Source organism: Rhinolophus ferrumequinum, chromosome 8 (genome assembly GCF_004115265.2).
Source record: "Rhinolophus ferrumequinum isolate MPI-CBG mRhiFer1 chromosome 8, mRhiFer1_v1.p, whole genome shotgun sequence".
NCBI lineage: Eukaryota > Metazoa > Chordata > Mammalia > Chiroptera > Rhinolophidae > Rhinolophus > Rhinolophus ferrumequinum.
Window position 1 is genome coordinate 7,160,489 of NC_046291.1, and position 144,179 is coordinate 7,304,667.

At 40.3% G+C, this 144,179-nt stretch overlaps 4 protein-coding genes across 5 annotated transcripts; 1 reads left to right on the top strand and 3 right to left on the bottom strand.

Moving 5' to 3' along the window:
* Positions 1 to 842: 842 nt before the first annotated feature.
* Positions 843 to 94,681, bottom strand: PSMD1 (proteasome 26S subunit, non-ATPase 1). The gene is made up of 25 exons (XM_033112209.1): positions 94,512 to 94,681; positions 90,435 to 90,478; positions 89,706 to 89,779; positions 89,349 to 89,518; positions 86,092 to 86,297; positions 83,708 to 83,851; positions 81,536 to 81,762; positions 77,166 to 77,226; positions 75,968 to 76,096; positions 74,330 to 74,418; positions 73,782 to 73,860; positions 73,105 to 73,278; positions 71,403 to 71,514; positions 70,656 to 70,852; positions 69,591 to 69,686; positions 68,492 to 68,556; positions 30,504 to 30,618; positions 26,579 to 26,695; positions 19,896 to 19,998; positions 14,831 to 15,000; positions 12,292 to 12,384; positions 10,755 to 10,841; positions 10,088 to 10,234; positions 2,524 to 2,679; positions 843 to 1,066 (listed from the first exon to the last, which is right to left on the bottom strand). The coding sequence occupies exons 1-24, from the start codon at positions 94,525 to 94,527 to the stop codon at positions 2,533 to 2,535; spliced, it is 2,862 nt and encodes a 953-aa protein (XP_032968100.1). The 5' UTR covers positions 94,528 to 94,681; the 3' UTR covers positions 843 to 1,066; positions 2,524 to 2,532.
* HTR2B (5-hydroxytryptamine receptor 2B) lies at positions 45,152 to 61,042 on the top strand. The gene is made up of 4 exons (XM_033112211.1): positions 45,152 to 45,236; positions 46,194 to 46,797; positions 56,001 to 56,201; positions 59,844 to 61,042. The coding sequence occupies exons 2-4, from the start codon at positions 46,383 to 46,385 to the stop codon at positions 60,734 to 60,736; spliced, it is 1,509 nt and encodes a 502-aa protein (XP_032968102.1). The 5' UTR covers positions 45,152 to 45,236; positions 46,194 to 46,382; the 3' UTR covers positions 60,737 to 61,042.
* Positions 94,682 to 96,330: 1,649 nt separating the features above from the next.
* Positions 96,331 to 108,178, bottom strand: C8H2orf72 (chromosome 8 C2orf72 homolog). 2 transcript variants are annotated; one of them, XM_033112919.1, is made up of 4 exons: positions 107,452 to 108,178; positions 104,723 to 104,836; positions 101,500 to 101,535; positions 101,249 to 101,351 (listed from the first exon to the last, which is right to left on the bottom strand). In XM_033112919.1, exons 1-3 carry the CDS (start codon positions 108,056 to 108,058, stop codon positions 101,531 to 101,533), a joined length of 726 nt encoding a protein of 241 aa, XP_032968810.1. In that variant the 5' UTR covers positions 108,059 to 108,178; the 3' UTR covers positions 101,249 to 101,351; positions 101,500 to 101,530. The 2 variants fall into 2 exon arrangements, with proteins under 2 accessions (XP_032968809.1, XP_032968810.1); XM_033112918.1 differs by lacking the exon at positions 101,500 to 101,535 and having other exon boundaries at positions 96,331 to 101,351; positions 107,452 to 108,123.
* A 21,259-nt stretch (positions 108,179 to 129,437) lies between these two features.
* Positions 129,438 to 135,713, bottom strand: SPATA3 (spermatogenesis associated 3). Its single transcript, XM_033112292.1, has 3 exons — positions 135,281 to 135,713; positions 131,725 to 131,899; positions 129,438 to 129,543 (listed from the first exon to the last, which is right to left on the bottom strand). Exons 1-3 carry the CDS (start codon positions 135,711 to 135,713, stop codon positions 129,438 to 129,440), a joined length of 714 nt encoding a protein of 237 aa, XP_032968183.1.
* Between the last annotated feature and the right edge of the window lie 8,466 nt (positions 135,714 to 144,179).

The following is a 144,179-nucleotide window of genomic DNA, read 5'->3' on the forward strand; positions in this document are numbered from 1 at the left end:
TTTCTCCCAGACTCAGAAGGCTATATCCTAAATTATGAAGTGAAAGAGTCAAGGTTGGAGCAACCATTCATGTATGTTAGAAACTACCTACTTTTATGTTACATGACTGAAGACACAAAAACCCCACAAATCCCCAAATCTAGCTCTTATTGCCACATCCCAGTAAATCAGAGAGACCCATTTCATATGCCAAGAATGCAAGAAGGGGTAGTTGCCAGAATAATGACCCAGCCTCCTTATTTCAAAAGCCCAGCGTCTAATATAGAAATCAAACTTGCAGTTGTCAAAACTCATCAAATTGTATAACTTCAAATTTCTGCATTTTACTACATTTAAATTATACCTCAATAAAAAATACTATGAAAAAAAGTAAGAAAAAGAGAAAGGAAATAAAAAGTACATTATCAGGTTCTATGGCGAAATAAAACTAAATAATTTATATCTATTGTCCTTAACAAGGTCAAAAGCAGGAAACAATAAGCAAAGCTTATTTTAAAAATGCTGAACTAACTACACAGACTCCATTTCCCTTGGATCATTAAAGAGAGGGACTTCTTCAATAAGTAACGGCACCCCACACGCTTGATACCATTAAGAAAATTGAGAATTCTTGGAGTGATGAACTAGGGCTAATTTTTTTGTCTTTTCTTAACTTTTTCCATTATTTTTCAAATAATCTATAAAACAGTTTAACTTTATCATCAATGTGAAAGTCCTGCCCACTCATCCTAGCAAGCAAGAATTAATTTAGCTCTTTGGGTTTTAGGCATTTCATGGTGGGGGGAAAAGGGTACTAGATCCATTTATTTAAAATCCAGGCTGAAAAATAAACCAACAAAAAGTTCTTGTCCCTCTGGAGATTTTAGTATATTTATTTGAAAACCAGGTTCTGTGAAAGAGCGCACCAAGAGTCATACATCTTCTCTCCAACCAGACGTGAGGACAGGGTTCTTCAGGTCAGCGCAGATGCAGTGATACATGCAGTGACGAGCAGGTGTCAACGCGAGTTTCCTCCCAGGCATTTCCAAGGAGCCTGGGCAGTCTTCTTCAGCTGAGCGATGAGGCCCTGGGGAAGATAGGGTCATTCTTTATTTTCAAAACATTTTTATGTTGTCTTTTAGACTACTAGCTGTTGAAGTCTAAAAGTAGCCCCTAATCCTGCCTATATGTCCTAATATGCCAGTTTGTGCCTACACTACAGTTTTCAAACTTCTATTGTTCTGAGTATTTTATCCTTTTGAAAACCAACACGGATCCAATTGCCTTCTGAAAACTAAGCCACCCTTAAAGACCTCATTGGGGGTTTTCAGGACGGTGCTGTGAAAGGCTGAACGGCTGACGTGAGGCAGCTCTGCATAGGCCCAGTGCTCGTGGTAGGAATACTGACTGCTGGGTGTTGTCTGGATAAAGTTTAGGAAACCATCAAGGGCTGAAAGAGAATGTTCAAGGGCAAGTTTAGATAGCAGTGAAGTTAGTATAAATCTCCCTCTCCAAGGTTTAAACTGTCTCTCAGAGGCTTGAATATAGTATTTTCCTACTAACGGCAGAGTTTCTGCCATAATACATACCTGACATTTCTGTAAAAGCTTTCATTAATTGCTAGTCAGTGTATAATACCCATAGTGCTAGATTTGTAACCTGACATTTGCAACCTGACATGTATTTTCTTTTGTCATAATGTAATAAACGATACCGTTCTTACTTTCTTGAGAGTTCAATAAGTTCATATTTGTCTGACAATGTTATTTATATTAGGGTGGAATTAGACAATCTTGATTACACATTTTACATGCATCTTCAAATATGTGATGACTGTTCAAAAAAATGGGGGAAATAAGAATGAAAATTTCATGAAATTAGATTATTCCAATCTTTTTCATTTAAAGACCCCCTTTCAACATTGTTAGAACAGTAGCATAATAATAATCTTTTTCAACTGGATAAAGCTTTGTGTTATAGTCTAACTGACCCCAAAATACATTAGATGTTCAATAGCTTCTCTGACTAAATGAATGTTATGGCTTTTAGTGCCAAACGTATTGGCAAAGAAAAGGGAGAGAGAGAAGAATCAATGAGAAGAACAGATTCTTCTCAAACTGTGCTTCTCAAACTGTAGTCTACGGACCAGTGCTGGCCCACAAACTGTAACTGACCCACAACTAGGAGCTTACATCAAAATGCAAATCAACTCCATTGTTGAGCCAACTGTCGGCAGTTCAGCCGACTTCTTTTGGGACTTTCTCAATAAAAGAAGTATTGAGCAGATTCATATTCTGAAGCAAGCTCTCTCCTTCCTCATGGATCTACGGACACACTCTGCAGAGCAGCTGCTTTGAATTGCACTGTTCGTACACTATAGATAGTGAGCCAATGAAGAAAGAAAAGGAGTTGGAAGAACAGGTCAAAAAGGGGGGAAGTTTTAATATTGTTTAGGTAAAGAGGGATTAAGCACAGAAGAAAGGGAAGAAGTGGGACAATGCGCCTGCACAAAACCACCGTGTAAAATGTTTGCTGCACACACACCTCTGGGCCTTAATCATCAATGTACTCAAACGGTTCTGGGGGTTCTGGCTCTTGTTCTTCTTCCTCGATTTTCGGGCCATGGGCTGCCACAGGTTCCACGAGCTCTTCCATGTCTTCACTGGTATCCTTCAGAATGATGATGCCTCCAATGGACAGCTGTCAACACACAGCAGGGAATAAAGAGGCACAAGCTGCACTCACATTCCAGACTGCTCCAGAATCCAGAGTGCAAATTTGTTAAATGGGTAAATGGTACCTTAAGACCACCTGAATGTTTTGGAGGCAAAGAACTGGGCTAGAACTACACTTTACTAGGTGAGAGCCAGGAAGCCTGGGCATTCATGCCTGTGTGATGCTACACTGGTGACTTAACCAGACTGTTCAACTGGAAGAAGGGGCTGAGATCTTCCTGTTCTATTCCTTCAGGTTAGTCTGAGACCTGAATGAGGAAAGCAATGGCAGTGTGTACTACACGGGACAGAGAAAACTGGAATCTATAAGGAGTATCTGCAAGCTTAACCCAGGCGCTCTGTCTGGATGAAACATCCTATTTAAGAAGAGTATTTTCCAGTACTAGCCTCAGTCTGAGTGCGAGGAGAATGTTTACTGTCCAAACATGGTATTCTAATACCACATTCTAGTACCGCACCTTGCTACTCAATAAATCATTATCACCTGGGAGCTTGTTAGAATGCAGAAAACTCGGCCCTACCTTAGAGCTACAGAATCTGCATTTTAACAAGATCGCCATCCAGGTGATTTGTACGCACACTGAAGTTTGAGAAGTACACTAGTCTAATAGACACCTTATTATTTGTGAGAAAACCATCATTTTTGACACAAAAGACAATCTACAAACAAATATATGGTGATGGAAGGAGAACTGACTCTGGGTGGTGAACACACAATGGGGTTTATAGATGATGTCATACAGAATTGTACACCTGAAATCTATGTAACTTTACTAACAATTGACACCCCAATAAACTTTAATTAAAAAAAAAGACAATCTACAAATGAAAAGCCAATTTTTCTCCAGCAATTTCAGAATGACAGAATAACATAAATACAACAGATACCTGACTGTTTTCTACTTTAATCTACAAATCCTTGTGATGAAAGACAATGAAGAAATAGCAATTCTATTAAGCCCTCTCCCAAACTTATTAGCAGAAGGTAAATTCAAACAGCAAACTGTTCACCCATCTCTGGTGTGCTAATCTTATTCTGTTTGCTTGCCTGTGTCAAAGGAAATGGAAAGCTGCTCTCTGTAATTAAATCAGTCAACAGTGGCAGGGCACATCTGGAAAAAATGTATTTCTACCAAAGCACATTACTGGGAAGGAAAAGAAGCACAAGAACATTAGTTAAATGATTTACATATGTGTAAGCATCTCTGCAGTTCAATCTAATCTGATTTTTTATGCATCAGAACTCTGCCCTGCCACGCTATAAAACTGGTGCACCTTCATGAATTTCTAAACGATTTCCCTTCTCTCAACAGCCACATCTCTGTACTCATTACTCTAGAACTCTTTTCCTTAAAAAGTTTGCTTTTCTTGAAGCGGGGCCATTTTATGAATGGACCCTGCCTTTACCACCAACATTCACCCAACAACAATCAGAATACATGGCCACTGTCCTAATCCTCCATGGCCTAGTTTACTGGAATCTTCTAAAGGACCAAATGCAAATGAGTTTTCTACTAAATAGAAGAAATTACCCATGTTTACAAAAGGAGTTCTTACATTTTGGAAACACATGGCTCCAGATTATAACTACTATATCATGTGTAAATGGAATGAAATAATCCAACTCAAATCCTGCAATATAATCAACATATGGAAAGAGCTTTTTATAGCTGCATAATTTAGGCTTATTAATGCTTTACATGTTAGTGAGAAAGTTCATATTCTCTAAACAGAAGATAAGATACACGTATATGACATTGTTTTCTGAGAAGGCTAGTGACAACTGAAGACACAGGCAATAGAACATTTCCTGTTGCCAAGCACTCCACACTCTAAGACATCTTTTAAGATGTACAGGAAGCACAGTAGGAATGGTATCCATTTTCAAAACTAGTTGCCTTTTCGACATACAGATGGCAAACAGACATATGAAGAAATGCTCAACCTCACTAACCATCAGAGAAATGCAAATAAAAACCACAATGAGATACCACCTCCCCCCAGACAAAATGGCTATCATCAATAAATCAACAAACAACAAGTGCTGGCGCGGATGTGGAGAAAAGGGAACGCTTGTGCACTGTTGGTGGGATTGCAGACTGGTGCAGCCACTATGGAAAACAGTATGGAGGTATCTCAAAAATCTGAAAATGGAACTACCCTATGATCCAGTAATTCCACTCCTAGGTATCTATCCGGAGAAATCCAAAACTTCAATTCAAAAATCTTTATGCACTCCTATGTTTATTGCAGCACTATACACAATAGCTAAGACATGGAAACAACCAAAATGCCCATCGGTAGATGACTGGATTAAGAAACTGTGGTACATTTATACAATGGAGTATTACGCAGCCATAAAGAAGAAAGAAATCTTACCATTTGCAACAACATGGATGGACCTAGAGAACATTATGTTAAGTGAAATAAGTCAGACAGAGAAAGATAAGTACCATATGATCTCACTTATTTGCGGATTCTAAAGAAAAGAATAAGTGAATGAACTAATCAGAAACAGTTTTGGAGACAAAGAGGAAAAACTAAAGGTTGCTAGATGGGCGGGAGGGGTAGGGGGTGGGGGGGAGGGTGAGGGGATTGGAGGGCAGTCGGTGACCATAGGATGGCCACGGGTTTGAAAATTAATCTGGGGAACGTAATTTGGTGGTTACCAGAGGGTAAGGGGGTTGGGGGGTGGGGGATGAGGGTGAGGGGGATCAAATGTATGGTGATGGAAGGGGAGCTGACTCTGGGTGGTGAACACACAGTGTGATTTATGGATGATGCGATACAGAATTGCACACCTGAAATCTATGTAATTTTACTAACAATTGTCACCCCAATAAATTAAAAAATAAAATTAAAAAACAAAAAAAAACAAAAAAAAACTAGTTGCCTTTTCAAATGCAGTGTCTGAGGAAGGGTCTCAAGACCCTGCCATTGAAGGTATGGGAGTGAGTGAGAGGGCACCTCTTTCTTCATTGTATAAACACAGAGGCAGTCTTGTCTTTTCTTTTTCTTTCTTTGAGATATAATTCACATAACAAATTCTTTTAAAATATACAATTCAGTAGTTTTTACTATATTCACAAAGCTGCCAACCACTTCCACCATCTAATTCAAGAACACACTCATTAATCTGAAAGAAACCCTGCACCATAAGCAGTCACTTTCTATTTCCCCTACTCCCAGCCCCTGGCAACCACTAATGCAACTTCTGTTCCTATGGATGTGCCTTTTCTGGACATTTCATGTAAATGGAATCATACAATATGTGCATTTTTGTGTCTGGCTTGTATCACATCTTGTTTATCCATTCACTACTTGATGGACATTTGAGTTATTTTCTACTTTATGGCTATTATATAGAAAGCTGGTATGAACGTTAGTGTGCGCATATTTGTGTAGACACAGTTTTCATTCTCTTGGGAGTGGAACTGCTGGGTTATATGGTAAGTCTACATTTAACTTTTTGAAGAATTGCCAACTGGCTTCCACAGAATCTGAAATAGTTTATATTCCCATCAGTGCTTTATGAAGATTCCAATTTCTCCACATACTTGCTAACTTTAACCTACAAATCTACTGCCCCTTTTTTTTTTTTTTTTTAAAGATTTTATTGGAGGAAGGGGAACAGGACTTTCTTGGGGAACAGTGTGTACTTCCAGGACATTTTTTCCAAATCAAGTTGTTGTCCTTTCAATCTTAGTTGTGGAGGGTGCCGTTCAGCTTCAAGTTGTTGTCCTTTCAGTCTTAGTTGTGGAGGGCGCAGCTCAGCTCCAGGTCCAGTTGCCGTTTTCTAGTTGCAGGGGGCACAGCCCGCCATCCCTTGCGGGAGTCAAACCAGCAACCTTGTGTTTGAGAGGATGCGCTCCAACCAACTGAGCCATTTGGGAGCTCAGCGGCAGCTCAGCTCAAGGTGCTGTGTTCAATCTTAGTTGCAGGGGGCACTGCCCACCATCCCTTGTGGGAGTCGAGGAATTGAACTGGCAACCTTGTGGTTGAGAGCCCACTGGCCCATGTGGGAATCGAACTGGCAGCCTTCAGAGTTAGGAGCATGGAGCTCTAACCGCCTGAGCCACCAGGCCGGCCCACCCTTCTTTTTTATTATAACCATTCTAGAGGGTATGATGTGGTATCTCCTTGTGGTTTTGATTTACATTTCCCTAATGACTACTGATGTGGCACATCTTTTTACAGGGTTACTGGCTACTTGTATATATTCATTCTTTGGAGAAATGTCTATTAAAATCCGTTGCCCATTTTAAAAATAGGTTGTCTTCTTATTGTTGAGTTGGAAGAGATTTTTAAACGTATTCAGGATACAAGTCTCTTATCAGATGTATGATTGAAAATATTTTCTCCTATTCTGTGGATCATCTTTTTAACTTTCTTGCTAGTGTGTGTCTTTTGCAACACAAAAGTTTTTTAAATAAAGTCGAATTTATTGTTTCTTTGGTTGCTTGTGCCTTAGATGTCATATATAAGAAAACATCACCTAATCCAAGGTCACAAAGATTTACATGTATGTTTTCATCTATGGATTTTATAGTTTTAGTTCTTATATTTAAGTCTTTGATCATTTTCAGTTAATTTTATTTTTTTTTAATTTTATTGGAGAATATTGGGGAAAAGCGTGTTTCTCCCAGGACCCATCAGCTCCAAGTTGTTGTCCTTCAATCTAGTTGTGGAGGGCGCAGCTCAGCTCCAAGTCTAGTTGCTGTTTTCAATTTTTAGTTGCAGGGGGCGCAGTCTGCCATCCCATGCAGGTATTGAACCAGCAAACTTGTTAAGAGCTCATGCTCTAACCAACTGAGCCATCCAGCTGCCCCTCCGGAAGCTCAGCGGCAGCTCCTTGTCTTTACTCTAGTTGCGGAGGGAGCAGCTCACTGGCCCAGGTGGGAATCGAACCCACAACCCTGTTGTTCAGAGCTCATGCTCTAACCAACTGAGCCATCTGGTTGTCCTTCAGTTAATTTTTATAAATGATATGAGGTAGGGGTCCAACTTAATTCTCTTGCAGGTGAATATCCAGTTGTCCCAGCACTATTTCTTGAAAAGATTTATTCTTTCCTCATTGAATGGTCTTAGTATCCTTGTCAAAAATCAACTGACTATAAATGTATGTGTTTATCTCTGGACTCTCAACTTAATTCCACTGATCTAAATGTGTAAACTTATCCCAATACCACACAGTCTTGATTATTGTCGCTCTGTAGTAAGTTTTGAAATTGGGAAGTGTGATTCTTCCAATTTTATTCTTCTTTTTTAAGCCTGTTTTGGTTATTCTGGGTACCCTGCATTTCCATATGAATTTGAAGATCAACCTTCTGTCAAGTCAGCTGGGATTTTGATAAGGATTGTGTTGAATCTGTAGATCAAATTGGAGAGTACTGCTATCTTAATAATATTAAGTCTTCCAATCCATGAACATTGATTATTGATCTGTAGTTTTCTTTTCTTGTAGGTCTTTGTCTGGTTTTACTATCAGGGTAATACTGGCCTCACAGAACGAATCAGGCAGTGTTCCCTCCTCTTCCATTTTTCAGAAGTTTGCAAAGGATTGGTATTAATTTTTTTAAAATGTTTTAAAGAATTTACCAGTGAAATCATCTGGCTCTGGGCTTTTTCTTGGGTAGGTTTCTGATTATTAATTCAATCTCTTTACTTACTATAGGTCTATTCAGATTTTCTATTTCTTCAAGTCAGTTATAGTAGTTTGTGTTTTTCCAGGAATTTGTCCATTTCATCTAAATTACTTAATTTGTTGACATACAGTAATTCATAGTGTTCTCTCTTTTTTTTAGGACTTTATTGGGTAAACAATAAAGTGTGTACTTCCAGGACTTTTTTTTTTTTTCCCAAGTCAAGTTGTTGTCCTTTCAATCTTAGTTGTGGAGGGTGCCATTCAGCTTCAAGTTGTTGTCCTTTCAGTCTTAGTTGTGGAGGGCGCAGCTCAGCTCCAGGTCCAGTTGCCGTTGCTAGTTGCAGGGGGTGCAGCCCACCATCCCTTGCAGGAGTCAAACTGGCAACCTTGTGTTTGAGAGGATGCGCTCCAACCAACTGAGCCATCCGGGAGCAGCTCAGCTCAAGGTGCCGTGTTCAATCTTAGTTGCAGGGGGCGGAGCCCACCATCCCTTGCGGGACTTGAGGAATTGAACTGGCAACCTTGTGGTTGAGAGCCCACTGGCCCATGTGGGAATCGAACCGGCAGCCTTCGGAGTTAGGAGCACGGAGCTCTAACCGCCTGAGCCACCGGGCCAGCGCCCATAGTGTTCTCTTATAATCCTTTTTATTTCTGTAAGGTTGGTTGTAATGACCCTCTTTGTTTCCTGATTTCAATAATTTAAGTCCCCCCCTTTTTGATTATACAGATAGGCTTACTCATATTTATTTGTCACACATAGTAAGAATAATTATAACAATAACCAACATTTATTGTATATTTTGTGCCAGACATGGCTCTAGATGCTTGTATGAATTACTAATTTTATCTTTATAAGCCCGATATAGACAATATCTATAATAAAGATATAGATATAATAATAACAATGATTATCATTAACTCTCATTTTATAGATGAAGAAATAAAAGCATGGAGAAATTAATTTGTCAGCAATCTAGGGCTAATACAATTTCTTTTAAATCTTTCATTTCTTTTAATAAATAGACTTTATTTTTTAGAGCAATTTTAGATTCACAGCAAAACTGAGTGGAAATATAGAGATTTCCCATATAGCCCTGGCCCCACTCATGTATAGCTTCTAACATTTTTAGCACCCTCTATCAGAGTGTGCAATTATTTGCTATAATCGATGAACCTACATTGACACATCATTATCACTCGAAGTCCACAGTTTACATTAGGGTTCACTCTTGGTGCTATATATTCTATGAGTTTGGACAAATGTATAATGACATTTATCTATTATTATAGTATCATAAAGAGTAGTTTCACTTCCCTAAAAATCCTGTGCTCCACCTATTCATCCCTCCCTTACTCTATCTTCTCTCCTTTTATCTTGCTCAATCTAGGTAAAAGTTTGTCAATTTTGTTAATTTTTTAAGGAACTAACTTTTGGCTTTCTTGATTTTCTCTACTGTTTTCCTATTTCTCTATATCATAACTATGCTGTATTATGAACTTCTATGGCATAAGCCTCTGGCAGATGAAGGATATTTGAAGCACTACATAAAGAAAAGAATAGCTCCCCCATATCTATATGGAAGGAAATGTTCTCTCTTTTGCTAAGAGATTTATTAGCACTAAAGAGCTTTCTCCAATGCTTTGGAGATTTATTCTTTTCTACCAATACTCCATTGTCCTATGGGTTAATATCCCTTGGGTATACAGGTAAGGGCAAAAGGTCACTTACTGGTTTGAAAGGCTGGTATCTACAGGTCTCTGGCATGGTCAGAACCTTAAGCTGGGCAGGCATAACTCGGGCTGGGTTATCCAATAACTGGAAGTTTGGCTCAGGTTCTTTTTTCTTCTCTTTTTCTTCCTTTTTCTCTGCCTCATCCTAGAAAATATTTAAAAAATTGCCCCAAAAATGTTCATGTCTGTTCCACATCACTGAATAATGTTTGATAATTTTACCGAGCAACTATTAGGTAGAAAAGGTAGTTAGGATTAGATACAATGGAGGTACAATTAAAGTAGTATCAGACTCAGAGGAGGGAGAGTATTACTCTGCTTGGGGCTGAGAATGGTTATTTAACTTGGTTTAATAGGATGAGAAGGTTTTTTCACCAGCAGAGATCAGGAAAAAAAGGGTCTATTTAAGCAAATGACCCATTTCAGTTGTTATTTCCTCCAAGAACTCTTTCCTGATTTGTACGATGAAATGTTCTTTTCTTCCCATGAATGAATATAATTTCTTAAGTCTCTTCCAATTAAAATTTTATGAGTCTCTATGATTGGAACAGAATAATTATTTAAAGGGAGCCAAGAGCAAGGTATGATAATGTTCAGCTAAGGAAGAATGTAGACCATGACAGAGATAGATAAATCAACCCACATAACCACCAAGTTATACCCACCACTTCCATTTTTTCCTCCTCTTTTTTTTCTTTTTCTTTTTCTTTCTTTTTTGCCTTGGCAGTAATAGATAACACAGCTGTGGAAACCTAAAAGAAATGAACAGTGTAAATCATTGTAATCCCTCATCTATATAAATATGTACTAGCCCAAAGAGAACTCAGTCCCACAATACTATTCTATTTCCTGGCAGTAAGTATCATAAAGAACAAAGTAATCGAGGAATAAATGGGAAAAGCAAGCAGGACATTTATTCATGTAATTACTATGGTCATCAGGTGAAGCTTATGTCCAATATACCTCTTATTTATTTATTTATTTTTTTAGCTGAAGCTTACATTGGATGTAGATTTGCTATCGTGAACTTCTGAGATGGAGATCTGGGTGCTGCACCCTTTTATATTTTACAGGGAAAACACTAGAAAACAAAATTTTTTTCTACACCTGGTCGTAAAGATACTCTCACTGGACTAGATGCCCTGGAAATACACAGTGGGTGAGTGATTAGTCTGGAATTATCCTCCTTGATGGGCTTCATTGAAATCAAAGGTGAAACAGGGACTCTGAAAAGCTGAGCAGTATTGGTGTAAACTGACTTTGTTTCAGACCCTAAAGGGGAGAGTGTGAAACACAGCTGATGAAACAAGATGTTGTCATCAAAGGATATTCATTATCCACCACCCTCAAATAGGTCAATTATATAATTATCCCTACTTACACACAAATTTACAGCAAATAATCAACAACTGGCTAATATGGAACATTATCTTGAGAAAAAGAACCACTTTTCTAAATATAAGGTATCATGAAGGGAAATTTTACTAAGAAAACTTTAGGGATAAGTTCAGCTCTCTAATTCACCATGGTCTGATTTAACACATATCAACGGATGTCCTCACACACTGTTGGTAGGAATATAAATGGGTTATACCCATTTTGAAGGGAAATTTAGTTAATACCTATGAAAATAAATAATGTGCATTGCTTTTGATCAAGCAATTCCACATCTAAGATACTAACCTATAGATATATTTGTACTAGTGCACAAATATATGTGTATAAAGACTCTTATTCCAGTTTCATTTGTAACAAATTAGAAATAACTTTAAATATCTGTCAGATAAGGAACTGGTAAGAAAAATGATATATACGTAAAGGGACTGCCCTGTAGCTTTGGAAAAAACCAAGATCCATATACACTGAAAGACTTAAAGACAAACTGTTTAAGTGAAAACAATAAGATGCAGAATAATATGTAGAGAATAATTCTATTTGCGGTATAAAAAGTATTGATAGGTGCAGAGAAAACATTTGAAGGGATTCACAAATTGTGATTCCTGCAACATGGGACTTGAATGACCAGGAGAGAAAGAGGGCTCTTACTTCATATTCTTGTATAATGTTAGATTTTACCATAAAAAGTATTACTTTAAAAGTGTCTAATTTAAAATATAAAAATATGTAAAACAAACTTAAGTGAAACACGAAGCAATTCCTATATATAGGTACAAATAGTGCTCAAAGAAACAAAGAACCTACCTTTTCCTTCTCTTTTTCTTTTGGTACTTCCAGAGGGGCAGGATATGCAAATGTAGATGGTTTACAGTTCGATTTATACTGAACTTTCGGCATCTGAAGACATAAAAGAATTACCCCCTCCATTAAAATAATAAAAATCAATATTTAAGTATCATATACTATTAACAAACATACAAATGCAAAGTTTCAATCCAGGCAAAATGTTCAATTACAGTGCTATTCAATTTATGTTATCATTCCTCCCTTACAGGCATCTGTCTTCTTTCAGTGAGTTAGTTTTGTGGTGCTTTACAGAACTACCTACAGTTCCCTATACTTTCCTGAAGCTCTGTGCCTTTGAACGGGCATCCCTTTATCTCATCTTTACTGACCATGCATCCTGCTTCAGTGGGTTAAGTCCCACTCATGGTACTTATCAGATCAACTGTACCTCCTTTTAAAGTGTTACATGATTATCTAGCCTGCACAACTAATGTCCACATTCCTTCCTTGTACGACACTAACAACCCGTATAAGTTTGTATACAGTTTCTATGCCATATAATCATACTGTACAAGATTCTAACATGAGCTTAATGGAAAAGTCAGCTTCACGTCACTTATTAACCAGGTTTAAAGTTTTCCAGTCTGAATTTTTCTGTTTACCTAGTTTGCATTGGTAAAGAGTGGTAATAAGCATCATATATACTAGTACAAGAAATCTTGTCTTTCCATCCCTTTCATTGTGAAGAACAGAAACAGAGGTCATAAAATTGTGTGCCAGAGGAGTATGTCCCCAAAGATTATATGGGATTTTTAGCCACAATATCAAAAGTTAGGGGTTGGCGGCGCGGCCAGATGGCTCAGTTGGTTAGAGCGTAAGCTCTGAACAAGAGGGTTGCTGGTTCGATTCCCACATGGGCCAGTGAGCTGTGCCCTCCACAACTAGATTGAAGACAACGACTTGGAGCTGATGGGCCCTGGAGAAACACACTGTTTCCCAATATTCCCCAATAAAATAAAATAAAAAAAGGGTTATGGGTTGGGAAACCAAAAATTCTTGTTTTGAGAGATAAAACTGCTCAGTATTTTCACATGTGAGTAGTTTAATGCTGAAACACTGACAGGATAATTTGCTGTACTGCTATACTGAAAAGAATCAATTTAATGAAATACTCAATCTTTATCAACCATTTTTTTTCAGCCTAAAATTTTTCCACTCTGAGAGCTTAGCAGAACATTTTAACAACAGTGATGACCAGATGTAGGAGTTATTTAAGGTTAGAAAGGCCTCTGAGAAGATGGAAGAGCAAGGTGAATGAATCATTGGGCCGTAGGACTGAGAAAGACCTAAGCACAAACCCCATCAGAAAAGGATGGTGTGATGACAGGGGATGTATCACCTTAAGTCCTTGTCTTAAGCGACTAGTTTCCTCCTGTCAGATTCCCTGGCTCCTTGCTGTTGGTCTTGTTTTCTGCCACTACCAAAGGGACATCCTTGTTTTTCCCTTTAGTAATAATCCTTCTTCCATCAAATATTCTAGCACCAAATAACTCTGAAACACGTCCCTGTGTTAAACCTTCATTCCTTATTAAGATTTCATTTAGGTCCTCTTTCTTCCTTGCCCAGATTATTGCTATGCCATTGTAATGGATTTCCATTGATAGCAGAATGATGTTTCTAGAATGCAAACTTTATTATGTTATTTATCTGCATGAAATTATTCCACAGCTCCCACAGATTTTTAGTATTAATAAAGTTCATCAGGGTGATCTATAAAGCCTTTTCATATATATATATATATGTATATATATGTATATATATTTAAATGGTTTATCGTTTAGTTATATGACCCATTTCCTAATGTTTTGGTACACTGAATTTCCACCCCCCCTTCTGCCTCTGCCTCCCCCACTCCCATTCAAGCCGTTGTTTCTCAGTCTAGTTGTGTAGGACACAGCTCCCGGACCCATGCTGGTATTATGAGCCTTGTGCTTTCCCCGGCTGAGGCAGTCGGTCGCCAGTCGTCGGTCGGCTACTCACAGCAGCTCACGGCAGCTCTTGCCCGCTGCCAGCCGCTCATGCTGGCTGCCAGCCGCTCACACTGGCCACTGGCCGCTCATGGCAGCACATGGTAGCCCATGGCTGCTCAAGGCAGCGCAGCTCCAGGGAGAGTTGTTGTTTACAATCTTAGCTATAGACGGCACAGCTCACTGGCCCATGTGGGAACCGAACCGGCGACCTCGGCGTTAGGAGCACAGTGCTCCAACCACTTGAGCCACCGGGCTGGCCCACTTTTCCATATTTTTATGCTTTGTCCCCTCTCTCACCATTCTCTCTCAATTGATTTACCCAAGGTTACAAAGTTAGTAAGGAGGCTTGATTTTCAACAATCTCAACACATTCCACTCAACATGGTGACGACTTAATTTGAAGGGGAAATACTTTATTGATGAGATGCCACCTCATCTTTAAAATTTCATGAAAATCTTCATGAGTGGGTGGTGAATAGAATATGGTGAAGAAGATCCACTATAAAACGGAGGTCTCACAAACATACCTTTAAGTCCTTGTTAAGGCCAATGACACAGGTCGGGGTATAAGCCAATGACAGGAAGTGTGAAAGAGGAAACCAGAACCAGAACTGGGTAAAGACGAGGACACCAACCACAGAAGGCATATGGGTGTGCCCAGTCCTGGACTGCAAGGAGATTGTGACATTATGACCACCTGTAGAAAAAGAGAAACCATGAACATGAATCCAGGAAATCAATAATAAGGATTTTTACGTACTGCACTAGGGAAACATTTCTGATTATTGTAAGAGTACAGTTCATAAAATCTAATATGGTGTTGCTGTAATTAGTCAGCCAGTAAACAATCTCGAGTCTCCAAAACCGGAAGTACTGTATTTTAACTGGCCTCAGGGTAAATCTAGGTCTGCTTTCTATAGAGGAAGGCATTTTTCAAAAAAAAAAAAGCCTGAAGGATGCCAAAACTGTATGTTAAATTAAATATTAGTCTATTATTATATATAGGCTTTTAATGTACTAATAAAAAGTAAAATTTTAATACAAATATTTGCAAAAAATAGCCAAGAGGCAAAAGGTAGATACTGTTTGCTTAGTTTTACTCGTTTTGCTTTAGTCATGTCTAACCGTAGGCAGCTCCAACATTAACTAGCCTTGTGACCCTGGACAAATCACTTTACCTCTAAAAAAAGTTATTTTTCCCCATTGGTAAAATGAGGGCTTGAACTTGAGTACTTGAACTAGAGCACTACCACTGACAAGGAAAATGTTAATCTCCAATCTTTGATTCAACTGAAATTATTCTGAGAAAGCACAAAATATAAAACAATGAAATCAGAGCTAATTCTAGTTCATCAGAAATTTGGACTGTTGAGAGGGTATATGGCTTGGAACCTGGTAGCTGAATACAGCTACCTCTTGGCACATCCCCGAGGCTACCCCTTCAGGAAGTGCAGAGAAACAGTTTCAACAAGAGCTGAGATCCAAGTATTAGTTAGACAGCTGGATCTTGATCGGGCCTTTTTAAGCTGAGGTTCTTGGAGGCTATTAGGGGTTGCAAACTTGAATACCTTTAGGAAGCAGTCAGGTAAACGAATGAGAAAACTTGGGCTGGAAGCAATGGGGATTGAAGCAAAATGGAAAGCTCATGTCCTATTTAAAGAGGACATGTTACTAGGGGCATAGGTCTAGGGTCACTAGGTAATTTTGTTTTAAAAATCAGACTTGAAGACTTGAATCTGGATTTTGAACAAAAGTTTGCAAATTTTTCTAGGTAGACAAAACAAAACACATGTTTAAGTCAGATTTGGTCCAGGGGCTGCTTTGTTGTAGCCTCTGGTCTATATGGTAACAGCGTCAGGGCCGAACCTCAGAACTCTGAGATGCAGATCTTTTAGTTTATACAACATAGCCCATAAAAATGGGGCAGTCTGTGCCTAGCCACCATCATAATTTGATTTCCAATTCTGGATCCCTGTTGCTCACATTTCACTTCTCTAATCTCAGTATCTCACAGATGTCATGTTCATGTTTTGCTTGGAGTCAGGAAGTGAGTATCAACTTTAATAAACCAAAAAGCATTTAAAGTTTTTATAAGAACCAGGGTTCTACTGCCCAACCAAATAATCTAGATTTTCTGAATACTCCACTACAGATATTTAAGATTTTATCTGGAAAAAAAATCAGGCATACTTTAATTTTGTTTTTTCCAATAGGAATGAGTTATATACACTTATTGTCTGCTTGTACTCTTCTCTACTCTAACCCCACATTCACTGAATGTTTACTACATGTTGAGAATTTTGAACAAAATACTGAAAAAGATCCCAAGGAGCCTCCAGTCTAGTACAGAAGACAGATAAATAAAAAATTAAAATAAGGCATAGAAGTACTTCTGATAGTTATAAACCTGGGTACTAGTAGAGAAGACAGATAATTAAATAATTAAAATAAGGCATAAAAGTACTCTGATAGTTATAAACCTGGGTAGTAGTGGGAACATACAGCCAAGAATGTGATATTTGATCTAAGTTTTGAAGCTAAATTTCCTTTTATTTCAATGAAACCTATCTTCTTCAAACTTAGAAACTAAACTAGCCTCTTGCTCTAATAGTCCAAATTTCCGATAAAAGAAGGGAGAGTTTATCCTATTGATAGTGTTTACACAGTTTTACAAACTTCAATCTTCAGCTTTTTTCCCTGAATAGACCAAATCATTGAGTGAGTTCCCATAACTTCATTCATTCCTTTGAAGTGGCCCTCTCCACATTTTTTCTGTTACCACTAACTTCTGAGGACTACACATTTTTCTAAGGTAGTTAGCATAGTTTTATAGGAGGATAGGATAGTAAAGGAAAATGGGGTAAGAGAGTGCTTTTATGCTCGTAATAGTGAACATGACAGTACAGACTTCTATGTGCTAAATACTAAAATACCAAACGCAAAAGCCATCATAAATAGAGAAATTAACAGAAGCATCAAACTTGACTGGTCCATGACAAATCAAATAGACACTTGCGAAAAAAGAGGTAGAAGGTGAGAGGAGCTGCAAGAAGGAAGGAAGGAGGGGAAAACAGACTGAACTTCTAAAGCTAAAACAGAGAATTATCCTCCCCTAATTCTAACAAAAACTCTATTATAGTAAAAACTGGCAAAAAACCTGTATTTTATTAAATCAACAAGTAAAGGGTTGTAGTCTATACCCACAAACTTCAAGAAGTGGCAGCTAGAAGGAAAAAAAAGATTGTGGAGTAGAAAAATGTCACTAAATCTTACATTAAAACTAATTATCAAAAGTAGCCAATCTGTAAAGGCTACAATACTATATGATACCAACTATATAACATTCTGGAAAAGGAAAAAATAAAGCTATAGAGACAGTAAAAAGATCAGTGGTTGCCAGGGGATTGTGGGGAGAGAGGGAGAAAAGAAAAGGTGAAGCACAGAATTTTTTGGTCAGTGAGACTATTCTGTATAATACTGTGATGGTAGATACATTTCATCATGCATTTGTCAAAACCCAGAAAGACTCAAGCCAAATGTAAACTAGGCATAAACTAGGGACTGATAAAATCCAGCCAATTAAGTGATAAATCTTAGTACAGTACCCAGGAAAAAGCAGCAGCAATAACAGAAATGGTGGTGAACACTGAATCCATTTCAAGATATAACTAAGACTAAACTGGGAGAGCTAGGATTTCACAAGAGAATGTAAATGTTATAAACCATGACAATGGAAACATAAAAATATTGGAAGGTGGTAAGGAATGAGGAAGAACTATGGCATATCAATCTGTGCAGTTTAGATGCGTCGAGAATTGAAATATTTATACTTTAAAGTATCTATGGCATATTTTCCTTATTTACACACAGCTGCAAGAAATTGTCTTTCTATTAAAAGAGGAAAAAAAATTGTACCCAACACTAAAAATGTAAGTCTCAACTTCTTGGAAAATTAAAACAAAACAAAAACATTTCCACTAGACAAATGGATTAAAAGAGAATTATTTGCCTCAAAAACTTAGAAAAGCGCACCAACGTCCTAAGAAAAGAAAAAGCAAATAAAAGGTCCAAGCAGAAATAAAGAAATTAGAAAAAAAAGAGTAGCGTCAGAATATAAACAAACAAAAAGCGAAATCTCTAGCAAATTTAATGGAGAAAAAGAGAAAGAAAAAAAAATTAGAAAGGAGACAGAGATTTTAAAAAAGCTATATAAGGGAGATTATCTAAAAGTATAAAACAAGGACACTGAAAACCTTGATAACGATTAAAAAACACTCAGCATGTATAAAACCTAAAGAGATTTAATAAAAACAAAACTTAAAAAAAAATATTTTCCTTATCTCCTTCACTATAAATATACACACATTTCTAGTTGACTAAGAAAAGAATGACTGCCATAAATATGGCTAACAGTGTTTTTAGTGAAAAATGCAGACGGCTAATAAATTTCAGAAAATGTTCATCTAATAATAGAACTACTATGAAAATCATGAGATACTATTTTTCACCTTTCAAATTAGCAAAGATTAATAGAAAACATTATATTCTACATGGCTAAGGCATAGTAAGAAAAGGAATCACATACTGGTACAATGAAATAGGTACGCTTGTTCTCTTCTACCCTATTGAAACGTCACCAATAACAACAGTTAAGGAACATGTCGAATGAACCCCAAGTCCAAGGTACTTAATAAGCACACTATTCTACCGTGGAAGGGCAGTCTGCCTCTTTCGAAATGAACCACACCGTAGAGGTGAAGAGTGTGAATTCAGGAGCCAGACAGCACAGTGCTATGTAAGCATTTATCAGGCAAATATTCCATGTATCTTATTTTAGGATGATTTGGTTGCTAGAATTTGTCTAAAACCTAATGCTTCCTCAAAAAATTTCCAATGTCAACTATTTAAAACTGATATATATTAATAAAATTAAAGAAAAAAAACCCAGCCAACACTCACTGAGCACTTTACTAGGTGCCAGGCACTATCACGTTTCCCCGAAAATAAGACCTAGCCGGACCATCAGCTCTAATGCGTCTTTTGGAGCAAAAATTAATATAAGACCCAGTTATCATATCATATCATATCATATCATATCATATCATATCATATCATATCATACCAGGTCTTATATTAAATTATATTATATTATATGATATTATTATTATACCCAGTCTTATATTAAAATAAGACTGGGTCTTTCTTATATTAATTTTTGCTCCAAAAGATGCATTAGAGCTGATGGTCCAACTAGGTCTTATTTTCAGGGAAACACGGTAAGCACTGTTCTAATTGCTTCACATGGATTTTCAATCCTCCAACACTATGAGGTAGACTTCATAAGACCAAAAAAACAGACATATAGAAGGGGAAATAACTTCTCAGATTATATAGCTAGTATACTGTAAAGGGACTGGGGTTCAAACTCTAACAGTCTACACTCAACAAATCTACTAATTCCTATAAACTGTAGTCTCTAAATTTTCTCCAGGAATAATTTACCCCAGACTCAATTTCCACTATGTCATATAGTTATTTCATTAGATTTAGTTTAAATAGATTAATAAATCTGGAAGACTTAAAATCATTTACCTGCATCCAATATTCCCTGGGCCAGAATAGCGCCAAACTTGGCCATGACATCATCGTGTTTATCATTGATGACTTTGGAATACAGCTGTCTGAACTGATTCACCTGAAGGAACAAGAAAAAGAATTATATAGCCTGATTCTATTCATACGCTGTGTCATTTTAGAGCAGGAAATAACTTGCTCAATTGGTAATGAAACTTGAGTTCTGAATTTCGCAACATTCCAAAACGGATGGAGCAGAGTTGAGGGCAACACAGTTCCACGGTTGAAATCATGGTGTTAGGACTTTTCTGGTGTGGGAGCACCAGTTCTGTTTTCAATCCTCATGCCACAGTGGATGATTCAGACTCAAGGGAATGTTGAATTCGATTTCATATGGCACCACTGTTAGTCAGCAGGCTTAAACAGTTCAAGGGAACAGTAAAGCTTTCATTGAACTGTGAATTACAGCTATTCTGCTTACCATCAACCTTACAGATTTCTTAACAGGCATGGTCCTTTGGGTCTACCTTAAAGTAAACTACCCTTCAGTGAAATCGTGTGAGGTATATTTTGGATTAAGTGTATTCACACATAAAGATTTTCATTATGCACACACATTAATTTTTTGAGGACATGTCACAATAATTACTCTTATTCAAAGGAACAAACCAAAATGAAACGTGCTGACTCACTTAGGATGGGATTACTGGTAATTTTTGTTTGCTTTATTCTTTTCTGCATTTTCTAGAATTAATATATATTACTTTTACAATTAGAAAATATTTACAGAACATGTTATTAATATATTTGTGATTCCTTTAAAAGTGTATGAATGACAATAAGGGAACTATTTTATGCTTCTTTCACATCTTCCACTTCTGTTTTCCCACCAGTGCTTTTCAAATGGTAGGCACCCAGGAAGAAGTCTGCTTGTCAAAGAAGCACATGATCATGGAGCTCCCCAAATCTGCCCAAAGCAGGAAATATGAATTTGAATTTCCTAATGTGATGACTTTATATGCATTAAATATTCTTTCAGAATCTTCCCTCTTCATTCATCGTGGTCTGCTGGGCCACACTGTGATGTAGGGCAGAGTCATATAGAATCAGACAACCCTGGCTTATAAATACTTCTGCTCTAATAAGCTGTTTGGGTAAGTTACTTAGCTTCTCTGGGTCTGTTTCTTCATCTCTATAGGGATCATAGTACCTACCTAACACGGCTATTGTAAGGATTATGTGAGATAATATTCATATAATGTAATATGTAAAAGGCAGTTTATAGTTCAATAAGCATGGCTGTCTTACCTTACCAAGTCAGAATCCTACCAGTCCTATTAGCTCTGCAATCTAAATACTGCTAGTAAAATTATACTCCTTAAAACATGGTTCTCGGTTTTATTCACAGGCAGCAACAGAATGTGATGGAAAAACAATGAACCAACTCTGCCACCACCCAGCATATAAGCATTAGTAAGCTACTTACTTCTCTAGGTCTTACTTTTTCTAACTATAAACCCCAGCATGATTAGATCATCACAAAATTTCTGTCAAGTTTTAAAAATCCAAAGGTTTGATGCTTTTATTCTGGTTCAACAGGCCAAATTCCTTTGATTCTGAACTTATTTTAGAAGAACACTTACATTACCTTATATAGGATGGAAATTTTATGTGCTAAAGATTTATGAAATAGTTCAAGAACTTATAAAAAGAAACGTTGGGCAAAGCACTGTATGTATATCAGAAGGAAGAATTTAAATATAAAATTGCACCCAAAACAACAGGCAAACATTCAGTGAAATTGAAAGATGGATTAAAAAAAAAAAATCAATGCAAATACATATAATGGGCTTATCTAAATTTTTTTAGCATAGCTTTAATAATTTATTTTTCAATTACAGTTGACATTCAATATTATTTTATATTAGTTTCGGGTATACAGCATAATGGTTAGACATTTACATAATTTATAAAGGGACTGTCCCCTCCCCAATAAGTCTAGTACTCACCTGGTACATACAATAACTACGTAATGCATATTTATTACAGTATTACTGACTGTATTCCTTATGGGCTTATCTAATTAATATTAAGTATACTACTTTAAAAAGCTAGTTTTTAATAATTAAAAAAATTTTCTTCACATTTTATTACTTATGTAGCAGTAACTCAACTCTCACTATTCTTTGTGAAGAATTATTATTTTAGTAGGTTAGGATAGTATCTTAAATTTGGAAATCAACTTTGAGATCATCTGGTATACTCCCTCTATTTTACAAATGTGAAAACTGATGTAAAATAGGTGAAACGATTGGCTTGCTTGTGGTCACAAACAACTAACGGCGGTCATGGCTAGGATCATGATTTTCTGACCCAATTTCATTGTTATGAATAGTATGCCCCCCACATAAGACCAAGTAGAATTCGTAGGAGAAAATCACATTAATTTTCCATTTTATAGTATGATAATCGCACAGATGAGAGGAAGTTTTCTGTTCTGCATGATCATCTAAAATCTACCTTCTCCAAACTCATGCATTTTTAACATTTCATGTTTTTTAACTCTATATACTGTGTACTGTTGGGGGGGGCACTCTGAAATGTCAGAGAGAAAAGTTAAGGATGGGGAGAAGTAAGTAAACTTTCTTGGAATCATTTCTGTTGGTACTCATCACCTGGTTATGTCTTATCCTTTCTATTTTTTTTTCTTTTTTTCCTGAACATAGAACTGTAGCTGCACATGAGGGATCAGTTTGAGTTTCTTTTTTTTTGTCTTTTCTCTTCTATGACATTTTATCTGCTCTTATGATTGAACTATAGGTCTCTAATTCCTTCCATGAAATCCTTGAGGCCAGACGAACTTTGGAATTCAGAATTTAGAAAGTTAACAGGGCGCATACGCCATATATTATGCAATACTCCAGTGTAGTGTGGGGGCAATATCTCATAATCAAACAAGGAAATATTTCTGAAGCAGCAAACTGATTAAAATTAACACTAAAGGGGATAAATATTATCAATCAGTTTAGGTTTTGTAGCTGAAAGAGTCCTTAAAAACAAACAAATCTCTTTTAGTTTTCAGAGCTTTCAGAGCTGGATTTTGGAGTTGCAGATACAGAGATAGCTCTTAATATGTAGCACTTAATATGATTTCTTTGTGGCTAGTTCCCGAATCTCTTTCTTCAGTTCTGATTCTTTTCCTATGCTCTCATCTTATGTCCAACTGACTTGCTATCATGTCATCTCAAACTCAACATGCCTAAAACGAAAATTCTTTATTCTTCTTTCATGGTATTCCTGTCAGTGCTATCATGACTTTCCCATTATCAATATCCCAAGTAATATTTTCAGCTCTCTTCTCAATTTTATCAGTACTATTTTGTTCATGGTAGTTGCTTGCAGCCTTTTCTTTATATTACCACCGACACTTTTAAAGTGATTATTACTGTATCTTAAGGTAATAATACAGTAATATAGATTACTATTTACGAATGTTTTATGGTGTAAAATACCACCATATAATATAAAATTTCATGCTTATAATTTCATCTTATAAAAAGTTCACACATTTCACTACAGAAATATTTCTAGGTTACCATGATGACTCACAAAGCCTAATCTACCCAAACTGTGATTTATTTTAGAACTACAAAAGCTTATCAAGCTTGGCCAAATATGATCCTATTTCCAAAAAGGGTACCCTGTCAGTGGTGGGAGAAGTTTCCCTGTAGCAGACTTTAGGCCAGGTGGTATTAGGTGAGGAGGAGCCAGATCCTATTCTTACACTGTGATATTTTTATCTGATTCTATGTATGATACTTACTATGTACATGTCCAAATAACTCCTAAAGGTAGATTTCACTTAACAAGAAAAACAAAAGATGGATCCTTCCTAAAGAGCAGAGTTGGGTTCTTAAAGAAAATAGCTCCAAGGACTGTTAATGTCCAAAGGACATTATTCTAGTTAAAGGGCTCTGAATATCTGGTCTAAGGGCTTTCTAAATGGGGTTTGTCAGCACCAAGGAGTGGATGCATGTTCCTGGGTCTATGTTTCTGAGAGCGAGTGAGCAAAAAACTGGCAGAAGAAAAGCAAAGACGTAGTGGAGTTACTTAAACTAAGAGCAGACTGTGTACAGCCAAGTGTTAAGACCGCATTCTGTAAAAGGTTGTGACATATATCATGATTACATAAAAGTATTTCCTTTGGAAATGTCCATTGTAAATCTCACAAAATATCCGGAAAATGTCCCTTCTGGAGTCCTGTGAGGAGGAATTATAGTCTTGATGACATTAACACTCGATCTTTGATTTCGAGGCGCTTCATTTTATTTCATGGACAAATTTACAACCTTGTGACTAGGACTCTTACTTCTCTTCAAGCATGTTAACAGCTTTTTCTTTTCAGCAAAATGTCACATCCCAGCCAAAAGAATATCAGTGTTGTCTTATTAGCAATTATCGGGTAAAAGAGAGATGACAGAAACTATAATCCACAAAACTCTTTATCATGTGTTGATAGCAGAAAACAACGAAATAGAACTTAAAACTCTTAAGAATTCCTGAGCTGAGTAAGAATGTCATTCTCTGGGATAGTGTTTCCTGAAAGAACATAGTTTTGCTTTTGTAGGCAATGGGGGTACACACTTGACTTTCCCACCAGGTTTATATTAATGGCAAAGGCTACCAGCTATAACTGCATCTCAACATTCTTAATCAATACCCTAGATTCTAATGCAACCTAAAGATGGAAGTGTGCCCCACGTATTCACATCAGCTAAGCATTGCTTCAACAATATTTTACGGAATGATTTAAAAATACTAATTATTTAATTTTTTTTTTTTTTACTTTTTCTAAATATGAAAAAGTGTTCTTTACTTATTAGAATAAGTAGTTAAATGCTTCTCAAACTGTACAGCCTACCCTATCCTACTCCCATTCCAAAGGACTCTGCCATTGTTGGTGCAGAGCTTATGATTGTAAAATCAATGAAATCCTACTGCAGAGGACAGGAAGATGCTAAAACATTTATCTTGTTCACAATGCAAATAACATGAAACTGACATGTGAGGTCAAAGTGAATAAAAATCTATGTGTATATATTAGGGGAAGTGCTTTCCATAGCCTTAATTTCCTTCTTTAATGACATTACTCAGTTGGATAACCTCCAACTGATAAAGATCAGCAGAGGATCAAAAGCAAAAATAAAAGATGCAAAAGCTACTCATATTATAATTGCTATATATATATATATATTTTTTTTTAAAAAAAGCAAAAAGAAAATGGTCTCTGAAAAATTGTTTATGTTCTAGAAGACCAAATAACATTAATACAGAATCAGAAGTCTGATTCTATCTTTGTACCAATCCAATTTTTATAAGTCTTAAAAATGATTTTTACACAGAGAAGCACTGAATAAAGGAAACAAAAATGGTACCACCTGCTTAAAAACTGAAATCTATTAAATAAAGTTCCATAAAATGAGAATGAATAATTGATGAGTTCTGGAAATTTTTCTCCCTTCCCATCAACCTACTTTGCTGAAAATGAGGATGTTCTCCATCTGCTGGATGAGGCAGAAAACAGTATGCCAATGTTTTTTTTTCTGTTGTCAATTTTTTGACTGCTGCTCATATAGGAGTAGAATTAGTACAAGGCTGTTAATTGCCCTAATTTTAACTTAAGAATTAAAGACCTGAAACTGTTGCATAAACTATCACATCTATTTAATATATCAACATGGTAATTTTTAGTACATGTAAATATGATCTATGCATTTTCTCAATGAAATGAGAAGTTTTGGCTCAGGTGCCAAGATACATTAGATATCAAACTCTAACATGAGGTCTGAAAGGTTGTCGTGAGGACATTTTAAAAGAAATGTCTAAAAATCTGTTAACAGAGTCATCTGCAGGGTGTAATATGTCTTGGATTGCAGCAGAACATGTGATGAGGATTTCTACGGGAAAAGCTGGGCTGTGAGTCTTCCCCTCAGTCCAAGCCTAGAGATGCGCTTTAGAGGAACCACTTGGAGAGCTTAATGTGGTCAGTGGTCACTGTGCACTGACACCTAGCACATGAAGTAAGAGGCATTTAGCTATTGACTGAGGCACTCGCAGAGAGAGCGGAGGGAGAGAGAAGGAGGGAAAGAGACAGAGAGGGAGAGGGGCAGGCAAAGCTGCACTGAGAGCCTATTATACCTCTACCCACAAGAAGGGCAAAATATGCAGGAGTGTTTCTTTGAAAATGTTGGTTCGGAAGGTGTACTCATAGAATCTGGATGTACTCATTTCTAAACTGAGATTGTATGTACTATATAAAGTGACTGTAGGGCTGTTTATTACCTCAGAAGAATGGATCAAAGAAGTTATGGACTGCCTGAGTTTGCATCCTGTATCAGAGGAACAAGTTATCCCATTGAATAAATTTTAAAAGGATAGTACGAGGCAAAAATTAAAGTTGATTCTTACGATTTCATCAACTCACGAGTTCTAAATTTTCAAGTATGGCTATATAGTTGAATTAAGAAAGTGACCATAAATCTATAAAAAATGCATTTAAAGAGTATTATGTATTTAAAGTTTCCCATACTCCTACCTCTTTACTTCCTATGAGTTCAGTGTTTACCACATTTGAGGTAAAAATGTCCTCAAAAGAAAAGCCCAAAGCAGCTCTATTTCAGAGAATTTTTCTGTTGGCTCACCTTTGGACAAGTGATTTCGGTCTGCTGGATCATGATGAGAGCTGAAGCTATGAGCGCTCCTTGCCTCACATAGTTCACAGGGTCATTTGTCATTGGTTCTAGCAAATTAATTGCTTCCTGAAAATATTAAAACAAAACAAAAACCTTAAATAAAGTTGTATAGCTGGATTTTCAAATTAGTCATGTCATTCTAAGTCAGTATTTTTATCTAACATTGTAGTAACAAGTTAACTTAAGAGTAACTGGATGCAATAGTTCAGAACTGAGTATGCTTTAAGTATCAATATAATGATGGTTCATGAAAAGGAAACTTGCAGAACAAGAGATCTCCCGTCTTGAGGTAAAAAGAGGTCAAAAAGAAAGGGAAAATGAAGTTAATGTTTAATAAGCACCCATTATTTTCCAGGCACAGTGAGAGGTATTTTATGTTATTCCATATAAGCCTCTCAATCCTAAAAATAAAACAAAAACAAAACAACAACAGCAACACAAAATCTTTATAAACAAAGAAACAGAGTAAGAAAGGTTAAGTAATTTGCCCAAAACCACATAAATAGCTAACTCAGGTCAGTCTCACTAGAAAACCTGTATTAGACATCCAACTTCTTTCAAATACTAGGGTATGGTAATGTCTTAGATGATTTTATAAGACCTAATTTTAAAAATTGAATTTTTGAAAAACAAAAAACAAAGATAATCTCCCAAAACAAAAAGAAAGATTTTATTTGCTAGTAGAATGGTAAAACAAATGAAATCAAACAGGACTAGAATTGATTTCACTTGACAAGATTTTCCAAAACATTTACTGGGATTTCCCAATACCATATCCTTCAGAGTATCAGTTCAGGGGTCGGGGGGTCGGAGGAGGATTCCTTGATTAAATCAGTTTGGGAGCTCCTGCACGCGCACACACACACACACACACACACACACACACACGGTGCCAAACAATGTATACGCATTTTAAGAAAGGAAAACTGTATTAAAATTGTAATACTCAATATATACCGATAACAAAAGATGAACACAAGTCGCGTTTGACTTCTGCAATTATAAGAGGTGCTCAAAGTAGTTCCATCAGTGTCCAGACACTTCTGATTACGGCTAACTATTGCTTGAGCAACACTGACCAAAGTGTCCACTTGTATACACTTTTTTGGCACCTCCAGTATACATATAAATCACCTCCTCTTGAAGATTCAAATGTATATAGCATATCAAAGTCTCTAGGAATGTACATATCCCAACAAAAGCTCCAGGAAACCTCATTAAAGAAACCCTACAACTTTTGTTTATCCCAGCATTTGTACATTGTATTTGACCAAGAACTCTTTTAGCCCATAAAACGCCTGTTAACAACCTTTAGAACCTTTGTTAAGTGCCACTTTATAATGTCTCTTATAAGGTCCTTAGGTATAAATATGAAGGAACAGAGCAACGGGTTTACATGATTTTCAAACTTATTTCTTAATACAGTGTCATTTCTCAAATATCCTTTGTTCCAAAGCCAAAGAAAGGAAGAATGAATTGAATTCTCTTTTTGGGAAAACGACTTTAGATTTCTTTACATGTGGATTTAGTCATGCACTGCTTAATGATGGGGACACATTCTGAGAAACGCATAGTTAGGTGACTTTACTGTTGTGCAAACGTCATAGAATGCACTTACACAAACCTAGATGGTAAACCCTGCTACTGTAATTTAATGCACTATACTTTTATATGTCTGGCAGTGCAGTCAGTTTGTTTACATCAGCATCACCACAAACAAGTGAGTAATGCTTTGCACTAACCCGATGTTACCATGGTCACATCGCTAGATTATAGGCATTTTTCAGCTCCATTATAATCTTATGGGACCTAAACACCATTATTCAGCACATGACTATATTTGTTTTCAAAAATCAGAGCTATTGACAGATAATTTATGTACTAGATAAATGTTTTCTTTCTTCCCACTTTTACGAAAAATGTAATGACATTGTGCAGAGTAGGTTTTTCAAACGTTACTCACATATTGTCAATACTGTTTATGAAATAGTCATGATAAAAATATAACCAAATTTCCAACTTATAAGTTAAAAGACACTAACTTTGCCTTTGAGGTGTATGATATAACATCAAATATATTTTAGAATAAAAGGATGTTCTAGGTTTTTAAGAAACAAAAATAATCAAAGCACCAAACTTTTGTCAGATCGGTATTGATACGTAAATCACACAAAGTATCTAGAAATAAAGCAGACTTGTTTAGTATGAGTAATAAAAATATTCATTGAATTAACTTGTCAGATGCTGTGTCTCAAAGAACATTTGCTCTGAAATATCATATTAACTTTAGAATAATCTGGAAAGAAAAAAATCTAATTTACATTTAACTTATGAGGCCTGACATAAATGTCTACTAAAGATCTGACAGGGGAGATACTTAGTAAAACATTCAACAACATTTTCCTTTGTTTATAGAACATATGTGTCCCAGAAAAAAATGAAGGCCAATTTCTATAAACTGCATTTTATATACCCAATGACATTTCTAATAAAACCGAAGAGACATTCTCATGTAAGAATTTTTCACCCAAAAGAAATGAAAACATTTTAAAAACAAAACTGTGTGAGGGCAGAGACCATGTCCAACTTTTTCATCATCATATCCTTAAGTGATCATCCCTCCATCATTCATCTGACAAATATTTACTGAAATTCTACGTGCCAGGTCTGACTTTAGATTCTAGTAGTGAACACACCCTTCTCAGGGACTTCACGTTTCAGTGGAGAGCAGACAGACAATAAACAAAATAGGTGTAAAAACATGCCAGGTGGCGGTAAGTACTGTGAAGAAAAATAAAGCAGGGTAAGGAGACAGAATGAGAGTACTAGAAAGGGATGTCTCCATACATTTTTACACAATTCTTGCCACATGTCATAAAAATGCCTATTGTAATTCCTAGCTTCAATTATGTTTTATATGATTAGAAAGTTATTTGTATCCAATACTAATAACACTTTTTAGAGAAAAAGTCAAGCAAATTAAAATTTAATCCTGGAATCACTCAATAAACTAATAACTATGCTTTATTTTATTTTAGTTTGAACAGAGAAGATAAAAAAGCAACTCCTTCCCTCTGCTGTGAAGACACTGGGAACATAATCATGTTCTCGTTCTCTTGTCTGTCTATTCCGCCCTCCCTCCCGCCTCCCCACCCCTCCCCACATAAACACAATGCCCACCCTGTTAAAAGAAAAGCTCACCAAGATGTGTGCATGTGAGCTATAAAAGGTAAAATGTGATGTATATGTCACTGCTGTGAATCAAAAATACTTGGTATTTAAGCAATAGTGTTTCTTAATGAATCTTACGACGAATTGTGTTTTCAAACCATCAACTTGCCTAACCCAACTCTCTCACTTTTGAGGGCTTAACAAATATCAGGTTACCTATTAAACTTGTAAGGAGAAAACAGGCAAACCACAGTTAAGTGATTTGCTAAAAAAACAAAACAAAACAAAACAAAAGGAATCAAACTGAGTTGATTTTGGTGGCCTCAGAAGAGAACTTTGATTTCTACAATACTAATTATGCAAATTAAACATGTAAAATAACTGTGTAAAATGACCAGAGTAGTTTTTTAAAGAAAAAAAGTATCTTCTTCTTTCTTTTTTAAAGAAATCTATGCTTTCAAAGGGGAAGTCAACAGCATTGTGTCCATATAGCCACCCATGTAATGTGCTGGTTTGTTCTTAAGGGCCCTGAGCCATCCAGTATCGTAAAGTAAGGAAGCTCTGGGAAGTTCTGTGAGGCAAGTTAAGTCTTACAGATCACATCGCACTTGTGTTTTTACAGCTGTTACATAAACTTTTCTATGAGCAAAAACAGTCTGGCGCCAGGCAAGAACTGACCCCACTGGCGTGGGAGGTGCTTTACCTTATTTCCTGTACCAGCACAGCAGATGCCCAGGGCCATGGCAGCTCCGTAACGCACGTGAGGATTGTAACTCTCTGACAACAGCGAAACCACGCTGGGACACTGTTCAGGAGTCCTGATAAGAAACAGAGGAAGTGAAGACAGTGTTATATGTTAACATATTTCAAATCCAGATGGAAGAATTTTAACCCATTTTCTAATAGTTATGGGAAACAAAAGTTATATTTAACACAGAAATTGCAGAATTAAAAATCTACAGAATTCTAATTATTGATATTATTAATAGAAATCTATCTTCAACATTCAGAGAATATATGCAAAGAAAGAGGAATGTACCCGTGACTCCTCGACCACAACTCTGCATTACAGCGTTAATCAGTCACCCTTTCGTGCTTCCTCCATAGTGGGGCACAACCATGGGGGCACAGGGGACGCACGCTGCTTTACAGTCAATCTTATACTTCTTATTTACTCTGTGTTTTGTTTCAGAAGAGAAAAGTCATTTTATAGAGATTCCAGGATGTTTCCAAAGCTGCAAGAAAGACTGAAATCTGCCAGCATTACTTTGGTTGAATATTAAACCGGTAAATGAGGGCACTCTGATTTTTTTTGTCTTTAGCAATTATTTTTGTGTTAATGAGAACAGAGAAATTGTTCTTTTCTCATTTTCTTACATTTGCGACAAAGAAAAAAACACAGGGCATCCCTGACTAATGAAGTATCTGACTCTAAAAGACTACCCAGTCATGGTGGTTACACTCACCGGGCAGTAGGCAGGGGTATTAACTAGAAGAGAGTGTAGGGAGAGTTTATGGGAGGCTGGTAATGATCGTGAACTGGGTGCTGGTTACACACAGGTGTGTTCAGCTGTGAAAATTCATCAAGCTGTAGGCTTATGACTATGAGCATGTTTTCAGATGCATATTATACTTCAATAAAATCTTTTTTTTAAAAAAGACTATCCTGAAAGCAGTTATTACCTACAGACCAATTCAAATCTATAATTCAATGCTGGAATTGTCCCCTAGCTCAAACTACAGTGAGTGGTAATTTCACATTTCAAATGGAGTAGAGCCAAGTTAATGAAAGTAGAATTCTGCTATGAGAGAAAGTTGGATTATTTCCCTCTACACCAGAGTCCATACTCTTTCCTAAAAATGTTCTCAGTTTGACTAGGTTGCCTAATATGAATAATTTGGAAATAATACTAATGGCAACAATATGGAAAAAAAATTCGGTGCTGGGACAAAAGCAACATACTACCAAATGGAAGATGTGGGTGCTAGTCCTAGTTTTGCTAATTTCTTAGTACATGACATTAAACAAGTCCCATTTTCTTTTCTGTAATTAGAGATAACTTTTTGCAGGAATACAAAAACCAAATGAGCAAATAACTGAAAACATGCTAAGAACACATATGCTTTGAGTTAATGCATAATGAGATAAATAATAAGTTATATAAGAGGAAGCCATGGAGTCAAAAACCCATATTCAAGTTCTTGCTTTGTCTGTAAATAGCTAGGATAATTGAGACAAGATTCAATTAATCAAACACTCTGGGGTCCCTTTCCACATCTGATAAAAGAAGGAATGGGATTAGCAGTTCCATAAGGTGTACTCCACTTTACAATTCTATGGCTTTTAAAAAATGAACCAATCATCAGATTTTAAATCAATGTTCATTACCAGTAGACGTTTCCCCAATGAAAAATATTCCTATGAAATTTAAAGTGATATTACACCAAAGAGACTGGAGAATTATTCTGTAACTTGTAGTTGACAGCACCACCATTTAACGTTCATTTTTCACCCCTGTCAGGCTAAGAACTTAATGCTCTGTCCATAATTTGATGCCCAAATCCTCTGACAAACTCAAGCATTTTGTGACCTAATTAATTACAAATAATACCAGTCAAGATTGCACATGTCTTACACACAATGTGATACATAGGTGACGTATTACAGAACTGTACACCTGAAATATATGTAACTTTATTAACAATTGTCAACCCAATAAACTTTAATTAAAAAAAAAAGACTGCACATGTCTCAAGGGCCAAGGGCTGAGACTGTCTTCTATATTTTTTATTTCCCATAAATATTAGCACTGTGCTAGGTACTAAAGATAATTTTTATCACTTAGTAAAAGACAAAGGGAGACAAACTAAATTTATATTTAGAGACTTAACCAAGTATTTACTACCAGGCTCAAGGCCTAATGGTTAACCATTGGGAAAAATATCAAGCCCTTCATGGTTTTCCTTCCCCTTTAAGTTAATAATTCAGCTAGATAATTAAAAAAAGGGAGCGTTAACAAGTACCTGTGAGTGTTACTTCATAAGGGCTAACTGAATGTCTTTAAATTTTATGTGCTTTGAAGTTCCCAGTAGGGAGACCACATGTAGGTCTAGAGAAGACCTGCTATAAAAAAAATGAAACACACTGAAATAGGTAACTAATTCTGATTTGTCGTTTCAATCAAATTTCTTGGCTTGTAGCTAACAGTCATCTTGCCAACATTACTATTTGTACAAACTTTCCACAGAGCAGGAACTGTGCAAGGGCACAAGCACAAGTCATTGCCACGTCACCCGACTATAAACTGCACATATGAATTCCTTTCTTTCAACATACTGGTTACTAACCAGTGTTTCTTTATTGAATATTTTCTACAACCTCAACATTAAATCATATTAATAAATCAAGATGCTTTCAAGAATGTGACATCTTTTTTCTAATCTACATTCACTAGAGGAGGAAAAATATAGCAATATATATATATGGGGAGAAACACTGTTCTAAGCATATGGGGTCTACCACAGTGGGAATTTGGTGAGGCCATAAACCTCAGGGTAGTCCCTTGGTAGAATTATGAATACATAATTCTCATTAGGTAAGTGCCACAGGATTAACATAATGACACTGGAATTAAGAATATATACCTGTGTACCCCCCTCTTGTTGAACTCCCTACCAACGGATTCCAAATAATTTGAGCAGCATCCTGAATTTTGAAGTATCCACTGAATGGCATAACCAAATACACCACAAACACTTCAATCAACACCGAATTCCATACAGAAAGAGGAATAAAGGGCATGCCTCACCCAAACTGCTTCTTTCACCATGACCATGGTGGAAACTCACGTCCTTCAATCATTTTATTCCCCCACTCCCCACATCTAATCTGCTACCAAGTCAAGTGAAACCCTTTAATCTGGTTTGTTTCCATTGCCTGTTTTAGGCCCTCATTATCTCTTATTGGAAATAATACAGTGATTCCTTAAATGATCTCCCTGCCTCCTTTCTCTCTCGTCTTCAGGTTGCTGTAGTGGACAGAAGAACATGGACTTAGAATCAGAAAGACCTGGATTCCAACTCTAGTGCAGACATTTACAGAGTGGCAATCACTAAATCTCTGAGCCTTAATTGCTTTATGGAAAACAGAATCTGGTCTACCTTATTCATGCTGAGCAGCGTTGGTGTGATACAGAATACTACACTATAACCACTGAAACCTAGATAATAACCAGAAATTGCCTTTGAATCAGAACCAGAAATTTGGCTACTCAAATGCTATAGTTTGGGCTCTTATTTTTAAAAAAGGTAAGGTAACTCATGCCCAAAAATTCATTCAAAACAATATAAAGCAAGTTGGACATTAAACCAAGAAAACTGGTTACATGAAGGGTTCTGACCTCCAGACTTCTCACCAATTTTTTAGGGAGCTAATGGTACACAGGACACTTACCCACTTGCCCCTCAGCTGTAGCAAGGGCAGGATATTCCAGGGAAAACTGACTCATAGCAAAGTTTATCCTCAATGTACTTTAAAACTTCATTTGTTTTATTAATATGATTCTCACTTGTTAAAAAAGTAGTATACTCAGAATAGGGCATTAACAATTTCATGATATTTAGAAAAATTTTTGCCTGGGAACATAAACACTGGGAGCTTAGTGCAGAGCTTTACCTAAAGACTGAAATAGGTTGTGAGGGCTATAAATTCAAAAGCACATAAAAAAATTCTTGTAGTTTCTCAGTCCAATAACAGTTCCAACTCTGACACATTCTTCAGGAAAGTGTTAAGACAAGGAATGACAAATTCTTTAATAAATTAGCTTAGACATTCAATCTCTTCAAGAGTACAATAAAACCATAATATTCTTTGTGTACTTCAACTTTTCAGCAGGCAGTGCTAAAAGGACAAAAGAATCTTTCCAAGCAATGATCGGAATGCAAACATTCACTGAAAGCAAAACTTCTGCATATTAATCTTTATCCAGACATAGTATATACATACATATAGTGTACATCTATATAAAAAATGTTAAATAACAGTTAATAAATGAATAAATGATAAAAGTTATATAATCACCAATTTGCAACGTGAAATGAATTAATGGACCTTAGCATAATTATCAATGACTGTTAACATCATGAAAAGAGAAATAACTAGACCTTATATACACTGCCAGTCCTGCTCCTCCAGAGGGAGAAGAGAAAATTTGAATCTGAACGTGACCAAGCCTCCTGATAGATCCAACTATCAATTTACAGAAAATATAGAAGACCGAAAAACACATTATATTACACATAGGGATGCACTCAGCAAAATCCATACTGTTGGAAACTTGACAGTAATAATAACCTGGTTTCTTCAGGTTAAGGAGGGGAAAAAAAGAGAGGTGAGACAAGGCAAGAGATGGAGAGAAACCTACAAATTAAAAGAAAATACCCCCAATTTTAAATTCCATTAGGCCTTCTTTCAGTCATTTTAGATAATTCTGACACTCCTTAAATCTTAGCTTTTCTATATAAACACTTATCTCTGAGATAATATTACAAAATAATTCGTAGTTTGTTATAATACCCTGGGATTAGCATTTCTAATAAACATTAAAATGACTAATTCTCAATCAGCAATAAAAGCTCATCTCTATGTCTCCATGAACCTATTTTGAAAAATAAATGTCTAGAAATGGCTAAGTCACAGGAAAAATAGTGGATTTTGTTTTGTAGGGTGGGGAAAGGTAGAAAGCAAGGAATTAAATACTTGGGAAACCATTTTATTAACACAATGTGTTATCTATAACTTAGCCTTTTTACATATTTATGTTTTGATACATTGAGAATTTAAAAGTATATTTATTCCATTACAGATTTGCTGGCTGCATTTGTTTATTTGTTTTAACAATGGAGCTACATGTTGTGGGAATTCTAGCAACTTTTCCTACTCTCTTTTATATTTTTTGGCTAGTTTATATATAAAAACAGTGACTATCACTAGAGGTTAAAAAGGGCCAGGGAGATATACTTTTCTGGATTTTGTTTTCATCACAATATAAAAGAGATGCATAAAATATTCATTATCAAGAAAATAACAGAAAGAAGAAAACAGTTTTGCTTCCCAAATATACTTTTGTCCCATGAAACTATATCCTAAGCTAATATTATTTGTAGTTTTTACTTTATCAGTTTAGTATTTACTGAATATCTACTACATGTCAACTACAAAACCACACAGATACTGCTCTAAACTTTACAAATTTAGTCCACCTTTAACATTTCCTTTTAAAATGGACTTTAGAAAACTAAAAACTAGTATAGTTTTAAACAAGCTTTTGGTATATTTGCAAATAGATTAATTTCTTTCAGGTGCTGCCAAAATGGGGGGTGGGTGGGGAGCATGATATCTCAAAGAGGTGAGAAGAAAATAGATTCATAAGATTTATATTAATACAAAGAAATTGCTACTTAACCATAATAAGAAACACGGCTCTTAAAAATCTCAGACTGTATTCCTGGATCTAGAGAAATCTGTAATATTCAAAAAGTTATAGCATTATTAGCACACACAACCCTCCCCCTTTAAATCAGCAAACAAGTCTTTCAATATGAGTAAGTTGCCACCAACTTAGAGATCATTAAAAGACTTTATTGGTATTTCCTTGATTTTATAAAAATGAACACAAATATACTTCGATTCTCAAAAAATTTAATTCATTTCTGACATTTAAATAAATGTTCTGATGATAAAAGTCCACTTCTAATAGCTAATTTCAGTGACTACTGAAGACCTGCAGCATTGAGCAAATTTACACCATAGATATTTACAATAAACTGTAATTCAATTCCAAGTGTAAGAATTCTTTTGATTAAAGACATCATCATTTCATTAAATTGTACTATATCGTTTCACTGATCTTTAAAAAAAATATCTCATTTTTCTTTTGTTCTTGACAAAAGCAGATACAGTATGAGCAGCTCTCTGGCAATAACTAGGCAACAACAACCACCTAGGAAAAACTGTCAGAGTCATTTTTTATAGTCTAGTCAAATACTTACAACAACCAGCGGAAAGCTTAATGAAGAAGCATGCTGCTGCACTGTTGTAAGAGTGCTCCGACATTTTAGATTGCCCACCTACCACCTACAGTCCCTAGACTGGCGTGGTAGTGAAGATGGCAGCCTGTGCTCCTGGTGCCGGATGCCGATGGGAGGAAGCAATACACACCTTCTTCTCAGAGAATTGTGGGTGTGCGTTTTAACCTGTCCGGTGGCTTCCTGAAGGACCAGTGCAATAGCTTGCCTTTGTTTCACTCAACTTAAAGTGCTCCCAGGGCTCGAGCAACTCCCCAGGCGACATTTGTCCGAAAATATTTAAAGGCTTAAGTGCTGGCCATAGCAGCCTGGGGCAAGGTCTAATAGGACAGGCTATAAACAGACTGAAAAGCCTAGAAAGGAAGAGGCTGGGAAAGGGCAACAGGGCTTTGAAAAGCTCCCGAGTATACCCAGGGAGGTGAGAAGATCCCATGCATGCTCAGGGTTGGACGCATGCTCAGGAAAGGCGTGAGAAGACCCTGAACGTTCACCTCAAGCTCTGTACAAGCAGGAAGTGAGGGTAAAGCAGAGGGGTAAATGACTGGCCAATTTAAGAACTGCAAGAGTGCCCCAACACAGAGCCAATGTGCAAAGACTGGGAGAGTTTTTTTTCTTTTTCCTTTCCTTTCTTTTTTCTTTTCTTGGCTCCAAGTATTTAAGGAAACTGTCAAAATATTAGCTGACCACTAAGCTAATGGAACTTCAGTCTCATGTATACATGAGAAATACAGACTTTACAAAACTACTTTAGAAAAGTCACTGAACAACCTACAATCCACAACAAATAGCAATAACAAGCCCTTGGAAGGGGAGTCTGATTTCATGAGTTGCCAAATTATAATATTCAAAATGTTCATTTTTCAACAAAAAATTATGAGGCATGCAAAGATATGAAAGTACAGCCCATTCACAGGAATAAAATAAATTAACAGACTTGGTCCCTGAGGAAGCCCAAATATTGGACTTAAGTGAACTATCATAAATATACTCAAAGAGCTAATGGAAACCATGGGCAAATAACTAAAGGAAATAGAACAATGTTTCATCAAACTGAAAACATCAATAAAGAGGTAGAAATTATAAAAAGAAACCAAATAGAAATTGTGGAACTTAAAAGTACAATAAGTGAAATTAAAAATTCACTAGAGGGGGCAGCTGGATGGCTCAGCTGGTTAGAGCACGAGCTCTCAACAACAAGGTTGCCGGTTCAATTCCTGCATGGGATGGTGGGCTGTGCCCCTTGCAATTTGATTGAAAATGGCAACTGGACTTGGAGCTGAGCTGCGCCCTCCGCAACTAGAATGAAGGACAATGACTTGGAGCTGATGGGCCTGGAGAAACCACTGTTCCCCAATACAAAAAAATAAAAAAAAATTCACTAGAGGGGATTCGGCAGCAGAAGTGAGCAGGCAGAAAAAGGATCAAGTTAGGTTAATTGAGAACTGAAGTTAGGTTAATTGAGATTATCCAGACTGAGGAGCAAAAAGAAAAAAAGAATGAAAAAAATGAACAAGAAAGCCTGAGACCTGTGGGACACCATCAAGCATCATCACCAACATACACATAACGGGAGTTCCAGAGGGAGAGGAGTGGGAGAGAGGGACAGAAAGAACTTTTTAAGAAACAATGGCCAAAAATGTTCCAAATTTTGATGAAAGAGTAGAAATGTATCAAACTCCAAGTGGGATAAACTCAAAGAGATCAGTGAACAAAAACGACAAAGACTACATTCTAGCAGGAGACAGACAATAAACAGTAAATGGTAAATAAGTTAAAAGGTGAAGTACTAAGGAGAACAAAAAAGCCCATCAAGTAAGGGATACTGGAAGAGCCAGGAGGGCACACTGCAGGATTAATTAGGGTATGCTTCAACAATGAGGTGATATCTAAGCAAAGAAAGGAAGACAGTGAGGGAGCGAGCCAAATGGCTATCGGGAGGAGTGTATTAGTGGAGCAAACAGCTCCTGCAAAGTCCTTATGGTGGGACAGTACTTGGTGTGTTTGAGGAACAGCAAGGAAGCTTATAGTTTGAGTGTAGTGAAGAAGGGGAAGAGTACTTGGAAACAGGGCCAGGTCACACAGGACATTATAGGAACTTTGGCTTTTACTGTAAGTGAAGGCCATCAGAGGATTCTGAGCAAAGGAATGACATCATCTGACTTGTTTAAAAAGGGTCCTTTTGGCTATTATATTGATAATAGAGGGCAAAGGTAGAAGATAACCAGGTAAGAGGCAGAAATCCAGTCAAGATATGATGGTGACCTGGATAAGGTGGAAGTAGTAGACATGGGGCAGAAAAAGTTTGAGATTGGGGGTGTGTGTGTATGTGTGTAAATATTTATATTTATATATCGGGGTGCCAAAAAAATGTATACACATGACATATTCATCTTTTGTTATTGGTATATATTGAGTATTACAATTTTAATAGTTTTTTCCTTTCTTAAAATGTGTACACATTTTTTTGGCACCAACAAGATTTCGTGATGGATAAAATGTAGGCTGTAAGAGAAGGAGACTAGAAGGATTTATATGCCTTTAACTGAAATAAAGAAACCAAGAGAGCAGATTTGGAGGGAAAGAACAGAAGTTCAGTTTTGGACATTTTGAGACTTTTTTTAGACATCTAAGGGAAATACTCAGTAGGTAATTGAACAGTGAGAGTGGAGTTTGAAGGAAAGATCTAAGCTAGAGATATAAATTTGGGAGCTAAAGTATATAGATAGTATTTAGAACCATAAATATGTATGAGATCACCAAGTGCAGACAGAAGGGAGAAGAGGTCCACCAATGAGTTTCAGAGGAGCCCCAATATTAAGAGGTTGTGGAGATGAAACAGAACAAGTAAAGGAAACTAAGAAGGAACAGTCAGTGAGGTAGAAAATCCAGTCAATTGTGGGCTAGTGGAAGCCAAGTTGAAAAACTATTTTAAGGAAAGGGAAATGAGCAACTAGATCAAACGGTGCTGTGACATAGGAGGGGCAGATTATGTCACATTTCTTTTTATAAATGCAGAGAACTGCATCTATAAATGCAGACAAACCAATTTCTCTGAGTTTTAAACTCAGAGAAATTGGTTTGTCTGCGGTCTCCTAACGCTTATGTATGTTACTTGTCTCATTTCATAACCACAGAATCATAGGCACTAGGCTGGAAAAGTGTTTCAGGAGCTTTCTTCTACAAGTTGATGGAAACCATAACGTAAGAGTGAATTGAGAAAGGAAATGAAGAGGAGGATGAAATCAAGAGAAGACAAGAAAGGGGTGGGGGGAAGATCTGCATATTAAGAGGGTAGAATAAGAGTTAGTATGGCCAGACAACTAAGATGGCGCAGTCGGTAAACGCTGTGTTTACTTTCTCTCACAACCACATCAAAATTACAACTAATCTACAAAACAACCATTATTGAGAATCACCTACAATCAAGCTGAACTGAAGCCTTTCGACTCAGGACTTGCAGAAGCCACCTCCAGACTGGTAGGAAGGGCAGAGACGCAGAACGGGCTGGTCCCAAAGATGAGGAGGGCTATTTTGCCTGTGGGGGTCCCCTCCCCATCCCCTAGGAGTGAGAGATTCCAGCCCAGGGTTCCAGTGCTGGGGAGAGAAGTCCCCATAATTTTGGGCTATGAAAACCAGCAGAGATTGTGACTGAGTGAGACTGAGTGCAGCTGCACCCGTGGGCGCTCCTCTTAGAGGGACCGCGCGTGGACTTACCCACCAACGGAATCACTCACTCTGAGCTCCAGCGCTGGGGCAGCAGCTGGAAAGGCGGCAGGGACATATGGTGGGGAATTGAGTTGTGTGGCTTGGGATGGGGGCTGGAGAGGCGGCTTTCTCCTGGATGGAGGAGCTGGCAGAGGCCATTGTTCCTTTGTTGAGTCCCCCCTGCTTCCCGGCATGTGAACAGATAAGGAGCTTTCCAGACAAGAAAAAGCTGAAGGAGTTCATCAACACCAAACCAGTATTACAAGGAGTCTTACAAGGACTGCTTTAAGATGGGAAGGGGTTGAGGATGGGAGAAAGGGGAAGGGATTAAGAAGAACAAATTGGTTGTTATACAGTAGTCATGGGGATGGAGGGGATAGCATAAGGAATACAGTCAATAATATTGTAATAACTAGGTATGGTGCCAGATGTGTACTAAATCTATCAGGGTGATAGATGGCAATGGGGTTGGGGACGGCGAAAAAGGTGAAGGCATTAAGAAATACAAATTGAGGGGTGAATGGGTGGCTCAGTTGGTCAGAGCGCGAGCTCTGGGCAAAGGGGCTGCCGGTTCGATGCCCGCATCGGCCAGCGAACTGTGCCCTCCACAACTAGAATGAAGTCAATGAGCTGCCACTCAGCTCCCGAATGGTCAGATGGCTCACTTGGTTGGAGTGAGGGTTCTCAACCACAGAGTTGCCAATTCGACTCCCGCAATAGATGGTGGGCTGCGCCCCCTGCAACTAACAACGGCAAATGGAGCTGAGCTGCATCCTCCACAACTAAGACTGAAAGGACAACAACTTGACTTGGAAAAGTCCTTGAAGTACACACTGTTTCCTAATAAAGTCCTGTTCCTCTTCCCAAATAAAAATCTTTAAAAAAAGAAATACATATTGATAATTAATACAGTGTGGGGAATATAATCAATAATGTTGTAAAGATCATGTAAGGTGCCAGATGGGCACTGGACTTATCAGGGGATCATGTCATAGACTGTGTAGATGCCTGACCAATGCGCTGTACACCTGAAGAGCTGAAGTAGAATAATACTGAATGCCAACTATAACTAAATATATAGGTCTATATAGTCACAGGACGTGGAGTATAGCATAGGGAATATAGTCAATAGCATTGTAACAGCTATATATCAGAGGGATAGTAGCTTGTGGGGTGGGTTATCACTTTATGAGGGGTTTAAATGTCTAACTATTACGTTGCTTTGTACATCTGAAACTAATAAACTTTTTTAAATATTAAAAAAAAAGTTAGTACAGATTCTATGAGAAAAGACAAAGAACTAGGATGGGGGTGGGGGGTGGTCTTTAAAGCCAAGAAATGTTACAAGTTTTAAGGAGAAAAGCTTAGTCAACAGTGCTGAATATTGAACAAAATCAGTAACTGGTGTTAATTAGTGATTTTTAAGAGTTGTTTTAGTAGAATGTTGGAAATGAAAGGATAGGCAATTCTTTAATGAAGTTTGATGATGAAGGAAAGAGACTTAAGGGATAAGGAAAGGTTTTATTTTTCATTAATTGGAAACCTGAGCAGGTCTACAAGAAAGAAGTGAGAGCTGAGGAACTGAATATGCAAGGCATAGATTCTATGTGCAAAAAAGAAGATAACTTATTCAGTAAGACTGCAAAGTGAAGAGTTAGAATTGAGAACTTAAGTGGAAGTTAGTTTTGGAAAAGGGAAATGACAATATAACCCCAAAGAAGAATAGGTTGAATGAAAACCAAGATATTCTGAGAAGAGAAGATGAATGCAATAGAGCTTTCATATTGGTCTAAGTCTTTCATTAAAATAAGAAGTAAATTCAGTCATCAGCCGGAAGTGAGCGAAGGAGCCTTAGGAGAACAGGTTAAGTTTGGAATAGCTATTCTTCCAGTTTTAGCTCTTTCACTGATCTCGTCAAAGACAATGAACAATAAAGGTATTAAAAAAAACAGAAAGCCAAAAAATATTTGAGCTGTACTGTGGGCCCTGTTGAAGTGAGCTAGTCTTAGCTCTACCATGTCTGTTACAATTATCAATATACTTGTTTATAACTCCATAAGGTTATAAATTACGTAAGGGCAGAAAATGTTTATCTTGTTCACTTCATCTCCACAAGCAAATGGAATTCAACGAATACTTCACAAATGAATGAATGTGTAATGGACACAATCCAAATATCATTAAAAATTCCTTAATGGTGGGTGTTTGATAAATATGACCGATAGATTAAAAATGTCCTTGGCTGATATTGAAGGTGTCTTCCTAGGCCTACAAAAGATATTATACTGCCCTTTTAAATCAAAGATAGAATCTGTTCAATAAATTAAAAAGGCATCAGGGATAAAATTCATTATTTTAGAAAAATGCACCAATCAGGTTTTTTGGTTACGGTCAGATTAGAGTCTGAATCTGACCCTTAAGCTACTTTAACAAGAATTAATTTATCTGGAGTTTTTGGTAAAAGAGATATTCCACACAAATGAAGTTTCCAGATATTTGAAATATCATTCTACCATTAAGAATCATACTTTTATATTTATATCATTTTGGAAGAAAATCTCTTTAAAAATGCATGTCACGTATTCCTACCATCCAAAACACAGCTGAATAAAGATGATTTAACCTTTTCTTAAAAATGTGGAGTCACTACTGTGACATCAATTATACCACATGCAGTTGTAGAGAGGGCTGAGTTACATGAGAGCTATAAGCCTCTATTCTGAGTAGCCCTACACACCTATACTTTTTAATTCCTGTTTCTTCAGTTGCCCTGTTTGCTATTATCAAAGTGCTTGTCCACCTTTTAATTCGTTATTCTGCTCTGGAGTAGGCAAGGAAATATGTTAAAATTGTCTCAAGAATGAATTTACCACTGAACATTCTTTTGTATTATTTAGATTTACCACCATGTGCAACTGTTATTTTTATTAAAGAGAGGAAGAGATAGCTTTTGTGAATGTGTGTGTAGAGCAAAAAGATTTGGAATGGGGATTTACAGGCTGCCCCTATCTAATATGCACGAGGTGTTAGAGCACAGGTTTAGTTACTTGCCAACTGAGATATCTGGCTACACTTTTATTTATTTCTTTATTATTATTTTGCTTTCATTCTGATTTTTAGCTATACTTCTAATAACTCAAAGTTGCCAAATAAGCAGTTGTTCTAACCAGTTATATTCCGTAGCCATTAAACTAATTTAAAAATACAAAAATAAAAATAACCCAACTACCAATTTTAACTACTTTTAGTTAAGAGTAAAAAAAAAAAGGAGAAGGGTTAATTAGTATTGGCAAAGTATTATTATAATAATAATGGTTAGTATTTTTATAATATACTCACTGAATATTTTTTTAAATGTTATCTATAAACATAAATCAATGAAGGTTTGTTCCATACAAGTCTTTCCACTGAATATAATGGTACTGCTATTTTCAATATGATGTTATTTGTTTTGCAGACACCTATCTACCCGCATAAGCACAGATGCCAAATTATGATTTCATTATAAAGCAGTATTTTAAACTTCTATATTCCGAAAGAAATTCTGGCACATTAAAATCCATCTGATTGTTCTTGAGTATTATTTTATTTATTTTCACCCCAAATTCTTAGCAAATATTTTTTCTAAAATATTGAATATTAAGTTAAAAAAACCCAGCAAATGTTTTAAGTACTCAGCAGAACTGAAATGAACCAAGTATTTTCCAATAACTTTCACACAAGCTAAAGAATATAAACTTGAAACAGAAACAGGACACAAATGTTTCTGCTGATCTAGAAGTAATCAAAAACATTTAAAATATGAGTGATCTACAATGATCTTTTTAAAAAGGAGAATGCTTAAGTTCCAATACTAAGCTAGTCTTATAGTTTAGAGAAAACTTAGATAACACAGCTATTATGATTTTTATATCAATTTTCTAAAATAAGGCAGAAATATATTTTTATTATATATCATGTACTTTCCTCAATATATCTGTGGAAAAAAAACTGCCAATAAAGCAACTCCTAAATTCAGAGGTTATCTGTTTAAAAACGAGCAATGAAAGTTTCGGCTAAAACCTAAGTATACACGTAGAATGCAGACTTTTCTGTGCTCTTCTATCTAAGGTTGCAACCATAGCAAACTAATATGTTCCACAGCAAAGGAATATAAAAGCTGGATAAGAATCTTGTTTCACTGCTAGGAATTAGAACTCTGGAAATCGCTATGAGGCTCGCAGGGCAGAATCGTCATAGAATGAAAGCTCTAGAATCTCTAGCTGTATCTTATTTTTTCTCAAGTGGGAAAAACAGCTCAGGATTAATCCAAAACGAAACTGTCTTAAGCTGAAACGACAGGGCTCATTACAATGGCACAATATTAAAGAGAGCTCTTAAAAGTGTAACTTGCAGGAGGGTCATGAACTGGTTTAACGTACTTCGCTGGTGCTTTGATGAATTCTAATGAACGCTGCTAGTCTCTAGAAAGGAATGTATCAGAGAGGAAATCACCTCCCTGGCATGCTTACAGCTATACAACACATTAGTGTCATTACTTTCAAATGTCAGTGCTGGAGGCTCAGAATAAGCCTTTGGGAGGAGGACTTCAGTCACAGCGGCAAGCAGGTCTACTGAGCAGATAAGGGAAACAAGCAAATAAGAGGTAAGTATTTAACAAATAAATATAGAGTTAATCTAAAGGTTTTTTTTTTCCTTTCTTCAAAAACTCTGCTACCATAATCTTTCATTTCTATTCAGAGTTTTAAAAACCAAATGAAAAATTCATCAATGTTAAAGGGGAGATTTTTAATACAGGATTTGTAGATTTTTATGAATAAGTGGTTTAATCCTCCTCTTAGCGTCCCTTCCTTCCCAAGGAAACTGGGAGAATTAAGGAAAAAAATTACTACTTACACAAAAAACTGGTTCAAATTTGGCATAAAGTGATAAACTTGGAAAATATCTGTTGCAGAAACCTGCTTTCTTTGAAAGACAAAATTACTAAAAACAATTATTTGGATCCAAGTAATACCTGCTTTTTTTTCCTTCTGTCAAACTAAAGGTATCCTAAAATGCTTTATGGAAATACCGTTTATATCAGTATTAAAATAAACCTGGTCAGACAAAACCCAACTACAAATAAGGATTCCTAGCTGGTAAATCATTTATTTAGACCTTAGGCGGGCTGGGAGTGTTTCTAGGTGTGTGGCCAGTGTGTGTAACAAAAAGTTCTATTCAGAACTATTTAGTGCTTTGATGTTTCTATTCTTCCATACGTATTTCCAAAGTAAAGGTAAAAAAAGATATTCAAGGGTCAGGAAATACCTCTAACCATTGAAAAAATTAATGTGTTTCCTGTTTCGTTAATTGAGGCATATAAGGAATATGTTTGTGGGAACTGGCTGCACTGGGACAAATGCACAAGAGACCTATTGAGAAGGGAGAGGGAGGCTACTAAGTTGTGTGTTGTTTTTTTTTAACTGTTTTTTGAAAATAAAGAAATAAATAAGGCAATCCACATAGTTTATATCTAGGGGAATTCTCTGGTATTTAAATTCAAACACAACTTTACCACTATAGGAAAAAAATTAAGAAACTAATAAATAGTCTTTTTTCACAGCTATCGGATTCTTTCACTAAACCTTCCGAAATCTGAGCCTCTGCAGAATACTAAACACTTGGTCCTTACCTACAGACATGGACAGATGCATGTACGCTCTCATTTTAGAGAACTTGAAATTTTTTTTAAAGGAAGGAGTCAACTTTGGCTTTGAGTATTTGGCATGGGTACAATGCCTTAAAAAAGCAGATGACCAGCTTAGCTACTGACCATGCTGACCACTGTCCAGAATCGGATCAAATCACAGAAAAACTACCAATGGCTTTCTCTTATAGAATATCTAAACAAAGCACAATTCCTGAGCACATTTTGCAGAGCTCATTTGATCACTTTATCTCTTCTAACTGGTCTGGATTACCAGAATCGATACCAGAGGAAATGAAACAGATTGGTGAGGAACAGGGAAATAAACCTCGCTGGGCAGCTCTTCTGATACTCATGGTGATAATACCCACAATTGGTGGAAACATCCTCGTTATTCTGGCTGTTTCACTGGAGAAAAAGCTGCAGTATGCTACCAATTATTTCCTAATGTCCCTGGCAGTGGCTGATTTGCTGGTTGGATTCTTTGTGATGCCGATTGCCCTCTTGACAATAATGTTTGGTAAGTATTTCACTGTATTCCTGCCATCAAATCACAGAACTGTGATGTACTATTAGAGAAATGAATCCTCATTTAATCTTTAAAGATGGACCTGGACTATTTACACATACAGTGAGTAAACAGTTCATTTTTCATCATTTTCTATGGTTGATAATTTTAAAGAGCGAAAAATAATTTCGCAGAAACAATTTTATTCCCTCTTTAGTCATCTAATAAAATCATTTAAAAAGTCATCCAAGTTAGCAATATTCATAGACACTGTACACATTACGTAAAAATTACACTGAAGAAAACAGCTATGCTTTAACTGCATTAATACCTTTTTTCTTGACAAAGCAATAGCTGGAACACTTTTGTAACACCTATGTACTGGGTTAGTTATTAATGATAAGGTCTCTGAATCACTAAATTCCAATGTATATCACTAAACCCTAATTTTAAATTGGAATTGTTCTAAAAATTCTTGTTATCGCTCTTTATAGTTTGTGTACTTTACACTTAAACACAATTCTTACACTTGTGTCACGTTAAGAAAAAAATTATGTTTAGCTGCTGAAGGAAATGGTCTGGCTACGAGTACCCCAGGAGATGATCCATTTGATTACTTTTTATGATTTCTGACCATCCATGTCCTTGATATATGTAAGAGGTATCAGACCTCTAGCTTAGGAAAAAAGTGACCAATACCTGAGTTATTACAATAATATAAAATACAGTTTAAAATTGAAATCTTATTTGCTATATTAAAAAAGATATTAAAATGATGATGTAAGTTGTTTCTGATTCATGCATACTATCTTAGTTATAGAATTTGAATAGACACAAGTAATTCTGCTGATGAATTATGAGGGCTCCTAAGCATCAGCATTAAGAGGATATTTAACTTATTCAATGCTTGTGTAAATTGATACTACATTCATTAAATGCTTAAGAAAAATGATTATTTGTACCAGATAGGGCTTCTTGGAATTATGTTTATATGGTGAACATAAAAATATTATAGTTAGTAGAATGCATATTAGGAGGTGAAGAAAAACTGGCATTTCAAACCATTTTATTCAGGTTGAAATGTTACATTTTTATACGTAAATTATAGAATGATATCTAAAATTAAGCACTTCATCTCCCGAATATAATCGGATGGTGACAGGTTGAAACTTCCCATTCTAAATCAACATTTATCCAGGCTTTAAATTCTGTGACAGAGCAAGCAGTAATGAATACGGTTTTACTGCCTTAATAGACTCTCTAATTATTAATACTGTCTTTCTGACTATCGTCCCCTCTTTTATAAACTTGTAATCTTTTGAATAATCTAGTGCTACACATAACTATGGAAAATACGAAATCTTACTCTAAGGAAGAACCTAAACAATCTTAATTCTGAATCAAGTGTAAAAGAAATAAAGTGAGGACTACGTAGGAACATTTATGCATATTTACTGAAGACTGCACAGGCATTTGATGCAAGCTCTTATCTCCACACACACAATAGTAGCTTCCTGTGTAAAATCATACTCCTTTAACCGTGTTTTACTAGGCACACAGAATATGTTAAAATGCTCGTCTCATACTACCACAAAATTTAATTGATATGTTATGTTAATATAAACGAGATTGAATGAGTTATGTAGAAGTGAATTTTAATTAAAATTCGCTAGTCCACAAATATCAAACATCTACTATATGTAAAATACTGTAGTAATTAAATTGTCAGCTAAACAGTTAAGGAATCTTAAAAGGCAAAGTTCCATAATATTAAAGTGAGCCGAGTAACGAAACACAAAAACAGGTAAGAGAAATACTTCCATATATTCCACAGGGAAAATAGCAGGAATAGGTAGATATCCAGGAACTGAAAATTCAGTTTCTATTATTTAAAGTTTTGGGGCCCAACTTTTATTTTAGCAATAAAAGTTACCAGGAAACCCAACGCATATTTTCACATAAAATATGTGGAATGTCTTTTTATTTATGTCCTAAATAATTATGTATTTTTAACTACATTTCACTCTTCCAAATGTTTAATTTTTAATTACAAAATAAAACCTTTCATAGCCCCAAACATTTTTATTATCAGTAATTAAGCTGTATAGTGGGGTTAGATTTTGGGAAATTAACCACTATTTAAAACATTATTGCATTAGTTCATTATTGCAAATATTATATTTCTTTGAGAAAGTCCATGAAAAAAAAGACATGTTGTCCTCTAAAAAGCTCCGAAAGGACTCATTCATAAATTGGAAATTGCACATATTATAAATGCGGACCTGACTTTACTAACATTTTTTTTGATAGCCTTTCACATGTTAACAAATACTAAGACTTTCTAAATTAATGTATTTATAAGAATTTCTGATAACTTTAAAAGGCAAGAATAGATTTTGTGTGTTTTTCTCTCATTATAGAGATAATCTGCAGAACTTCTGAAGTCTGTATAATCAAAATTGTCCCTAGTTCTGTAAATATAAAAAGTTAACTACCACTACGAGTTGAGGGGTGATTTTAGTTATCTCAAGGAAATTTAACGAAAATAACACAGAAACTTTATATTAGTTAATATTCTAATAAAACTAAGTTTTAAAAAAGGAGAGCAGTACATTTTAAAAAGTGGCTCTTATACTGAGGAATGTATTTTATTCCACCAATGATTTATATAATATTGATTATCTATTGTTTGAATTTCTATTTTACCAAGATTATGACTCCTGATATAACATGGTCTTTCAAATGAGTTGTGCTATGTCAACTTTTCTGCCACTTCTTCCTCTCTGGGAACACTAGGATTTAATCCACTTTACAGTTCTAGTTTTTTACTATCTTGCCTATAATCCCTAAAACCCATGATCACAAATTAGTAGCTCATAACATAAGTCTTGAAAATTCCTACATCAGAAATACTTGAGTAGGACACACAGAAAAGTGAAATTACCACATGCCAATATAAAAAAGACAGGATGTTCACAGTTTAGAAACTTTAGTTCTAAACTTTTCCTTCCCTCATTAAATGATTAAAAATGTAAAGGGAGAAAATACAGCATTTGGCCATCCACTGGTTATTACTGGCTTATTTATAACTTAAATTGTAATTCATGTCTCATGATTTATAATTTGAAACTGTATCTGATACAGTTGAAAGAAGGTACATAAAAAGGCTGAAAGATGGGAGTGTGAAAAAGGACACACAGACTTTGAATCCTGGCTCTCCTGTGTCGGCTAAGGCAAGTCACTTAACATGTCAGAGTTCAATCACCTTGTCTGTAAAATGGGTTTGCTAAATCTTACATTGCAGGTATTTTGTGAAATTGTCAAGTAGGGCCCAGAACATTATAAGCACTACCAATTGGCAAGTATTAGCACAGTATGCAAAGGGTTTATATACTTAAATATGTGATTTAATTTAGACGTGAGTCTGACCAGAGATGAAACAGATGTATAGTAGTAAAATAAACCATTCATTTATGCAATGAAATGCTGTTCTGTCCAGTTCTTAAATGAGGGAGCAAAGCAATTAGAGGCACTTCTTTTTGGAAAGTGGAAATTTTAAAAAGGAAAAATTTTCATAAGCATTAAATCATTTAAAACATTTAAAACATTATCACATCAGAAATCTAACCCCCGAATATTTCCTATGCTCAAATGTAGTGGGAAAAGAACAAAAACAAAATAGAAGCTTCATAATAAAAATTTAAGCACTGATCTATGTCTCTCTTTTCTGGAAAGTAAAGATAGAAACAAAAATTTCTGAGATGAAAAAATGTGTACTTGAAAACTATGTCCTTTTTGGATATCAGGACTTGTGATAACAGCACACTTGTGAAATCAGCAGGATTTGTGCTGCTCTGATCTATTCATGAGCTGTTTACCTTGGTGAACTCTATAGGCATAGCTCTCTAGGAATGGCTTTGAAAATAATGTTTTAAATCGTCAAAAAGGAACTATCTTATGCCCCAGATTTATAGATTAATGTCATTTGGTTTCTGAACTCATTACATAACTCAGCTTTCCAAACAAAAATTTGCCCAAAGGGTAGACAGGTTTTAGATAAAATTAGTCTATCTCATCAAGAAACAATTTTGGCTTCTTGTTAAAAACCAGTTTTTGGTTTAAAATTTTAGGTTTTTACACCAGTTACAAAGCAAAAAACCAAAAAATTAACAAAAACCAGACACGGCAATGCATATAGGTTATTTGAGTTTCTTTGAGTTATTTACATACATATATGTATAAATAGTTAAAATTCAACTTTAGTAAAAGGCATACTTTCATGACAAATTAAAGAGTTAAACAGTTAAACATGTTTTCATGTCTTTTTTTAAAGCGTGGCTTTAAGTTCAATTGGATTCATGCAATCTTGCTACAGCAGGCAGGAAGATAAACATACTGATTTTATACTGATGATATGGCTTATTGTTTCTAAGTAGAAGTGTTTTAATGGCTGGGCTAGTTTCTGTCAAACAATAATGGTATATTTATTGCATGCTTTCTCTATGCCAGACATTGTTTTAAACACTTCACGTATATTATTGCATTTAATGCTCAAAGCAATCCTATAAAAATGTTATTACCATGCCCATTTTACAAGAGAGACACGATTTGATAAATCATAAATGGCAGAGACATGATTTGAACCCAGGAGAACTGACTCTAAAATTCATACTCTTAATCTCTATTACTCTGCTTTTTCAAATGAAATGAGAAATTATTTCAATCAAAAATGTCATATTTGACATAAAGCCAACATTTATATCTTAACTCACTCTAACAAGACGGCCATAAAATTTTCTCTAGGGACAAAGGCAGAACCCAATAATTTTTAAAGTTGTATTTCATATTAAATAATAATTGGATCTTAACCAATATGTGTATGAATTCTTGAGATGATTGTCAGACCTCTTATCTGAGGAAGATATTAGACTTAGGCCCATGCATGAGGTTGCTGAACCTTCTCTGGGAGACAAATAGAATCTTACATGACTAAATGGCAATTCTACCACTCCTTATGTATGGCTGTATTTAAAACACACAAGTCTTCATTTTAAACAACAAAATATTCATGCTATTAATATTTTTAGATAAATAATGAACCATGTATAATCCAAGACTCAGTTAAGACTTGTTTTGCTTCTATAATTATCAATCTGTAATTATCTCAGGCACCCACAGAAATGTCATTATTCAAACCTTATTGAAATTAAATTCTTCTTTGAATTGAATTTGGAAGTGGGTGATGGAAAGAGGTGGAAAATAGGATTTGTTTTTCAGAGCAATTTTGTGTGCCTTCTTTTTGTAGATAACAAATGCTATAAAATTTTAATGTTTTCCCCCTTCTGTTTTAGCTTTTATGAAAAAGTCAAATTTAGAGCCCCAGAAAAGCAGTAATTAATTTAGTTCAAGTATGTAATAACTTATTTCCCTTAGACTGACTCTTACATACACTTTTCTCTTTTTATGTAAATCTGTTAACTATTCCATTTTAAATAATATATTAAGTTCTTATGGAAATAAGCTGGACAAAATACATTACAAAAAAAATTATATAAATCCTTAAAACAAATGAAAATTCCTAATAAAAACAACATATAAAGTTTTGGAATAGTTAACCCATCTCACCATACCAAAATGACCTTTTACACTTTTCTAGATAGTAAGAAACTTTTCTGACTTTGAGCCTATCAAATCAATACTAACTGAAAATATAATTTTATAATGAAAGTATCTGGACTAGGGAATGTCCCTTTATAAATTGAGAATGTCTAGAACTGTTTTCATTTTTTATAAATTCTTAGATTACCTGAATCTGTTTAGGCAATTAGACAATCCTTTTTTCTTTGTATAAAAGATATCTACTCGTATTAATTTAATGCAGTCAGCTGTTCCTTTCATGTAAGTGTCATAAAAAGTCTATTCACTAGTATTTTATGAAACTTGGAATGACAAAGAATAATAAAGATCATCTCTTATTCCTAAAGCTCATAGTCTCTTCCTTTTTAAAAGAAAATTCTATACCATGCCTCAATATTTCTATTGTTGGTAACAAGAAAGTACTGACTCAACAAAATTCTAGTGAACTGCATGGATTTTAATACCCATTTTCTATTCCAAAATTGGAGCTTAAAATAAATTCATTTTGTTGGAAAGTGAGGCTAACAAGGCTTCATAGGCTTAGTTAAACCAGCACGAAAGAGCTTTCCCTCTTAGCTCACAATTAGAAATATGTGGGTCAGATAGTCTAATTCCAAAGACATGTATTTTTTATATGAGAGTTCTGTTGTGGCTTCCTGCTCATGGCTACTAGATTTATGACCAGAATTTTCCAGATCTTAATTTTTAAAAATATAATCCATAATTAGAATAGCTAAATAGGCCAAGTTTAAATTAGCAACCCGTTTTAAAAGATGATACAGAGCGCATGCATTTAAAAGAAAGAAAGCCTAAGATATGACATTAATTATCTGCCTTTCATAATCCTTAACTATGATCAATATCTGTGGACGCAGCTCTAGACTTGAATAGTTTTCTACCTCCCACTCAATCCTAAATCTAGAACTCCTGGACAGTTCAGAATGCAGCTTCACGTTAAGTAATTTCCACTGCAAAACTCTCTCAATCATACGTACTTCTTCTGTTCACTCTACAGACTATTGGTTTGCTTAAGCTCAGGTCAAACATTGCTGCCTTTGACTATCCAAGGTCCTCTCCCACTGATTAACAGAAAATCTGAACAGGACAGCTAAAAGGAAGAAAATTTAGTTGTTTTCTTTCTATACACGGGTTTCTCAATCATACTTTTATTTCTTTATTTCGAGAGGTTTCCCGTAAGTTCCTTTCTCTGAGGTATTCTGAGTGCCTACATTAGCTAACACACCATGTTTCCCCGAAAACAAGACCGGATCTTGTATTAATTTTTGCTCCAAAAGACGCATTAGGGCGTAATGTCAGGGGATGTCTTATTTTTTTCATGTACAACAATCTACATTTATTCAAATATAGTCATGTCATCTTCTGGAACATCATCATAACATACTAAAATGCGTCCATCTGGCTCACGATCTTAACTGGGGCTTATTTTCAGGGTAGGTCTTATTTTCGGAGAAACACGTTAGGTACATCTTTTAAGAATTAAGGCACAACCTTTCCCAAAAAGTCTTCTAAAGCAGTGTTTCTCAAACACTGATTTTCATACAAATCACCTGGGTATCTTGTTTAACTGCAAGTGATTCAGTACGTCTGGGATGAGGCCCAAGAACCTGCAGTTCTAACAAGTCCCCAGCTTATGTTGGTCCTTGCAGATTTGAAGAGCACTTTGAGTAACAAAGTTCAAAAGAACACTTTCAACTAATATGTAAGTTTTGATAAACAAATGCTCCCTCTCACATTCAGACTTGTTCTTGAATCCACTCATCTGCAAAACCAGTGATATAATCTCTAAGTCCCCTTCCAGCTCAATGACTCTAATTTATCGTCTCCACAATCCCTTATCCCCACCCACAATTAGTGATGTAGGGAAAGTATGACTACAGCAATTTATTTCAAACGATGAATTACTCTTTCCACCTGATGCTTTAATCCTTTAAGAAGCTGCTGAACATGGAACCAAGTACTAAGCAATAATTTATCCTTTTTAAACAAAAATTCATACTGATTTTGTTATTCTGTTCCGAAGGAGAAATATTTCAGTATTCCTATTAAGAATGCCACATAGCAACTCTGGAAACAGAAGGCACCAAAAAGCAGATGGGTCAGCCTTGCTACCTTTTTTGTAAAGTACCCAACTATTTTTCACTGAAATCCTAGTTGACTCTTGAAAAAAAATACATTCAAGTCTATAACAAACTTCTTTCTCTAAATTTTGGTCTGGATGCTAACCCTTCTCCACCCCCAGGCTTCCTGAAGTTAAAGTTTACAACTAAACGGTTTGTTGGTGCTCTGAACTCCTGAGATGGTTATCTTGGTCCACCTTCACTTATCCCAATCATTTTGCCTGTCAAGGTCAGATACACTTCCAAAAACCAGGAAAAGCAGTTTATATTTTGTCAGTGGACATACAACAATTAAACTGTAATAAGGATTCAGATAATCTCATATCTATGACATTTGTCGTATACTGGAGTAATTTGCTTTTATAGCAAGTTCTAAAATGTGTGTGTGCATGTGTGTTGGTAAAATGGATTCTAACTGAAATATTCTAGGGCAAACCCTAATATAAATTTTAGTTGTTCGGAAACTGCAAACATCTTTGTAGTGGGTATGTGTATAACACATACTATATCAAATCCATGTATGTATGGATACTTGTCCAAGTAAATTTATGGGAAAACTACGTAGAATATTCAGTATCATATCCAAAAGCCTGAGATTTTAAAAAAGTTAATACTTCTAAACTGCTTAAGATTGTCTGAAGTATAAAGTAAGTGCTTGTGTTAAAATAAGACTTTGTTAAATAAATTAAGTACTATGTCTAAAATTGAGATTTTCTTTTTAAACAAAATTCCTTATCACTTATTACACCTCCAGAGATTGGAGTGAATGATGGAATATGAAAGGATAACAACTGACTTTTCCTCAGGATAACTTGAAGTCATTCCTTTCGCATACACTTTATTCAAGAACTATTTCTGTCAGAAAGAAAACTCAAATCATTCCACTTAATTATTTTGCTAAGTGACAGTTTGCTATAAACAAGGTTCATGCTGCTAGATATTGCTACAAGTGAGCCCAGCCCAATTCCCTGGCTTCACTGAGACTCCCATTCTAATACTCCTTTTGCCACGTTACATTGCTTCCTCCACATGGTAAAATGTTTCCTTATTATACAATAGCAGCTTAAAAATAACTTTTATTTGACTAGCAAGGTTAAATTCCAGGTGCAACAATGCATAAATTTTTAAAGGATCACAAAAAGAATAGACAAAAGAGCAGAGGTCAAAATAATGCTAAACTTCTGCTGATTTTGAAAAAGCGTTGTAATTCTTATACAAAACAGAAAATACATTTAAAAGGTACATACCATCTACAGATATATATTTAACATTACTGATTCCATTATCTGAAGTTAAACGTTATCTGTGGAGGTTACGTCATAAAATTTCAGATGAATAACAAAAAGGTAAAAAAATATTTATCACTTTAAAGAGAAACTGCAGATTGAAGGTTGCCATTTTGCAGAAGAAATGTTTTTGTTTTGTTTTTCTTTCTTTCAGAAGCTATGTGGCCCCTCCCACTTGTTCTATGCCCTGCCTGGTTATTTCTTGATGTTCTTTTTTCTACTGCATCCATTATGCATCTGTGTGCCATTTCAGTGGATCGTTATATAGCCATCAAAAAGCCAATCCAGGCCAATCAATATAACTCACGAGCTACAGCATTCATCAAGATTACAGTGGTGTGGTTCATTTCAATAGGTACGTGGGGAATGTCGGGGTGTGGTGTGGTGTATACAGTCTTTGGTTCCGTTGGGCTAGGAGAATTCTAGGCCTGATAGGCCATGAAGCTCAGCCTGAGAGGTCAGGGCAGCCTACTGACACACCAACATAAGCTCTTGACCACTACATTCACCACATGGCTTCTAAACCATACTGTCAACAAAAAGTGTAAAAAGCAAAAAAGTTCATGTCCTCAGAAAGAACCATCTTCACAGCGTGTACTGAGATATCATCCTGCTTTGATTCTGACATGCAGGAAGTCTAAGTCTGAAAACAGTTTTCACATTTGTCAACAGATCATTAAGGTCTAGGTAGCATACTGAATTCTATACTATATTAAAACAACAAACAAGAAACGTATCTTGAATCATGTCTAAGAAGATAAATAGGAAAAGAGAAAAAAAGAACCCAGAAATTTTGTATGCAGTTATAAAAGATCACAAATTTATCTTGGAAGCAAATATGTGTGCATACAAAAGGTAGTGTCTACTTAAGTGTCTTGAATATGTTTAATTACATGTTTTAAGAGAGATGTAAGTGATGTTCAGAAATGATTTATAGAAAGAAATCGTATTTCTTCTAACCTGTTTTATGCCCTTTTGCCCATCTTTAACGTGCAAAGATAGCTGCTATAATTATCTTAGCATGAAATATAGCATAAATAATTCAAACCTCTAATAAGTTAAAATCAGAAAAACAAACAGATTCACAACAATTACGATGATCATTCATAGTCTGACAAGCAGATCACTTCTTCACAGTAAAAAAAATTCAAAGAGGAAAAAAAAAATCGAGAGAGACCTGGAATGCTAAATAAGGAAAGCAAGAAAAAGATGTGACTTCTCTAATCAGAATAAGAACACTGGGGCAAAAAAACAACAAACTGAAACTGACTTTTATATTCCTGAAATTACGATACCAGGGCTAAACCTCTTGAAAAGTCTATAGGTAAAAAAAGTAAGGAGTGTTACTACTCTGGCTTGGGAAGAAAGTAGGGGCAAGGAAAAGTCTATTCAAAATGGAGTGATTTGCAAACAGTGAGAAAAGGCTAGTTTGGGGGGCAGAGGCTAAGCCTGCCCCCAAAAGAAGCTAGAGAAAAGGCATGGGAAATAATGGGTGACAATTACCAAAATTTAAAGCAGAAAGGAGGAAACCTAAAGCAGTTCATGTCAAACAACCCACATCTTTTTAATAAGTTCACTGCAATGAGGAAGAGGAAAAGGGAGACAGTGTAAAGTGTGTGTGTTGGGGCAGGGTGGGGAGAATAGGCAAAGGCAGGGAGAAACGGATCCTTAAGAATTAAAACATTTGAAACTGTGAAATATGATCAAGCCAATAAACAAACAGTCTGTTGGTAGATGTGCTACTTCAGTTAAGGCTGGATAACATGAATTTATAAATTGATCAAATTTTTATTGAGTATCTATGACGTGTTAGGTAGTCATATAAAGATGAACAAGAATCTTTACACTCAAGGAAGGCAGATATATAAATAAACTAGACTAATACAAAGTATGTAAGTATGCGGAATAAAAGAATAAAAAGAATACCCCAGATTTATTGCTTTGGAAAGGGATCTTACAAATCTACTTTTCCCCTTTATAAAAGGAGAGAAAACAAACAAACAAAAAACCTTAGAGGTTTTTTAAATAGTTGGGTTAAAGACTCTCACAGCTTTTCAGCACCAAGGCCAAGATCAATGCTCTTTTCATTTCATCACACTTTGTCTTGTAGAACCAGTGACAATTTAGTAACTTTGTAAAAGAAAGCAGATGATGGGTGGGGTTAGTTCAGTTCTTAAATTCTGCAAAGTGCTGAAATGAACCCACTTTCTTCTTCTGGATTTATGGTTATCCTAGATAACACCTGGCAACAGTAAGGTATGAAAGGAGACTAAGAAAGTAGCGGTATAAAAAAATACCAGTGAAAACTTAAATGTTATTGGCCAACAAGCTGGTTAAGAAGGTAAGCCTTGATGAAGTTAACGGAATGTGACAATAGGGAAAGATAGACTAGAGATCAAGATAACCGTAAAGAGAAGTTCTTCAGTAATGAAGAGTGGTAGCAGCACAAAAAAGGGAAATATAAGAAGAGATCTTGATGGGATAGAATAGTTTTAAGTGGGCTTTATGGATGGCTTCAGGAGTGCAAATAATAATAATTAGAGTTGAGCTCAAGAAATACAAAATTAAGGTATTAGAAAGGTTATCAATGGGATGAAGTCATGGAAGGTGAGAGCAATGGAACAGTAAGACTAAATAGCAAGGTGCAGCTGAGCCAGATGCACAAATGTCCTGGAGGTTGGTAGGTGGATGGAGAATAGAGTGGTGTAAGCAGATTAAATAGACTTTAAAAGGGGAAGTGTTTTTTGGGGAAAGAACAGTGGAAAGATTACCTGGAAGTAAGAGGGTAGAGCAGGGGTCAATCAACTTTGTCTGTAAAGATAGTACATATTTTGGGTTTGCAGGCTCTATCTGGTTACTGTCACAACTACTCAACTCTGTAGCAGAACAAGAGCAGCCACAGATAATAGGCTAACGCGTGGGTATGGCTGTGTTCCAATAAAATGCTAGTTACAAAAACACAAGGCAGGCCAGATTTAGCCCTTAAACTGTAGTATGCTGACCCCTAGTGTAGAACATTAAGTATACAGAGCCCTCCTGGGGCAAAGCAGGACAAGCAGTGGCCTCCATTAGAAAGGGTTTGAGGAAAACATTCTTGTCAAGGGCTCTTTAGCTACTATAAAAAGGCTGTGCAGATAATGGAGTACTTTCAGATTTCTAAAACAACATATGGATTCTAGAGATTTCTAACAATTCAGACTTATTTTTAAATATCTGCTGTTTCAAAGGGCTAAAACCCTTCTGTTACTTGTCTTCCCAATAAGTCACTTTTCTAAGCAAGATCATATTTAAATATTTACTTCATGGTATTTAAAGTATTAGAAAATGATCATGATATACATTTCTTTCATATCTATTAGAGGAACTAAATCTTGAAAATAAATTTCACATTTCACATGCTCTCAAAATGTGAAGTAGCATTTAAAAAAAAGCAATGAACCCATAGTTTTCCCTAAGAAAGAGGAAAAGATTAAAAGACATTCATAAACATCAAACAATAAAACTTAAATGAAACCGTGTAACCTCAAAGAACAGGTATCTATTCAGAGTTAAGATACTGCATGAATGTACTCTGAAGTCTTAGATCAACTACACTGGATAGATATTAAGATAAAAGTTGGGTATTAAGCTTAAAAGCAGCTTCTTTTCTGAATTCCTTTTCCTTAACCTGATACAGAACAACAAACAAAAAGATTATGAGAAATGAAGAATAAATGAATACATTCTCTACTATTTCATGAACATACTATATAGCTTTAGAGAAGCCGTAATTATAAACCTGAAATCACTAACCAATCTCTGTTTAAAAATAGCAGGTTTGCCTACTGAGGTTCTATTTGTCAAATCTTCCATGAAGTGCTATGACAGATTCTGCATTGTGGGTAGTAGGAATTACAATATACTAACCGCATAAAATCACTAAATTAAACACTCTAAAATGACCTATCTTAGAGTTGAAATAAAATTAACTCAGTTTATCTTGTTTCCTCTTCCTTAGGCATTGCTGTTCCGGTCCCTATTAAAGGGATAGAAGCTGATGTGGGTAACCCAAATAACATCACTTGTGGGCTGACAAAGGATCGTTTTGGCAACTTCATGCTCTTTGGCTCACTGGCTTCCTTCTTTATACCTCTGGTGATCATGATTGTCACCTACTTTCTCACTATCCGTGCTTTACAGCAGAAAGCTTACTTGGTCAAAAACAAGCCACCTCGACGTCTAACATGGCTGACTGTGTCCACAGTTTTCCAAAGGTATGAAACACCTTGCTCATCACCTGAAAAGGTGGCAATGCTGGATGGTTCTCACAAGGACAAAACTCTGCCCAACTCAAGTGATGACATACTTATGCGAAGAATGTCCACAGCTGGAAAAAAGTCACTGCAGAACCTTTCCAATGAACAGAGAGCCTCAAAGGTTCTGGGGATTGTGTTTTTCCTCTTTTTGCTTATGTGGTGCCCCTTTTTTATTACAAATATAACTTTAGTTTTATGTGATTCCTGCAACCAGACTACTCTCAAAATGCTCCTGGAGATATTTGTGTGGATAGGCTACGTTTCCTCAGGGGTGAATCCTTTGGTCTACACCCTCTTCAACAAGACATTTAGGGATGCATTTGGCCGATTCATCACCTGCAATTACCGGGCCACAAAATCAGTAAAGACTCTTCGAAAATGTTCCAGCAATATCTACTTCCAGAATCCAATGGCAGAGAACTCAAAGTTTTTCATAAAACATGGAATGAGAAATGGGACTAATTCTGCCACGTATGAGAGCCCAATGAGGCTCCAAAGTTCAACCATTCAGTCTTCTTCAATCATTCTACTAGATACACTTCTTCTCACCGAAAACGAAGGTGACAAAACTGAAGAGCAAGTCAGTTATGTATAGAATGGCAGTTTTCATTAACAAATATAATGATGAATAAGATGATGAAGCAGATATAAACTTACCAAGAATTATATAAAGAACTATGTCATGTATCAAATCATCTCTTTAAACTAGTAAGAGTTATATATTAAGATTATCCAATTTTGTTTATTGGGACAAAATTACTCCATGAAAAAAATCATTTTGTACAGCTGCAAATTAAAACATTATCTGCACAAACTTTTTGTGGTAATTAAAGAGCCCTTGACATGAATGTTAAGGTAGTCAAATGAAGTAAAATTAACTAAATCAATAAATTTCGGGCTTAAAAAAAAACACCAATGTTATCCTATGTAATTTATTTAGTTCCTAATAATATGCAAAGCTGTGCTGCAAATGAAATAAAACAAGCATTAATCTTGTCTTCGATACCTTAAAAGTGTAAGGCATAACACAGAACAGTGACAGGAACAGAGGACTAAAAATAAGTACATAAAATAATGATAACATCTGGAGATAAGATCACCATTTACAGACTGGCTTAGTTAAATGTACATGAATTTGCTTTGATCAGGAAACTGTCTTGATGGAGAGGTAGGGAGGACAGTAATTGGATATCATACAAAATTATGGGAACTTAGAACTAGAGCTGTTTGTTAAATGGCTGGTACCAGGCATCGACTCAGTAGAGGAGAAAGCAAATGAAATCACTCTTGGGTACCTAAACCTCATTATGTTCCTTGAGGAACATGTACAAACAAACTGGAGGCATGGGACCTCATTCCAGGAACCTAAACTTTAATGATTTTATAAACTCAGATCATGGCTGCCCAAACTTGCCCAAAGACTTGTTTGAACTTTGGGCACAAAATTTCTAATCACTCTTTCATTATTTCATTTTGCACTGCGAGATCCGGGAATAAATCCAACCTGTGTCACTTTCTGTATTTGGCTGTGTCTAATCGCACTTTTTGCCCAAATTTATGAGGGAAAAACAGGAGCATTATATATGCGTAGTACTAATTCCATATCTACGTAAATGTTTTTAATTCTTTTACTTATGCTTATGAATTAAAAGTGTAACTCTAGAAATCAATAACGATGTCTGTATGCAAAATAATATCCTTGAGTATGATAATAGGTTTTGTAGAACTTAAGACGAATTTGCAACAACGAAGAGTTCTTGGCCTTTTATGATGCATAAATATCGTAAATTTGTTACTGGTGCATAGAATTTCTTGTACTTTGTATTTGTCCTTGTGTTTTATAATTACTGCTACATAAAATGTCTTGCACTATACTGTTAAAAAATAAATGCTAAAATGCCTTTATAATACAAAAAACAAATTCCTAAAGGTAAACAAATGAAAATTTGAATTAAAAAATTAAAACAAGGGCCGGCCCGGTGGCTCAGGTGGTTGGAGTGCTCCTAACGCCGAGGTCTCAGGTTCGATTCCCACCTGGGCCAGTGAGCTGCGCCCTCTACAGCTAAGATCGTGAACAACGGCTCTCCCTGGAGCTGGGCTGCCATGAGCATCCAGAGGTTGGCATGAGCTGCCGTGTGCTGCCAGGAGCGGCTGACAGCCGGCGAGAGCTGCTGTGAGCTGCCCACCGGTGACCAACTGCCTCATCATAATACCAGCGTGGGCCAGGGAGCTGCGTCCTACACAATCAGACTGAGAAACAATGGCTTGAACCGGAGTGGGGGTGGAGGGAGGCGGAAGAATGAGGAAAAAAACAAAAACAAAAGCAACTAAAGATTTTGTCTCTGAAAGTTTGGGCCAAAAACGTGGATGCGCATTATACAAGGCGAAGTACGGTACTAGCTAACTGAATTTGCAAAAGATACTGAATTTCCCTGAGCTTCAGTTTTCTTATCTACATTTCACAGGGTTCTTATGAGGGTGAATACATGTGGGCACTCTGTAAATGGACAATTCTATTTACTTCTGATATTTTATTTTTATTCTACTCCCATAAATGGTGAACAAATTCAGGCTGAGAGGGTCTGCAGAGAAGATAGCCAGTGTCTTCTTAGCTTTTTCTTTTCAGGTTTACCCATTCTTATGCCTCAACCTACTGCTATATTGCTGTGCCTCTCCACACAACTCAGTTTAAGAAAATTACTTCAATAAGTGTGTTGGCTACAGAGAAACTCAACCTAAGTGAACCAGGTATATATTTGCCAAATAGTAGAATCCTTTCCTAGAACATGGTTCTAATACATACAACAGGTTCTATGCCATCTGCCAGAGAAAGCATATCTTATAATTTAATCCTTATATCATCCAGGCACTTTTCCCCACTAGTCTAAGATTTTCCAGCAGCACTGAGGTGGGCTATCTCAAATAAGAGGATAAATAATTTACGTTCTTAAAAAAACAAAAAATTCTTCTCTATTTTGGTTCCTGTCTCTAATATGATGGGTTTAGCATATGTTAATATTTATATTCTTGCCAAATAATGTGAGATTAAGCTTTCAGATATCACTTTAACAGCATTCCAAACTGTATCTTATGTATATGAAGGTATATATAATCATTTCAGGAAATCTAAATACTAGAGATGGCAATCACACTGCCAAAGCTCTACCTCCAGACAATCTAGAAGGACTATCTTCCAATATCCTCTAAACTGCCTCCAAATTGGTGGATGTACTTAAACATACGTACAACTACAAAATTAACTACAAGACCTTTAAATTACTTAGCTTTAATTTCTGAAAAAGATTTCTTTGCTTATAGTTAGCTGAGAAATCTTTCTACAGTTAATGAGAGAACATTTTAGTATTTCTAGAAGATTCTAGAAAATGAAATACAACTCCAACATAAACTATTTCTAAAAAGGTACATGAAACAAAATTTTTACTACTTTGTTACATAACTGATATTTCTATTTCAGAATACTTTAAAAAAATCTGTAATTTTAAAGCAAAATTATCAGAAGTTAACTACCCCATGGTAACACAGAAACTCTATTTAAGTCTTACCGCCAGAGAAAATAGATTGTACCTCTTTAAAAGAATACATTTTGCAAAATAAGCCCCAACTTTCACTCTATTCCATGTTTACTGTTAATTAATGGAGAGGAGAAAACAAAGATGTAGAAAAAAGAATGAAAAAGACAAAAATAAAGGGAGTTACAGCACCCAGAACATAAACACAAAGACAGTGAGGCAGAAACAGAGAACATACAGAGAATATGCATTAAATTGATATATAATTGTAAATGGAGATACTGTAAAGATAATTCATGCATTTGGTGGTAACTAGTTGATTGCTAGAGTTCCTTCAAATTCTAAGGATCTATAATGATGCAACATTTTTACGTTCAAAGAAGCAGTTTTTGTGGCCTAAAAAATATCTGCACCAAGAATCTCCCTCTCATCTAGCAAGATCCATCCATATCTGAAAGCATATTAATGTATACATTGAAAATTATTTAGTTTCATACTGTGACAGTGCAAGTCATAGCAAAGATGACCAAGAACCTCCAAGATTGTTTAATTTTAAGAAAGGTTCATATCAGATCATCAACTTGTTCACCATTATAGCAATTTTATTTAAATAAGTATGTAAGACCAATGCTTCTTTTGACTTTTTCATTTTCCTTTCCAATGTCAAATTAAAATAATTCAGATTGTGTTCAATTCCAATTGAGTTTCAGTTAATGCCAAGCACAGTACTGTACAAAGAGTTGTTATAATAAAATCTGCTGAGTACAGGATTAGGAATAGAGACAGTGGAAATGTAATGGCTGTGTGCGATGTCAGAGGAGTAGTGGATGGGGGAGGGAGGTTGACACAGTGTGAGGGATATAAATGTTAAATGTCTAACTATTACATTGTTTTGTGCACCTGAAACTAATACAAAAATAAATAAAATAAAATAAAATCTGCTGACTAGAGTGATAACAATGGACCCAACAATCAATCTATTTATTAGATAAAAAATGTACTAGGTTCGGCTGGCCTGGTGGCTCAGGCGGTTAGAGCTCCATGCTCCTAACTCCGAAGGCTACCGGTTTGATTCCCACATGGGCCAGTGGGCTCTCAACCACAAGGTTGCTGGTTCAACTCGAGTCCCGAAAGGGATGGTGGGCAGCGCCCCCTGCAACTAAGATTGAACATGGCACCTTGAGCTGAGCCGCCACTGAGCTCCCAGATGGCTCAGTTGGTTGGAGGCGCAGGCTCTCAACCACAAGGTTGCCAGTTCGATTCCTTGAGTCCCACAAGGGATGGTGGGCAGCGCCCCCTGCAACTAGCAACGGCAACTGGACCTGGAGCTGAGCTGCGCCCTCCACAACTAAGACTGAAAGGACAACAACTTGAAGCTGAACGGCACCCTCCACCACTAACAACTAAGATTGAAAGGACAACAACTTGACTTGGAAAAAAAAAGTGCTGGAAGTACACACTGTTCCCCAATAAAATCCTGTTCCCCTTCCCCAATTAAAAAAAGAAAAAAAATCACTAAATTAAAAAAAAAAATGTACTAGGTTCATTTCAACCTGGCAAGAATGCTTTTCAACTTAACTTTCTATTTTTATCATACACATGAACAAATCATCCACAAATATCAGGAGGAAAAAAGTGAAAGAAAATACTACAACTCCCTGAACTATCCTGAGAATAAAGAATAAAATATACATGATAATTTTTAATTTCCCACAAAGACAATTTCATATTAGTTGCTGAAACACAAATACATGTTTACTGATGTTTGCAATATTCATATCCCATAAGTACACTTAAAAAGAAAGTTAAAAAATTATGAAGAAATAAATCCGTAAAACATGGTTCAGGAAGGCCAAATATCTGTACTTATTTTAAAAGCAACATCTAAAAGGGAAGAAATGATAAAATGGAACACACATTAAGAAAGTAAATGATGACACATCAGAAAACATTTACTATTCTTAGGAGACAGGACAGAAACTTTCCAAATATTAAAGTTAACGAGGAAATTTGAGAATAAAACTGATCTACCGGAGCCACTTGGGAAAATAGTGCTATGATGGAGAGAAACAGTGGAGAAAGCACCGATCTATCATGAGACCTGTTTCAAATTTCAGTTCTACCATTTAGCTCTATGACATTGGGAAATTTTATTAACTAGCTTGGAATTCAATTTCTTTCTCTTTTTTAAAAATGAGAATATCGGTTAATTTCTAAGTTTCTTTCACTTTTTAAAATTCTCACTCCTGGGAAATAGTACTAATTTAAAATTTAGAGACTTGGTTTTAACTGCAGCTCCTTGGACAAGCTGATTACATTTAATTTTCTTCACCTATGAAGTAAGTTTTAAACAAAACCATCTCTAAAGTCTTTTCCAGATTCTACTTCTTATAAGAATGGTCCCTTAGAAAGAACGAGCATATAAACAACTCATTGCTGGGATATGACTATCCTGGGTAGAGATCTTAGCAAAGCCTAAAAGAAACTCATGGGAGACATCTGCTGCTGAAACGGGATTTAGCACATGTGTGAGATACAGAAAACACAAGGGCAGAAATGAATTTTGTTAATTAGACAGCAAAGCCCTCTCTGGTTAAAAAGAAAAAGGTTTCAATTAGCCCATCAACTTCCTATGCAGCAGAATACGCACATTAGGCCACTGATTTATATGATATGAAATGTAAAGTCACTAATAAGGAGAATTAAGAGCTGACAATGAAAAAAATAAACAAAGAGCCTATCATGAGTAGGATTTTTCACACAAGCCAAGTTGCTAAGAGTATACTTAGAAGATATACTTTCCATACTAAAATTATCTAGTTCCCCAATAAGAATTAAAGAAAAAAAACCAAGCCTCTCTGGATGACAATAGTAAAATCTTTTTCCCCCCAATTGTGTCTCAACTCTAGAGCAAAAATATTAAAGGCAACGGTCACACTTTGGCTAGAATGATACGCCAAAGATGACAGGAAGGAAAACAGAACTATTCAGCTTGTATTTTACTTCCATCTTTTCTCCTAGGAGAATGATTTTTAGAACAGAAAAGACTAAAAAGCAATGTTGTGAAGACTGATCGAAATGCAAAATACGTGAAGAGAATGACTGCCTTAAATGAGTTAAAGTCTCTAAGCTAACTGAATCACCTCCCTGAAAAAGAACTTGTCAATGTAATTATGGAACCACTGTTGATAAATTTGAAGAAAAACAGAAAATGACAAAGGTACAAAAGAACAAAAGTGGTTAAATATTCTGATACTCAGAAACAATCTTTTTAAGAAATAGGGTTTAAGAAATTCAAAGTGTGGAGTCTACCGAGATCTTTTGGGGAAAAAAAAGCTTAATATACATAGGTTTTGTCAGATCTTAGAAAAGGAATCAATGAACACTTGGCATGTCTATGGATTTACTAAGAAACAATAACCAACTAATCTTGTTCTGGAGGTACTAGACCAGCAAATCTGTATAAATAAATACTAAGTCTTTAGGGTTTTGTGAAAGCTCTTGGGTGTCTTTGTCAACAAGTCAGACAAATGAGGGTTAGAAGATAATACAGTGAACATTTGTGCTTGGATGAACAACCTCATTCAACAAAACTGACTGGTATAAGGAGAAACCAATTAGCATGCCATGTGGGTCGGTGCTTTGCTCGGTTTTAGTCAACATTTTTATCAACAATAGGAAGAAAATATTTCACAGCCTGCAGTAAATAGGTAACTTCCTATCTGGGATGTTATGGAGAAGATCCTATAACCAAATCACAGTGGATGTCATCCAATAAATATTTGTTGAATTATATGACAATCTTTGTAACAAAGGTTCACTTCCAAGAACTTGGGGTAGAAAATCTATACCGGAGATTAAAAGGACATGAGACACTTGATTCATCTAACATGTATCTGGGGAACTTATTTTATTGTGTAATTTCATCACAAATAAGCTGTAACAAGCAGTGTCCAAACACAGGTGAAAGAAGTACTTTCAATTTTTGTTTATTTTAAGATAAAATAACTTAAAAAACAAACCAAAAAACCCATGGAATTTGAGATTGGAGCTAAGCAGACAGTAAGAACTCCTGGAAGAACTGCATCTATCACTAACTATAGCAATTACCACTACTAACACACGGTTAAATAGCACGTACTATTACCAGACATTGTTCTAAAGGTTTTAGATATTAATTCACTTAAATTGTCAAAAAACACTCTCCTCAAATAGGTACTATTATTATACCCATTTTACAGATGAAGAATCTGAGGCTCAAAGAGGCCAAGTAATACGCCAAAAGACTCAGCTAGCAAGGGTGGAGCCAGGATACACGCAGATTGGTTTTAGAGTGTGTACCTCTTAATCACAACTATCCAAACCTTCAAGTCCAAAATATGTTTTTTAAATCTGCAAAATTTTCACCGTTTTGCATTTAAACAATATCTTCGCTATGCATTTAAACAAACCTTTTCCTCTCATGGAGGAGCTTCAAGAACTCTACAAACCTGTGTAAGCGATAGCATCCCACTTGAATTACCAAGATACATGGAAAGAGGAGCACTGAAGGTGTTACTTGGATTTTAAAAATTAAGTGAATAAGTAGAAATGTTATGAAAAAATAAAGAGAAATAATTAAGTTATTTTTCTACTTCTCATACAGGCTCTCAGAATCCCAAGATATACTTCTTTTTTTTTTTCCAAGTGCATAGCACTCATCTAATTGTTAAGGTCCTTACTCTGAACCTAGATATATTCCTCGGGTATTTTAGTTTAGATACTGACTATAAAAAGAAATGGAACATACATATCAGGAATCAGGAGTTAGAAATTATTACCTGAACAGAATGAATCCAAGTGATTCTACAGCTGCCCTCCTGACATCGTCATTAACATCACTGACCTAGGAAACAACGTAAAGGATGATTACATTAACCCTGCACTCTATTACTAAACTGCTCCGAGAGGCCCACATCATTCAAATGTAAATTGGACCTGATTAATATGTTATTCCTTTATTAGAATGTTTTCCTGCAATTTAGAAAAACTCATCCCAGAATTTCATTTCAGGGGTGAGAAGCCTTTAAAACTTGGAGATGTTTAAGATTCAAGGCTACTTCTAAAGACTATTTCAGCTGCATTATAGCTTTTGTGGGCTACACTGAAAATCTAACCATTCCTTCAATGTTATTTTCAAAAATGTTATGTCCTAAGTTCAAGCAAAACACAAACATTACCACATTCTGCACTGATAAAGGATGAATTACTAATAAATACTGTGGGATGTGAATAGCTCTGGGAAGGAGTTAATGATAGTTTAAACCCATTCTGCCCAGGAAGATGACCTTGGGCTTACCTTCTCCCAGCACCATGAGAGTGGAAACCTACTGAGTTGAGATATGTAGAACACCCGCTGTGTTACCAGGCAACATTATTTGTTGTTGATAGGCTATATATCTGGATTAGGAGGACTATGACTGGGAAAAGCCTGCTGGAAAACATGGGCATTGGTTTTTCTGTGCAATGTGTCTCTTGGAATACAGCACGTCCCTTGGGGGGTACCTGAAAGCTAATTTCACAGGCTATAAAAAGAAGTGGTTCTTATTGTTCATTAGATTTCCTAATCCTAGGGTGGCTGCACACACTCATGTGGTCCTGTTCCTTACAAAGAGTGTGCCCCTTAGAATAGGGTTTCAAAAGGTGCACCTGAAGGGGTTTCATTCATACTGACATACTGTTATCCTGTTCTCTACTCTTCTGAAAAGCCAGGTGAACTTGGAACTAGGTTATGGCAGATGGTGCCCTGTGAATGAGAATCTGAACCTGAGACCACTGGTGGTGGTCACATGGTGTGGGTGATGCACTTACCTAAACACTTAGGATCCATCTGCAAACTTTCCCTTCCACCCCTACCCCCAGAAAGGTCAGAGTACTTACAGCAACATGTAGCAGGCGTCGAATAGCTTTGTTGTTACCTGAGCCACAATAAGCCATGGCTACGGTATACATTCCAGACCGTCGAAGAATTGGGTCCTAAGAAAGAATAATTCAACATCAATCATCAGCGTATCATTTCAAATAGTAACTTCTACAGTCTAACAGGCATAGTTGCATGCATCAGGAGAGTTCGTTACAGGTAGGAAACAATGAACTCTTTTGTGGATGGTGTTTTCTAAATGAATGGGGAAGTAAGAGACTTTAATGTGGGAGGAATCAACTGCTTGTAATTCCCAATATTCTGTGTAACATGCCTGTCCTGCCTCACACTTTCTAGGAAGTATAAACTCACATCCAATACCAACAATACTGCCCTGTGACACTCAACTTCCATTTATCAAACGAAAAACAAAGAAGCCCACTTCTAACTGTACATTTAACTTGCTTTTTTACCTTATTAATTCAATTATTGGGTACTGATTGCTGAATGGCAGAAATATGAAGTCTGATAGTTGAGCAAAATAATTAGTAGGTTTATCAATAAACTATTTCAGTAGCTATTTTTACCGGATTATAGAGGACAACATTACCACTGACTACCATAACCAATACTAGAGTAAAAACAAAAGGCAATGGGAAAAAAAACCTCACCCAAATAAATATGTATTCATTTGGCATCATTTTTTAACGAAAAAACAAAGTAAACTTTTTATCTTATTAAGAGATTATGAAATCATTCCAAAAACACTATTTCTAAAAGAAATCAACTTGTAAATTTCTGAAGAACTTTTGTAGATCTGCTTATCGGAAAATCACTGATCTGAAGCCTTCGTTAAATTTAAAATCCTCAAATTACTCCTGTCCATCTCTTCTAATCAGTTGTTTTTCTTTCCTGAATTCTATTAGGCTTTATATCTTGCAAGAAGTTTTATCAACAAATGTAGCTAGGTGTTCTGAGGGGAACACAGATAATTTCCAGTGAAAGTGAGTGTTTCTGTAAATAGCGGCGGTAACTGGAAGGAGAGGAAGTGCGGGGAGAAGAGGATAACTAATGTGTGCTGTCACCTTATCACGGCAGAGAGACTCAATGAGAGCATCAGCTTCTTCCATCCTCCCATACATGACTAACGCAATGCCAACTGCAAGCCCACGCAGAATCTTCTCATGCTGAGTTTCTTGTGCATAGCCGACCATGTCCTCAATAGCCTGGGCATTTTTAGACCCCAACATAACCAAGCCTAGGGCCAGGCCAGCTGCTTCCCCTAGTGAGTCAAAAGTAAAACATTAAAGAATGGGAGCTATACATGTAAAGTCAGTAAAACCTATCCTATGTATGGAAGAGGCACCGATTAGCACCAATTATCAAAACAACCGTTAGCTTCCTATAGCATTTTTTTCCCAAACATCTGACAAAAAGGAGGATATTTTACGTGGAAGTACATCCATATATTTGTAGCTATTTTCCTTTTAAATCTTGACTGAATGCACCACTAAATCCTACAGTGATTTCCAAGGTGACATTTTTTCTACATTATCACCATACAGTATAGATAACCCTATGATACAAATAGATTATTCTAATAAATTTCTATTTGCAAAAGTCAGTTATACTGAGAAACGCACAAGATATACCATTTATAAAAGCCTATATATTACAAAACATATTTTTATAAGATGAGTCTGACAAATGGAGAAAAATCCCCTTCAAGTAGAGAAATCCACTGGATTTTTAAGAGGTTATAAAATATAAGTAGAAAATAAATATTAGTTAATTATTCCTAAAATTTGTTGTCTTTAGAAAGAATCATTTACCTGTCACAGCATCATCCTGATAAAGGTTTGTTTTTAGCAAATCATACACATCCTGGCGTGCGGTCCCCATGGCAGCCAAACCAAGGCCCAGACTGCCACCGTGTCGAACAATCTAGGGAAAAGGCATGGGCTGCATTGATTTGGTACACTGTACTTAAAATCCGAGCTTTTATACTAATTTCAAAATATATTTTGACAGTAAACATATAGAGCAGTTGGCCTAATGAGAATGATCAAAGGATTTGATAATCAGAAGACCAGTGGTAACCTCAGCAATTTCAATTTCAAAAGAATGGTGCTTACTAATGCAAAATAGTGAGTTGAGAAGTGAATAAAAGAAAAGGAAGTGGAAACCACAGCTCTTTTTCAGTAAGTTTAGAGAAGCGGAGGAGAAAGATAACAACCAAGAGGAAGAAGCAAGTGTCAAGGAAAGTTTGTTTTTAAGATAGGTGAGACTTGAATATGCTTATGGGCTAAGGGGAAGGAGGAAGCATAGAGGAAGGCTGAAGAGGAGAAAAAGGTATCTAATAAAACATGGTTGTGAATAAAATAGGAGAAAATGAGCTCAAGAGCAAAAGTTGGTCTTTATTTGAAGTGGGACACTAGTGGTCATGTCATTTTTTGAATGAACAGTATCTTTTTATTGGTGATAGCACCTCAGTCTTGCTTGGGGAATACTCCTCTCCCATCTGTTAGTCTTGGACTGTCATTTAAGAAGCTCCCACCTTCCTCTAGCCAAGGTACAGACCTATGACCCAAGACAGGCCAATCGCATGCTCCTTCTCTGGAATTTTAAGTGGAATGATCACTTTCTTAAGTGGAATGACCCAGGGACCAAAAACATTTCAAGTTCACTCATCCTGACAGTAGGGATCTAAAGAGACAATTCCATTATTCCTGTTATCTAGGTCCCAAGAATTGCCCTGGCTCTTAACCTTTGTGAGAACTAGTTCATCAGATTCTCTTTTAATTACATAAGATACTTCCAATAAACTCCTGTTTATGCTGGCAACCAAAAAGCTTGTATAAGAATATTTCTACCTGAGACCAGAGAACATGAGGTAAAGGTAGTAAATATACATAAGACCTACGGACAGGGGCCTTATTAGCTGAGACAGATCGTCTTAATGGCCTGAATCTTTTCAATGAAGTAGGAAGACGAAGTTTTCTGGCTTACTCAGCTACTCTCCTGACAGCTTTCTGAGTTTACACTAACACAAAAAAAGTCTAAAATCTATTTCAAGATTACTTAACATGGGGCTACTTAATAAGTTTTTTCAAAACTTTTGCATTTAAAAAATTATCAAAGATTATAACAAGCAAGAATTTTCATTCCTAAGAGAATATATGCAATTTTGGCGGGGCCTCAGTTTCCTGTAAAATGGTGGGATCAGACTAAATGATCACTAAGGTCACTTCTAGTTATAACATTACAAGATTCTAAAGTGTGGGGATACAACATTGTGTTTTACAAATACCTGGTACTTTATTTTGCTTCTCACAGGTTTAAAGTACTGAGAAGCACAATTTTAGCTTAAAGAAAAGAAAATTACCTTTTAAAAAAAAAAATTCTATGAGAACAGTACTGATTTGGGAATTCACAAATTCCACAAAATTTCTACTCACTAAAACAATTTGGCAAATATAATGTTTTCCTGGACACTTAAGTAATGGAATTTTAGTTTTCCATTCTAATACTTACATCATTGCTGGCATTCTTAAGCTGGTTAAGCAGATAGTCAATTATATCACCACCATGATTGGCATGAATGAGACCCAATGCGTAGAGACCTCCACCTTCCTGATAGGCTGATCCTGGAGACGTGTCCTTGGGAAGGTATGTTGCCATTAACTGTAATGCTTCCTTCTCATGACCCTGTAAATTTGGGCCACAATAAAGGTGTCAGTAAGAAAAAGTAAGAGGAAAAAGACCTAACATTTTCTATGATTACTGTTTTTCTCTAGAATGTTCCCTTGCTGAAAGAGAAGGAGGAAGTGGGGCTCTCTCTTATACAACTTTATCACTCAAATAAGAGAAGAGCCTTTAAGAGATCCAGTCACATCCTGCTTAGAAACAAATGCTTCCATTTTTTCCCTTGTTTTATAAACTTTTTCCAAATTCATCTTAGACTATGCAAATAACTTATTTCAATTTGTCCTTTGAGAAATGGCTTAGTCTTCATAGGAAAAGGATTTCTACCTTTTAATAAAAACAAACACATACATATGTATTTTAGTAGTATCTTACTTTATCCTTCCCTGTAAGAGGACTGATCTAACAAAATGTACTTCAATGAATTACAGTAAACTTTTATTTTTCTTAACTTCAGAAAAATTGCTCTGATGTGATGCTTGTTCACACTGATCAGTATATATTACCTTATGAATTACACCCAAACTGGCTGTAGCTGTAAATTTTGCCCAGTTAGTGGCTCTGGCCAACCATTCCAAGTTATCTCTGTAAGAAAGAAAATTTAGCAACACGATTGAAACAAACTCCAAGCTTTTTATAACACTAAAGTCAAAGCTTTAAAAACTTAACTGGAACTATTACAAATCGTTTCACTTTATGGATCTCAAATTATTATTGATTCTATTTTACCTCCTAAGTTGTTCTTAATATTTTGAGAATTTTTTTTAATGCATGATATGTAATTCCACTATGAACAAAAGCAAAATTATATTAAATTTCTAAGCTTAATATATTTCATTCAAAAGTTGATACTCGACCCAACTAATAAAATAAAGAGTATTAATTCTATCTTAAAACAAGTAGGCGTATCAATAAAAATGTTTTTTAATAGCAAAAATAGAATTTAAAATTCAGGACTGGCAGGCAGGGGAAGTTCTCCACATCTTGTAACAATGTCAACAGAGTCTCTGTTAAAGATGATTTAAAACAAAGTGGGAACCTTCAGCATATTTACCTAAGAAACTGGTCACTGGTAGTCCCACAGTGCATAAAAGAGTTTGCTATAACGGTTGCTGTGTGACATACAGAATTCCGTACTGCATCCTATAAAAACAAATACAGATTTTTATCACTGGCAAAGTATTCATACATATACAAGCTCGCCCATGAACACACAACCAGAGGCCCTGTTTTTTAGTGAAATATGAATAAACTGAAATGGTATTTAATCTTTTTTTTTAAGATTTTATTGGGGAAGGGGAATAGGACTTTATTGGGGAACAGTGTGTACTTCTGGGACTTTTTCCAAGTTAAGTTGGAAAAAGACAACTAAGATTGTTGTCCTTTCAATCTTAGTTGTGGAGGACTCAGCTCAGCTCCAGGTCCAGTTGCCGTTGTTAGCTGCAGGGAGCGCAGACCACCATCTATTGCGGGAGTCGAGGAGTCAAACCAGCAACCTTGTGGTTGAGAGCCCGCACTCCAACCAACTGAGCCATCTGGCCATCCGGGAGCCAAGCGGCAGCTCATTGACTTTATTCTAGTTGCGGAGGACACAGCTCACTGGCCCATGTGGGAATCGAACCAGCAGCCCCATTGCCCAGAGCTCGCGCTCTAACCAACTGAGCCACACGGCCTCCCCTGAACTGGTATTTAAAATATGGATCTTGGATATTTCTTTATCAAGATTAAATAGCTAGTTTATAAAAATAAGCAAGTCAAATAGAGCTTTATTTGTGGTCTCAACTTGAGGTCAGTAGTAGATTTAGGTAGTAGGTGTTTTAGTTTTTGGTTTCTGAAAAGTTTAACTTGCCATTTCTCTTCAGCATTTTGCCCAAGGTCTCCAAGGTGTTGGGGTAACCCAAAGAGCAATGCTGCACCTCTTCTGGAACTGCACCTTTGGCAGTCATCAAAGTCATTTTGTTTATTTTTAATGAGACTATATTATAAAGATTAGTTTCAAATAGTTGTCATAAATGCAAATTATGTAATTCCGTGTCTTTTTGCCATTTGTAAAAATTGTCTTAAAAGTTTGGAGAAGCATTATTATATATGCTTCAAACAACTGTTCAGTAATGAAATAATATATGGATTTTAAAAAAGAATAAATGAATTTGGGAAAAAGTACTGGGTAAACGAGACAGGAAAGGGAGGAAGATTTTTCATGTTCTATATCTTTTCATATTAAAACATTTTTTGAAGCAGATGAATATATTACCTGTTCAAAAATTAAAATTAATATGAACAACTGTGATCAGTACCTCAACAAAGGTAACAATAATAAGAACCTTTGCTCTCAAGTTTGTAGTTCGTGGGAAAACAGACACATCACATTAATGTTGATTATTCTATATTTGTCCAAATACTACAAGTATACATTAAAATAAAAAGTTAGCTAAAGAAAATGAAAAAAAAAATCCACTAAACTTCCCAATGAGAGACTAGCACAAAAACAGGAGCTCAAGCAATATTAATTCCCTTTCTTTTTCAACAAGTTTAAGAGTTTCTCCCATTGTTACTTTTACAAAAACTTACTTGTTTCCTTGGTCAAGAGGAAAATGCAATCAAGTGTTCAATAAGAAATAAATATAAGTACTTATATTCAACAAAGAAATAAATATAAGAAAAAAGCTTCCATTATAGATGAATTTCCTACCTTTGTGTTTTTTAGAATCATGAGATCTGTATTATTGTTTCGTATTAAAAACTGCAGATGTAACTCAATAGCCATTTCACCACTTAAAATTTTAATCATTTTCAAAGTCTGGTCCTTGGGCTCTGGACTCTACCAAAATAAACACAGAAAAAAAATTCATATATTGCTGGAATCTACTAAGCCAACTTTATTTTAATAGCCCTAAACCAGTGAAACTCAGTCTATACAAACAACCACACTCATATTTTAACAGTAGGATCTAGAAAATATGTATATAACTCTGGATGGTGAACACACAATGTGATACATATATGATGTATTATAGACTTGTATACCTGAAACCTATGTAACTTTACTAACAATTGTTACCCCTATGAACTTTAATTAAATAAATAAATAAAAAAAAAACACCTCAGGTATAATGTGAGAGAAAAGAATTATTTATTTACTTATTTGATGCCACTGAGATATGATACCAGCTTGATGACGGAAAGCAATTCATTCTGAACTAGCTTCCAATGTAAAATATTTTAATATTAAAAAAATAACAAAAACCCAAGCTGTAAAAGAATAACTAATTACTGATATGCAAGGAAAACTATTTTATACAGACCCAACTTATACTTTAGGTGAGGAACTCCCTAATCCAAACTGAGAAAATCAAAAGCACCTTTAATAAACACATATACATATATGGTCTCATGAACTACCAAGCCATCAACACAACTATCTAACCAAGTGAACAACAGCTGAAGTTTATATACCTGAGCATGAGAAACGGAAAGTCCTGATGGAGGAAACATTTATGTCCAACAGAGCACTGTTCTAATATTTACCCAACTCTTCCACACACCATGAATATTAAAAGACAACAAAGACAACTAAAATGCCCCCCTCTATAAGTTGTCATTTATACAGAGGCCATACTTTTTTCTCTCCCTGTGACAGGTAATTCAGTGTTATTCGGGACAGAGCTCATTCTTTGGTAAAGATCTAAGGATTTCATTTCTTCTAAGTTAAGTTCTTTCTGGGATCAGTCTTTAAAACCGTACTTTTCACAGAAAATCTGTTTTTTATAAAATGACTTTGGTATCAAACCTAATAATAAACCTCCATAAAAACAAGTCTGTAACACTGAAGTAATTTACAATATACCATGGGAATATACGTTAAATAGCCCATCAAAACCTCAACTTACCGCTTCTGGTGTCTTTCCTACGAGCACACTACCTGTCTTTTCTTCTGTTTCCATTGAGTCACTAAAATGAAGAGAACCAACAGTTACTGTTTTGATAAATCTTTTCTGAATAGTATGTGTGGGTGATCTGTTATCAAATTGCAGATCTCAACCATGTCCAAATTAAATATTTTGCAAGGAAAAAAAAATGTTCAATTACTTCATAAGTAATGCTGTTAAGAATCAGAAAGGATTCGAATTAAGATGGAGGCAGCCCAGTTACTGAATTTCCTCCAAATAAATTCATAAAAACACACGAAGCAACTAACTAGGTTAGCAAAATGCATAAACAACAAAACCAGGTGACAAAGTATCCCCCAAATTTTCCAAATGGTCAGGTGGAGATACACCAATAGCTTCAAGACCAATTTGAAGTGAAGCAGCTGGGGGCCCCAATAACTCTTAAAACTAACCAGCCAACACTCATTTCTTGGTCAAAGCACTATATTGAGAAAATGCTAAGCATAGAATCCAAATTAAGAAGGGAAAAGGAAGGCACAAATAAAAGTGGGAAAGGAAACAGAGCCAGGAGATCTCAGAACATAAAACACCATTTTGTTTACTAGTCCACAAACACAACATAAGAGGAAGTTCTAAAGAGTAGTGAAATTAGAAAAACTATCCTAAATAAGCCTCTTTTGTAAAAATTTAGGATAACTAATTGCAGTAAAGATAAGCCACAGAAAAGGATAAAGTTAAACCCCATACAATAGTGCAAGAAAAAAATTTCAAAAGAAGTAAAAGACATTAAGAAAATTATGCAAGGTATAAAAGAATATTACATATCAGAATTAGAAAAACTCAGAAATGAAACAGAACTAGGGAGAATTAGAAATGAAAGAGGAAAAATAATCATTTCAGAAATAAGATTAACTTGGAAGGAACACGAGAGCAAATAAACACAACACAAGAAAAGGAGAAGGTAAGAGAAAAATTTTTAATTAAAAAGAAATAAACTAAATGCTATCCCCTTTAAGATCAGAACAAAATAGGGCCAGTCTGGTGGCTCAGGCGGTTGGAGCTCCAGAGGCTGCCAGTTCGATTCCCACATGGGCCAGTGCCAGATGGCTCAGTTGGTTGAAGCGCAGGCTCTCAACCACAAGGTTGCCAGTTCAACTCCTCAACTCCCGCAAGGCATGGTGGGCTCCCCCCTGCAACTAAGATTGAACACAGCACCTTGAGCTGAGTTGCTGCTGAGCTACTGGATGGCTCAGTTGGTTGGAGTGTGGGCTCTCAACCACAAGGTTGCCGGTTCGACTCCGGCAAGGGATGGTGGGCTGCGCCCTCCCTACAACTAACAACGGCAACTGGACCTGGAGCTGAGCTGTGCCCTCCACAGCTAAGATTGAGGGGACAACAACTTGAACTTGGAGAAAGTCCTGGAGGTACACTCTGTTCCCCAATAAAGTCCTGTTCCCCACCTTCCCAAATTAAAAAAAAAACAACACAAAAACAAAAAGACTTTAAGATCAGAACAAAATAAAGAGGTTAACTCTCATCACATCCATCCAAAAATATATGGGAAATTCTAGCCAATGAAGAAAAACAAGGGGAAAAGGTATGAAAGTTATAAAGGAAGAAGTAAAATCATTTCTTTCTAGTCACAGATGACATGATTCCCATGTAGAAAATTCTATGAAAAGATCTAGAAAAAACTTTTTACTAGACTTACTACGTGATTTAAGCAAGGCTGTGGGATTCAACATTAATATACAAAAATCAATTGTATTTCTACATATTAACAACAACTGGAAGTTGAAATTTAAACATACCACTTACAATAGCATCAAAAAACATAGTATACTTAGGAATAAATTTAAAGAAATATTGGCAAAATTTCTGAACTGAAACCTACAAAACAATGCTGAGAAAAACTAAAGAAAACCTAAATCAATGAAGAATAATACCATGTTTATGGATTATAAGATCCATAAAACCCATAGTTGGGGGTTCAATTTATTCTAAATTGAAGAGATTCAACACAATCCCAATCTGAATCTCTGCTGATTTATAGCAGAAATGCAAAAGGCTAATAATAGCCAAAACAATCTTGGGGGAAAAGAGTCGTAACTGTAGGTCTTCCATTACTTAATTTTAAGACTTACCACATGCTTTAGTAACAAAGATACCGTGGTTTTGATACAAGGAAAGACAAATAGATAATGGAAAATACAGAAATCAACACATATACACGGTAAAATGATTTTTGTCAAAGGCTCCAAGGCAATTCAATAAGGAAAGGATAGTCTTTTAAACAAATGGTGATGGAATAACTAGATATCCATATACCGGGGTGCCAAAAAAATGCACACAAATGGACACTTTGATTAATGTTGCTCAAGCAGTAGTTGGCCGTGAACAGAAGTGTCTGGACCACTTTGAGCACCTCTTGTAATTGCAGAAGTCAAAAGTGACTTGTATTCATCTTTTGTTATTGGTATATATTGTTATTGGTATATATTGAACATTACAATTTTAATAGGTTTTTCCTTTCTTAAAATATGTATACATTTTTTTGGCACCCTCTGTACTCCTATCTCATACCGTATACAAAGAGTTCAGCTGAGCTCTATACCATAGGCATAAAACTAGAACCTAAAACTGTATGGTTTCTAGAAGAAAGCACAGCAGAATATCTTTGCAACCATGAGGCTGGCAAAGAATTTCTTAGATGGGATCCCAAAATGGGAAACTGGATTACTGAAAATAAAAACTTCTGTTTATCAAGATACCACTAATAAAATGACAAAAATAAGCCAAAGATAAGGAGAATATTCATAACAACATATCTCACAAATGACTATATTAAGATAACAACAAAACACTACTTTATACCACTAGAATAAGTAATATTAAAAAGACTGAGAACATCTAATGTTGCAAAGATGTGGAAGAACTGGAGTGCTCATACATTGCAGTTGGGAGGGTAAAATGGGCAATCACATTGGAAAACAGTCTGGCAGAGTCTTACCAAGTTAAACATATGCCCTGTGATCCATTTATTCCAATCCTAGGTATTGACCCCAGAGAAATGAAAACATCTGTCCACAAAAAGACTTGTACAAGAATGTTCGTAGCAGCCTTGTTCTTAACAGCCAATAACCAGAAACACCCAAATATCCATCAGTATAAGAATGAATAAACAAACAGTGGTATATTCATACAATGAAATGCTGCTCGGCAACAAAAATCAGTTATTCATTCACCCAAAAACACAGATGTATATCAGAGACATGCCGAGTGAAAAGAGCAGGAAAAAAGAATACATACCCTAAGATCTCATTCTCATAAAGTTCAAGAACTGGCAAAACTAATCTATGTTGATAGAATTAAAACAGTAGTTGCCTTGGGGGTAGGGAGTTGACCTCAAAGGACACAAGGGAAGTTTCTGTGATGATAACAGAAGTGATGGTTGCATAAATGTTTATACTCCCAGAATTCACTGAACTGAATAATTAAGATATATGCATTTTACTATATTTAAATTATTATTCAATTAAAAGAATTAAAGAGCTGAAAAGGATTCAGAAAAAAGTGACAAATATATAAGATGGGCAAAGAAAATATAACTTATATAAAGCAAGTGACCACAAAGAAAGAAAGTAAGGGAAAAAAACAAATACTAAAAACTAAAATTCAAGAAAACCTTATTGAGGCAGGAAAATTTTCACTGTTTCTGAAGACCAGTAAGGTCAATGAGATCTGAAGGTGGTGAGTAAAGAAGAAAGTAGCAAGAAATGAGGTGAAGGGTATGGAGAGGACAGATCAGTATACAGACTTATAGACTACTTTCAAGACTTAGAATTTTATATGAAATATGTTTAGGTTTCAGAAGGATAACTCTCACTGCTATGTGAACAACTTTAAAAGGAAAACAGGCAGGCACAACAAAGACCCTTCAGTCGAACGTTTTTAATAAGTGGCCTAAATGTGTAAGAAAATAAAATCTAATACTGTATCAGCCTAAGATATATGTATATTTAGCTCTAATAAGAACACCAAAAGCTGAGAATGTTTCTTATTTCCAAATATTTAACTCAAGTATCTAAAATCTAGCCCACCTACTCCATCTGAGAATTTTCATTTACTTGATTAGATAGCACACCAATCAGAAAATCCTTTCCATTTCTTTCCAGAAAAGGTCCATTTCTTTGGTTTTCCTTAATGTGTTCAGACCAATGTAAAACAGAGCAATACCCTTAATAAGACTTTACAATCTATGAAAGCTAATGGTAAAATTTATTCTTAAAATATGCAGACTATGAACATTCTACCTATTCCCAAAATTAAATTGTTCAATTAATTCTGATGCAGAAAAAAGATACTTATACCTGTCTTTCTCTGATCCTGGAACAGTACCCGTATTGGTGGACCCAGGAACAGAAGCAATAGGGGTGCCAACAGTTCGAAGATTCTGGATTACAGATGACAAAAACTGCTGGCTAGCACTTTCATACAAATCAAAACAAATCTGATAAGCCATCAGGAGGTTGTCTTCCTTTACCAGTTTTTCTAAGATATCACTCACAGCCTGCGGATCATCTAAGAAAATTAAGCACTGAAATGCAGATAAAGAACAATTACATATCAATCGAAAACTCTATTACAAGATACTTAGCGTGACAATCATTATTATTTAATCACATACAGGAAACCTGAAAACAGAGGCATAGGCAAACTGGGGCAGACTGACCGTCTAGTCTAGCACTCCATTTCTGATGCTGGTACTACATAAAAGTTTTCCTAAAAATGGCATCTATCTTCCATAAGAAAAGCCATACAAATTATAGTCACAGCTCTTAATATTATGCCTGGCAATTAGCAGTATTCAATAACTGGTTGGTGAATGAATCTTGGCTTCTTTATATCTTACCCTTAATTTACATTTAAGTGCTCCTTAACTTGTAATTTCTGTTTTACCATAAATTGTAGGAGTCATTCATTCATAGTATTGTGCTGGGCCCAGACAAGAGGCATAAAATGACCATTCTGAAGCAGTTTTCTAACTATTCTTATGATCTGCCATGTGTTTTAACAAAATTATCCAATAATGTTACAATTTTTCCTTTAAACTTAAATTTTCTTGTTCCCTTCAGAAGCAATTAACTCAATTTTAAAATGAACACATAATCAGTTATTACAAATTAAGAATAGAAAATAATGGAAACAAAATAAATGACCAATAACAGGGAAATGGCTAAGTAAGGCAAAAATACATCCACTGAATGACTACTACACAGTCAAGAAAGTTAGAACATGAAGAAATGTGAGGTTGACGGACATATGTAATTGACACTATTTGCCTCCAGGGAAGGGAACTTAAGAACTAGAGGAAAGGGGTGGGAAGATTTTTCACTGTATATCTTTTGGTTCTTTTTGAATTTTGAATCCTGTGAATGTATTATTACCTGCTCAAAAAACATATTTTAAAAACGTTAAAATAAATTTAAAAAATGTTTAAGGGACAAGGAATAAAACAGTTGAAAGAAATAAAATTGCCTCTAAGGAATAAAACTGAAATACACAAAGGAAGAAAACAGAGGACTACTGTTTTTCACATAAAAATTTAAAAACTATTAAAAAAACTATTTAGAAATAAAACTCCAAAAGCCTACATGAGCAAACTGAAAGAAAATACACTAAAATGTTGACTTTGGGTAATACAAATGTGATTATTTTTCTTCCAGCTTTTTCTGTTTCAAACTTGCTTTAAAAAGCATTAAAAAAAGGATTAACCTAAATTTTAAAAAGGTATAGAGGATGAAAACATAATGAGAACACACTTAACAAACAAAATGTGTCATAAAATGTTATGCTTTAAGTAGAATACAACAATTTATATAGTATGATATTATTAAAAAGCAAAGCTATGTCTACTTCCAGTCAATAAAAATACAGTGTAGCCACTGAAAAGAATGAGGTAGCTTGACATGTGCTAATAATATATGGTGGAAAAACATCTATGTGTTACCCTTGAGAAAAGGCTGAAGGAAAGGAAAAGATACACCTTTTATTTTATATACCTTCTGTACTGTCTGAACTTTTTAAAAATGTGCAAGCAAATTTATACACAAAAAAGGAGAAGGAAAATATCCCCAAATGTTTTGGTTGTGTTTGGGTAATGAAACCAAATATAATTTTTACACTCGAAGTTCTTTGAAGAATGATATAGCATAGGTATTGTTTTTATCTTTTCTTCTTCTTTTTCTCTTTTGACCTTCTTCATTCTCAAAATTTCCTTAAATGCTTGGCTTATTTTCAAAATGAAAAAACACACAGGAAGAATGCATTATAACAAAATAGCTTTTAGTTTTGTGAGATGCAATTTCTTATAGGTAAAAAGGAATATAAACTGCGTATCTTATCTTCCCAGGGCTGTTAGGACAACTGAGAGAGATGTAGGAAACCATAATAGCAATGCAATGCAGTAAAATGCAATATGACGTCATATAGTGAGGCACAGCCCAGCAGCAGTGTGAAGGACTACAATGAAATGTAATTACCTGACAAACATTGATAAAATCGGGTTTCTCCAAGTTCATGTAGATTTTAACTAGAACTCTTAGTACTTTATTCCGAAACTGTTTATTCTGCATTAAAGACATACACAACTTGAGGCTATAAGCTAGCATTCCTGGGACATCATTCTGAAAGAAATAATTTAAAGATACATCATTATCTTATTACTGAAGTATGTTTATTTAGAAATCAAATTATTTAATCTATATTCTTTCGTCATTCTAGACAGCCAAAGATTTAAAGCCCTTAAACAATAAAAACTTCAAAACTTTTAACCATTTTAGATATAAAAATTAAAAGGAAATTACATATTTCCTTGTCTTCATGAAAAAATGAATAGAAATACAAAGTGATCATCCAGGATCATCATTATATGAACATAGTATGCTTTAACAGAGTGATGCTATTAATTATTCTAAAAAGATATACACAAATAACTGCCCATATATTGAGTGGCTATGTTTTTCAGTCGTGTCTGCTGAAGTCTTTCCACCTCCAATTCTTGCTACGACTAGACTCCCTCATGACTTACTGACTATACTCTCTGGCCAGAAACATATGTGACAACTGTTATCCAACTCTGAGTGACTCAAGTTTTGAGTGCTGTCACATCTGGTTGATGGAAATTTCGACTCCAGACTTGTACGTTACAGTTCTTCAAAGCATGCCCAGTATTTGAGATATCAACCTATTGAAGTCCTTCTACATAAATAAACATACTGAAGAGCTACAGGAGTATTTTTCAAATAGTGAGTTGTGCCCCATAATGAAATCAACTTACTGGGACTAGCATTTTAAAAAAAATAAAATACAATTTTAAAATATTAGAGTTACATTACAAGTAGTAAAAGTAGGAACTGTTTCATACAACTCGTTATGTCTATATGCATATGTACACTGGGATGCAAAGTAAGATGCACTTTTTACTCTGCTTTATTCTTTTTTAAACATTTACCATCCTTTTACCTTATATAATTATTTGCCTGGCTGCCTATTCCTCCAATGGATTGTTCCATTGGGCAAGGACTATATTGGTGGTGTTTGCCACTGTATCTCCAATGCCTAGAATAGTGTTTGGCACATAGTACACATTCAAAATTATTGGCTGAATGAATGAAAACAAGTATTTTCATTCTATTCACATGAAGACAAGGAGAGGCTACAACTACACAAAAATGAAACTGAGTAAAACAGGGCCATTCTATCACATTGGGTGTTTCATTCATTTACTCATTTAAACAATTCTCATCACTGCGACTAAACATTGCCTTCGGCTTTGGGGCCATAGTGGTGAACCAGGCACAAAGTACCTATCCTTATGGAGGTTGTAATCTGGTGGGAAAGACAGATGTTAACTACGTAATAATACAATTAATTAATTACTATAGTAGTAACAATATGAAAAAAACACAAGGCTCCAAGAGATTAACAAAAGAATTGGCACTATTTCATCTTTTCTTATGTGTATATATACCATATCTTCTTTATCCAATCATCTTTTGAAGGACACTTTGGTTGTTTCCATGTTTTGGACACCATAAATAAAGCTGCAATGAACATGGGAGTACATTTATCTTTTACGGATAAATGTTTTCAGATTTTTTGGGTATGTACCCAGAAGAGAGATTGCTGGGTCATGTGGTAATTCTATTCTTAAATAAATTTAATTAAAAAAAAATTGGACCTAGTCTTGGCAGGAGGGGTTGAGGAAGGTATGGGTGGCGGGGAATGATGGAAAGATCTATAAACAAGTGACAGTTGAGCTGACCTCTGAATCTTGAACAGGAATAAAGCAGGTAAAGGGGAAAAAAGGAAGTATTTTTGGCACAAGCAATATTTTGGGTAAGGGGAACAAGGCAGGGTACATCTAGCAGCTGAGAGGAGGTCAAAATGGCTGGCGTGCAGAGAGCCAACTCATAGAGGATAGGTGGGGAGGCAGCAAAGTGGGCATGTGAATCAGTGCCCACTGAGCTCAGTCTTGCACCATTTTGACTACTGGTTGGCAACTTACAATTGTCATAATTACTGCAAAACACCCCGAGACAGAAATCTAGTTCGTAGTTTTAGCCATAATAAATACATTAATATAGTTTATCAATACAGTCTTCTTTAAAAAGGCAGGGTAATTAATACAATTTCCCCACGCAAAACCTCAAAAAAATAAATGCAGTAAGATAAAAGCAGATATTCGATAAACATAAAATACAGCCAAAGTTCATATATAAAGTATAAAAATAAAACATTAGGCAAAGAGTACTTTACTATTTCTAAACTAGATTCTTTTCACTACCAATGATTCGCAGTTCTGATCATTTGCTTTGCTGACTCCCCATCACTAACAATCTCTAATATCACATCATCCACCTACCGACTCCAGTATAGTCTTTTCAAAGATGTCCAGTCTTCGTGTCTCCAGAGCAATGCCGATAGCCTGCTTATACTTGTGATCATCTAGACATCGCTGGAACATTTTATTCACAATGCCTTCCAGTCTCTGGTCAATTGGTTTTTTTTCTCCTTCAGGCAAATCTGCATTTTCTACACATTGTTTGGTGTAGTGATCAATGCATTTTGCTATGGAGAAAATAAAACAACTCTGATTACCTTGTAAATTGGGCTGAACTACTTGAAAGGACAATGCCTATACTTATAGTCATAAAAACTTATGGGACGACTATAGAGTAATAAGAAAATTTCAAAATTGTTAAATGCTAAAAGTTATATAAAGTAGAGCTTCCTTCCCAACAATTACATTGGAAGGCTACACACTAATTCTAATAAGGCTGATATTACTCAAAACATTTCTATCTTGTTACTTTATTTTGATCAAAATTATATTATTCAATGTGACTAAGCTGCTTATTCAACAGTTGGCTACAAATAGCTACTGTTTCACTTCTAAAAAACAAGCATTTGCCATCATTGAGGATATTAAAAAAGACCTATTGTAGCAATTACTACATGGCAATAAATTATTAGACTTCTTCACATTAATGAAACTATTAGCTACTTGAGAGAAAGGAGCATGTCTAAGTCAGCTCTGTTGAATAATGGTGAAATGACCTGAAATGTGCCGCGGATTCTAAAGGCAATTCCAAAGATTTCCAAAAACCTTTCCAGCAATTGTAGCACATCAACCGAAATAGTCATTGTCTCAATGGGAGGTGGGTAGAAGCTATTCACAACCCACCTCCACCACCCCCAGTTGAAGATTCATGCAATGGTGTATGTGCACAATTTGGCTTTCGCATTTCACAATGATTTGGGTGAATGGGGAGGATGGGGCGACACACTGAAGGGCACCAATAGCGCACTGGATATGAAATAGTTAAGTTTGCTTACAACCTACACTACTTTGGAATCACACCTTAAACTTTTTAGGAAAAACCAAAAAAGGGAATTTCCCTAAGCCTTCTTCACCTTCATAAGGAAGAAAGTTGAATGACATACTCCTATACAATAGTTATTCATCCCTTCAAAGAAAAGAAAGGCTGCAACTATAGCCCCAGGAAATGGAAACATTTGAACTAGCATAAAGAACTGCTAGCCCATTAGGTGGCCATGTTAAATGGGTCCATATTTGGGGGGAAAGCAGAGGACTTCTGTTAACTGGAAAGTACCAAACTTTGGGTCCATTCAGGGAGAACCACTCAGGTTCAGGTACAGTCAGTCAACGTGGCAGTCACAAAGCAGACCTTAAACAATTCTGGTTGCAGAAAATTTTCACCAGGCCCTCATATAAGCTTTTTGAACCAAACGGAGTTAAGTGAGAAAACGTTACCCCTATCTCATTAAAGAGGACCCTCAGAATTACAGAATTTAGGGAGTTTTCCTTAGATTATAATTGAGACGAAAAATAATGTACCGTAGTTGTAAATTTGTGCTCTCACCTAGCAGGTTTATGTCATAACTTAGAATCCTTCCCAGTGGAAGTCTCATCGTAACTGGGGGAAGAGTTACTAGTCTTGAATTTTCTGGATGTACTGTTTATGATATTAAGATACTAAGAAGTCTTTCCCAAATTTTGTTTTGTATATCCTCTCACGAATTCACTGATGTTAAAAAAAAAAAAAAAAAAAAATCCATTCTAACAGTCCCTATAAAACTAGAAGACAGTTTTCTTCCACATAAAGAAAAACAAAGTGAACTAGCTCGTGGATCAACAATCACTTTCTGTAAGCTAAGATGATAAATAGTTTAGAAACAGGGAAGGCATCCACTACTTCATAGCCCTTTATAGATCAGCAGCCCTGTTTAAAAGCATGATTTGTAAAATGATAGCACTGCAAGCACTTGCAGATCACTTTTGGAAAAAATTATCAACCAATCATCAAAAAAAAAAAATCCTTTAAATAAGAAAAAAGAGTATTTAACTCCCCATTTCTAACTTAATGTAAAGAAATGTTCTGGTTTCAAACAATATGATCTATTCTTTAAAACCATGTATTCTTTCCATGGGATTCACAGATGAAACTCCAATTCAATGAGCCCCCAAAAGCAGTAAAGTTACTTGCAACCCTTCCAGACCATCGCAGCAAAAATGTGAACACAGAATCCTACTTAGAACTTCAGGGACATTTGAAAGTACCCCTTTGGACCACCTTGGGCAGCATTTCTCAATTTCTGAAAGAGAATTCCAACTTTCTTCTTTTAAGGGTTTAGGTGAATAACATAGCTTTCCTCTTAATAAGAAATTCAAAACATATCCATACTGTATACTCCTAACGGAGAACATACCCTTGGGCTCTCTGTAACTATGATCGAAAGCCTGATTTCATAAAGACATGTCTGAAGGGTATGCACTCCTTCTTTCATCTACTGGATCAGAAGTTTTCCTACACTTTTTAAAGCTACAAAATCTTTGAACAAAATCTTACATAGTTGGTTCAACTTGCAAAATGGAGAACCAGAAGCCCTGCCTGTGTGCTACAACCTCACTTCAAAAATAAACAAATGAGAAAACAATGGTTACTAGCAGAAACAGCATGGATTCTGAAGTGAGTAAGCCTGGGTTTTAAATTCTGGCCCTCCTATTTAATAGCCATGTGTGTTTATCATCTTGAAATCCAAGTTTTCTCATTGTTAATACAGGGCTTGCTCCTCCTTCACAGAGCAGCTCTGGAATAAACCATAGTATGAAACCTGACTGGTACAGTGCCTAACACTGTGGAAATACGCAATAATGGTTTCCTGTACTAGAAACAACTCTACAAATTGCTATCATTTAATTTCTGTTTCTCATAATAACCAAATTTAATTTTTTCATATAACAGTATGCTCATTGGGCTAGAGATAAACATGATCACTGAGATAACTATCTTTGTGTTAAGTCAGCTGTTTCTGAATAATTTCTTAGATTCATTCTTAAAATGTTTTGTGAGGTACCTTGATCATTACTGTTATTAATGTTACTGCTCATTATGACAAAAAATAATAAAGCGCAGAATTGGAAATTAGATCTAAACACTCAGCCTACATAAAATTATTGTAGAAAGATTATGAACTTCCAATTAAAATTAAATTCAGCAACATCAAAAAGTAATTCAGGGGAAAAAAAGTGCCTATATGCACTAGAGCAAGAAAGAGGCTGACAAGATAAAGCTTTAGCAGATGGAACATAATTACCTATAATAGTCTCCACATATTCAGAGTTATCATTGACATTGAAGAGGTCACCTGCTCCAAGTGCATAATTCAGAGACTCCTCAAAAGCCCCCAGGTGATAAAATACTTTAGATGCCACTAAGGCTGCAAATTGCCGACTCCGGAAACCTTCATCTTCATATAAAACTTCTCTGAAAGAATAGGAAGTATAGGCCTAATTCAAATTGTGGTCTGGTGTTCCTGAAAAATCCCAAATCTAAATATTCAAGCCACAATTTAGTAGCAGCAAATTTCTAAATGAATTTATAAACTATAAGTCCCACATCCACAAAGTTCATCTTTCTTGTTCCAATTTATAGAAATAAAGTAATTTCTTACATTTTGTCTACAGACTCAGAAATTTCTGCCCAGAAGTCATTGACAACTGCATTCAATTTGTGTAGTGCAAATTCCTGTAGAAGATAAAATCAAAATTCGATTTTGAGACAGACTCACCATTATACTTCCTTTAAAAAAAATTCCCAACAAACCAAAGGCCAAATTTTGTCACATTTACTAAAATTTTTAATCTATGACAAACATAAAAATTTACCAACTGATTTATATTTTCTCTTGGGCTCACACATTAACTTTCTGTTTTCAATCATCAAATATCAGACTAGTCATATAATGTCATTGCTTATCATAATGAACATTTTTCTTCTTTCAATATACAAGGTTGACTTCTGTTTGCTAGTTTGAATATAAATGAAGTCAGGTGTCTAGAGCCACTTGAAATATGTAACACATTTTTGTCAAATGAAAATAATTTTAAAATATGTGACACAGAAGAAACAATTTTTTTGTGCTACTGATAAAGAAACTGAGGGGTAGAGGGTGTTCAAGTAGCACATTGACATATTGAGGTTTATATGCCTTAGCTTTGTTAAACTCTAGGGGAAACCAACTGCTGTTGTCAAAATACTGTCCTCGGAGGCTAGATTTCAATGACTGGGTACAGGCTGGGTATGATGGCTGTTTTAAATGATGGAAGATATACAGCTATCATTAAATTCAAAGAGCTTCACAGTATTCATACTAAACCATTAATTTTTCTTCAACTCATACCTTAAGCTGTGGTTCTTCTTCATCCAGAAGAGAAATAATTCCAGCTATAAGACAGAAAGTGCATCATGATTATGAAACATATGCTAAGGTAGAAACAAGTATTTTTTTGAACGGTTACTTCACTAGAGGAATGGTTATTTTTCTTTAAAACTATCAAGGTTTATATTTCAAAGTTTAAGAATTAATTATGTATTCAAACCGCATATAACTATGTCACGACACCGCATGTATCACTCATACTTTGCCTAATTCAGTCGTTTTCAAAGTGTGATCCCTGGACCAGTAGCATTAGCATTGCCTGGGAACTGGTTAAAAATGCCTTGTTTTTTTCCCCCATCACAGACTGAATCAGAAGTTGTGGAGCCACAAGCCTTTCTTGTGATACTGATGCTCACTATAGTGTGAAAATCAAAGGCCTAATTTATTGACCAAAATAGGAAAATTTCCCACACAATTTTGGAATAAAATTGTTCACACAAAACAAACCAACTCCCTTTACAAAAATAGGAGTAATCAGTCATCAACTCATCAGGGTAAAATACTTCAATTATTTCAAGATGCCTATAACAAGGCATCGCTTTTGCATCTCAAGTAACTTAGGTTTTGCTAAATGATGAACCATCTTACTTGTTCTTCACCTTAATTCCTAAGCACAGTGTTTTCCATATGACCTTGAGGTGTTAGCACTAACACTGGGAAAGTAAAGAAAACTGTCCTCTCCAAAAAAATGCACCTTGAAATATAGTCATATATCAAAATTATTAGAAAAAAGATGTGGGTAACTGTCTTTGTAAAGGAAACCAAACTGTCTCTCAGATACACCGTTTCCATGTAGGTCTTGAAATCATTCTGGAACAGAGTTGAAATTGTGATTTGATTAAAAAGTATCAAGGCAACTTTACTTGAGAATGTAGCCATTTCTAACTGGTTAGTTTAGTTTTGCCAAAGAGCCTCAGCAGTCTTTGGAGAGCCATATAGAAAAGGATACAAAATGTAGCAAACAAAACTACACCATGGTACTCACTAGCACATACTACTACTCTAAAACCATAAAAGCAGATAAGAAGAACTTCTTGGTATTCTAGGCTGGTATGCCAAGTCCAGAAAGAAGAACCGAACTGACAGCACAGAGAGAAGACAAATTAAAGAATGCAATTGTGTGTGGGGGTGGTGGTGGGGGAAGTGGGGTGGGCTGTAAACTAGTGATGTGGAATACCTGATAGACAAGAATGCTTTAAATGTGGAACAGATCATAAATAGCAGAACATTTCATCAAAATACTGAAAAGGCTACCCATTCCCTATCATCAAGCAATAGTGTTTTGAATTTCTTTTACCAAAAGAGGTGATATTTTTTATACTCTCCTGTTTGGTTTCTCTTTAGACTAATGTGTTACATAGTCCTGGCTTAGAAATAAAGCCATTGTCCATGGAACACAACTAAATCAAATATTTTTCATTACATACATGAATATTTCCCATCTTAAAAACAAAACAGAACTCTTTTAGATGGGGTTTAGATGGGGGTGGGAGACAGGGAATAGGAAAGGTTTAAGGATGCTAAAAAACCTCATGCTGTAATAGGAAATCAGCAGATACACATTATCTAAAATTGTTAGATCAATTTATAATATTTGGATATTATTTATAAATATGGAGATATGTTCCAGAAGAAACAGCTTAAAAGTTGAAAATGGTTGCCTCTGGGGATGACCAAGGGAAAAGAGGAGTGAGTGGGAGACTATTGTTTTAAAGCTTTTTAGCATAATTTTCTTTTATGTGCCTATATTGTTAAAAACAAAAACAACAAGAACAAAACTCAGTTTCACATCTCCCTCCAGCAACCACTTATCCCTATCTCTCAACTCCCTTTCCACATCAAGCCTCATGAAAAACTTAACAGTATATGATGATCTCTTATTCACTACTGTGTTCTTAGTGCCTAGCAGATAAATGACTGAATAATCGGATTAATCCACACCTGAACCATGACGCTATCTTGTTTAGCACCTGGGACAGATCCTATGCCAATGTGATTCAAAGGATAGGAAAAAAGGTGACACAAGGTTTGGAGCAGAAGGTGATCAGAAATTCAGTAAATTTAACAAACGAGAGTAACAAATACACAACATACTGTCATCACAGAGTCTCAGGGTAGGACTTAAAAATCATTACTCCTGCCATACTTGATAGATTTAAATTCTATTATATTCCCACCAAATACTTTTTCAGCCTCTACTTAAAATACTCTAGGGACTGATTTATTGATTTGATTAGTTGACTGATCACTTCATTCAAGACATACTTCTGAACTTCTGCCATCTGCTAGGCAATGTTCTAAGAATTATGAAAACACCAAGTTTCCCGCCCAAAATTCTACTGGAGAAAGACAGTAATCAGACAAGTAAACAAACCAAGTAATTACAGGACAGCGATGAAGGCAAGGGACAGCAAAGGGGGAAAGAGGCAACATGTTTTAACAAAACGATCAGGAAAGACTAACATTTGAACTGAGATTAGAGATAGAGAAGCTAAGGAAAAACTTGAGGAGTCTAGAAAGAAGGAATAGAATGTGCAGGGGCCCTGAGGTAGGACAGAAATGGAATCTTCCAAGCATAGAAAGGCCAGCATGAGTAGGGTGCAGTGAGCGAGCAGCAGTACAAAAGGCAGGACTCAGCTCACGAGGTCTTTGGTTAAGAATCTGGATTTTACTCTAAACACAATGGAAAACACTGGAGGATTTGCAGCAGAGAAATACTACGTGATTGAAGTTTTAAAAAGAATACTCCGACTACAACAAGAATACACTATATGGAAGTAATGGTAGAAAAACAAAGTCCTAAAGCTGTTTCCATAACCCAGGCAAGACATGAAGGTAAGGTTTGGGCAAAAATCAGTGTTAATGGGTAGCCTTGAAATGGAATGACGTCTTCATTTACAGGTGGCCAGCAATTTAGTGCTTATTTTATCTTTAGAGAGTGCTGACTGGTAAAGCTCTTCCTTATATTAAACTAAAATTCATCTCCCAATCACTTCTAATTCGTGGAGACAAATATCTAATTTCAAGTATCGGTGACACCTCTTCAAATCTTTGAAAATGACTGTTACGTCTCCCCGCCTCTCCACCAGTTTCTATAAGCAATTCTCATAAAAATACGGGTTTGAGCTCCTTACAAGTACAAGTTACTGTCTTCTGATCACCGCTTGTTTACAACAGAATACTTGTGGGACAAGTGTAGGGTGAAGAGGCCGAAAAAGGGGCGTGTGAGCAGGCAAGGAAAGAAAAGCCCCAAGGCTGTGCACAGCTATAAACAAATCCATCTGTAGCAGGGGTTTAAAAGTCCTCCCTTGAACTTGATGTCTACAGTGGATCCCATTTTAGATAAACGTCCTGGCAGGAATCCACGTACGCGACGAAACCTACTCGACGGCCATGAGTTCTTTCTTCATTCAGCGCAGGATATTTATGTACTGTGCGCCCAGCCTCACAACCACAGGCTGCTTCTCGGTATAACGCTGCGTTCCCAGCGCTGTCTTCACGGAGCACAGAAGCCCTCTGGGTGCTGCAACTGAATACCCTTGGAGGAGACCCCGAACCGACCCCCTCCAACCTCATTTCAGGTGTCACTCTCGGGAGAACGGAGCTGAAGCTCTCGGGGGGTGGAACTACTGTCTTACTGTCCGGCCGCCCAGGGGAACCGTTCCGTCCCAACCCCCTGCGAGCAAGCCCTGGGATCGGACTGCCCCACACGGCCCATTTCGGGACGGACAGAATTATGGAAAACTCCTCCGGGTCGAAAACGGGCTCAAGAAGCCCACAGGGTGCGGGCACGGGGGTGTGACTGGGGAGAGATGCCAAGGCGGGCGACTCAGCGCCATTCCCCGGAGCGGGAGGGGTCGCGGGGCTCGCAGTGATGCCCGGCCAGACTGCCAGCCCCCGTGCCGGGAGTGGGCCTTGGGCAGCGAGCGGCCGCGCAGGCCGGCGCTCCGCCGGGAGGTGCCCAGTCACCGGCCCTGACTCAGCTAAAAGCCGGCGCGGCGGCTCTTCCCTGTCCGCGCCGGCTGCGGTGGCACTCACCGGCTGAGGTGATCATGGCTGCGCCCTGCACTCGCTCGCCCGCTCGCTCGCGGTTCCAGCCCCGCAGTGTATCTGTCAGCTCAGGGCCACTTGCTCCGCCGCGCCTCTTCACTGCCCCGGTGCCCAGCTCAGTCAGTCGCCTCTTCAGGCCGCCGGCTCACTTCTCGCCCAGGACCCCGCCCGTCCAGGGGCTGCCCAGCGCCCCGCCTGCCGCCCGGCGCGAGTTCTCCCCCGGCCTGCGTCTTCCGCGCCGCACCGTCCCTCGCGGAAGGGTGCGCAGAGAGCTCCATTGTTTTCTTTAATCCTCTTCGAGGTCAAAGCTCCGGCGGGGTGGAAACACTCATCTGTACCTGAGATCAGGCTTCAGAATGGCCACCCCTAGAGAGAGGACCCTCCCCCCCGCCACCCCCCTTCCACACACACCATCACCCGCCATTGCTTAAAGTGTGTTGAAGGGAGGTACGAGCGGTGCCCGCAGCGCCTCCTGCTGCGTGGGAGGTCTCACTGCAGCGCCCACCCAGCCAAGCCTTTGGGAGGCAGGGTGAGGATGGGGCAAACACCGTTTTCCTTTTTTTCAAATTTTAGAAAGCTTTAATTGTCTACAAAACATGATACTGTGTCAACCAGCAAATGCAAACCAAAATGTTTAAGGTTCAAGGTTATATACAAATTGTGTTTAAAGTGGGATGGGGAATGTTTTAATACGTTCGACCTATCAGGTGGGACCCTTAAAGATCTTTTAAAATGGCCCTACTTACAGGGAACAATCTAAAAATTATGGACTCTGAGACCCAGAAAGGGAAAGCCAGTTCCACAGGGTCACCAGCCACTACAGCTATAGTCACGTCTCTTTGCCCATTTCCCAACTGAACAAGGAACTACTCAAGGGCACGGCCACATCTTATTCATCTGCGTCCCCTACAGTAACGAGCACAGTATGAGGCACATAGTAAGTGCTCAATAAATGTTTGTTGGATAAATGGATGAACACAGGGTCAGTTAGTTTTTGGCACTGGCTAGATCTCATAACTATGTCTCTCATACCCTGCCCTCTCCAAGACTCTGAAACGGGCTCTATATATTTTCAGGGAAGATTTAGGGCTTAGTAAAATCACGGGAAGAATTCTTACCGAGTGCTCTGTTCATAAACAGCGATCTCCCTCCAACTATAGGAGTGACACAAAACGTCTCAAAGCCCAAACGAGGACAGCAGTGGGCTCACACAGGTATGGGCAGGGCGGGGCCTCCCTCAGGGTGAAGGGAGGAAACCGTGACCCGGCGCTTTCTTTGCCAGTGTGCCCACCTTGAACAGGATTCAGTTCTAAACTTGCTGGGAGCATCTAGCTCCCTGACCCGCGCGGCGCCCTCTAGTGGTCACAGTGCTCTGCACAAGGCGGGAACTCCAGAACCGGCGTGCGCCGGGTGACCACCTACCCCTGCCCCCAAACTCCTGGCCTCCCGGCATTTAAATCCTAGGTTATAGGTGGGTTCGGCCCAACTGTCAAAAATCGGGCTTGATTGCTTTTTGAGCTGCAGCGTGATGAGGTGGAAAGAGCAGGCGTTGGAGCCAGGAGACGCAAGATCATTTCCCTTTTCTGCCACCTAGAAGCGCTGTGGCGGTGTGGTCACTGAAGCCCTGCCGTAGAGGGAGCGGGTCCACCTACCTGGCAAGGCGGCTGTGAGGGGATGTGCTCTCTCATCAAGGGCCTGGCATAGAACAGTGCTCAATAAACTCAGATCTTATGTCACCAGGACTGGCCAGGAAGCTAGTGGTTGCTTCACGTACATCATTCATGCCACATGCTTTTGGAGTAAAAGCATTTATTCATGGAAGCAGAAATGTGAAACCCATCCAGTGACACGGGCCTCCCGTGGGTGGGTATTTGGTTGGAAGGAAACGCCTGGCCAGCAAAGGAACTGGCCTGGGTGCACTGAGGCGAAAAAGGACCCGGGAAGCCATCCGCGACCCTCCCTCTAAGGATGGTGCCCAGGAGGGCAACCAGAAGGAAGGTTTCCCTGAGCGAGCTGGTACTGGAAACCACTGTGGTCCCTTTGCTGCGGGTCTGGGATGACCAGCCAGCTCTGGGCTAGTGGCCAGGGGTGGGAGGAGCCACGGTGAACACCTAGGACAGGTCTCCTGCCCGTTTCCCGTGTTCCAAACTCTCTCCGTCCCATCCCAGCCACTAACCACAGGTGCTATCAAGCACTTGAAATGCGGCTAGTGCAACTCAGGAACTGATTTTAAATTTAATTTTGTTTCATTGAAATTGAAAGATTGATACCCAATTCAATTATAGGAAAACTTTTAAGTATATATGAAACAAATTGAAGATGTGTATCTATTTTTTCAACTATACAATTAACATCTAAATACAGATCAAGTATTTTGGATAAAAATTTAGTATCTGAATTGGGCTGCAGGTTGTAAAATTCTTACAGGATTTCAAAGATGCAAAATGTCTTATTACATTTTAGTATTTGCAGTTGAAATACTATTTTGGACATATTGGGCTAAATAAAATATATTTTTAAAATTAATTTCCCCTGTTTCTTTTTGTTCTTCCAATGTGGCTGCCAGAAAAATCTAAAGCTACAGATGTGCCTGGTGTTCAAGTTCTCCTCAGCCGGGCTGGTCTAGACCCACCCGAGGTCTCGTTCCCTCTGGCCTCCCACGTAGGCCTGGCTTTTTGGCCTGCTTCTCAGGCTTGCCTGCTCTTTGGTGCTGGCACATGCTGGGCCAGATCAGACGAGGTGGTAGAGGCTGAAGGTGAGACTCTCTCCTGTCAGGGACCAAGGGGCTGGGAGCGGCTGCCCTGGCAGCTGGGAGTTCTAGAGCAGGCAATATACCTGGGATGGTAGGTGGTCAGGGTAAGAGTAGTCTGGGCTTAGGGTACTGATCCAAGGCAACAACCTGCTCTGATTAGACCTCGATGAGCAGTGAGGGAGAGAAGGCACTCAAGGCGACAAGATGGAGACCCAATTTCTACAACCAGGACTCAAAATGAGGGCTTGGTCACAAGGACTAAGCCAAACGCCTGATTACTCCAAATAAGTTCAGAGCAGGACAGCGGCAAGCCTGACTAAGACTTAAAATCGGAACTCCTACCTGAGCATCTCTGACTCTCACTGGTCAAGGGACAGGCAGGCGCGGGTCTGCATTTGCAGCAGGAGCCCCAGCTGGGGATGGGGTACTCAGGGAGTGGCCCCAATGCCCAGCCCACCTTTGAACCAGAGCGCTCCCACACTCTGGTACGCATGACCCACAGCATGGCCCGGGAGGGGGAGGCTTACCTCTGCTCCCAATTAGGCAGCCCTAATGTAACTGGAGGGCTCAGGCTCAAGGGCCAAAGGCATCTGAGGGGTTCATGCAGGATCCCGGTTGTCCACCCTGCTTCGTACCCCATTTCCCCTTGAACTCCAAGGTTATATGAGTACAAGTGGCAGGTTGCCCAGGCCAAACTCCATGTCCGTCTCAATCTTCGATTCACTAACACACAAAACCAGGTCACAAGGGGTTATGCAGCCCTTCGGTACAAAACAACCAGCTTCTTTCACTAAGCTGGATGTGTTTACTACCCTAGAGGAAAAAGTGCAGGCCTCCTGGCCACAGGGAACCAGCCTTGTCACTTGGTTTTGAGGTGGAGACTGCTTTCAGGCTCATGTGGCTGTCATCTCAGGCTCGTGTGGCCATCATCGACTGGTTCCCCTGTCTGGGGTAAGGCCTTGTTTAGATCACAGGTTTGGGGGGCATCAGCCCTTGGCCCCTTTACAGGTTTGCTTGCTTTTGGTTTGACAACCAAAGAACTCTTCTTGTGTGGTAAGTCTTGGAGACAAATACTTTGAGAAGAAACTGTGACACAGATATTCTAAAGGGCTCTCTGAGACTTAGTTAAGGCCATTTTATCTCGTTAAACATGTGTGCGTGCACACACACACACACACACACACACACCCTTAAATACCAAGCTAAATGCCATCTTTCAAAAAAAATCTCTTTAAAAATATTTACTTTCTAACTGCAGCCAATAGGGCTGTAGAGATGTCACCCAGGGCAGAACTGGGGGACTTTCAGGCCAGACTATTCCAGAGGTTCCCATTTGCGAATGGTCTGTTCCCAAGTGCTCCTGCAAGGGACATCTTATGAAAATAAAGGGGAAGACCCATTCTGGTTTTGACTAGACAGCAATGAGGTACTGTTTGGTTTTATTAGATAAAGGAATTACCGATTCAAGTTCAGAAGCAGTACAATTACTGCCATATTAGAAAGATTAGTATCCAAGAGACCAGACTGTGCCCTGACTGCAGGCTCTTTGCCAAAGGCTCCTGGTACCACTGACCTAATCCAAGGTCCACTCAGGCAAGCCCATCCCAACCTTTATGCCTTGTAATAGACCTTGGGAGAAGAGATTCACCACCAAGGTGATCCCTTCTAGCACCTACCTAACTCTTCTGTCTGCTAGAAAAGGGCAACTAGATTGTTCTTAATGGATGGTGCTTAGCTTAGCCATGTCTCAAGAAAGCCAAGATGGGCCCAGAAGCATCTCAGCCCTGTCTTTATCAATTGAGAGGCAGAACCCAACTCTCAATAAAAGAAACACCTCTGTCTTCAACTATTCACAGGAAGTACTGAAGGTAATGGAAAAAACGTGTAACCTACCCTTTACATCAAAAGCTTGCAAACTCAAATGCCCACCAGGACCAGGGCCCGGCAGGGAGCATATATGAGTGAAGTGCAGTAGAGGGGTGGGGTGGGTGGATGGGAGAGGGACTCATGTGTTGGGGGGTGGGATTATAGCAAAATGGAGATGACGGTATGCCTCACCTTCCACCCCCAAAACTGGCTTTTTTATGTGCAGTCTCCCAACTTTCAAATATTGGCAACGAACTCATAAGTTTTTAAACACATCAGAGGCTGCTGCCTTGTATAATAACTTTGGCCTCAGACAATTTCCTAACTTAAAAAAAGCTACCTCCCCACATCAAGTAAAAAATTTCTGACCAAAGCATTGCAAAGAAATTAATGGATAAATGGAAAAATATAGCAGCTTCAAAGATACCAGTTTCCCCATTCTAAAACAAAATCAACAGTAATTCATTGAGTTCATTCTTGTGTAGAAGTCAGCTGGACCCTTCTCTTGGTGAGAGAGCTTTGCATTATTAAAATAACTGCTGCCAACCCACCCCAAATAAGATATCCACCTACCTGTCCTCACACTACTAGGGATTAGGCTCCCTATTACAGAGAATAAATTTGAGGCATCGAGCAGAGAAGGCTGCTCTTAACATCCCAGAACCCCTCAGCCACAGTTTTCCCATTCCACATTTTGGCACCATCAGAGAGAGAGCTGAAATAACTAAAGGAAGTTATGCAGCACTTGGCAGGTCACTGGGTAAATAGTAGGCACAACTGCATGTCTGCTGAGTGAATCAAGCATGAATGAATAAATTGAGCTACTTCCCTTTAGATAGTACTTCCTACCAGGGAAAATCAGGAGCTGTCCTTGCCATTCCAAAGACTGGATTTCTCCAGAGGCAGGCAAGGAAGACAAAGGAGGTAATGCAGAGTTCCCTCTCTGAGTGAACAGATGGCCTTCCTGGCTTTTAAGGGAACATCATCAACCCTGTCTGACTCATCCATACAGAAAAAAGGATTCAGGAACTCAGCACCTCTCGGCTGGGTCGACTTTGACCTTGAGTTAGGACCTGAGATTGAGAGCAAGTCCTATGCCCTTGTATTAATCTATACCCCTAACTTTCCTTCTGTTTGGTGCTCTGAGCAGTTCCTGGCATCTTTATTCTCAAAGGACTTGGCACTAAAAGTCAATGTCAACATGAGGAAGAAAAAGGGCTCTTTCTTTTCACAGATGTGCATGGCTATTTCTGCCCTGGGCCTGCAGCAATGCAGTATCTTGTCTCTGACCCCACAGGCCCCCCCATGTGGCAATGCAGTCTTTAGTCTGGCTTGCTTGGGAGCCAAGGTCCCAGGAAGCCCAACCCTCTCTGCTCTGGGGGATTCACACTAGAATTTGACAGGGAAGAGACTGGCTCATCCAGAGTTTCTCAAAGGTGCTGTGATTGATATGTTGAGTGGAACAATCTCTGTGCTGTTGGAGATTGTCCTACACAATATGAGATGCCTACTAAATGCCAGGGGCGCCCCACAGTCAGTGACCCTCCCAACACACACACACACACACACACACACACACACACACACACACACACACACACACAGTTCCAGTGCTGCCTGGAGGGGTAGCCTGGCTCCTGGTTGAGTGACAGGTCCAAGGCCCTCCCTCCTTATCTGATGAATTCTGGTCCAGGGTTCTTTCCAGCTGCACTTAAAATGACGGATGCTCATGCAAATATGCCACAGCACCGCAGAGCCTCAAAGCAGACAGCCATCTGTCTCAAGGGCATAGAAAAAACAAGGCACAGAGAAAAAAAAAAACAATCTCAGTGTAACCAGAGAGTGACCAAATGCGAGATGGGGGCAGGTTCCCGATGACACGTTTCCCTAGGTCCAGCTTAGCTTAGTAAATCCTGCTGCCTTGTTGGTAACTGTCAGTGAGGCCCCCAGCAGGTGGGGCCTTCGTAGCTACTGCCATCCCAAGGTCTACATGGAGGCATTGGGCTCCATGAGAAGGAGCCAGCCCCCCAGTCTGCAGGTTAGAGTTGGGGCAGCGCAGGGGTCCAGACTTCATCTCAAGTCTCCAGTGGGCTCAGCAGGAGTGTGAACAACTCCATCACAGGCTCTCGAATCCTTTCCAGGATCCTCACAGTCTCTGTTGGGAAATAAGGCTGTCAGTGCCAGCTCCTCCTCAGGGTCCTGGAAGGTACCTGGAACACAAGAGATGGAATCACCCAGTCAGAAGATAAAGTATATGAGTGGATAAGCTAAGAATGAAAGGGAGGAAATTGGCCTCAGTGACTATCTACTTAAAAAATACAACAAAATGAGTATCAAAAACCTTAAAAATGTACATACCCTTTGACCCAGCAATTCCACTTCTAGGATTTTATCCTAAGGAAATAATTAGGAATAATTAGTGGAACTGCTGCAGCCACCTTGCTCCGAGCCTAAGGATGAAACCACACTTAGGATGGCCCAGCACAGAGAAGGAAAGAATCTGGGTCCTGGATGGGGTCACTGGGCCCCTGAACCAACCAGAGTCAGTCTGAAGCTGACTCTCCCTCTAGACTGTCTTTTAGGTGAGATAATGAATGCCCTTGTTGCTTATGCTAGTTGGAGTCGCGGTTTCTTTACCTGCAACAAATCAGTTACGTCCCAGTTGATTCAAGGTCCAACAAAAGAGATTGGTTGAATAAACTGTAGTTCACCCAGATAATGGGATTCAGATATTAAAAATGATGTCTAAAGTTCCATAGAACTAATCACACACACACACACACACACACACACACACACACACACACAAATAAGTCCAAGTAAAACTGGGGAAATCTGAATAAGATCTGTGGATTGTTTCAGTGTCAATATCTCAGTTGTGATATTATCTTACAGTTTTGCAAGATGTTACTATTGGGGGAAATTGGGTGAAGTGTACACAGGATCTCTTTGTATGATTTCTTACAATTCCATGTGAATCTAAAATTACCTCAAAAAAAAAGATAAAAGATGTTGACATATAATTATTGCCATGGACTATTGCATAGTCATGATATATTATTGATGAAGAAAGCAGATCCCGAAACAGTATGTATAAATGTCTGCATGTATGCATACTTCCATATTATTATATATAATAAATGCATAGGTATAGTCTATTAATGCAATTTGCATTTTAGTATATTCACTTCTACAGGAGATTAAACAATTCAAAATATGTTACAGAGGATAGTTATTGAAGATTTATGTAACATTGTTTGATTCCTTTGATTTTTTTTCTTTCCTTTAGTTTCCAGATACATTCAAAATGATGATGGAGAGGCTGAAGCTAACATTTTTGCGATTAAATATTTCAAATATCTGATGTAGATGATTTATATATTATACAGAAGTAAATTTATTAAAATTTAAATAGTACAAGGAGATAGAGATAGATAGACAGACAGAATGGTGTACCCCAAAATATGGACTTGTGGTTATCTTTGAGTAATGGAATTCAGGGAATGATTTTTTAAATATTTGTGTTCCTTTTGCATTTTTTGAGCTCTCAACTGATAGCCAGAATTCAAAGATGGCCCCCAAGAATGTTACCCCTTGGTGTACTCATCCTGCGTACTCCCCTTCCTTTGGAGTGTGGCTGGGATCTGTGAATATGGTGGGAGAATCACTCCCTTGATTTGGGCACTGTGGATGACAAAGGTGATGGAGAGCCACTCTGGTGATTACCGTACATTCTAGGAGCCCGGAGAGCCCCTGCTGATCCAAGAAGCAGCTGCCTGTTGTGAGAGGGCCTGTGAGGGAACTGCTAGGCCTCTTGTAGCTGACAGCCAGCAAGAACACAGGGACCTCAGTACTACAGTGGCAAAGAAATGAATTCTGCCAACAACCACGTGAACTTGAAGGAGGACGAGGCTCCAGAAAGGAATGCAGCCCGGCCCACCTTGAGGCAGCTTTGTGAGGCCCTGAACAGAAAAGGCCCAGCTAAGCCCTGCCCAGACTCCTGACCTTGGAAAGTGTGAAAGAATAAATGGGTGTTGTTTTAAGCTGCTAAATGTGTGGTTATTTGCTACTCAGTAATAGAAGATTGATAAATCAACTAATTATTTTTTTTTAAGGGACATAATAAAATTTCATTTTAAAGCACTACTCATTGTTTCTGTAACAAAGCTTCACTGTTCAGTACACTTTGGGGGTGGGGGTCATGTACAGTCAGCTGGTTACAACCTGCTCCCCTGAGTACAGTCATACGCCCCACAATGACCTACTGTGCTGTCAGTTGTATAAAATTCTACCACATACAATTATGTACAGTACATAATACTTGATAATGATAAGAAATGACTATGTTACTGGCTTATGTATTTATAATACTATACTATACTTTTTATTGTTACTTTAGACTCTTTCTACTCGCAAAATAAAAAAGTTTGCTGTAAAACAGTATAATGTGTTACACCGGCAGCAGCCTCGTACATCTCGTATTTACTGCATCTCTCAATTGCACCATTTTCTCTTGTGCTTGCTTTCACCTTGTGTTGTTTTGTACAGTTAACAGGCTGTCCAGGCTTGTAGCCTAGGAGCAATAGGCTACCCCACAGAGCCTAGGAGTCTCGTAGGCTGTACCATCTAGGTTTGTGTGAGTGCGTTCTGTGATATTCCCACAACGGAATCACCTAAGATGCATTTCTCAGCATGGTCCTCGAGGTTAAGCAGCAAATGACCTTACGTCCTATCTCAGTCACAGCACACTCCGCCTACCTGATTGGGTGCGCCTGTTGACCTCGCAAAGTTCTTTTGCTTTACCTTCTCCCTCACCTCCACGTAGCAGCTTGATGATTCTACCCTAGAAATGGCTCGAGGGTGGGTGAGCTCCATTCCGACACTGGCCCCCTTGGGTCCAGGCTGTGTATGGTCCCTCCTGGGACTACGCAGTTAGTTCCCTCCTGGCTGGGCTCTGCCTCTCGTCGCTCCCTGCTCCTGCGGTCCAGTCATGATCTCTAAACACACCCCTCCTATCCACACCCTTGCTCAGAAAGCACCAGTGGCTCACTATTCCTGAGAGACTCAGATCTAGGCCCCGACGTGGTCCCAACTTTCCTCGTCAGCCTCAGTCCTCACCAGTCTCTCCTTCTGCACCTCATCCCTGGCATTCTTGACAGGGGTCCCTTTTCTGAGCATGACCTCATGCTGTCACACCTTTGTTTATGGTGCTCCTTCTTCAGATCTTCCCATTTCTGCCTAAGAAGATCCTCTGACCCCCACTCAAATGTCACTTTTTCTGTGAGACTGTGCATCTGGCTCCTAGTGCCCTACCACACATGTGGCCGACATTTGCATACAACCCTGCCCACATGGCCTCACAAGGCTTAGACTCCTGAGGCTGGAGACCTGCTGACCCAGCCTGTGTACCACTACCGGGTGGTGGGAACACAGCACTTCACTAACACCCACACCCACACGGTAAGTGCCCCATGATGCATGTCCATTCTCTCCCTAAGGTCCCTGTGTGCATGTGATCACTCCCATAATCCTAAGCGCCCAGATCTCAGGGTCCAGGAGGCCAGGAAAGTGACACACTCACCCTGAGCTGGGCCACTGGGGGAAGTGGCATCCGGGTTCTTCCCCCGGCTCCAAGGACCCCAGGAAAAGCACGCCAGCAGCGTGGGGAGGCCGGGTCTCTCCCAGGCTCCTTCCTCTAGAAGGAACACAAAGTCCCAGAGGCAGCAGGTCAGAGGGTGCTTGACTCGACTGAGAGATTTTCTGTTCAGCAAACCAAAGAGCTTCAACTGTCAACTGCCCTAGTTTCAACGGTCTGATTAAAATAAACAAAGATTCTGACCCCACGGTTTTTGTACTTAAAAAAAAAAAAAGATTATATATATTGTATCATCTCATCCTCACAAAAACCCTATGGCGTAGGTACCATGATGGGGAAACTACAGTAATACAGTAACAAGAATGGCATGAAATGAATTACAATTACATAGTAACAAAGGAAATACTAAAGGAGCAGTAATTTCCCCGATTTTTATTTCAAACTATTTCTTAATAGGAACAGATTGAATCTTTTTTGATAATCACACACAAAACAATTACATGTTGATTCTAGTTTCCTTATTATATATAGTACCACCTATGTTATCAGGAGATCACCTGAGAGCCCCAACCATCTGGAATAAGGCAACTGCCACAGAGTTTTAAAAAAGGACGCTAGGCAGTCAAAACACAGAAAATCCTTTTTCCTAATTCTTTACTCAGGGCCTATTTCTTCTTAATTTGCACCCAGTTCTAACAAGACTGGATCCTTAGTTTTTCAACCCAAAGGCAGCTAGATTAGGAATAAACTGGGTAAAAGGGCATGCCAAGAGGCAGGCAACCAAAATAAAAGTGTAAGAATAGCCGGGAAGCAGTGAGGAAAGAGACTGGAAAACTTGAAAAAGCCAGACGCAATTGCTAGCAAAACCTTAGCAACTCCTGTATATGGTGCAGCTCACTGCCAAAGCCTGGAAGAAACGAGTGGACGAGTTAAAATTACACTCATGATCTTTAGTCATTAATGACAGGTTTCATGTTATTCGGTATGTTTTTATAAAAGTAGAAAAGAATTTAACACAGTAAAGATTGATTCCTTTGCAAAGTGTAAAAATATTCTTAAGTGTTATTGTTGAAAAGGAGGCAAGGATTCGACATGCCAGGCAGGTGTCGGGAAATGGGAATACAGTGGTGATTAAACTCACAAGGGGACGTGACAAAACTGTGGTAAGAGATTGGAGAGCGGGTTCTGGGATTTCACTTTCAGGCATACAAACAAGTAAGGAGGGTCCAGGAAGTCTTCCTGGAGGAGGAGATCCTGTTCTGAATGACAAGATGGGATTGGTCAGGTGAAGAGGAGGGATGAAAGGAAAGGCTTTTCATTGCGAGGTAACTGCAATGTGTACAAAAGCTTAGGAGGCGGGAGCAAGCTCGGCTTTGTTGGATTAAAAGTTGTTCCTTGGGAATCGGAGAGGGCTTAGAGACTAAGTGCTCAGAGAATTTTCTAGGCACCAGCTCATTAGGGGGCAGAAAATTTCCCCCCATGGGGCTAGGTCAGCAACTGGGGCTGGCATCAACAATCAGAATGACAATCCACCTCAGGGCATTCGCCCTGTCTTTCAGGATGATGGTTGTGTTGTTTCAGGTTTAGGCAGCTTCCTCACAGACTCAACATAAAGGAGTTGTGGGTGTGGGAGCAGTTAGGGCAGGCTCTACAGCTGAGAGGGATGGCCTTTGCACAGGCAGGCCTGCTGGCAGGTGGGTCTGGGACATTTGTGACATCAGAGGTCTCCTTGCTTGAAAAGGTCCCCTGCACATCTGGCATCTCCTGGTTGTTCTTGCTCCTTAACACACCAGTGCCCAGGGAGGCAGAGCACAGCCCTGTCTCTATTAACTCTTTAGCAAGAAGTTGGCAGAGGTTAGAGGGAAGGCTGGAGGGCTTGGAGAAGGGCAGGTGCTGGAGGAGGAGGACAGAGAGTGCAAAGAACGCTCCTGCGTCTCCCAGCTTTGCCAGATCCAGCCATACTTAATGTCTGTATTTTAATTCTGGGACACAGGAAACCTCCTGTGAAACCCGGTGTACCAGGATGGAGGACATTCTGACCCTTCTGCTGATGGCAGCAGAAAAAGACCCTCACTCCCCTCCTCACACTTCAGGAGAATTTGAAAGGAAGGGAGGGAGGCAGGGCAGTGGCTGCACAGCCAAGGGGAGACTAGAAAAGTCTGGGCCCTCAGGCCCTCACACCTTTTCCCCACACCTCCAAGTCCCGGCATCTATTCCTTGCCTTTTTCCTGTGACCCCCCAGCGCTTCCACACTGAGCCTCCGCGGTGGAATCCCTGGCTGCGGAGCGTCCTAGGAGCTCCTGGCACCGCCAATCCCCTCCCCTCAGTACCAATTCCGTCCTCCTCCTGCCTTGAAACTTGTGCAACCTCTTTCCTATCTCCACCCCCTCGACACCCCCCTCCCCAGCTCCCGGATTTTTGTCCAGCCCAGCCCAACCCTCACTCCACCAGCCTCCTCTGCCTTCTGCTTGTCCCCTCGGCTTTCCTAACCTCCTGTATTTCCCATGCCTTCAGGATCCTGCCAGGATAGACTCGACCCCTTACCCAAGGTCGGCTATACGCTAGGTGGGAGGCCTAGTGCTAGGCACCTCCTTTCTCTGTGCCTCAGTTTACCTCGGTGCACCATGAGAGAGGCTGGCCTAAAGAGTTCCAGCTTGGGGGCATCCCCCCAGGCGCCTCCTGCCCGCGCCCTCCCGGCCCTTGCGCCCCCTCACCTGGTCGCGCGGGCCCGGCGGCTTGCAGGGCTCTGCAAGCGGCCGCTTGGACAGCCAGGCTGGAGGCGGGGTGGCCCGGGCAGTAGGCGGCCGCCTGCACGCGGCCCCCCGCCTGGCGGCCGAATACGGTGCGCAGCAGCGCCTCCAGGAGCCGCAATCCCGGCGCCACCGCGTCCTCGGGCCCGGCCTCCGCCACCAGCACCCCGACCAGCGCCCCACCAGCCCGCCGCCGGTCGCGCACGTCCCGCAGCATCTCCCGCAGGCGGCGCCGCGGCTCCCGGGAGGCCAGTGACAACGCGCGGCACAGCACGAAGACCAGCGGCGAATAGATGGCGCGGGCCCTTGCCGTCCTGGGCGCCCACCGCGCCCCGGGCGCCTCGGGTCCGTCGGCTTCGGCGGCCGCGTCGCCGGGCTTTCCGGCGGCTTGCTCCGGCGGGAACACGGCCCGGGCGAAGTCCCGCAGCAGCGCGCGGCTCTGCTCGCGCTCCCACAGCTCGCCCACCAGCAGCACCTGCCCGCGCCCGCCCGCCGCCTCCACGAGCGCCTGGAAGGGCGGCTCCGCTGGGCGCGCGGGCCGGGCCGCCAGCGTCTCCAGCTCGCGCTCCATGCTGGCCGCCGCCAGTCCTCCGCGACCGCAGCAGCCTCGCCGCGGCTGCGGACCTCTCCTGGCGGCCGCGCCGAGCCCCGGAGGACACGCCCCTGAAGGCTGCGCGGGACCCGACCCCAGGCCCGCGGGCCGGGCTCTCCGCGCTCCAACCAGGAGCTGGGCTGGGGGCAGGGGCTTTCTCCCTGAGCCCTCTAAGGGTGACGCCTCCCGCAGTCTCTGTGGCAGACCGGGGTGGGGTGGGGGTCGGGGAGACAGCTGTGCGCTCGCTCATTCGTTCATGCATGCATTCATTCATTCATCAGTCCATCCACCCAGTAAATATTGAGCACCTACTAAGTGCAGCGCAGCCTAAGGGGGAGGAAGACAGAAAACTGTCATGTGAACAAACACACCCTCCCAAGTTAGATCGGTTTGAGACCTGGAACAGTTATGTCTGAGGAGTCCACATGGTTTTGGGACAGGAACTTTTAGAGTCAGGGCCTGCCCCTAACTGTGCTGCTTTGGAGTAGTGGTGGTGGGCACCAGAGAAGGGGGTGCAGAGAAGGGAGTAAGGGGGCGAGAAAGCGGAAGCAGTGGTTTCTTCTGTTATTTCTGTCACTTAACTTTTGGGCCTTCAGCATTTAACAAAAACTAATTAAGGGCTCCTTATTTCAACAAATACTTGTTACTTACAGGGCACTGCCCTTGACACTGGGGGCGGGGGGTGAAAATCAAGAAGGCAGATGGCACTGCTCCCTCTGTAGCAGAACATCTGGGGGGGGCGCAAATGTGGAGCACTAATCTTTGTGGGGTGGGGGGACTAGAAGCTGTCTGTAGGCGGGGTCAGAAGCAGGAATGCGTTTCCTTTAGTTCTAAGGGTCTAGGTCAGCTTTGTCCAATAGAACATTCCGTGATGGCGGAAGTGTTTTATACTACCTGTACTGTCCAATGCACACGTGGCTATCACTGAGCACTTGGCTAGTACAACTGAGGAACTTGAATTTTTCATACTATTTAATTGTAATTAAATGTAAATAGCTGTATGTGGTTAGTGGCTATGTCATTGGACAGGGCTGGTCAAGGCTCTGTACGTCCCCTCTGTTACACAGTAGAGACCAAAGGCCCCATTGGGTCAAGAACATGGTAATACTCAGCTCTCTCCTCCGCCATCTACCCCGCAATCGCTCTTCCAGTTACCCTGTTTCCTGCTCCCTATAATTATGCTGAGCCATCTCCTCCTGGAGAGTTTGGATGTCCATCAATAAAACAAAACCTTTTTGAGCACCTCCTGGGTGCAAACCGTGGGGATTCAAAGATGCATAAGCAACCGTGTCCTAAATCTGATGGACACGGTTCAGCCAATATTTGGGGGAAGGACCCCATATCTTTGTTGGGTTTCTAGTTACTATGACCTCTTGCCTCTGTGGACTGTCTTTGTCCAGGGTGGAGATCCAGAGGCATGGGTGGGAAAAGCCCAAGATTTGGAGCCGGAAGTCCTGGGCTGGAATCAGGGTTGAGTTCCAGCACTAGCTCAGTGATTCAGTCCCTCATCCTGTATGTATTGAGTATCACATCTGTATTCCGGACATCCCTGATAGCAGAGGGCTGAGGATGGAACAAAAATCAGATTGGCTTGAGATTTCTTAACACCAACACTGGCTTTAAGAAGATAGTTGAGTAATATTTTTAAAGTATCAGAGAGAAAGAACTTTGAACTAAGTTTTGATTTCTGGCTAAATTATCAGTTGTTGAAAGAATCAGAAAGTTTATCACGTAGAGACCCTCTTTGCAAATGCTGTTAGAGGAAGCACTCCAACAAGAAGAGTCTATACTATAGTATTTTACTACAGGCGTACTCAACAATAGCGAGTAAGGATTAAATCACTTGTTTAAGTTATGCTTGTCTAAGGAAATGGTGCGGTGCAGTGTCAGCAAAGCACCGCCTAGGTGGCCATAAACTGAGGCAGTGGCAGAGCCGGTGAGAGAATGGAAAGGAAATTGACACCCCGAAGTCACCTCTTTGAGGAAGAGAGGAAGACATAACCGCTGACTAGGGAAGAACTATCAGATCTGCTGCTATGTTTTGCTTTCTTACAAGACATGTCTAAACCCAACATGCTCTGCCTCTTTATTCTCTGACTCTAAATTTCCAGGTAAAAATTCTGAACTTTCCAGTAATGGGATGGAGGATGGATCAGAAAGGGGGTGGATGTTAAACAAAGGTCAGAGTCCAGGGCCAGTGAAGTTTATCTTTACCTGCATTATTTACATGGCAAAGGTTCAGGTATTAAATTAACAGGAAACTACAAAGACCTTTAAAAGAAAAAAAAAGGCCGTATGCCAAGAATATTTCTTCCTGCTCTCTGTCCATGCCCTAGAAAATATCATAAAACAAATAGTCTTTTTCTTACTTACCTGGTTTTCGATGGAGATATAAAGTGAAACTAGGATTTCTGAAATAATTTGCTTCTTCACGTTCTTTCCAGCAGAACTTGGTAGGAAGAGGGACAGAAAAATGCTGCTTTGGAAAAGAAGGAATAATCTTGGTCTGGTTGCAGGTACCTCCTTTCTCCTCTTTTCTCCCTTTCTTTCATCCTATTCTCCTTTCCTTCTTCCTTTTTTTCTTCCCTTCTCCTCCCTTCCCCTTCTCTCCCCTTTCTTTGCCCTCTCTTCCCTTCCCCGTCTCCACTTTGCCTTTTCTCCTTTTCCATCACTCTTTCTTCTCTCTTTCCTCTCTTTTCTCCCTCCACATTCACTCTTCTCCCCTAAGACAATTGTTTTGAGAGCTACCAGGAGTGTGGGATTTGGGGAGACTTTATGGGCTTCCTGGGGAGCCAGTTAGAGGAAGAAAGATCTTAAATGTGAGGAAGACCCTGGAGGGGAAAGAAATTGAGGAAGTCCCCAGGGCCCACAGAGGAATGAAGCTGGAGTGGGAGAAAGTGTGGCAGAAAGTTGTAAGACTGGGTCCGACAAGGGGTGTGAGCTGTGCAGTGCAGCAGCCGTGGGCTGTGTCTTGGCTGCTGGATGACCAAACAGGGCCCCACTGTGCTAACACTTCAGTTCCACGTTGTTGAGGCAGAAGAATTTCCCCTTCTTCCCTTCTGGTTTCTTTGGCTGTTCTAACAATTAAATTGATACAGAACAGATTAACAGGAGAAAAACAAACTTATTTACATACGTACAGGAGCCCCACAAAGAGATGAGGCTTTTGGCAGTCAAGCAATTGAGGCTTCTAAGCCATCCTGAGCTAAGAAAAGGGGTAGGGGTCTGGGGCTTCACAGGGGAGGAGAGCTAATCACAGGAAGAAGAGAAAAGCAGATGTTTGGCAATCAGATGTTTGCCCTGCCATGAAGTTTTTTCAAATGCAAAAAGAAAACTAGCTCTCTTGCTGGTACACGCCCCCTATCTAAATTTTCTTAGGCAGTTAAGGGGGAGGTAAAGGTTTTGCTGAGTTTTGATGGCCTTCAGCTCAAAATCATCCACATGCCAAAGTGACACATTTTGGGGTGGCATAGTCTGTTCCCTTTCATGGGCTACCCGGCTAGGGCTGGTTCCCATCAGGGTACTGGGAATGCAGATCTCCGTGACAGCTGGCGTTCATATGCGGGCTAAGCATCTCAGTTTTACCTGAACTTTACGGGCCTAAGAAAGCCAGAAGGATATGCTGTGAGCCGCAGGCCCTGGCTTAAGCCCCTGCTGTACCCAGGATGGGTCCGCGGTGTTAGGAGGAGAGGTGGGTGCCCCCTGGGCACACTTATGCTGCCTGAGGGAGTCAGGGGGCAGGGGAGCAATCCTCCATCAGCAGAATCCTGTGCTCAGATCATGCTTGAGCCATCCTACTCCTCCCATCTCCACCCATCCCCTGAGGGGCACACAGTAGAGGACTGGGGAATAACAACTGCAAGAGCCTCTGGGCAAAGTGAGGGACCAGCCAGCTCTGCTTAGCAACCCGGAGCAGGTGACAAACCGTCCTGAGCAGGAACAGCACTTGCACATTTTCAGCTCCGGGCAATGTTGGCAAAATTCAGCCTCAGCGAGAAAGCTTGGAGAGGGTGTCTGCACCTGTCACCCACCCAGGGCCTCAAGGTGACTTCACGGGGATCTGGCAGCATCTGAGTCTCTGGCAGGAGGAAAACAGCAGCTGACCTGTGCTGTAAGGACATATGGTGGTGACCTCAAAGCTGCTCAACTTGGTCCTCCTTTAAAATCTTCCTGATCGGATCAAGTTAGAGCCAGACCATGAGTCTCCCGAGCTCCAGCCTCGGGACAGCTCCAGCCTGTGGGACAATGGTGCCGGCCCAGCGTGGCCAGGAAGTGGCCCTGGTGTCAAAGAGCTGAATGGGACCTTTACCTTCCCCAGGACATGAATGAACCAACCAGGCACTCTTACCTGTCAGGCCGCTTGAGGTTAGAATGGATCAAAGGGCAGTTATCACGAGAAGCATCCCCATTCCTCCGCCAAGGCTCAGAGCAAGCACCCCTTTATAGATGATCAAACACAATGCCAGCTGTGTCCTTGGTGTGGACCTGAGGGCCGGCTCTCACCATGGCGTCCCTGCCCCTGAACCTATATGTATCATTCTGTGCACTTTCTGCAGCCCCTTCGACCCTGGGTGATGAGATACAGGAAGTGTGTATGTTTTAGGGATATGGACAGTGGGTGACTTCACGATCACGGTTTACAGGGTGCCTGGTATATTAAATATTAATCTTCTGTAGCATTACCAGCTCAGGCCAGCTCTCAGCCAGGGCCTCTCCTGATCATCAAAATGGATCAAGGATTCAGTCTGAATGGGCTCAGGTTCATGGCCAGATCTGTGCATTCCATGGGACCCTGGCAGGTCAGAGGCTTCTGTGATCACTGTTCAGCTCGCCAATCTCAGGTTACGCTGCATGAAGGCACATGATGGTGGCATGACATTGGGGGGGGCACAGCGAAACCCTCACCTCATAGCTTTAGTAGAAGGCTCTTATCACTGATAGTGGCAGCTGGAGAAGCAGCCCTCACCAACAGAACTTTCTGTGGTGACAGAAATGTTTTGTACCGTGCTGTCCAGTACAGTAGCTACTAACAACGCAGCCGTTGAGCACTTGAAATGTAGCTAGTGTAACTAAGGAACTATATGGAACATTTTTTGAATTTTAATCAATTTTAAGTTCAATGTAAATGGCCACATGTGGCTAGTAGCTGCCACACTGGGCAGCACGGGTCTAGAAGTTCTGCTATATCATCATTCTCTCGCAGGTTTGGTTTCCATGGCTTTATTGACAACTTGGCTTCAATTGGTTTTCAACATTAGACAGCGACAGGACAGGGGTACCAGCTGTGGCAGACGCTGTTGGTTTCTTATTCACTGCTGCTCACACTTACTGAGCCCTGATTTTATGACACAAGTAATGGGTGCAACTTCAGGGGTTGAACCACAAATAGACTAAGCCACCTGTGACCCTCCTATTCCTCTTTACCGTGATTGATTGGTCTTGGGGTGGGCACATGACTCAATTCTAGCCAGTCCAGCACAAGAGGGGGTCCCCTGGGAAGATTTCTGGGAAAGAGTTTCTTCCTCGATTATGGAAGGTGAATAGAATAGTCTTTTGGGCCCCGTCATCTTTCTTCTCGCTTGGGACACAGTTGTGTGAACTTCTATTTGGGGCTGTGGCAGCCATCTTGTCATCATGAGGGAAAGGCCAAGACAATCAATATTTTTCTATGAATTGTTGATGATTCTTGGGAAAACTCAGTGGACCCATGAGCATCCAAGGAACCTCACCAAGCCTAGGCACAATGTCATCAAGGCAATGGACCAGCATGATGTCCTGTAGGACAGGCAGGGTGTTAAGGTCCATCTAGCACAGAGCTCAGAAGCAAAATGGAGGAAACATTCTGCTGTCCACTCCCTCCTCACCCTTCTGCACTGGCCAGATGGGAGCGCTACCTAGGGCTGTGAGAGGAACCATTCCCCCCACACCCTCCCCATGCGCGCCTTCAACTTGTACACACTGATACTAACAGCTGTGCTCCCTCCTGCGGTGCAATTCTCCTTTAGATTTGCTATTTGCTGGGGAGGCAGGGACCCAGGGGCTTTCCCTTTGCCCTTCCTCTCATAAAAGCCCTTACTTTTGGGGTCACAGAGCCAATGTGGGAATTCTGGCTGAGTTTTAGGGTATTTATTCCAACTCTACACTCAGGCATTGGAGAAGTAATGGGTTCAGGAGTCTATCAGTCCTACTATGAGCAGAACTCCAATCAAAGCTCCATTTATCACCCAACCTGGTGGTGTTCCCATCCCCCAGGTATTAGTGTCAGTTCAGAGCTAGTGTCCCAAATCTCCTGGAAATTCTGGTTCATTCCTTTCCCCAAGGCACAGTTTCCCTAATACATGGTCAGGTCCTCTGCGGGAAAAGCAGGAATAAGATAGTAGAATATATGCTTTATGTTATTGCACAGTGTTTCCTTAAGGGGATCCAGTCTGGAGTTAATTCAAGGGACTGTGAATGGACACATCAGAGATGTCAGCCTGCCCCTCTGGGATCTTCTGTAGAAATCAGAGAGGTCATTTTGATGGCAGTATCTCCCCAGTAACAGGCTACTTGGGACATTGGCCCTGGCATCATTGCTGCCGGCCCCTCAGGATTATGCTCTTGGGCTCTTGTCTCTGCTGCAGCCACTGTGAATATTCTCAGATTGACCACAGGACCTTTGCGTCACTCCCTTCACCATTCAAAGTCCTTGGCAAGAGCACCTACTTGGCTTAGTTTAGGTCATGTGACCATGTGCAGTACTTATTATAAAAAAGCTGGAAGAGAGAATATTTGATTCCCTCTTGGCTTCCAGAGAGAAATAAGTACGAACCTTGACTTTCACCTGCCCTAAAGGCTGGACAGCCAAAATGTTGGTGATTTTTATATCTTTACTTTTTTGCTTATCTTTGTGGTTGTATTTCCGTTCTTCCCATCCTCCCTCCCTCTTTCCTTCCTTCCTTTCTTCCTTCCTTCCTTCCTTCCTTCCTTCCTTCCTTCCTTCCTTCCTTCCTTCCTTCCTTCCTTCCTTCCTTCCTTCCTTTCTTTCTTTTTCTTTCAACTGAGGTATGCATAATTGACATATAGCATTATATTAGTTTCATGTGTACAACATAATGATTTGATATATGCATAAAAATTCTGACAATTAAGTTGGCAAACTCATCCTAGAAAAAGTGCTCCATACCTCATTGCTGAATATCACTATGGTCACCTTCGAAATACTCCCCTTGGGAAGCTCTGCACCGATGCCAGCGCCTAGTCCACCCTTCAAAGCAATTTTGGAACTCTTTTTCTGGAATGGCCATCAGAGCTGTCAGATGAAAGAAGAAGACATTTGAAAGAATGCAAGTAGATGAAAATTCTTTCTACCACAGTCTGATGTTTACTTGATACCTGACAGGGTATTTATGAACTTATCTTTATTCTCTGGATAGGGGACGGGGATTCAGAGACTCATGTCCTTAGGCAGTTTTATAATCCTCTAAAAAGAATTCTAAGAATTTCAAGTTTTTAAGCTTTCTTTTTTTTCTCTTTGGGCATGGATCTGGGACAGCTCAACATCAAAAAGTCATTAGTCTGTCTTAGAGGCAAACTTGAGAAGATGAATCTGCAGTCAGTGAGGTTCAGTAAAGTCTCCACTGGCCACCAGCAGATACAACCGGGGCCTCAAAACTCAGTGTTTGCTCACAGAAGAATTTACAGAAGTATTCATTCTGGTACAATTCTGAAGGCGATCATCACAATCCCCTTCTTAGCATGTTTCTTGTAGAAGAAAAATAAAACAAAATAATATAAAAGAAAAAATATCGCCCGGCTTATTATTAGCAACTAGAGGGTTAGACTTTCAGGTTTTGAGCAAAGTGCTTGTTATATTCAATAATTTTTTAAAAAAAGATTTTATTGGGGAAGGGGAACAGGACTTTATTGGGGAACAGTGTGTACTTCCAGAACTTTTTTCCAAGTCAAGTTGTTGCCCTTTCAGTCTTAGTTGTGGAGGGCGCAGCTCAGCTCCAGGTCCTGTTGCCATTGCTAGTTGCAGAGGGTGCAGCCCACCATCTCCTGCGGGACAACCTTGTGGTTGAGAGCCCACTGGCCCATGTGGGAATTGAACCAGCGGCCTTCGGAGTTAGGAGCATGGAGCTCTAACCGCCTGACCCACCGGGCCAGCCCCTATTCAATAAATATTTATTGAGAGTCTACTATGTGTAAATCACCGTTTTATATCCTGGAGTCTAGCAGTGTTACAAATGTGGACGAGAAAGGGGTTTGTTGGAAAGTCACCTCACTGGTAGACTTTCCTAAGTGGGCAGGTCATTGTGGGTTGTCAGGTCCCAGGCACATAACTTCTTTAGTTAAAAGGCTTATCTTTGCCCTAAGCAAGGCCTGTCCATTGTTTCTGTGCATCTAGGTTAACATACCTTTGAACAAAGGTTTCAGATCCTTCAAGTGAAATCTCCCTCAAGAGAGCACATAATCTTATTAACTGTCCTGTAATCTATCCCCCACCTTACTTTCTCCCACCTCCCTGTCATCTTCCTTACATTCCCTCCTTAATTCCAAATGCATAAAAGAAGCTGCAAGCTGTTATTCCAGTGAAGTATTTTTCTCAGTCTATTGAGCTCTTGCTTCCAGGCGAATCCTCTGTTTGGTTCAAATACAATCTTATAAAAATTCTTTCCAGGTTTGGACATTCTTCTGTCCACACAAACTAGACACAGTTCATCCTCTATGTTCCTACCATAGATCTCACAGTCCAAAACACATTGTACGAATGGCATCACACAGTGATACACTGTGTTCTGATACCTGCTTTTCTCACTGGACCATATATTCTGGATATCCTTTCATGTCAACTCCTATAGACTGACGTTGTCACTTCAAGAAACCAAATAGTATTATGTATATGCTTAACCACACTTTATTTTAACTAGTGCTCTAATGTTGCGGACTTTTATGCAATTATAAAAAGCATCTCTCATAAAATGTAAATTGCTGCCAACTATAGTAATGATGCTTTTAATAAAAGTGACTCATGATCTGCAGAAATGTAATTATAGAATGTAGCAGGTAGAGGAAGTAGTATTCACTCGATTTTTTTGTACTCACAATAGATGCAAAAAAAAAAAAAAAAAAGCATTTCTGTGCACAACCTCACATATAACAGACCTGTGCACTGGTCTTACGACTTCAAGATGCTCTTAAATCATCTTCAGATGCACCAATATAGAACGTTGACCCCAAGTCGCCCATAATATTTGTGCTGGTTCAATGACTTCAGCTGTACCTGGGTAATCTTTTTGTGTTCAAGTGCTTTTAGATCAAAATAATCCTTATGCCAAAGGGGCATATTTTGGGGTGGCATAGTCTGCCACCCTTTATAGCCCTGGGTACTGCTGGCAGCCCTCTTACAACAACGAGAGTCAATCTCAGTATGAAGCTGACTTCATGGAAGGCAGAGTGGGGAGAAAGAAAGAAATGAGATCTTTGGAGTAAGCCCACCCCAAAGCCTGCTCTACGTGTAGACTTACAGGTAGGTCATGAGCCATTGTTTTCCTCATTGTCTAAGCCAGATGGAGCTAGGCTCCCCCTTTTCTGGAAATAAGTCTGACTAATATCATAGCCAGTATTCACTGAGTAGTACCGTGAGTCAGCACCATGGTGAGCCCTCCAGAGTCTCATTTGATTGATTATGAAACAGATGATTGGTCATGATGCAGCTGTTAAAAATGAGGTATTGCATGGAAAGATTTCCATGAGAAGTGAAAAGAGCAGGTAACAATTATATGTTATGAAATCCTATGTAATCAGGAAAAAATGTCCACTTTAACCGAGTAATCTCTTGCTTGGGGGTGGCAAAGGTAGTGAGAAGACAGAAGGAATCCTGTGTTTTTCAGTTATCTCAGCTCGAATCTTACCTGATGCTTGAGGTAAGAGAAGGTAACCCCTCCTCCAGGGAGACCCTCTGGGGGAGGGAGGAGCATCCCAGGAAACATGGCTGGAGGTTGAGGCAGAAACATGGGGAAGGGGGTGGGTTGTGTAGGGGTGTGTAAGGGTGTATAGGGGGAGGGAACTAGTCTTTGAAATGCCAAGGTGGGCACTGGGGGATATGTGGGTACAGGAGTGTGGGGACATAGAAACACAAGAACTACAATGCCCAAAGCTTATGGACACCACAGTCATCCCAGTGGGGGGTCTGCTCCTCTGGGGAGGGCCTGGTTCTGTGGCTTGAAGGGAGCAGGGAGTCCCAGGGCCCCTGGAGAGGGGAGAGTTGACTCAGGTCCTGGGATTTGAGTTCCTGGTGGGCAACAACTCTGTCTTGTAGTTGAGTCCCCGGTTGTCAAGGACTAATGTAGGTACCAGGGCAGGGCAGTATCGAATGAAAGACTGGAGGAGGCAAGGCCAAGGTGGGGGTGGGGCACAGACAGCAGAAATGGGGGCTTCACACTGGCACACTCCCAATGAAATAAGGCCCGAGAAACTGGGTTCCCACCATGTGTTGCCTGACGTCACAGCTGGACTTTCTGCTTTCTGGCCTAGTTCAGAAGTTTCTCCTTTAAATGTAAACATTATTTTTAAGGAGCCGCCTGCCTAGGGAAGTCTCGATCTGCTTAACTGCGCTCATTGGGAATATGCACTTTTAAAGCATTTGAAAAGAATCCTGTTCTGAGGAATTTGCATTTTCAGAAAGCTTCCGAGAGCGGGCCAAGCGATGGAGCCTGTGAATAAAGTCTTTCTGTGTTTGCTGCGCCCTGTGAACAGTACAAGAGGCATAGGAGAAAGGAAGCACATTGCAGTCCCCTGGCTGCTGTGGCTGAGCAAGTGGGGGTAGACTCGTTTGCCAAGAGCCAGAGAGGATTCTGGGAAGTGTGTGTTGAGTCACCTCTCCCCTGCAGGTTTCCAGGGAGCTGGTTTGCATGAGGTAAACATGCAACCTGATTCCCCATTCCAAGGGCCACTCTTCCATGCTCTGCAGCCTCCTTTTGCCTTGTGGGGAGGGGCAGGGTAGCTGTGGGGGAGGAAGAAATTTTCCTCCATCCTCCTAGGTTCTTCCAGCTGGTCTAAGAAATAGACACGAGATAGAGTAACAAGAGAAAAATGACTAAATTTAGTTATATACATATGTATGGGAACCCCACAGATGTGAGAGGTTCAGAGACAGAAAGGGAAAGTGAGATCTATGTGACATTCTGAGCTAAGGATGAGACAAGATAATGGGGGCTTCAGAGGGGAGGAAAGTCATTGCAGACTTTTAGTGATGAGAAGTTTGCCCTGTCCCGTTCCATAGATAGGTTATAAAGAGTTATCTCTGGTAACAACTCTTATGATGGACAAGGCCCCAAAGTTAAATTCTTTAAGGAAGAGGTAAAAGTTTCTCATGGTCCCACAGGGTCTCGTTGCCTTCAGCTCAGAAGAATTCACATGTCAAAGGGGCACAGCTTGGGGAGGTCTGATCTGAACTCCTTCATAGCCCAACGGGCAGTGTTGGGGAGGTCTAGAGCCTGGCTGTTTGGTGTTTGTATGGGATTCAGCGCCACACTCAGATAGGCTCCTTTTCCATCCCGACTGCCTCTAGTGGGGACCTGTCGTGGCTACAGCAGTCAGGAAACCTCACCCGTGTGGTTTGCTAACGCTCCCTTTAGCCCCACCAGAGGAGCGCTGGATGCTGTGAGGTCACTGTCCCAATTCTTGCTGCAGGTCCTATATGTGGCCCTGGGAATAAAGGGCTGGGGGGTCCAGACGTGTGACTTCAGGATGTCCCCTGGAAGCCACTGACCTGCATGGCACATCATTTCAGGTGAGTTTATTCTAAGAACAGCCTATACACTAGATCAAGAAATACCCCTTGATTTTATTTCTGATATTAACTAACAAACAAGGTAGAATGGACAAAATATTGTAGAACAAAATGGATCCATATGTGGCCTCCTTCACCTTGAAAAATGTTACACTCTACCCCACTCTTTCTCCCCCGCACTCTGTCTTTTCTTCCCTCCCTTCCTCTCTCCTTCTCTCTTTCTGTTCCTTTCTTTCAACCCAAACAAAATATTATTGACCTCCTTCTATCTGCCAGGCACTGTTTTAGGAGCTGGTGATATTTTAGTGGACAACACAATCAAGCCATCCCTGGCCAGTGGAGCTTACAGCCTAGAGGACGGAGACAGGCAATAAACAATCACCATAAGCAACAAGTAAAGTTTGCAGCATATTAGAAGGTTCCGAGGGCCATGGGGGAGAGAAGTGTGGGGGAGGGGAGGGTTTGTCAGGGTTGACCTCACTGAGAAAAGGACATTTGAGCAAAGAGTTGAATGAAAGCAAATGTAGGGGAGGAAAAACATCTTTTCCTCGTACCCTTCCAAATTCTCGGCTGAGGCCCCTATAACAAAAGAAAGATTCATAAGAGAAAAGCATACAAATTTATTTAATATAAGCTTTTTGTGACACAGGAGCCTTCAAATGGAAATGAAGATCTGAAGAAGGTATCAAACCCGAGTGTTTTTATGCTCATTTGATGACAACTGGAAAGTTGTGGGAAAGTGTGACAGGACATAAGGGTGCTCCTTCCTCTGGGTATTGGGGGGGGCACCTCTCACATTAGGGTCTTATGACCTCCTTCAGGAGAAGGTCACAGACTCCTTCCTGCACCTGCCATTTCTCAAGTTCCTTCAGCTGAAGGTAGCCACGGGCTATCTGGGGAGGAGAGTGCCAGGCCAGGGAACAGCCAGCACAGAGGCCTGCTGTGGGAGTGTACCTGGTACTGGCGAGCAACAGCAGGGAGGTCTGTGTAGCTGGAGTCCAGGAGGCCTGCATCACAGGAAATGCAGTTAGAGGGGAAGGGAGACTTGCAAGGACCCAGCTTTTGCTCTGAGATGGAAAGCCACTGGAGGATTTTTAAAAACTCTTTCTTCTGGCAAATTTCAAGAACACAATGACAAAGATTCTCTCCCTGACCTAATTCTAGTCAAGCTTCTCTGGGCCTCGAGTCTAGTCTCTGTCGTTGGCCTGTTTAGTCCAGTTTCAGTGGGAATCCTTCTGGGTCAGTTTAGCCAGCATCTTCTATCCTTGGTATCTGACCATGCTTGATATCTGATTAAATTCCTCACCTCTCTCCCTGCAGCCTTAGATAAGAGTCCTATCGAGTCGGTTTAGTCAGAAGCCCCCTTTACCCCCCTGCTTCCTGTTAGTAATCTTCCATCCGCTGACCTTACCCTGCTCTTTGGCTGTAAATCCCCACTTGCCCTTGTATTTGGAATGGAGTTCAGTGCTATACTGAGATCTCTCTTCCCCTATTGCAGTAGTTTCTGAATAAATTTGCCTCCACTGCTTCACTCCTGTCTGGCTCTGGTGCTCTTTGACAATATAAAAGTAGAGGGAAGAACATATTAATCAACCAGCTTCCACAGTGACCAACTCATGGCCAAGTTGCCCCATCTGTATCCCAACCCCGGCCTCCCTGTCATCACATGGATTCATCCATAGGTATTTCCGTACGTATCTCTGGATGATTAGGACTACTTTTATGCCTAACCCTAACTTGACTTTCACGCCTAAAAGTCTACCACATTTCCCTAACATAATCACATTTTCAATCATTGGGCCATTGTGTGGTGAAGAGGTTTGCAGTGGAGACACATGCTCTGATTTACTTTTGGAAACGGTCAGATTACGTGGCCCACCGAACTCTCCCACTCTAGTGCAAGAGGGTTGGTCAGAGAGTGCAGCCACTTTGGAAACCAATGAGGCCGTTTCTTATCAAGTTATAAACATACGCTTACTTTAGGATCCAGCAATTCCATTCCTAGGTATTTACCAAAGAGAAATGAAAACCTCAGTCTGCAAAAAAAGTATACAAACATATGCGTAACAACTTTATCTTCAAATCTCCCAAGTGGAAACAATCTGACTGTCCATTAATAGGCAAGTAGATAAACACATGTGACGTGGTCACACAAGGAACTACTACTCAGAGAGAAAAAAGGAACTATTGACATATACAGGAATAAGAATTAGGTTCAAAACATTATGTTGAGCAAAAGAAGCCAGACACAAGAGTGCATGCTGATTGATTTCACTTCCATGAGTTTTTAGAGCACGTAAAACTATGTGTCTGTCTATTATGATGGAAATCAAACCAGTGGTTTTCTTGGGTGGAGGAGGCGTGGATATTGACTAGAGAGGGGCTGGTAAATGGGGAGACTTGGGGTTGAGTTTTGGAAATCTCTGGGTGTGGGTGTGAGGCTTGAAGACAGAGAGAAGCATCTTGGGGAATGTGAAGTGATTCAATGCCTGCCAGATTGAGGCCCACTTGGAGTTTGAGGTCATGAACTCGGAGTGAGTCCCAGGGTGCACATGGCTGTGCTTGCCCAAGTTCAGCTGAGCAGTGCACGTGCACAGGAGACAGAGAACTGGATTTGACCAGGGTGTGGTTTTGCCAAGTGAGCAAGATGAAGGGAGATGGGCAAGGGAGTTGGAGTTTCTAACACCAAATTAATTCCTAACCTCATCAGAACAAAAAGGCTTTCTTTCCTTTTGCTATTCCCGTGGAGAAAGCAATATCCCAAATATATATGAAATACTAATCACCAAAGGTGCAAAAATGACCTCAAACAATCCTCCATCCCACTTCTTCATCAGCAATTTCCATCTCCAGGGGCTCACCCAGGGGCCTCTCCAAAGCCCAGGGGATTCTTTGAACAACTGTAGCCTCAGGAATCTTCTACCTATATTACATCCTTGAAGATGGCTCATCAGCCGTTAAAAGCCCTTCCTACCACACCTGCAGAATAGAGACCATAAGATAAAACTAAACCCCAGTGCCATGTGCAGCAGACTGAAATCCAAACACCAACATCGGGATAATCAGAGTCCTCAGAACAGAACAGTTCACTCTTGACTCCTGGAAGTGGGCAGGCAAGAGGACGGGGGCAGAGAAAGTGGAAGGGAGAGGAAAAGAAGGGTATGAAGAATACAAGTCCCAGGGTTCAGCTTCTTTGTGTATCCGGTCAACTAGTCAACCCAGACCCTTCATCCTGATTCTTGTGGAAGTGGGCTTTCCCAGCCATCTGTTTTACATACTCCTTAAATGGGATGAAGCACCCTAGACTTGAACAGAACTCTTTAGTTCTCAACCTCCTGGAGGAGTCTGAGCCTGGATCCCTTGCTCAGGCTTGCAGATGAATACACCCAGCCATCTTCCTTGGATATTTCCCTCTGTGGCAGCCAACAATGCTACACTCTTAGCAAGCCTTCTCAGTCCTAGTTCTTTTGCCAGCTCATGGCTCAGTTCCTCCTGGCTTTGGCTAAGATGCTGACAAGGGCACTCTGCCAATTCAAACCCTTGCTCCAAGTCTCCGTGAATGGCTGTGTGTGCTGTGATAATGTATGTTATCTACATATTATTAACGTATATGCTGTCCCTGCATATACAGGAGTTGTCTGAGAGACACTTGAGTCTCTCGGTGAAGTCAGAACTTGCAACAGCAGCATGAAGGGCCGTCCTAACTCTGATGGGTGACTGGTGGCTGCAGGCCTCGTTTACTGCCCTGCCCAACATGGCACTGCACATGGAACCCAGGCAGGAGATTGCAAAGATGCTAGACCCACAGGCTTAGCCTCAGCCAGGTTGTGGCAGCCTTAGTTAGTGCACTGTGTTCAGAAATATACTGGGTCATGCTTCTTCCTCGCTTTAAACTTCCTTCATGACAAGTACTGTGACACCCAGTGCCAGGGCAGTGTAGGGGAATATCCACAGATGAGGGCCCCCGTGGCAGTGATTGCTGGTGATAATGTTATTGGCATATGGGGTGGGGTAAATCTGTTGTGTGGAAACCGTCCTGGCATTGCATTCTTGGCCTTCACCAGGAAAAGCCTGTGGCATCCCCCAGTTACTGTGACAACCATTAATGTCAATACATTTCTCTTTGTGTGGGTGTGTGGTACTGCCCAGGTCACCACTACCCCGGGGAATCCAACCAACAAGTGTTCATGGCTCCAGGCACCTGTGAATTCTCAGCTCCTGGCTACTCAGGCATTTGTTCTGGTGAAGTGGTGGGGAAGGCAGGGAGGCGGCAGAAGCAGGGGACAGCACCAGGGCCCTGTTTGCAGGCCCAAACCCACCTGGAGTGGATATCTGCTCTTTTCAGCGGCCTAGCATCTATTCCTATTTCTTTTGGTAACAGGTTACTAAAAATTTCTGTTTTGTCTTTTCCCTGCTCTCAACCCTCATACTTTCCTTGGAGTTGACCCTTGATTCCAAAGGTGATTGTGCAGGCCTAGCCTGGCCAATCAGAGCACTGCATTACCTTGGGCAGAGAGCATGGGCTCCAGGAGAGACAGAGGACCTAATCAGAGCGTGATCTGAAGCCTTTCCCTGCTAAGAGACAGGCTGCCTTTCCTACCAAACTTGACCTTCAAAGGCTGGGGGCTGCTGCTGCCGCAGCCATCTGGCCACCTTGTGGAAAGAGCCTGCCTAAGAATAGAACTGAGGCTGCAAAAGCAGAGAGAGAGAGAGAGAGAGATGGGTTCTGTGCCCCTGAACAGGCCACATCTGAACCAGAAATCATTTCTTGACTTTTACAGGAGTCAAGGCATTCTCATTTTGCACAGACCAGTTTGGGTTAGGTTGTCCAACGGTTACAATAAAAGGTAATCAATTTATATGCCAGAGAAAGGAGCTCAGTATCTTAGTCAGAGGAGCCAGGTGACCAGAGGCAGCAGTCATGGGGCCCTGGTCCCCTTGACCACGTCTATGGCCCTTTTCATCCTGACCTGCAGGATAGGACTACAGTGTGACCCAACCATCTGAAAGAGCATTCTTCTTTGGGAGGCTGGCTTCCCAGAGAGGGTTCCTGTCAATTTAAGGGTACCCTCTTGCAATTTTCAGTGACTGTTAGGAAAGAAAATCCTGGGATTGGAAGATGGTGGGTGGGCTCCAGTTTCCTGGCAACTGGCCTGGATCACTGTCCTAATCACACCTGTGTTGTTGTAGGTAGACCAGATCTCTGCCTCCCCACGGGTTGCCCTGCTAGTTCCCAGCTTGATCAGCTCTTACAGGCACAGCAGGTCACATGGCCGTGGCTCTGTGCACTTGCTCTCTTGAGTTCCCCACCCCTGTTACTGTCCCCTAATACCTCCTGGCCTTTACTGCTGCTTCTTACTGCCTTCTGTAACCCCAGTCTCCCATCTGCATTTCTTAACCTGGGGGCTTCCTTTCTAGAGTGGCCAAAAATGCAGGGGAATTAACCACCTCCTTCCCAGCAGCCCTTGCTGATGACTGACAGGATGGGTGTGCAAACCATCCCCCTTGGGTGGAATTTCTCAGGTGTGTGTTCTGTTTCCCAGGGTTGCCCCAGGAGGATTAAGCTTCAGTTGCCCTCCTGTGGCTACTACATTTGTATTAACTGTCCTTCCTTCCCTGTTTCACACCCCTCTTCCCTACTGGTGATCCCTCTTCCCCTCTTCTGGGATCACCTTGAACTAAGACCTCCATGTGAGCTGCTCAGGAACTAGATGTCAAAACCCACCAAGCTCTGGCTGGGATCAGCTAAGTCACCAGGACAGACCACAGGCTGCAAGCCATACCTTGCCCTGGCCCTGCCCCTCCCCCATCACAGGTAAAGCTGAATGAAGCCATGATTCAGAGCTTCCTGGGCTCAGGGCCTCTCTTCTCCTGGAAAGAAGCCAGCACACTGCACCCGTTCCCACTAACTGGGATTACCACTAGACGGAAGTGCAGTTGACGAGTTATGTTAGGTGTTGAATTAAGTTGCATAATTCCTGCTTTTAGAGTGGGAAAATCTGAAACAGTTTGTTCTGTGAATGTGTGCAGAGAAAGTTGCCCCCACTTGGGTCTTTGGCCCCCAACAGGAATGGCAGGATCCCACCCTGGTTTACCTGGGCTCACAAAGGCATTAAGTTCCCCTCCCCTTTACCTCCCGACCCATGGGTCAAATCCAACCACGTTTGTGTCTCTGGGTAAAACACACTAAAGAAACAGAATTTTTTTTTGTTCTTTTTTGTTCTATTTTGGTGACAAGAGAGATCCTTGATGGAAACTGGATCTGTAAAAAAAATAAGGACAGAGCCATTAGCTTACACAATACTCCATGACCCCAGAATTCTGGTAGCTTTCTGTTTTTACAATCTCATGGGTGAGCTAAGATCCTTCTGTGGAAAAATAAATTATTTAGGATTCAAATTTCTTCCATTCTCATGTCCACTCTTCCTCTCATGCAAACACAGCCACATGGAGACTTTGTTTTTCCCTTCAGGCTGTAACGTGTTCATGCAAAGTGTCTGGCATGTTCTTGGCTCAGTCAGCGTTGGCACTTTCCGTTTCCTCTCCCTTCCCCAAGGGCCCAGCAGCTAAGACGGAGCCTCACACCCGCAAAGCTAGGCTGTGGTGGTGAGTTTTACTTCGTTCAGTGCCAAAAGGAGAGGAAAAGCAGCCCTTTGCTTTTGTCACTTTATTTGCCGATGGGATGACGAGAGAGAAAGTCTCACCAAGCTTTAGGAAAGAAAATTGTAGAAATAGCTTTTTCCAGACAGTAGACTTTGTCACTGTCATCAGATGGTTCTTCACTCTGGACTAAGAAGGACACCAAACTGCCCGTTTTCTTTCTGGAGGCTCTAAGAGCTGAGCCTACGAAACTCAAGAGGACTTGGTGTATCCCCACAATGCACCCCTACCCCATGTAACACTGACTTTCTCACACCTGCAGTGGCTAAAGCACGCCTCCAGCCTCTAAGCCAACAGGTCCATGTGCTGAGTTTCATCCTGCACTGGCTACGACATCAGCTTCTAAAACACTCTTGCCTGTTGTAGTGGGTGATCTGGCTACCCCCCTTCTCCCCAATCCAATCTTACTTCTTTCCTGCCAGAGGCCTCATTTGATTTGGCTGCCCTCTTCCTTTGCCCAGTTTTGTCATGGAGGGAAGCAACCCCAGCCCCAGCCCTGGGGGGATGGATCTAGATTGGTCTAATCCAGCCATGATAATTCAACCCCCTATGTTATTAATTTGCTTGTAGGAGCATGAAACCCAATTCAGGAGCATGCCACCCCAATGAGAGGGCAAGTATTTTGGGAGAGGGGGCTCCTGGGAAGTGTTTCTTAACTCAAGAAGAGACACGAGAAGGAGGTAGCCTTTTTCCTGCTTCTGGCTGTCAACATGAAGGTGTGATGCTGGGAGCTCTTCCAGCCATCTGCCCACGAGGGGGACAAGACTGCCCTCTGCTGAGGATGGCAGAGCTGAAAGCTGGAGAAGTCCCTCCCCTGGTCTCTGATGACACTGTTGAGTTTTACCAGCCCTGACACTTCCCAACTGTTCTATTGTTATGTGAGATAATCTTCTTATTACCATTTTGAATTAGCTTTTCTAAAATTTGCAGCACCAAGTAATCTAACTCAGAATCCACTTATCAAATCAAGTCTCAAAATGCCTCATGGTATTTGGAAACCTACCCATTCACAAGTTCTGGAACTTGCCTCAGGCCCTAGCGACACTGGATATTAAAAGGGGATCTGACCCCAAGCCTGCCTTTCCACCAGAAACCAAGCTCACACCAGTGGGCTGTGCTGTAAGGAGACTCGAGGACAAAACTCTTTAGCTCTGGTGCAGTCTCCACACTGCCAGTCACCATCTCCCCCTGTAATCAGGCCCTGCACCTCTGCAGACCTCCTAATTTAATCCTTACCATCACCCTTGGAGGTAGTTACTATTCTCCTCCCTTCAGAGATGACACTGACTCTCCCAGAAGTTAAGTTACACGGCCCCTAACACCCAGCTCTCAGGTAGCAGAGTCAAGACAGGAACCTATAGCTCTGACTCTAAAGCCAGTGTCTTTCCAACCACAAGGCCTGCGAGCTGGCCTGCTCTGTCCTCTAAGCACCTTATCTCCTGCTCCCGACAATCTCAAGAGGAAAGTACTGTGATTTTCCCTACTTACAGATGAGGAAAGTGAGGCTCTCAACTGCTGTGGTATTTCGTGAAGCTTAAGGTGCTTCTGCTCTTCCACGAATGTCCCTTGATCAGGCAGCAGAGCTCTTGCGCAGCTGCTGAGCTCTCACTGGAGTTTGTTTCCTAGGCTGGGCTTTTGAGGTACTTTGAGCACCTGTTCCCACCATGTGCCCTGCTACTGTGGCCATCCCCTGTCCACTCCTATGGCTGCTGGAGGTCTGGGGGTGGAATGATGGGGACCACCCCCCACTCCATCACCACTTATCAGGCATTCACTGTGGGTAGACTTGACAATGGGGACATTGTGGGTGCTCTTGGTGCCCACCCAGATCCCCTTTCTGGGCTGGTGCATCCATTATCCTGCTCCTGTGAGTTGGGAATGTTGGTTGCTAATGACTCAGAGCTGTCCATTTACTTCCCCAACGACTTGTCCTCAGCCAAATGGGAGCTGCTTTCCTTCGGAGACATGCGCTCCCCACCCCCACCCTTACTGCCAACGACTGAATGATGGAGGGGCATGAAAAGCCAACCCTCTTGCCTCAAGGTGAGACCAGTCGGTGGTATAATTCATGGCCCAGCTGTCCCGTGGGATCAGGCTGAGGCCGGACTTCAGCTGAGACCTTGGCCTAGCTCTGCTCTTTCCTCTGCCTTCTCTTGCCTCCCTCGTTCCCTTTTTCCTCAATAAATCCTGTCACGTGAATACCTGCTCCATTTCTGAGGAGCCCAGCCTGGGATAGGGGAGGATTAAAGATGCCATAGGAGGTATGCTTCCTGCCTTCAAGGATCTTGCAATATAGTTGTGGAGACAGGCCACGTATGTACAAAAAAGTCATCCACAATACAGGATGGAACAGGCTGGAGAAAACAGTGATTAAAACGAAGGGAAAAATCACTGGAGGTGCAGTAGGGGAGAAAGGCTTCATGGAAGAAACTGAACTAGGCCACAAAGGATACGTAGGGCTTGAAATGCTGGGAACGGGGAAAAGCTTTCTGGGCAGGAAGAAAGTTCCAAGGAAAGGCCCTGAGATGGGTAGGAACCTCTACCCCTACATCTTCCATTTCCTCCTGTTTGGTATCCGTGGCTAGGGGAGCCATTCACGGGGGTTGGGGAACTCTGCTTTCACAATCCCATTAATGGGTCTAGAACTGACCAGGGGTGTTCAGGGCTGCTTGAGGGAGCCCTGCCAGACCTCCCTGAGGCCAGGAAGGATTCACTCAGTTCTCAAGCTTTCCCTGAGGGGCTGGGTGGCTTAGTCCACTTGTAAAGACCTCCCCACTTCAGAGAAGGGACACACACCCCATCAGCCCTGCACCGTAGGGCTGGCCAGTCAGGGCCTGAAGACTACTTCTGCAAAGGGCAGTGGGCATGAAGGAGATCTCCATACCTGCCGGACCATGAGCCTGGGGGTTTGTTCACAGCGATTCAATGGTGTAGTAGGCTGCTCCCAGTGCCCCCAGAGCTACTATCACAGTCCCGAGAGCTTGGAGCACGCGAATTACGATGAATGGAGTGTTTTCTTGTAGGTTTTCTGTAAAGCAAAGCAGAAAGCCCACAGGTTGGGAGAAATTGGGTTTCAGTGCCTTTCTACAGGAAAGTGGAAATTGTGGGGTCCCCTCAGGATTACAGGAATACCCATGTCCCCCATACTGGCCCTCCTTTCAAGGGCATAACTCCAACTACTCCTCCCTACCAATAAAACCCTACCACAAGACCCCCAGGATCTGAGGATGGGCTGGCCTGAGGACGCCAGCTCCCCTGGACATTCAGGGAGCAGGTTACAAAGGCGGTCAAGGCTGTTGTGTGCCAGGCCCTGTGCTAAGCACCGCACACCCGGTATCTTTTTAAGCCTCCCCACAACCCTGTGAAGGAGGTTCTACCATGTAGCTCCATTTTGGAGATCAAGCATCTGAGGAAACACATTACACCAACCACAAACGCAAGGAAAACATATGTTTATAATAATTGTGAGGAAGGTTTTCACAAATGCAATGTCCATTTTGACAAAATCCTATTACAGTAAGGATTCTCATTTAACATGAATGTGTATTTAAAGCTAACAGCCAACATTCCACTCCACTGAGAAACGGAAAGATTATGGAAGCAGCTGCTTAAATCTGAACTGCGTTAAGACTATATGTCTTACCCTGGCCAAGCTGGATCCATGTCTCTACCCCCTCAGGTTCCTCATTCCTAGCTTGCTTTTGCCTTTTCCTCCACCTAGAATGCTCTCCCTTTAGAAGAAGCCACAGAGGATCCTCAGGGCCTTTTAGACTAAACTCAGATATGATTGACACTACAGTCTGTCTGGGCCCCAGTTTAAGAATGAGCACCCTCTTTTTCTGCAGCTCTTTGAACATCTCCCTCCTGTAGGACATGGATCACCCCTAGCTTGTATCTTAGTTCCTAAGTGCACATGTCTGAGCTTACAATGCAGACTGGACAATTTTTAAGGGTAAAGCTCCCTGTTCTGGTTTCCCTCATAGTGCCTAGTATCCTATGCAGAGTAGGTTTTCCTGCCTGTTGGTTTTAAAGTGATATGACTCCATGGTACAACTTGGTGCCAGATGGATGGAAATACTAAGCGTGTGGGAGAACAGTTAATAAAGGTGAGTAGTGGGCAGGCCCTTCCTGGATAGGGCTTACCAAATTGCAGAGTATTTTTAGCTCTAGGCATATTTTCCCAACACACCTGGGTATCTGTTTCTCTCATGTCTGAGAGATGGTGCTTTTCAAGGATGGATAGGAGAAGGGGTCTGGTGGGGGAGGGGCTGGGAAGAGGAGCAGGATAAAGATGGAGGACGGGGGTCTGTGCTCCAGGTTAGGGGTATGAGATTCCCAAGGGGAAGTCCTCTTCCGTGGACATTTGTGAGACCCTGAGTACAAGCAGAGCTGCTTTGGGCCCAGAGCTAGGGGTAGGCAGAGGCCCCTCTCCCAGCCCTGACACTTAACCTTGCACCACCAGAAAAGTAGAGTAATCCAGTTCCCCTGACAGAGGTCGTCCCATAGGCAGGTTTCACCTAGTAGTTTCAGGAAAGAGGACAAGAAGTGCAGATACTTTGAATGATGCTGTGTGTGTGTGTGTGTGTGTGTGTGTGTGTGTGTGTGTGTGTGTATTTGGTGCTGGGGGGAGGGGGCAGCGCTGCCTTGGACATGTTCCCTGTGGGAGCTGCTAGAAATAACCTGAGACCCTATGAAGAGGGTGAAGGTCTTGTTATTACCAAAGGGACATATGAGTTATAACCAGTATTTGTCACTACATTCCAGAGGAAATTCATGCGCAGGTCAAGAATCTAAAGCTCGGAGCTATGGTATGGGCCATAGAAGGAGGCCAATGGCCAAACAGAGCATTTAATAACAAAGCTTCTGAGTGACATGGAATTTATAAAGGGCTATGAGGGAATGTGTTTAGAGGAAGGAGGGTGTGTACGGGGAAAAGAAAAATGGACCCCCTGAATAAACAATTCCTGGTAAGGAAGAAAATCAGCACCTGTCTGTGCAGGTGGGTACCCTGTAGAGTGGGTCTGGTCAGAAAGCTGGTCAAAAAGGGCTGAGTGCCAAACCCTAGGATATGGCCACCTAAGCTTTCCTTTTGGCCTAGGATGCCCAAGAGGAAGTTACACGTGACCGCTAATATGGTCCGGTCCAGGGCAGAGCCAGGTCCTGGGAACCGTGTGCCCTGAGGGTCCAGCACCCCCGTGTGCTCCAGAACCTGTAGAAGGTGAGGAGGTTTGGGAATCCTCTCCCTGGCATGGTTGGCCAGACCCGAGGCAGAAGGACATCGAAGATGCGGCTGTGACATAGGCCCAGACGACGCCAGCAAGTAGAACTGCAGGGACAAGCAGAACAGGAACACAAGGGGTGCGGGCCTGGCTGAGTCAGAGGCCCTGGGTGGACAGAAAAGGAGAGAGATGAGGGACCCACCGGCCTCTGGGAGTCTGGGGGAGAGCCTGGAAGACACAGGAGAGAAACTAACTGCGTGGGAAACTGGTTGTTTTATAGACTGGTGCTACCTGGGCATAATCAGAAGAATAATGATGTAATAGCTTACACCTGTATAGTGCTCCATACTTCGCATCATTATCCATCTCATTTAATAGAACAATCCTATAAAGTGAAATATTGTTATTCTCAGTTCACAAATAAGGAAACTAAGGCTCAAAGACTACAAGGATGTGACCTTAGAGCAAGTAGACTGAAGAAGAGGGCCTCAATTCAGGATTTCTCTCAATTTGGTGCTCTTTCCATAGAATTGGTAGAAGTGGTGGTAACAGATGACTGCCCACCCCATGAGAGGTGGCACTGAGATTCCTGCACCGGAAGCTGCCACATCCCTTTTTGTGGGGTTCACTGATTCATCCGGAAGACAACCGCAGCTCCAGTTTACAGCCCTTGAAATACTTTCCCAAACTTATCTCCGTTTCTGGCCTACTGTGCTGTGGATCCCAGCAAAACTCAGAGATGGCGCCCTCTGCTGTTACAGAAGAGGACTTCTGGCCCCGTAATTCCGCGGGCAGCTACTTCTGTCCGGGCTTCTGGCTTCTTGACAGAGCTATAGATTCTTCCAACCGATGCTCCATGAAGCCAGGGATCAACATTGGGCAGACTCCTCACACTCGCTTCTTAGACCTGCCCACGACCGATACTTTTTCTGGATTGATGAAGGAAGAGATTCTAAAAGCAAGATTTACCTTTTTTTTTTTTTTTTGAAACGCACATATAATTCCCATACCATGTTCAGTGGTTTTTAGCATATTCACAAAGATCTAATCCACCATCACTATCTAATTCCAGAATAATTTCATTTCCCCCAAAGAAGCTCTGTACCCACTAGCAGCCACCGCCTATTCTCCATTCCCCCCAGTTCCTCGCGATAGATTTGCCTATTGCGGACATTTCATAAGAAGAATCACACAATATGCGAGCTTTTTTGGAACTGGCTCTTTCAGTTAGCCTAATGTTTTTGAGGTTTGTCCATGGTGTAGCATGTCTCAGTACATCACCTCTTTTTATTGCCAAATAGTATTAATGCTGTTTCATTGTACAGATGTACCACCTGTGGTTTATTCATTCATCAGTTGATAGACGTGGACTTGTCTCCACTTTTTGGCTATTGTTTGAATAATGCTGCTGTGAACATTTGGGTGCAAGTTTTTGTGTGGACGTATGTTTTTTAATTCTCTTGGGTATTCATCCAGGAGTGGAATTGCTGGGTTCTTTGATCATTTCATGTTTAACCCTTTGAGGAACTGCCAGACTTTTCCATAGCAGCCGCACCATTTTACATTCCCTCCAGCAGTGTATGAAGACTCCGATTTCTCAACAGCCTCACCAGAACTTGTTATTGTTCACCTTGGATTATAGCCATTCTAGGGGAAGACCTGTGTTTTTTTGAGCTATAATATTTTCTGCATACGAAAGAGTTGGATTTTAGAAAATGTCATCCTTTATTTAAAGGCCCTCATCCCTTATCTCCAACATTCCTTCCTACTCTGGCTCAAAGGGAGAAAATTCCTTTGGCAGAAGAGGAGTAGGTATCCATCATAACTACTGACGAGCAACTACTGTTTCCTGCTTTGCCTCCTCAATAATCAGAACTCGTCCCCACATGACTTGTGAGTCATGTGCATTCATTAAAAGATTTGGGAATGGAAAGTTTTGCAGTCTACAGATACCAGTTCTGAAGGCTATAATCCAGAAATATTTAGCTCAGTGGTTGATGATCACAATATCTACAATATAGCGTAACAGTTGAAACCTTTTCCGTATGTTAAGAATGGATTGATTTCTAGCCACAGAAATATCGTGTCACAGCAACACCTTGGATTTAGTGCTCGCATTCCTTCTTCTCCGTCTTCTTCTCCTTCTTATTCTTCCTCTTCCCTTTCCCCTTCCCCTTCTCCTTCTCCTTCTTCTTTTTTATTACTTTTTAACATCCACACCATCCCAGAGGGATACTCTGTGGCTTGGGAAGTGCGGCCTGCTCAGGATCACAGAGCCACAGGCCCTGGCTCAGGGTGGATCCCGGAGAAGCTCAGAGAAGGGTGGTCTTCCTCCAGGGGGAAGGAGGATCAGGAGGTCAGGGCTGCAGTTAAGAGCAAGGATTCTGGAGTCAGTATAGACTGAGGTTCCCCTCTCAGTGTTACCAGTGCCTGCTTGAGAGCGAGTTGTTTGCTTTCTTTGGGCTTCAGTTTCCCCATCTATAAAATGGAGATGATGATACTAGTATGTCCTTTAGGGGATTGTTAAATGAGAAGATTAACATAGATGGCCGATCCAAATGTTGCGTACACAATAAATGCTTGGGGATCCTTAGTTAGCTATTACCATTATTATTATTAATAGTAGTATTAACCAGCCCACCTCCTGAATACCACTTGAATTCCCTCTACACAATCCAGTGCTCATTCAGACTCTGGCTACCCAAGAACATGGGGGATCACTTTTCCTCAACGGCCATTCCATCGTCAGACAGAACTAATTGTTGGGGATTTTTTTAAGTGTTAAGTAGAAATCTGTCTGTCTATAAGGTGTCTTTAACGGGTAAGTTTGCCAGATTTAGTAAATAAAAATACAGGACTCTCACGCAATATTTGGGGCACATTACACTGAAAAATTATTTGTTATGGTCATTCAAATTTAACTAGATATCCTATATTTTATCTGGCAGCGCTATCCATGGGCTCATAGTCAGACATCTGAGGACAACATAGAAGAAGTCTACTCACATTTTCTACCTGACAGACAGATTTCCTCCAGTTCCTTCAACCAACACTCAGTCACCAAATGGCTCTTGCTTCCCCCTAGCCCTCTCATGCCCCGTCAACCCGCACTTTCTTCTTTGGACTAGATTGTAGGTATCTTTTAGAGCACACCCGGATAGCCTGATGAGGACAGACTTAAGCAATATGATCACCTCCCTGTCCTACACCATATAATTCTATTAAGGCATCCTTGGTTTTTATTTTTGAGTAGCCACATGGCACTTCTGATTCCTAGTGGGCTAGTATTACCACAGAGCCACGTTAAATGCTAATACGTATGCGTTGCTGCCTTCTTCAATGAGACTCAGCGTGGTGAGGAATGACAAAATCCAGGAATCCTGGTCTCTTGGGTAAAAACAAAACCCAAACCCCTCGCATTCCACAAGCACAATTCCAGAACACATGTAAACCTGGCATCACTACCTGATAACAACCAGCTTCTGGGGTAACCCTGGGACACCAGCAATGGAAAGGCGGGAACTGTTAAGCTAGAAGTCTGCCCACCTGTTTTTTTGGGTCCAGAGGATGGTTTTGTGCTAGTGTTGTGACACTGCCGGCCCCGAGCTGACTGGCTGATTTCGGGAGCTCGGAAAGCCTGGGACACAAGATGCTGTGGGATGAGTCCGGGTCTGGAGCCCGACTGCTTCTGTGAGGTGAATTCAGAGTCCGGCTGCTGCTGTGAGGAGAATCCAGAGCTGGGCTGCTGTGAGTCGGATCCAGAGCATGGCTGCTGCTGTGAGACGGATCCAGGGCATGGCTGCTGCTGTGAGACGGATCCAGGGCATGGCTGCTGCTGTGACATGGATCTGGAGCTGGGCTGCTGCTGTGAGTCAGATCCAGAGCCAGGCTGCTGCTGTGAGGCAGATTCGGAGCTACCGTGCTGTAAGATGGAGCCACGGCGTCTGGCCTCTGACTTCTTCCTCTTGTCCTTCTTCATGGTGGGTCCTCCCAACCTAAACGTGGACCTACATGGAGCTGCCTAATCTCCCGGCTCCCTTCTGGAGGAGCCGTTTGCCCCTGCCCTGGGGGAAGGCTCTGGCCTCAGGCTGGACCCAGGCCCCACAGAGAAAGGTCACCCATCCCCCTCCTGTGAGGTCACAAAAGCCAGGGTGGCTCCTATGGCAGTGCTCTGGGGACAGTCTTCTCTGCCAGCACCAGCCTAATGTCCTTCCTTCTCCCCAGCTACTGGGATGGGCAGAGGGCAGCCGTTGGACTCCTCACAGACCTGGGTTAAGCCTGGCCCTGGGGCCTGTGACAACCTGGACCCCCCACAATTCTAACTGGTGTGCCTCCTTCAGGCACTTTGTTGGTGTGTTCCTGGATCCCTGTGCATTTTCCATTGGCTCTAAGATACCCTGGCTGTGACGCGCAGCTCTGCCACCAGTTTCCACGTACCACAGTCCAACATTCAAACACCCCAAAACTATTTCACCATGCATCCTGTGAGTTTTAGGTAACTTTCCTGAAGAATTGGGGGTCGATGGAAAGCCCACAGCCTCCTACCATCTCAGCTGTCTCCCCAGATTATCTTCTATAGAGTAGCTTCCTTCCCTCTTTTTCCAAAGCCTGCCATCCCCCACTGTGTGTGTGGGGGAATCCCCAACTTTGAGAAGAATCCTGGGATTTGGCAAAAGAATTTCCCTAAAAACGTAACAGCTGTTTGGAAAAAACACATTTTTCTCAAACTCATTACACCAGCCACAACAGACTACCTCTCAAATCCCAAACTCTTCAGGTCAATTAGGGGACTACGAATCTTTCTCAAGGTTAACAATGTGATTTTCCTTTTAGGATGGGAGAGGAAACGCATTTTTAAAAGACAACCTTAAATTGCACATTTTGATTACACCACAAAATGTGTTCACATTAGAAGACTCTACTTCCACGAGTGCACCACGAGGTGGGTGAATATTCCACTGTTAACCCCTTGCATCTGGGGGGTGACACTCCTGCCCCAGGATAAGGTTCAGGGAAGACCTAACAAGGAGGAAACTCCACACAAGTCCAGATCCAATGTGAGTTGTGAATGACAGGAAGTACTTTAGGAATTCTAGAGCCTGAAAAGACCTTGCTGATTTTCTTTTCACAGAGGAGAAAGTGAAGTTCAGAGTTAAATTACCTTTCCAAAGTCACACAGCTGGTTGGCGGCATTGGCAGGGCTAAATTCCTGTTTAGGGCTCTCTCTCTTTTCATGACTCCAGAAGGCAATAGGGATTCAGATACTTATACAGGCCTTGAAATCAATGAATTGAAAAAATCCCTTGAGTGAGAAGATTGAAGGAAAAGCACAAAGGAGGACTAAAAGTGAAAGGAAGCTTAGATCAATAAAGTTGGACTGGATCTGGCTGCACTTCAGCGTGAGGAGGTTCAGGGAGCACGTGAGGCTACAGGAAGGTGGATCCCTTGGGGATTTACTTTAGAATCAGAGACTGGGACCGGTCAGGAAGCCTGTCCAGATTTAGCAGACAGGTTGACACCTCCAAAGGCGCTTATCTCTGCAGAATTAGATTTTCAGGCACCAATGGGCTTTTGACTGAAGTCTTCAACCTGTCTGAAACCAGGGTTTCTCAATCTCAGCTCTATTAACATTTTGGGCAGGAAATTCGTTGTTATGGGGCTGTCCTGTGCATTGTAGGGAGTTTAGCAGAATCCCTGGCCTCATGAGATGCGAATAGCAACTACCATTCCTTCCAAGTTGTGACAAACAAAAAAAATATCTACAGACATTGGTAAATGTCCGTGTGTGTGTGTGTGTGTGTGTTTGTGTGTGTGTGTGTAAATTGTCCCTGGTTGAGAACCACTGCTTTAAATGAATTAAACAGGGGCAGACATACACGAGTAGAATTTCCTGGGAGGAAAGAAAGAAGCATTTCATTTCACACCAAGAAGCCAAAGAGGGCACAGAAAACAAGTCCTTGTTCCCCAGGAGGGAGAAGAAAAACAGTGTCAGGCTTCAGGAGGCGTGGGGAGTTTTCTATGGCAGTGGAGAAAATATGTGTGGGTTCTGTAGTAAGAGTGGTCCCAAGATGCAGAGGAGGGCACTTGTGGAACAATAGATTGGCCCAGAAGGATGAGGAAAAATGGCACTGCCACAGATCTTTGCTAGAATATCTTCCATGGTGCCCCTGCCGTCTGGCTTGAGCACAAGTTTCTAGCCTGGAAGTCTGACTCCTGTATCACTCAGTCACAGCCCACTGTCCCAGGCTTATAGACCACTTTGATGCTATCCATGCCTAGCTCTAGCCAATCATGAGTACCAGAGGTCTGGTGAACACACCTTACTTTCCTAAATTTGTGGAAGCCCTTCGCCCTCCATCAAGCCCCTCTCCCTCTCTGTCAGAACACTTCCATCATTAAGATCCATCTCAAGTGGACCCACATCCTCAAAAGGCCTTTCTTGAGATCCGCAATTGGAAGTCATGTCTCCCTCTGAGCCCAGATCACATTTTGCATGGTGTTAGAATGACTTCTACCCTTCTATTGTCTCACGTTCCCCACTCCCAGATTGTGGAGACATGAAGGGCCAAAGTCCAGAGAAAGGTCTCAATGCAAGCTGCTTGAAGGTGAAGTAGGAAGACAAAGAAAGCAGGAAGGAAGGGTGGGCGTGGATGATGGGGGACAAAGCACCTCAGAAACTGCATCACTAAGGAGTTGTTTTTAAAGATGGACTGGAGTCTGACTTTGGCTGAGGATCATGGTTGGAACAGTGCATGGCCAAGAGGCTCTCCTAACCAGGAATGGCAACCATGGGAAATCTCATGGACTGTTGGGAGAGCGAGAAGAAGGAGTCTAAGGGGATGCAAAGTCAGGTCGTTAGCATGAGGTCCTGTCCAGAAGGTCCCTAGTGGTTCTGGCCATCTGGATGTGTCCTGGGCACCCAGAACGAGTATGTCAACATTTGTCCTGAAGCTAGCATCTTAGAGCTGCAGGATGGTACCTCAGACATCAGCTGGCCCTTGGCCCCCACATGTCAGGAGGGCAACTAGTCCACAGAAGAAACAACTTGCTCTGGTCACCAGCAGGAGGGTGGCAGAGTCTGGAGTAACTGAGCTTTGGACTCCCTCCCCTCTCCAGAGCACTTCCTTCTTCCCCACCACTGCCCTGGAGGGCCTTCTGGGGACAGAGACACCTGGTGCTCATTTAAGAGCTCACTGCCCTGGACCCTTAGACCCAACGATTAACCCACTGGGGCCACAGGCCCAGACTGCTCCATAGAAGGGTCTGAAGGACTGTAGTCAGCCAGCTACTCTAGAACAATACCTCCTTGAGAGGGTTGTTGTGAGGATGAGATGTGAAAAACCCTTAGAATAGTGCCTGGCTCACAACACACACGCTTTTATTGTAATTATGGTTCCCTGGGGGGAGAGGCAGGGAGAGGAGACGGAAGAACCAAGCATATCTGTACCTTACAAAAGCCTGAGTGGGGGTCGTGAGCAAGGGGACAAGGGGTCAGGTGGATGGGTGGGAAGTGTACCTTTACAAATGAAGTTAATTCGAACACTTCTGACCTGAGATTGTCCCAGTGAGCACACCTGGGTAGAGAAATTTAGTCCATCTTCACCCCAAACGGTGTAAGTGGAGGCGCTAAGAGAGGGACTTTTCCACTACTGGGACCAGCGGGGGTCGGGGCACTGGCCTCCCTCCGTGTTTGAACTTTCCCACCCGGGGATGCCCGTTACAGCCTGGTGTTCCCACCCCTCGCCTTCGGGTCCCTCACCATCCGTCTGAGTCCCTCGATCCACTAGGGAAACACAGCCCCGCGCCTTGACTTTGTGCGCTGGGCTGGGGGCGCGCTGGACGTCCAGGGTGCCCTCGGGGCGGCGGGGACTGAAAACGGCCGTGTGCACCTCCACCGCGGGGCTGTGCGGCCCGAAGGCACTGCAGAGCAGGGTCTCCATGCAGTGGCGCGCCTCGACCTCCTCGTCGGGCCGCGGCTGCACCACGATCCCGACGAGCGCAGCGGGCGGGCAGCGGTGCCGGGCGTGCACCTGCTGCAGGAGCAGCTGCAGCCGCGGCAGCTGCGAGCGCAGCGCGGACGCGCGGCACAGCACCAGGAGCAGTCGCGCGCCGGGTTCGGGTGGTGCTGGCGGCTGCGAAGGGTCCCAGCATCCCGACGCCGGGTCCTCCGGGGCCCCGGGGCCAGGGGTCCCGGCCTGAGCCTGAGCCGCCTCCGGCTCGCACTCAGGCGGGTCCACAGCCTCGTGCCTGTTGCGCGGCCACTCCTGGGTGGAGCGCTTGGACTTGGCGGCCGGGCAGTCGGCGTCGTTCGAGGAGCTGTCCCGGGAACGCTTGGGCCGCTGCCTGGCACAGTTGCTGGAGCTGCTGTGGCCGCTTGTGGCTCGGATGGACGAAGGCCCGGCGGGCGGATTGGTGGGGTCCTGCAGAACGTCCTGCAGGGTCAGGCAGCACTCATCCTGCTTCCAGAACTCGCCCAGCAGCAGCACCTGGCCGTGGCCCTCGATGGTCTGGGCCGGAGCCTGTTGCTGTGAGTCAGCCTTCAGGTCCTGCTGGGCCCTGGAGGGCTGGGCCCCAGGCTCCATGTCTGGTCCGGCTCCCTTGTACCTCTGGGCCCCGGCTTCCGTTGTCCAAGAGGAAAGCTGCCTTTTTCTGGTGCATGTCACAATACCCCTGCACCTTACCTCTTCCTGTCGTGACCAAGGCTCTCCACCCACTCACTATTCCTCAGAAATTTTCTAACATAGGGCAGTTGCTTTGGGGCACTGGTGTAAGCCTGCTGTGTTTAGTTTCTCTATCATTTTGTATGTCCTTGATGTCAAAAGGACAAATCCTTTTATCCCATAGATGGAACGTTATGCCCAAGCCTCCAAGTAAAATGGATTTTTGTGGAACCAGGGCATTTAAAAAGCAGTGGACCTGGATGCTCCCTGCACCCAGCACATTTCACCAGCAGTGAGGAGCAAAGAGGCTGGTTCTAGATGGCTGCAGCCTGGGAGAGAGGTCCTACCCAGGCTCAGGCTGTCTGCCCCTGGGGGGTAATCTGGGAACCAGAGTCCTGGACTACTGTAAACTCTGGGGCTGCGGGAGATGGTTCAGGGGTCCCCTCTTCGATGGGTATGCATATGAAAACCCAGTCTTCCCTCTGTCTTCCCTTACTACTCACACAGAACACTTCGCTTCTGACACTTCTGGTCACCAAATGTGTAGGAGTTTTCCGCACACCAAGCAATTCTGTGACACCAGCTGGGTGCCCTACAATTTAACTCAATTCTGACATTATCTGCCTAAATAAAGCATAGGGTTCCCACAGGTTAAGGTCTCAGTCCCGCAAGACTGCCCCCTTCCTTCAGACACCAATCAAAAGTCCATGTTGTTACCTGTCATTCTGACCCATCCACTATAAATCAGAGGTTCCCACGACCCCCTGGTTGGGTTTGATTAATTTGCTGGAGTGGCTCACAGATCTCGGGAAAACAATTTACCTACTCTTTACCAGTTTATTATAAAAGGATGTGATAAAGGATACAGATGAACATCCAGATGGAGGATATCCTTAGCACGAGGTATGTGCAAAGCGGCACGGAGCTTCCCGGTGGGCACACCACTCTTCCTGCACTGTGTTCACTGACTTAGAAGGTCTCCAAACCACATGCTATTGGGATTTTCACGGAGGCCTCCTCAGGTGGGCAGATCAGTTATTAACTCCGTCTCCAGGCCCTCTCCCCTCTCTGGAGGATGGGGGTGGAGCTGAAAACCCCAAGCTTCTAAGCATGGCTGGGTCTTTCTGTTGACCAGCCCCCATCCAGGAGCCCACACAGAGTCACCTCATTAGAACAGAAGACACTCCTATCACCCAGGAAATGCCAAGCAATGTAGGAGCTGGGTGTCAGGAAGCAGGGTCTAAGACCAAATATTAGAACAAAAGGGCTCCTGGTGCTCTAATGACTTAGAACATTACAAAAGTTTCAGCAACTTTGTGCTGGAAGCTGGGGGCAGAGACCAACATATATTTTCTATTATCTCTCAGGGTACCAGAGGCCTGTCAAAGTGCCAGGAAAGAGCTTCAGGAAAACAAGACAGAACAAAAAACAAAACAAAACAAAACAAAACAAAACAAGAAGTACCTTATTTGCCTGGCACATGAGGTGAGCAGAGAGCCCTGGGGAGGTGGGACGGAGTACCCAGGACAGCCGCAGTGACTGGCAGCTTAATGGTGGGGAAATTTTTCCCTTTATTTTTTTTTAAATTAGCTTTACCAGGGTGTTTACAATTATTTGAAAAACATAAAAATTAAAGACTCCAAAAAGCAAGCCATCAACCAGAATCCTGCTAAAAGCTCCAGGACCCAGGTCAGGGAGCTTGGAAAAGGCCAGGTAAAGGCAGGATGCCGTTAGTTGGGGCCCTTCTGTGTGCTGGGTATTTACATGTGTCATCTTTTCTGCAGCCCAGCAATGGACTAGGGTACTGTCCCCAAGTTACAGATGCAGAAACCAAGGCTCAGAGAGATTAACTTGTCCAAATTCAATCATTAAGTAGTAGGTCTGGGATCTAAACCCAGGCCTGACTGTCTGCAAATTGTAGGTAACTGCCAGGACGCAGTAAGTGCCATAGCAACCTGAGACTGACAGGTGGGGCCTACGCTCTGTCATACTGGCTTCTGGAGGCTAATAATGACTGGGATGGGGGACTAGGAGGGTGGGGAGACAGGGAGGGGAAGGGAAAAGTGGGTGACGGGGTGGGAGCAGAGGAGAACACCTGGAACAAGGCCTCTAATTGTCTTAAGTTCCTGGGTTGAAAAGCCTCCTGGGTACAATTTTAAGGGCACAGTGAGAAAAGGTTGGGAATTTCTCTTCTAACTAAATGACTAATCTTTCCTTCCTTCCTTTGTAGGTTTGCAACTTTCAGACTAAAAAAATTGTAAAACCAAATATTTTCATAATGAAGGGATATTAAGAAGAAAAGACTCTGGGAGGAGGGGAAAAGTCTTTTTACCAATTCAAATTCTCATAAAAGTTCTTATTTCCAGCTTTGGAAATTTGGGAATGTCCTGCTCAGATAAAAGGTTGAATCCAGAAGTTTGTAACCTGAGTGAGAGGCGTGTAGTTGGTCCCCAGGCCTGGCGCCCACTGGAGCTACTTGCTCTTGTATCTGGTTGCCATATTGGGATACCCTGGAAAATCTCTTTTGAGGAAAGGATTCTGCTGATAATGCTTGGAAACTTCGGAACTAGACAAAACTGAGTAATGTTATAGGTACTTTTATTTTGAAAAATTATTTAATTATTTAAAATAGGTAATATATGTACATGGCTCGGTAAAAAAAAAGATATTGTGGCTTCTGTTTCACTCTCTTGGATCACTCTCTGTAGGGACACATGGTGAGGACACTCAAACAGCCTTATGGAGGGGTCCACATGAAAGGAACTGAGGCCTCCTACCAACAGCCATGGAGGAAGCCTTATTTTTGTCCTTTCTTTCTTTTTTTTTTTTTAAAACAAGACTTTATTGGGGAACAGTGTGTACTTCCAGGACTTTTTTTTTTTTCCCAAGTGAAGTTGTTGTCCTTTTAGTCTTAGTTGTGGAGGGCTCAGCTCAGCTCCAGGCCCAGTTGCCGTTGCTAGTTGCAGGGTGCGCTGCCCACCATCCCTTGCGGGACTCGGGGAGACCACTGGCCCATGTGGGAATCAAACCGGCAGCCTTTGGAGTTAGGAGCATGGAGCTCCAAACACCTGAGGCACTGGGCTGGCCCGAGGAAGACTTCTTAACAGCCTCCAGCCCTAGCCAGTCTTTCAGATGACTGAAGCCTTGGTTGACATCTTGACTGCAACCAATCTTATGAAAGATCCCACGCTGGACTACTCAGCTACACTGCTCATTAATTTGTGACCCTTAGAAAGGGTGTGAGATAATATTGTTTTATGTGACTAAGTTTTGGGGTAATTTGTTACATATCACAGATGACTGACAGAACCATCTCTAATCCCTGCCCCACCCATTGTAGGAACTCCACTTCATAAAGAAACAGACTCTTGGAGGTTATATAATTACTCTAGGTCTGTGGTAGGTGGCATACTGGTCCCCCAAAGTTGCCTGCATCCTAATCCCTAGAACCTGTGACTATGTTAGGTTACCTGGTAAAGGTGAATTCAGGTTTCAGATGGAATTATGGTGGCTAATCCCCCATCTTAAAATAGGGAGATTATCCAGGTAGGGCCACTCGACTAAGGTGGCTCTAAGGTGTAGGTTTATGTAAGCGACCCACAGTCCAAGCCTGTAAAGGCCTCAGCGTTATGAAATCAAAATGCTGAGGACAACTAATCACAAATAGTGAACTGGGCTTGAAGTGACAGTCAGTCAATCAAATACTTTCCTTTCTTTGTTTCAGCACTTTCTCTCTCTGTTTTTCTCCTGGCTCCTATTGACTGAGTGCTCTTAACCACTTCCAG

Excerpts from the sequence above, each read along its gene's own strand:
- HTR2B (XM_033112211.1), top strand. The coding sequence starts at position 46,383 with ATGACCAGCTTAGCTACTGACCATGCTGACCACTGTCCAGAATCGGAT. Across the intron at positions 46,798-56,000 it reads CCTCTTGACAATAATGTTTG|AAGCTATGTGGCCCCTCCCA; the intron begins GTAAGTATTTCA and ends TCTTTCTTTCAG. Across the intron at positions 56,202-59,843 it reads GGTGTGGTTCATTTCAATAG|GCATTGCTGTTCCGGTCCCT; the intron begins GTACGTGGGGAA and ends CCTCTTCCTTAG.
- SPATA3 (XM_033112292.1), bottom strand. The coding sequence starts at position 135,713 with ATGAAGAAGGACAAGAGGAAGAAGTCAGAGGCCAGACGCCGTGGCTCC. Across the intron at positions 131,900-135,280 it reads CTCTGGACCCAAAAAAACAG|GGCCTCTGACTCAGCCAGGC; the intron begins GTGGGCAGACTT and ends CTGTCCACCCAG. Across the intron at positions 129,544-131,724 it reads AACCTCCTCACCTTCTACAG|AAAACCTACAAGAAAACACT; the intron begins GTTCTGGAGCAC and ends TTTGCTTTACAG.
- PSMD1 (XM_033112209.1), bottom strand. Across the intron at positions 73,861-74,329 it reads ACCAGTGACCAGTTTCTTAG|AGATAACTTGGAATGGTTGG; the intron begins GTAAATATGCTG and ends TCTTTCTTACAG. Across the intron at positions 12,385-14,830 it reads GCCTTAACAAGGACTTAAAG|ATGCCGAAAGTTCAGTATAA; the intron begins GTATGTTTGTGA and ends TTATGTCTTCAG.
- C8H2orf72 (XM_033112918.1), bottom strand. The coding sequence starts at position 108,058 with ATGGAGCGCGAGCTGGAGACGCTGGCGGCCCGGCCCGCGCGCCCAGCG. Across the intron at positions 104,837-107,451 it reads CGCCGGGCCCGCGCGACCAG|AGGAAGGAGCCTGGGAGAGA; the intron begins GTGAGGGGGCGC and ends TGTTCCTTCTAG. Across the intron at positions 101,352-104,722 it reads CCCCAGTGGCCCAGCTCAGG|GTACCTTCCAGGACCCTGAG; the intron begins GTGAGTGTGTCA and ends CTTGTGTTCCAG.